This window comes from Mauremys mutica, chromosome 8 (assembly GCF_020497125.1).
Source record: "Mauremys mutica isolate MM-2020 ecotype Southern chromosome 8, ASM2049712v1, whole genome shotgun sequence".
Taxonomy (NCBI): domain Eukaryota; kingdom Metazoa; phylum Chordata; order Testudines; family Geoemydidae; genus Mauremys; species Mauremys mutica.
The window spans coordinates 34865703-35009881 of record NC_059079.1 but is presented as its reverse complement, the minus strand read 5'-3'; the positions used below and the strand labels follow the sequence as shown (position 1 = coordinate 35009881).

General features: G+C 42.9%; 2 protein-coding genes across 3 annotated transcripts; one reads left to right on the top strand and one right to left on the bottom strand.

Moving 5' to 3' along the window:
• The first annotated feature begins 30015 nt into the window (after positions 1–30015).
• F3 (coagulation factor III, tissue factor) lies at positions 30016–40481 on the top strand. The gene is made up of 6 exons (XM_045028041.1): positions 30016–30202; positions 32390–32504; positions 36109–36293; positions 36749–36930; positions 37063–37222; positions 39491–40481. Exons 1-6 carry the CDS (start codon positions 30115–30117, stop codon positions 39634–39636), a joined length of 876 nt encoding a protein of 291 aa, XP_044883976.1. The 5' UTR covers positions 30016–30114; the 3' UTR covers positions 39637–40481.
• A 33833-nt stretch (positions 40482–74314) lies between these two features.
• ABCD3 (ATP binding cassette subfamily D member 3) lies at positions 74315–143396 on the bottom strand. 2 transcript variants are annotated; one of them, XM_045027632.1, is made up of 23 exons: positions 143233–143396; positions 118554–118590; positions 108198–108296; positions 105997–106085; positions 98673–98742; positions 97420–97517; positions 97077–97200; positions 95334–95390; positions 92610–92752; positions 92177–92246; positions 88533–88602; positions 88305–88402; positions 88119–88210; positions 87301–87392; positions 87137–87209; positions 86342–86405; positions 81647–81724; positions 81472–81537; positions 81271–81360; positions 80553–80672; positions 79403–79507; positions 77737–77793; positions 74315–76155 (listed from the first exon to the last, which is right to left on the bottom strand). In XM_045027632.1, exons 1-23 carry the CDS (start codon positions 143343–143345, stop codon positions 76078–76080), a joined length of 1983 nt encoding a protein of 660 aa, XP_044883567.1. In that variant the 5' UTR covers positions 143346–143396; the 3' UTR covers positions 74315–76077. The 2 variants fall into 2 exon arrangements, with proteins under 2 accessions (XP_044883567.1, XP_044883566.1); XM_045027631.1 differs by lacking the exon at positions 118554–118590.
• Positions 143397–144179: the final 783 nt, after the last annotated feature.

Below are 144179 nucleotides of genomic sequence, written 5' to 3'. Positions count from 1 at the left end.
GGTGCCGCGGCCGACATCGGTGCCGGGCGATCTGACAGAGCATAGTGCTCGGCTGCGGAGCAGGCGGCTCGGACGCAGCTTCATAGCGAGCTCGACCACGGTCCATACCGGGGAGCTTTCCAGCACTGGACTCGACGGCTCTTGCCTGGCCAGAGTGAAAGGTGCGGATATTGTCGGTGCCACGGCAGACATCGGTGCCGGGCGATCCGACTGAGCATAGCGCTCGGCTGCGGAGCAGGCGGCTCGGACGCAGCTTCAGAGCGAGCTCGACCACGGTCCGTACCGGGGAGCTTTCCAGCACCGGACTCGACGGCTCTTGCCTGGCCGGAGTGAAAGGTGCGGATATTGTCGGTGCCGCGGCAGACATCGGTGCCGGGCGATCCGACTGAGCATAGCGCTCGGCTGCGGAGCAGGCGGCTCGGACACAGCTTCCGGGCGAGCTCGACCACGGTGCGTACCGGGGAGCTTTCCAGCACCGGACTCGACGGCTCTTGCCTGGCCGGAGTAACTCTTCATCCTCCAGGAGAGAGATCCATGCCGAGGGTATGTCGGAGTCAGCGACGGTGGTGCCAGGAGGCCTTGGCGGCACCGGCGGTCAGGTGCCGAGGGAGCGCGCCGTGAAAACTAACTAGCGCTCGGCGCCGAGAGCGGAGGAGCAAGAGCTGCCTCCCTCAGGAGCTGTTTAAAACGAAAGCCCCACTCCCCTTTGTTCACGGATTAAGGGCCTCACAAATGCGGCACTTATCTGTGAGGTAAGATCCCTCGAGGCACTTAGGAGAAGATCTCTTGTCGGCAGCGGCTTGTGGCCGGCCAAGCATTAGAAAACCCTGTGGACCGGGCATCGGACCCGGCCCCGGGTGAGGGGAAGGGGATAAACCCCAACCCCTGTAAAATAAATACACTATACTATTCTACAAACAAACAGAGTTAACTACAACTATAAACAGAACGAGAGAAAACTACGAGTAGCTAGGGAAGTGGAGGTCAGCTGAGCTGTGCTCCACTGTTCCAACGGCCGTCACGGGCGGAAAGAAGGAACTGAGGAGCGGACGGGCCGGCTGGGGTATATATCCTGCGCTATAGCGGCGCCACTCCAGAGGAAGTCCAAGCCGCAAGATTGAGGTCTCCCAGTCCTTCTGCATTAGCACTACTATTTCTCATGGAAGAATTTGAATAAACTCTGCACATAGTCTGCAGTTTTAGTTTTTAAACTGATTCCAGAAGGACTTTTACAAATCAGCAACCTCGCCATCTCTCCAAAGAAACTGACTTAAGACCTTTATACATACAGATGTCAATAATGATCTTTTAACCACAGTAACTCTTTATTTTATTTTTTAATAAATCTTAGATTAGTTAATAAGAATTGGCTGTAAGCATGTATTTGGGTAAAATCTGGAATATTCATTGACCTGGTGGGTAATGTGTCCAGTCTCTTGGGATTGGTAGAACTTTATATATGGTGAATAAGATTTTAAGTAATCACTATATTTGACTTGGCTGTCTGGGTGGGAGCCAAAGGCTAGATTGCTTAAGGGGAACTCTGGTTTTTGGCTTCTTGGTAGCCAGTAAGAAGTAAGGTATTAAAGAAGCTATTTTGTGACTGGCTTGATGAATCTAATTATAAGAATAAACCATCAGTTTCGGGGATCATCTGCCCCATTCTTTACAATTTGCCCTGATTGAGCATTCTCAGTATGGCCCCTCCAGCAACCACGGTCACAGATGTCTATACACTAGGGTCTTTAAATAAAATCTCCTTCCATTGCTATCACTCTTGAAGCTTCACCTGTGGGCCTGATTCTAACTGGTTTTAAGTTGGTGTAACTCCATTGTTTCCAGTACAGCTACTCATAAATGACCAAACTCAGCCCCTACTTTAATAAACTTATGATATATAAACTGAGCTGCTGAAACCAGAGAACTGTGGAAGACAATTCAGGAAACAAGAAGTTGTGATTAATGAGAACACTAATGTATGTGTTTAGGTTACAAGGCAGAAGCAATGACTTGTCCATGGTGCAAACCAAATAAGTTTTAAACATACCTTCACTGCACAATGAGACTCTGCAATATTTCTTATGAATCTTACCTTACCTTGAGTCAATGGCTCCACCTCTATCAATATGACAGCACAACAGAGCTCACAGTAACAAACTTTTAACTTACAGTTAACATACTTTGAGTCACTTCCCTGATGACAGCAAAATATAGAATCAAAAACAGCAATACTATTGAGAAAGACCTCTCATAATTTCTTTCAGTGAATATCAGTTTCAAATTCTCTTTAAAAGTAGCATAACTTTTTTTAAAAAGAGAAATTAGGTGTTTTTCTTTAAAAAACTACATCTAACTTTCCAGATGGAGGGATATTTACCTGAAATATATCTATTGATATAACCATATGAGAAAAAGATAACTGGCTTTTTGGCAGAGTTTTGAAAGTCAAGAGGCCAACAAGAAATTCTATTGATGCTACTGGTAGTGGTTGGGATAGGAGAATACGTAAGCAGGATATCTCTGTATACTTCTTAAATATTTATACATGCAGTATAGACCTTAAGAGTTTCAGTTTTAATCACCTGAAAGGGATGCTTTACAGAAGGCTCAAGTGTCAGAAGTCAGCTGTTTTCAAGAATACTTCACTACTATCCACATTCATTCATGCATATTTCTGAAACAGAGTTAGAGGGAAAAGTTACCAGTTATTTTAACCAATAAATTTTTCACACAAGAAGACACAAGAAGATTGCACTGGTGAAGCAGACATTAGTTTTTTTCTGAAAGACTTCCTCCATTGCTACCACTGGTGTATCTCCATTGGTGGTAGCAAAAGCAAAAGCAAGAAGCAAAGAGGTGCCACTATTGCTGACATACTTTTAGCATGTCAATTAGACAGGAGTGTCATTTCAGATTTTGGGAGGGCGGGGGGGCAACATTAACTATGATTCCAGGGGCTACTTAGGCACTTGAAAACTCTTCTCCCTTAGACGGACGGACCCTTCCCTTTTTCGGTGGGACCCTCCACCAACACAGAGGGCCCTTCCTGCCCGCAGTCACCGCTCCTTCCCCATGCTGGGCCAGAGGCAGCCCTATTCCCCACCCCCAGTGAGGCTACAGTGAGGGGCAGCAGCAGGGGAGGAGGCGCACACGTGATGACAGCCCACAGGGAGACGAAGGAGCTTCCTGGACCTGAGAGGGGCCCTAGGAGCATGTGCAGTGACAGTGGTGCAAGGTGAGTGTGCTACTGGGGGGAAAAGGGGGCCCCTCCCCCGGAGCTCGCTGCTGCTGGCATGGGGAGAGCTGGGGGGAGTCCTCCTCTCTGGCCCCAGCCAGAGGCAGCCTGCCTGCACCCCAAACTCCTCATTCCTGGCCCTGCCCCACCCCAGAGCCCACACCCCCAGCCAGAGCCCTCACCACCACCACCACCCCTGCACCCCAACCCTCTGCCCCAGCCCTGAGCCCCTCCTGCACCAGGAACCCCTCATCCCTGGCCTCACTCCATAGCCCTCACCCCTGTACCCCAACCCTCTGCCCGAACCCCTCCCACACCCCAAACCCCTCAAATCCTGCCCCACCCCAGAGCCCTCACATTATTACATTATTTTTAAAAATATATATCGGCTTACAAGGTAGGTGTGGGGAGGGGGCGGGACTTGGACCCGTTCTGGGCACCACCAAACATTATACAAACCTGCCCCCCACCGCCTGCATCCCCCTAACATACCCCATGAGAACGAGGCCCTGAAGTGGGCAGAGACAGTGATGCCGTCAACCTAGGAGCAGGGGCCAGTCATCTCCCTTTTTGAGAGGCCAGAGACTGGAAATCAGGTATGCTAACCATTAGGCTACCTGCCCCCACTCCTCTGAATACCCTATTACACTGCTCTTAAACTAAACCAATATTGTTATACACAAACCAAGAACAAAGTCACATACAGTATTCACAAATGATTACAGTGCAGCTCTACATCTTTTGGAGGGGTGAAAATACAGGTCTGAATTTGCAATGACAGCCTGTGACATTTTTTAATGATATATTTTATTAGAGAAACTTTGTGTAGGAGAATCAGAAAGGACAGGCTTGGGGCTTCATATCTGGCTGGCTTTCAAAAAAACACTAATTGCACTTCAGATGAAAATAAGTTCAGTTTAGAATATAAACTCTTCTGTGGGAGGATCCTGTGTATTTGCACCAGTGCCTAGTACAATGGGATCCTGATGTTGATTAGGGCCTTAGGGAGCTATGGCAATAGAAGTAGTAGTTGTAGTGTGTGAACAGGAGAGGAGGTAGCTTGAATAAAATTTAAATTTGCACTCTTTCAGTATCCCTATCAGGAAGGAAGCTAAAAGGGGCAACCATTGCTAAGTGACGATTCTAGAGACAACCCAAAATGTACAAGTTATGCGTGCCATGCTGATCTACAAGGAAAAAGTGATACAAACTAGTGTCAATTTAAAAACAATTTAAAATTTAAAAAATCAAGCCAACTTTTAATAGAGTAATACATTTTTCAAAGGCTGAGTTTTCTTTCAGGATTAAAGTGGGACAGTTTTCCAGTGTAAAGTACAGATGAAAGACAGGAGAGGTAGTCAAGGATACTAACAATGCACGCTGTGTTCATGCTGGCTTTTTTCCCCCAATGGGGAGTTCACATCATTGAGAACTAGCAGAATAACAAAATCAGCCTCTATTTTATTCTTGGCAGCAAGAAAGTGTGAATACCCTTCACCAATGCACAATTTTTAGTTCCTCTGGAATCCTGCTTTTATGTCATCGTGGCCAGAATAGGAGATGTCTGGTCTCATCCTTTCTTGAAAGTAATTCAGTGTTGGTATTAGATGTGTGATCAGAATGGGCCAGTGAATGATGCATTTGGAATTTCTGGATAAGTATCTATTCCGAAAGTGTGCCTGTTCCACATGCCCTGGGTCTACCACCTTGTAGATTCAAATTACATGCAAAGTGAAAGGATCATGATTAAGGCTAAGATTTAGTCACGAATATTTTTAGTAAAAGTCACAGACAAGTCACGGACAATAAAGAAAAATTCACGGAAGCCCATGACCTCTCTGTGAGTTTTACTAAAAATATCCATGACAAAATGGGAAGCTGTGGAGACTAGTCCCCACACCGCCCATGGTAGATGGGCAGCTGTGGAGCCCTGGCTCAGAGCTCCAGGGCCCCAACCATCCCTGGAGGTTCATAGCTGCACGGTCCCCTGCTGCCTGCGGCCCAGAGGCATGGGGTCCCCCCTCCACCCATGGCAGCCAGGAGCCCCCAGGGTGTCCCCGCCAGCTCAGGGCGGCCAGGAGCCCTGGGGGAACCCCTGCCAGCTCAAGGTGGCAAGGGGTACCCTGCAGTTCCCAGCCACCATGGGCTGAAGTCACACAGCTCTCTAGAAGTCACGGATTCTGAGATTTTTGCGACCTCCGTGACAAAATCGTAGCCTTAATCATGATTGCTCAACTGTTGCATGTAAGGGTTTAGGAATTAGCAGCAGTACTGAAGGAGGTAAGTCTCAATGTCACTGTAAACACACAATAATTCAAAGAACACAGCTGAAGAAACAGACCTATTAACTGAATATTTTCTCTTCACCGCAATGCAGGATTTTCCAATTAGTCTTTTCATAAACTCTCATTGAACTTTTAAACTAAATGTTCCCTGCAGAAGAAACGACAAAGCATTTGAAAGTACAATGATACACTCATGAAAGAACACAAGAATCAAAACTGGCAGAAGGATTTATTTCAGGGTGAGGGGACATAGTTTTGGAACTAACACTGGGCAACAAGCCTGGACAAGAGTAGGATTGTGAGAAGCAGGAGTGTGAAAGGAGTTTTGAAATCTCATTAACCTCAAACTTACAGGAAAGTAATTCCAACCTCCTATTCAGTGACCATCCCTGATTGGAGTGGCAGCAATAGTATTAAGTCAATAATTTTTTTTTTTAAAGAGTAATGTCTCAAGTTCAAAAACAAAGTGTAAGATTACCCTCCCCCGCATTTTGAGAGGTTTCAAGTTCCAAGGCAACCACAGCCTTAGCTCAAACTTGTGTTTGATATGAGGGTATAATGCCTGTGCCAAGCTTGCCTCCCTCAGGGCAAAAGGACAGAGGGAGGAAGGAGCTTTGTAAGATATCATATAAAATACAATGCAAAATTTTATTTGCTATACAAGACTTTACATGTTAGTTACAGGATTTAAAGGCTATTGAGAGTCAAACCATAGCATAACAAGCTTAAGTTGAATATAATGTGCAACGTGTACTACCACAGTGTTTGTGCCTTTTAAAATAAGCATTTTGGGAACTTACAGAGTCTGATCTTGTAAAAAAAAAAATAAAGTCAGTGGTAACACTCTCACTGACTTCACTGAAAGCAAGACCAGGTTCATAATCCCCACTCTACTTATTCTGGACACTTTACCTACATTATTTATAATCAACACAACCTTTACCAAGCATAATATTTTTAAAAGATTAAGTAGCAAGTAAAGCAAGGGGCCACTGGAGCTGTTGCAGGTCACTAGCAAATAGATGTAATGTACACACGTGTTATATGAAAACAAAAACCTTGCTGCTATTCTAGAGTTAATGTTGGCTGAATACTCAGTATAATCCATGCTTTTATTGATCCATAGACACCTGAAGGCAGAAACCGTCTGAATTGCATTTATGAAAGTATTTTTCTTCCCACCTCTTATTTTGCATTAGAGACTGAAAATACATCTGATAAGAATTAACCTTTGGACATGGGTGGATCTGCATATGAACCATTAGTACTACTCTTCGGTTAGGTACCTCAGTAGGTATGAAATGGGAGTGTCTTAGGTATAAATCCTTGCAGAATTGTCATCTCTGTCCTCAGACAAATCTCCACAGTACTGTCCGCCTCTCAATCCAAAGGAGATTTCAGATGTAATGTAACGCTGTCTGTCACTGCTTATGTTGTTTTCCTCTGCATCCAGTGACCACCCTGCGAATACAGTTTGGAGACAGCAAAAATTGCCAGAATGGCTCCTGAAAAAGTGATTTTATGGGACTGGGAAAGCTGGAAGGCAATGTGGGAGTACAGGACCTCTGCCAGGTCTATTAGATTTCTTAATGGCAATTCATTGTTGTAGTTAATAGTAACATGCTGAAATGATTCTGGATTTTTTTTAAATTATAGTTATTCATTACTTCCACAGGTGTACACATGACTTTACAAACATATTAGAAGATGAGGCTTTTCTTCAAGCACTTGACAAGCTAATCTAGATACATATACCCACATTAAATACCAACCACAAAAGTGGGAGCAGGTACCGCTGAAGACAAACTTAATGTTTTCCTTTTTATTGGGATCTTATTGTACAATCCCAGTTTTTACTAACAATGGGCATGAAGTTTGTGTATTTTAAGGGTTTCCTCTATCTTCTTGTTAATACATCCAATTCTTTGTATGGTTAGATTAAAAGAAATTCCCTATCTAACCCAGTTATTTATATAGAAGATTCTTTCCCTTCCATGCTGAGAGTTCTTTCCCTTCCATGCTGAGAGTTCCCTTCCACTCTAAGAGTTTATTGACAGTATACGGAGAGCCTGATCCTGCACCATTTAAATCCATGGGAGCTTTGCCATTGGCTTCAGTGGAAACAGAATTAGGAACTAGATAATACTGAGATTGGCCATTTCCTCTTCTAAGTATTCCTGATGGCCATGGCAATATTGTCTAGTGCTCTGTGTGCTCTGATGGTGAAGATCAAGAGGCAGAGCTCAGATGGCCAAAGCATAAGATTTTTAAAATTAGAGATCAAACAGTAGAATAACAAACAGGTTCCAACTAACATCAGCTTTTCAAGACAGCTTATAAATTTTACTCCCCACAACTGTGGGCTGCCTGTGTTTATCCGTTGGCACCATTAGCTAAACACCACTAAGTAAATAATGTTGTTTATCAGCTAAAGTGCCTGGAATGCAGACAGATCCACACAGTTATGCTTTTTAAAATTTAAAACAGTCAACCTACGATGTTTTTTCCCTTTCCTGTGTCTACTTTATATCCTATTAAATACTTGTTCTGAGGTCCAGAAGGAGATGAGAGGCCGACCAGTTGAAAGTCTCTGAGTAAAGACAAAAGGGGGACAGAAAATAGAGTTATGGCCTTGTAGGGTCTTCTATATACCACCAAATCAGAAAGTGGAGGTGGATGAGGCATACTTAGAACAAAGAACAGAAATATGCAAAACAAGACCTGGTACTTTGTGTGACTTTAACTACCCAGACGTCCGTTGGAAAAGTAATACAGCAAAACAATTTTATTAAGTTATTCGAATGTATTGGGAACACCTTTGTTTAAAAAGGGAAGGAATTGCCTTCCACCTTCAGATTCACAACCAATTCATCCCCGTTGGTCAGGATCAAGTCTAAAATGGCTGTCCCTGTGGTTAGGACAGCCATTTTAGACTTGATCCTGACCAACGGGGATGAATTGGCTATGAATCTGAAGGTGGAAGGCAATTTGGGTGAAAGTGATCATGATTCTAAGGAAAGGAGGGAGTGAGCAGCAGAATAAGAAGAGGGGACTTGGAAAAAAAACAGACTTTAACAAACTAGAGAACTGGTAGTAAAGTCCCATGGAAAGGAAATCTAAGGGATAAAGGAGGTCAGGAGACCTGGCAATTTCTCAAGAAGACAATATTAAAGGCAGAACTGCAAACTATCCTGATGTAAAGGGAAGATAGGAAGAATAGTAAAAGGCCAATATGGCTCCATCAGTAGCTCTTTAATTACCTGAAAATCAAAAAGAATCCTATAAAGTGAAAACATGGACCAGTTGTAAAGAGGAGTACAAAAAATAGCACAACCATGTAGAGACAAAATCAGAAAGGCTGAAGCACAAAATAAATTACACCTAGCAAGGGACATAAAAAGGCAATAAGAAGAGATTCCTTAAATACATTCGGAGCAAAAGGAAGGAAAGTGTAGGTCCTCTACTTAGAGCAGGGGTCTCAAACTCAATTTACCTTAGAGGCAGTGGCAGTCCTCAAATCCTCCCAGCGGGCGAATAATGTCACTGAAGATGGTGTTCAGTAAAGAAAACGTTTATATTGTATTTTTTATTTTCAATTTCTTAGAAATAATAAAACTGTCATACAACTTTATACAATTCTTTGCCTGCCAGAGAGTTTTTAGTGTTTGCCAGACACCTGACAATGCTTCAGCGCTGTCAGTTTGTTGATGTTTGGCCTCAGTGACTGAGCAGTTGAAACCTTCAGGATTGCAGCAAGGTGTGCATCAGATAGTTGTGTTCGGTATTTTGACTTGTTTATATTCATTGTGGAAAAAAGTGACGCTGCCTCCATGGCTGACTCTGCCTGGCAACTAATGATGCTGCCTCCATGGCTGACTCTGCCCGGCGACTAGTGATGGTATCTCTGTCCCTCTCCCCCACCCAGTGAGAGCTGCGTGGGGGGGGGAGGGTGCCTGCAGCAGACATTGCCAGCAACATGTCTGCATGCGCCTCTCCTCTGCAGGTCGCAGTGGGGAGGTTCTTGGGCTGCAGAGGCCCACAGGCCCGGACTTTGAGACCCCTGACTTAGAGGGTAAAGGGAGCTAATAACTGATGACATCAAGAAAGCTGAGGCGTTTAATGCCTATTTTGCTTCAGTCGTCACTAAAAAAGATTAGTGATGACCAGATACTCAACACAATATTAACAAGGGGGAGAAGGAACACAAGCCAAAATAGGGAAAGAACAGGTTAAAGAATTAGACCGAATTGTCGTCAAAGAAGAATGAAGCAGCGGCAGTAGGGCTGCTGCCAATCGTGGCTTTTTTTTTTTTTTGGCCGCTCGGGGCGGCTAAAATACTGGATCCGGCCCTGGTCAGGTTGCAGCCCCTCTTCCAGCTGCTCCAGAACCTCTTACTGAGATTCTGGATGCACTCTCCCCCACACCTCCTAATCCTTGCACATCCCATCCATGGCCGCACAAAGTCGTGGAACCTCCTCATCAACCTCCTCCTGGCACTGGCCAAGATGGCTGTCTATAGCCCCAGGAAGAGGAAGTTGGACAGGGGGTGCTCTGCAACTGTGGGACCTATTTCCATTCCCTTATCCGATTAGGCCTGTGGGCAGAGTTCCTGTGGGTGATGTTCACTGACTCCCTGGAGCCTTTGAGGAGCAGTGGACGTTGTCAGGGGTTCTCTACTCACTGTTTGCCTCTGGATCCCTGATTTTTTTCCCTCTGACCTCACTCCTGCTCCTGTTTTCTCATTTGTTATCCCCAGAAATAACTAGTAGCCTGGACTCAGCGGTTCCTCCCACTGAGTTGGGGGGCAGGCCTTTAAACTTGGCCAGTCCTACACCCACCTATTCTGGTTCTACTGGTACATTCCATCTAAAATCTGCAACAAATGAGGAAAAGGTCCTAGAGACAACAGTCTCCTTCATTCCACAACCTGGGATCAGCTTCAGAGCATCCTGTGAACCAGATGATTGCAGGGGTTCTGTGGAAAAGTTAGCATGATTATACAGAATCATAGAAATGTAGGGCTGGAAGGGACCTCAAGAGGTCATCTGGTCCATCCTCCTGCGCTGAGGCAAGACCAAGTAAACCTAGACCAGGGATCGGCAACCTTTGGCACGCGGTCTGTCAGGGAAATCCGCTGGCGGGCTGGGACGGTTTGTTTACCTGCAGCGTCCGCAGGTTCGGCAGATCACAGCTCCCACTGGCAGTTCCAAGCCAATGGGGGCTGCGGGAAGTGGCATGGGCTGAGGCATATGCTGGCCACCACTTCCTGCAGCCCCCATTGGCCTGGAACGGTGAACCGCTGCCAGTGGGAGCTGCGATCGGCTGAACCTGCGGACACTGCAGGTAAACAAACCGTCCCGGTCCACCAGTGGATTTCCCTAACAGGCAGTGTGCCAAAGGTTGCCAATCCCTGACCTAGACCAATACTGACAGATGTTTGTCTAACCCAGGGCTTCTCAAACTGGGGGTCAGGACCCCTTAGGGGGTCGTAAGGCGAGCTGCCAGCCTTCACCCCAAACCCACCTCTGCATCCAGCATTTATAATGGTGTTAAATATATTTAATATTTTTTTTAATTTATAAGGGGTTTGAACTCAGAGGCTTGCTATTTGAAAGGGGTCACCAGTACAAAAGTTTGAGAACCACTCATCTAACCTGTTCTTAAAAAACCTCCAATGAGATGGCTTCCACAACCTCCCTTGGAAGAAAATTCCACTTCTTAAATATAATTATAGTTGGAAAGTTTTTCCTAATATCTAACCTAAATCTCCCTTGCTGAAAACTAAGCCAATTATTTCTTGTCCTACCCTCGATGAACATAAAAAAGCGGGGGTGCTGAGAGCCAACGAACCAAACTGTAAACCCTGTATATGATGGAAACCACTTCAAGCCAGGTGGTGCTGCAGCAACCCTCTGTGCCCTTAGTTCCAGCACCTATGGAAAAAACAACTGTCACTCTCTTTAAAACAACCTTTTATATGTTTGAAGACCATCATCATGTCCCTTGCTCAGTCTTCTCTTCTCTAGAGTAAATGTGCCCAATTTTTTCAACCTTTCCTCATAGGTCATGTTTTATAAGACTCATCATTTTTATTGCTCTAATATGGACAGTCCCATATTTGTTCACTTCTGAAAGTGCAATGTCCAAAACTCTATGTTCTTAATCTCATTTTCTCAGTAGCCTCTTTAAAATAGAATTTTATCCAATGAAAAGTAGTGAAAACAAATAAAGAGAAATACAGTGGTAGCTTGCAGTGTGTAACAAGGACCTTTTCATGACCCCAGGTTTCCTTCTGTCTTTACTAGGCTTGAGTAACTGCTGCCACCACCACCATGACCTTGTCCCCAAGTGCAGGAGGGTGAGGAGTGCCTCATTGACAGATATGGTAGGTGGTCTTTGAAGCCAGTGCAGGAAAACCCAGTCACCACAGCTCAACTCCAGACTCGACTAATGAACTCTTACTTTGTTGATTACAAGTAAGCCTATGAATGAAGTACTGTGGATTCCCTTCCTGGCACTTTCAGCCAGGTCCCAGAATAACTCTGCCAACCAGCCTCAACCCTCCCTCCCAACCATCTTCACCCACCTGCTGGAATTCAAACATTCCATGGTGGCTCCTAGCACCCAAAGGGGCCTTGTGACGGGGTAGGCATACCCTGCACTGGAGAAGAAAGGGTTAATCCCACACTATGGGTGGTGGAAATCCCACCACCCAGGGCGTGCTGGGCATGCTCCAACTGCTGCCTCAGTATAAAAGGGAGCAGCCAAGCTCATTCTGGGCTGACTGCTGGAGGGGAAATGCCAGCTGAAGAGCCGCCACAGCCCTCGCCTGCAAGAGCCAGAGACCCTGTGAGCTGGATTGGAGGCCTGGAGCCCAAGGAATGCTGGAGAACCACCCACACTGAGGAGCTCAGAGACCCTGACGCAGGGCCACCCAGAGGATTCAGGGGGCCTGGGGCAAAGCGGGGGAGCTGCGGCGCTTGTACTCACCCGGCAGAGGTCTGGGTCTTCGGCGGCATTTCGGCGGCAGGCGGCCCTTCAGTCGCTCCGCATCTTCGGCAGCAATGAAGGGCCCCCCGCCGCTGAAATGCCGCCGAAGACCCGGACCGCCGCCGGGCCAGGGCTCGCGGGGCCCCTGCGGGGCCTGGGACAAATTGGCCCACTTGCCCCACCCCTGGGCAGCCCTGCCCTGACGCCACCCAGACAGCAGAGTCTGGAACTATGGTAGGAAGTGACCCAGGGAGGGTGAGCAAGTGGTATCTCCCGCCAGAGTGAGGTCAGCGTGTTTCAGTGGGATTTCCTGCTGACCCTGTGACGGACTGCTCCATCACTGTTAGGGCCCTGGGTCGGAGCCCGGTGGAGTTGGGCAGGCCCGGGCCTCCCTACCTGAGCTGTCACACACACACCCTGGTAGCGGCCCCCACCTTTCCCCGCCATATTGACTCTAGCCATTAGGCTGCACTGCCCTGCATCCGAGGGCTGCCATATTGACTCTGCGCTCGCCCGAGGACCGCCGGGGAGATTCACTGCAGTGATATCACCACCCTGCGCTGCCCCAAAGCGGGATGGGGTATGCATACATTGTGACAGGCCTCTACAGAGTGCTCAGATGTTACATCACTGTCTCTTGTCCAACCATGGATTTACTTACTACAGCCCCATATATAAAACAACAGTAACTGAACACATTCCCTTATATTCTCCACAACCTGTTAGGAGATTTCAAATTAATACTGATATGCTTCATTTTTGTATTTATTATTTATATCCAGGGAGGAGGGAGAATCAGGGACCGAGCGCCCTTTTCTCTGCGCCACCTCCGTGCCTTACAATGCAATCCAATCTGTAACAAGCACGCTATTCTAGAACCGAGTTTGGTGGAGAAAAAAGTCCGCATTCAATGTTCTAATTTCAAACTCCCCCCACATAGAGATGTAATGGGCTTTGACACAAAGTACAAGGGAAAAAATGCTGACTGACAGGGTAAAGGAGATAATAGATGCTATAGAAAAAGATGTTCATCGTGAGTAATTTAAATATTGGTAGGTGTCTGTAGTAAATGGACTGGATATGCAGGGATGTCCCTAAACATCCGTTAACCCTGCCAGTGCACCCCTTTGGGAAACAGTAGTGAGAGTGGGTGTAGTTTTCACAATTTTGTGAAAGGTACAAATGCTTCCTATTTTATAGTCTCAAGGGCCTAATGGAATCCCTGACTGGGAACTTAAGAGTTTAGCAAGTTCTCTCTTTCCACTCTGAAATAAGCTAATGGTATACATATAAAGTGATGGCACTTTCTGGGCCAGTTAAGTCTTTCAACTTTCACTCCCTTCTAATTTCTTTATAACAAGGTTTTATGTGTTCCTTTGGGTGGAAGGGTGAATGCACTAAAGCCACTTCATCTTTACAGTTGTTCCTCCAGTTCAAGAATGATTTAACTCGTACACAAAACTACCATTGATTTTACATTGGTTTAATTAGACAGTAGCAGTTTTTGATAACTTTGTCAGGCTCTTTCGATTGTATGCCTAGTATTTGGATATTGCTTTCTCTATTATTTAGAGGATTTTGTAAGTACACAAAGATATCAAAATATCTTCCTGTAAAAAAAAATACAGCTGTCCCTATATCACTATTGTCCCTAAACAAGGAAAAAAGTATATATAACCATATATAGACCTATGGCACTTAACATGTCACTATACTAACTTGCGTTGCTATGTTTCATTTTCCAGGAAAAGCCCACTCACATGGATACAAGACTACTAACCCTCACCATATATTTGCTTAGTAAGTTCACTGCAATGTAAATACAAAAACCTCACAACACAAACTGCAATCCGTCTCATAACTGTTCTTGCCATGCGAATTCTTTCTCACTAGACAGAGAGCTTTCAGAATTAAACATTGTCTCCACTTTGTTGTTTAGTCTTTCAAATAAAAGATGCTGGATTGACAGGCCTAGTGATTTAAATCTTCTATTTATCCTCAAAACAGAAAAAGGATGACCAGCAGCAAGGTATTCTCGTTCATGCAACTCATGCAAAATACCTCATCTCTGATCTGGAAGGCAATTTGCTCTACATCAGGGGTTCCCAAACTTGGTTTGTGGCTTGTTCAGGGTAAGCCCGTGGCAGGCCGCAAGATGCTTTGTTTACCTGAGCGTCCGCAGGTACAGCCGCTCGCAGCTCCCAGTGGCTGCAGTTCACCGTTCGTGGCCAACTGAAGCTGCAGGAAGTGGCGCGGGGGTGGGCCACCGCTACCTGCAGCTCCCATTGGCCGGGAACAGCAAACCGCAGCCACTGGGAGCTGCAAGCGGCTGTACCTGTGGACACTCAAGTAAACAAAGCCTCTCACGACCTGCCAAGGGCTTACCCTTAACAAGCCGTGAACCAAGTTTCGGAACCCCTGCTCTACATGTTTGTTTAATTCTTGACCTCTCTGCTGAGACTGCCAACAAAAAGGGCAACACTTGTGAAGTGAATAGCTATGCGTCATTGGAATAAGAGTTAATGTAAGGAGTAGGTTCTCTAGGCCAACAAACAGTTAAACAACAATTTATCTTTCAAACTAGTGAGCCACAGTGTAAATAAAATACTCCATTTCCCATTATCAGTCCCCTGAGCCATATAGTCCCCTCCTATTGTCTCACATGTAACAAAAGTAAATTATAAACTAGAGTGTGCAATTGTGCTTGATTAGAGTTAGTCAAGAAAGGACACAAACTACAATACTATGGTGGTAGATTCCTAAAGATACACTTAATTACATTATAAAAGATTGAAGCAATATCACAAACCATTGTCTGGTATCAGAATTACAGAGTCATAGCTGGCTTGCATAATTATTGGTGTATAGATGGCAAATCAAGATTAGAGGATTCTGAAAACTGCTTACATGTTTTTGTCTTGTTTTCCATGCTAAACTGGAATGTCTGTGACAAATTTTTTAGAATATAGGGCTTGGGTTTTGTGATCCCACTTGAGCGTTGAATGAGGAGTGAACTTTGGAAGTGGAGTAATTACTCCAGAATACAGTCACATTTATTCAGAATAGAATGTCCACTCAGGGGAGTTGTACCAGCATAGCTGTAGCAGAATAATTATAGACTTTATCTTTAACCTATTCCATATCTGGGTGAGCAATTATAGACGTGTCTACAAAGTAAGATAAAGTCAAGTAACATCACAGAAATGAAACTTACTAGAGAAATACCTAGTCTAGGTTTTGCTGGAGAATTTCAGCCCAGTTATATTTTTAGTTCTTATTAAATTACCACAAAGTCAGAGCTATGCTACAAGAGATTTAAAACTTAAATAGCCAAATCAAACAGAATGGGCTTTAGGTTCTCTCTCCTACAATTCCCAGCTGTAAGTGTAATGGCAATCTGAGGACTGCATTAGCTCAGACTGAGACTTTGTGTCTTCAAGGTCAGACAATTAAATGAGTAAATTAGACAATCATATCCGTTATTTTAAAAGCTCTGAATTGGGCTGTCAGTGTGTTTGTAGGAGTTATGTAAGCCACATACAGCATTAAAAACAAGCAGCCTTCCCTTATTTTAACAAGCATTGGAGGAAAATTTAATCTTTATTAGCAACTGTACTTGATTAACTGGATGGATTAACCTATTATGGTTATCTGGTGGACAGGTTGAGAGCTAGGACTGGATTTAGCACTGAAGGAGAAACTGCCCTCAACTTACATACCTCCTTTTATCATCATTTACTATTTATATTACAATAGTACCAAGAGGCCCCAGAGAGAATCAGAGACCCACTTTGCTAGATGCTGTACAAGCGCATACAAAGACATTGCTTGCACAAGAACAGCTTACAATCTAAACTATATATATAATTTAGGACAGGTCAATTAAAGTGAAGATGTTAGTCACACTTTTAAAAAAAGTTCCCTGTTTCCCTGGACATATGCTATTGCCCCTCTTCCCACATTTTCTCTTAAGGCCTGATCCAAAGTCAATTGAAGTCAATGCAAACATTGACAATGGGCTTTTAATCAGGTTCTCAGACATGATGGACTGGGTAATAGGTAGGTATCTTTTTCTTTTTAAACTGCTAACACTTAGAGTTTTCAGAAGATTTCAGCCATTCTATACAATAGGTAGAAGCAGCAAAAACTTTTCACAAATATTTATCATTGAAAATTTTTGACAAACTTGAGTAACATAAAAACCTGAAAGCATAGTAGGCCTGATTCCAATCTCACTTTCACTGTAAATTAGGAATAACTCCACTGAAGTGAATGGAGTTCCACTGTGTAAACTCAGAATAAATATGAGCAGACACACTGACTTTACAACGGCATCCCTCTACATCACAAGTTCAGCCACGTTAAGAAAACATCTAAAAATGGCCACGTATGGTTGTTCCATGGGTGTCTTTGTTGAAAGACTAGTCATTTAGGGACAAATTCTGCAACGGAGGTGCAAAACAGATATAAAATGAGAAAAGGAGTAAATCCAAGATGCTATTCTGAACCAGAAGGGACAGAAACAGGGATTGGAAATAGGATTTGTAGGGCGCACGGCCAAGCCAATCGAGCCATGACCAAAACTGGAAGGACTCTCGTGACTCTCTGACAGTAGAGCTCGACGTTTGCAGGTCTTTAACAATTGAGGACAAATTAGGAGAAATAGAAGGCAAAGAAACGCAACATTTATCAGCAAAGTTAGGATATACTTCAGCAAATTTAGTACAAAATGAGGAAGATTGTAACAAATATTGAATCATTAATGTATTTACTGCTGATTAATTAAGAAGAGGCCCTTGCCTGTAGTATTAGCAAGCATTTCAATAGCAAAGGATTGAAACAGCACTTGATCATGTAACATCATATAACCAACAGGGTTAAAACTAACAATAGAGGAGGCGAGGAAGGAAGCTGCTGTTTGCAAGTCCAAAAAGAGTGGGTTAAGTTAGGGAGGTATTAGCATAAGAGAAACTCCACATAGAACAATTAGAATAAGTACCAACCCAAGTAGGGGCTGGGGTTAAACTATTACCAACAAAAACCCAACAATGAGATGCTGGAACTTTAATACTCTCAATTAAAGGAAAGCTATAATCACTTCGACCTGAAGCATTAAGAACTGGAAACACATAAGAATTAAATTGTGAAGAACAATTATTACAAACAGTAAAAGCAGCCCACTGCACATAGGGGGAAGAACAACTTACACTAGATATATTAAATGAAGAAAAATTATAAACTATTGGTACAAATTGAAAGGGTAATGGATATTTAGGTGAGAACTGAGTGGAGCAAACAAGACAATCTTCTGGACTCAGCGCTGACAGGGACTGGTTTTCGCTGACCTCCTGCACCCAGTAGGCGGCAAACCAAGTTTGTAGTCCACCCTCTCCTAAGGGCTCTGTGGGCAAAGATGTTGTGAGGGAGAGCAGTGGGCAAAGATGTTGTGAGGGAGAGCAGTGGGCAAAGATGTTGTGAGGGAGAGCAGTATAACAAATACAAACCAACTATAAAATTAAACCAAAATAAATTTTAAATACAGATACATGCAAATACTTTGAGGGTATTTGAGGGTATACTTTTATGATGCTTTTTTTGTTATGTTTGGGAGCCAAAGGTGGAAACCTGTTGAAATTGTTTGGGTTAGCTTTATGCATAAATTGTTATTTTAAAACATTTTGGTTATGACATTCTTATAACTATAATTAAAAGTGCAAACAAGTTTATAAAAAGCCCAAACAAGAAATTGACATTTGTTAATATTATCTTTACCTTAATGTTGAGGTTTCCCCTCACTTTTTTTTAATAACAAATTAAAAAAAAGAAACTTAAAAAACAAAACTGTGATTGATAAAAGAGAATTCCTTTGTTTGCAATTGCATTATTTCTTGAGGCAGAAATATATGTACATATATTTGTAACTGAAACCTTTTTGAACTTTGCACAAAAAATTGGTGTTAATATACTATGATTACACCCCAACCATGATTTTAAAATAGTGTGGTACCACATCTTATATATATATTTTTAAAAGGGTATAAAATTGACTTTTGTTGCAACAAAATAAAAATAATTTTTTTGAAAAAAAAATAGTCACGTGACACACACAACATAGACACAACACACACACATGACATACAGAACAAACTTACAATTAAAAACAAATGGCGCCAAAATTCTATTCATATTTATACAAAATAACACAACCAAAAATAAAAAGTAAAAGGGTTAAACATTTGAATAAACAAATTATTACCTTATTTAAAACTTGTAGCATAAATTTGATAAAAATATATTAGTATTTGCCAAATGTATTGTATTAATTCGGTAACAAGGAATTTTGCATTACTTTATATTTAACATTATTTTAAAACTTTGCTATATGGAAATAAGAAGAGCCCATGTTACAAATATTAGTTAGTGGTTAGAATAAGAAGCAAAGAGTGCACTTCTGTTGCTTGGCAACCATATCTTCAAGAAAGTTAGGAATAATTCCAGCTGTTGCATTCCTGGAGGGTTAAAATAATTAATTTACCGTATTTAAAGTTTTTACCTTGTTTTCTTTTTGTTTCTTGTTTTGTTCTGTTTTCAATTGCTTTATTTTTTGGAGGTTTCTGTAAAAACTATAGCTTTTAATTTTTAAAACAAAAAGAGAGAGCCGAAGTGAGGAGAGGCGGAGGGGGGGAAGAGGGGGTGAAGAGCAACCTAGGAACGTAGCGAGACCTGAGCCAAGAAAGATTAACTCCATCGAGGTTAGTTATCGCAATAGGCAAAGCTTCTGCTACAGTTTTAGATTCATTGGCAGAGCTGGATACAGAGGAGTTTTAGGAGCTTCATATGAGGGTGGCAAAATTTTCTGAGAGGGACTTGGGGGGGGGGGAAGTGATGGGCTCTACCTTTTCTGTCTTCTCCTCATTATCATCTTTAGGAGAGCCTGGAGCTGCCTGTTTAGCTGCAAACATTGTGCCCCCGTGGAGGACAGAGCACAGATCAAGGGCCTTGCATATTATGCTAAACAGGACGGTGGAAACAGCCTCAGAGTATCTGCCAGGGTTAAAGGCACAGTATAGCCTTTTAGAGTTTTGCCCGAGCCAAGGGAACAGATCCATTCTATTTTTGGATTAGTCGAATTTTGGCTAGTAAAAAGGTGAAACTGCAAATATTGGAACTGTTCAGTTTCATCATCTGCGCGGTCTGCAGCATGCCACGGGCATGGCCCAACTCCCTTGCATCCTGTTCGTGACGCCATGTGGATTGCCACGGACTCGCAGGGCGAAAGAAAATGCAGGCCTGTTATTTACCAGGCTGCACGTGGCAACAGACTATATTGGTAAGGGATGCAAGGAGAGTGTGGGTCACGATGCAAACTGCAGACACACACACACACTAAACTTAATCAATTTAAAAGTTTTATTGGGGATAATTACAAGGGGTAAGGGAGCAGCGTATGATTAGCTAATAGAGTTAATGAAACTTAAAACACACAATGACTAAAATATCTACTAACAATATTTATAAACAAAGATGCAGCATTTAGTAATAACTGATACTTACAAATACAAACCAACGCATAACGACCGGCAAACGTAGAAGCTCTATTTGAAACACGTGAGCTGAGAGAGAGGCTTCGAGGTGATCAGGCTCGGTTACAGGTATACACAGGACACACGGGTATACACAGGACACACGGGTATACACAGAATACACGGGTATACACAGGATTCGTTTTCTTTCTCCTCTCTCTGCCTGCACATGGCAGGCAGGCCATAAAGTACCCACAATGACATCATAGAAGTGTCATAGGGGACGGGGCCCAAAACCTGTTTGTGTTCGTTTCTGATTGGCACAAGCAAAGTTTACACCATGTAGGGGAGCAGGTGCCTTAAAGTCTGGCTTCGCCCCCAAAAGGTGAGGAAATGCATATTGGTTTAGAATGCGTTCAACACTGAATGACAAAAGAAGAGGCCAGGGCAATACCGGTATGGGCAAGTTTTACAGGATGCAGACAGGAACTCATCTCAACACACAAGTTCAGCCACGTTAAGAAAACATCTAAAAATGGCCACGTATGGTTGTTCCATGGGTGTCTTTGTTGAAAGACTAGTCATTTAGGGACAAATTCTGCAACGGAGGTGCAAAACAGATATAAAATGAGAAAAGGAGTAAATCCAAGATGCTATTCTGTTGTGTTGGTGTAATCCCTGGTGAAACAGCAGGACAAACTGCAATACAGTCTGAGTGATGGGCCAGATTTACTGCACCAATGTGGCTAGCAAATCCCCAGAGGAAAATCACTCTGAGACAGAGTACATGCTACAGTTTAGCAGCACAGTTTAGGCCAGTCACAAGAACATAGACTCAGAAGGAAATTCACACCCCTTGCTGTTTCTGTCTACATCCATATCTGCTGTGCTTTGATGGCATATCTTATTAGCAACTTTGGAGCTCCTGCCAGGTAATCAGTGGAGAGTTAGTCATGACACAGCAGCTGTATATAGTGCTAAAAGGAACCCTACTACTCATGGCAATATAGCTCTGGTATTACTATAGCCACTCCGGTTCATGGGCTATTCCTTCCTTGTGAACGTCCATTGACTGGTGGCACAACTTTAAGCCTGGCAATGCATTTTGTTCCAAATGGTGACTTCTGTAACACTGGGAGCTTTGTGTGCTGTCCTATACAGTGAGCACAGGGGCTGTTTTAGTGACATGATCCTACTAGTCACTTTTAGCTATGTGACTTTTCTTAAATGTATTAATCCCACACAGGCACATGCGTGCACACACATATATCAAAACAGCCTAGTACTTCTTTTTTTCAAATAGGAATGCCTATTGAAAAGGTTTCCACAATCTTACATGTCAAACCAACTAAGCAAGGAGCAGTTTCCAATTTCAATTGCCCCCACACAATCCTATTTGTGCTGTTTCTGAGTAAAATATTTCAAAATAAAGGAAACCAAATTAAATGTATGAACATGTGTAAATATAAATCCCTTCAGAACAAGAAGGCAGCAAAAAGTGATAAAAACGTCACGGTTCACATCTGTATTGAGAAACAGATGAGAAGTCAGCAATTTTGAGTTAATCAGAGGAATGTTCATCAGTATGTTCAGTGTCTGAAACTGTCAGCAAAGTTTCTAAGGGTACAGCTTCTCATGCTGAAATGCAGGGATGATTACTGTAGTAACAGGAGACAAGAGCAAATCCAGACCAGAACAACCCCCACATAGTTTCTGCCTCTGGGAATGCCTGGCTTTAAACTACTAAAATAATAACGGATAATATCAGGCTATGTTTCCAAGATTAAAGTAATAGAGAATGAATTTTAAAAACACAGTATCAGAAGTCACATTCTTGAGTAATCAGGAATTTATCTAACTTTGGCTTGCTGAGTTTAATGCTGTGTATGACCAGTGCAAATACAACATAAAAGACCCTGTATCATTCTGGGTGAAATTCACCCAGGGCAGAGGGCTGGTACAAGTTGATTATTCAACTTTCTAGATATTTAAAGAGATATCTGAAAAAATATTTTTATTTTTGGGGATTTCTCCTTTATCATCATTATAGTACTTCAATTTTTCCAGTGAGTTCAAACCCTGGTTATTTTGCTTTTTTAATCAAAGAGGAAGGATGATCTTGCGTAAAAGCAAAGGAATAGAAGTCAACAGGAAATCAAGACAAGAAGGAAATGTAAAGTGGAGATAATACTTCCATGTCACTGGGTGTTATGAGGTTAAATTAACTGATAGCTGCAAAGTGCTTGAATCCCCAGGTGGAAAGTGCTGCTGATACAAAATCCCCCTCCCCCACAACACACTTTGTGATGTTTAAAATGGGTCTTTTCTGTTGGCAAATGGGTTGGAATTGGATAAGGAATTGATTTGTGCAGTAATTTGGGACTATTTCAGCATTACTTACTAGTACTAAATACAGTTATGTCCTCATTTGCCATATAGCCTTTTATTAATCCAAAGTTAAAATTTTATAATGCTGGACAGTTCTTAAAAGACAGTGGAATGTGTATGCACATCTTTATAGGAATACTGTATCTGAAAGCATTAGATCTGTGAATGAGATTTTAGGGTACAGTGTGTATTACATTACTATAGGTATGAATAGGTTAGAGTTGTTCCTTCAGAGTTGTTCCTCTTACACAACACTTTATTTGATTATGCTGCAACCTGCTGCACTTAATTCAATGATACAAGATATATAAATTCATCTCACAATAATGTAGGTCATTAGGGTTTGTTAAATAAAGATTTGAGAAGCAGGGTGAAAGCAGCAGCCATCTATAAATATTGTGAATGTATTTCAGTATAAATGTCTTTTGGAGACAAAAAAGGCTAAAGGAAAATTTGTACCCAGTATTTCAAGTCTTATTCATGAGAGTACGGCCATGTCTACGCTACACATTTCTGCTGGCATAGCTATATTGGTCAAGGGTATAAAGAGGTGTGATCCTTGACCAACAAAGCTATGTTGGCAAAAACTGTTAGTTTAGATGCAGTTTTATCAGCAAAACTAAGCTTTTGTCAGTACAGTTTACTTTGCTGGCAGTAGAGGCTGGAATAAGCTATACGAGTAAAAGCATTCCACAGTTTTGCCAGTTGCATGCATATGAGACACCTTTTGTTGGTATAGCATACTGGTATAGTGATACAGGCAACGTGCTCCTAGTGTAGAGAGCCTCTGTGGTGGATATTGTAACCCTATGCAGTACCTTTGGGACCATTATTGAATTTATGAAAGGTTTACAGTTGTGTTCTACTCCATGAGGGAGGGTTACTACAGCTCCTCCAGGAATTAAAACCAATGGGGAGTGATTACCTCTGGGACTAAAAGTACCACCTTCTGAGTTGGTTTGCATATACTGGTTCAAACTGGGTTTTCCAAAGATCAAGACACAAAGAAGGGGCTTTGGGTATAAGAGGCTGAGTTTAAACAGAGTCAGGGGCTTCTTTTTGATTCAGCAAACAGGAAGGGCCTTATGCCCAAGGAAAGGCCTCAACCCTTGCTGAAGGGGATATTGGCCTACCAGACTCCCCAGGTAGAAGAGGAGGTGATTTCTGGTATGTTTAGTAAGCTTGTAAATCCATCTAATTTTTTTGTATTTTCTCTGTATGCTTTTTTATTCTGAATAAATGTAATCTGCTGAGAAAGACATGTGTGGTAACTTATAAACTGCCAGCAATACACTGGTCCTAGCCCTTGGAGAGAAAGCAAAGCACAGGCGCTCGCCTTTAGGTAGACTGGATGCCTGGGACATTGCTGTGTATGGCAGGGGACTATGGAGCCTCAAACCCCCATTCAGAAGGGAGTGGGATGTGGGTCCGAGAGACAAGTGATGGCTAGAGACCTGACTGGGCACTCCTGGAATGGACAAAGGATGGAGGAATACCAATACAGTTACCCTGAAACTGACAGACTCTATTAGTAGGATTATTCACACTAACAACTAACTACTACTCAACAAGAGGAAGGGTTACAGAATTAGGAGCATTGCCTGTAGCACAGGTGAAGCTGAAATTGTGCAGGCGAAGTGGTATAGGCTCAACCTTCTCAGGAAACTATGCTTTACAGTTGTGGTGTGCCAATAGCAGAGAAGAAATTTAATGGATCTTTAATATCTATTCCAATTATTCTAAGAGAAGGCCAAAGTGTTAAACACACTAGTTTAAGTGTTATAAAGATTTTGCATGGAAAACAGTTTCAAAGCCCCATCTGCCCTAGGTAATGGACCTATTACCATTACTGGTGTCAGTGTATGGATTCTATTTGTGTTAGTAATTTTGTATGAAGTTTGTGTATGAAGTGGATGGTGTTGAAACTGTTTTGCTCTCCACTGCCAGGTCTGTGCCATTTCCTCAGTGGCTGGTAGGGGAACCCAGGCCTGCCCTCTACTCCGGGTTCCAGCTCAGGGATCCTCTCCTCAGCAGCCAATGTCTGCACACAATCCTATACCTTGCGGCTCTCCCCCTGAACCTTTCCCACCTATCTAGCTATCCCCACTCTCTGGCTTTGTTAGCCACATGCCTCCCTTCTCTCAGGGAGTGATTGCAGACTACTTCTCTGCAATTCCCTCTGTGCTCAACTCCTGGGCTTTATACAGGCCTCCAGCTGAGCCTCATCTAATTAATCTCTGCTCCTTAGCTCCTCCTCCAAGTGCAGCCTGGGTAGTTAATTGGCCTACCTAACCATCTTCACCCCTGGAGGCCCTGTCCAGGACACCCTATCACAAGGCCAAACACATCTCTGGGCATATTAATACAAAAGATAATGATGAGCATTGGCCTGCTAAACCGAGGGTTGTGAGTTCAATCCTTGAGGGGGCCATTTAGGGAACTGGGGTAAAAATCTGTCTGGGGATTGGTCCTGCTTTGAGCAGGGGGTTGGACTAGATGACCTTCTGAGGTCCCTTCCAACCCTAATCATCTATGATTCTATGGTCATTCTACAGAAGGAATGTGACCTGTCATTGACAAAAGTTGTCAATAAAGGTTTTCCTGTTGGTCCCACTCACCTGGTGTGGACTACATTCCACCAGGGTGGTTTTATCCCATCTAGACTAACAGATAAACGGTTTTCAATATTAGTTGAGGGGAGACGAGGGTCACTCTGTGCTGATGATTGTCAGAAATGGGTCATTTTCCCACCTCAGACAGGGCCTAAGATTCAGTACCACAGCCAGGATTTATTGGACTGAGGACATGATATTGAAATAGTGGCCTTGGTATCACACCTTGTTCTCTTTGAGGTGCAACCAGTCCCTCAAACGAGACAGGAAAGGAGCAGCCCTACTACTCCCCAGAACACAGGGACTCAAATTCTATATGCCATTAGACAACGAGCAGTGAAAAGGGCAGTGGGGCAAAAGCTCCTTGTTTCCTTTCCCATCCACAGCCCTTCCCCTGCATGGCACTGTAAAGGTCAGGCAGAGTTTGTCCTCACATTAGTATGAAGTTTTACTTCAGAGTCTTCGCTTTCATATTCACAGTGAAATGTCTGACTTCACATTTTTTCTACTGATTTCTGAACTGGGGAGTTTTAAGACAGATATGTGTAAGATAGCACTTGAGTGATTTTTTTTCTACATAACTTAACATTAGAATTATCTTCTGTAATCAGTACATCTTATATATGATAACTGCAGACTACTATTGCTTATATTATTACTTCCTGGAAATTCTAGTGTCTGATCAATAGTTTTCACAAAGTCTTCGCAAGAAGACAGATCTTTAGTGGCTCTAAGCACCCCTTGCTCCCACTGATTTCAATAGGAGTTGCAGGTGCTTGGCCCATCAAGAATCGGGCAATAGATCTAAACTTATTTGCTAAACATTACAAAATGGCAAATAAAACCTCTACATCCTGTTTAATGGTTGAGATTCCCTGAAATATGCAACACAGAATGAAAATCTGGAGTGTATACATGAGTATGCACCAGATTTCGCATACCTTCTCAGTGCTGAATAGCCTTCATTCCAATGTAAGCATGTAAGAGGGCAAAAGGTCATCCTCCTGACTAGGGAATGCAGCTCAGCGGTGAGTTATGGTAACTATCTGTCTGTGTTTCATCCATACTTAAAAATATAGGGTGACATCCTAGCCCCATTGAAATCAATGGTAAAACTCTCATAGACCTCAATCATTCAAAAACCATGAGACAGGCTTAAAATCATGAGATTTTAAAAAATAAATATATTTGGGAATCTTTTTATTTGCTCTTTGAGCCTTTAGGATACACTCAGGTCACATTTTCAAGCTTTTCTTTGTAAACCTAGAAACATACTTCCTTTTTTTAATGAAAACTGAGATTCAAGGAACTGGGGAGGGGGGGGTTAAAAAAACCACTGCATTTTGCAAGGCTTCTGATAAAATTGTAGGAACTGGCAACTCTGTGAAATTTTTGCTTTTTCCTCAAAGCGGATGGCCTTTTGCATCTTGCCTCACAGTAGACGCAAAGGGTCAAATTCTGACCTAGCATGGGGGTTGCAAGGGCTGCATGTCAGTACAGACCAGGGCATGCAGATGTGTGATAAACATACAACTTTTAGTACATGGGGAAAACTTCTGCCCTGACTTACATCATGGTCTACTCCACTGAAATAGAGGTAGAACTTGACCCAGTACATTATCAATGAATAGCTATTGTAGAGTATCTGGGTCTATGGAAGGTGTCCCTAAACTCTGACTGCCAGAAGCTGGGACTGGGTGAAAGGAAATGTATCACTCACTAAATTGCCCTGTTCTGTTCAATCCTTCCGAAGTCTCTGGCACTGGCCACTGTCAGAAGACAGGATACTGGGCAAGATGAACCACTGGTCTGATCCAGTATGGCCATTCTTATGCTCTTACTTTCCATTTCTTATAGCAAAACTGTAGGGAAATTTAAATGGAAATAAAAGTTTAAGGGAGCGTAAAAACTTCACATAAATGGCTCTTTTCTATAACCAAAGGAAAAAGACTTCTCCATATAAACTTCTCTTCAAATTAATACACAGACCAAAGAATTTACAAGGTCATAATCTTGTAATCAAAGAATTTATTGCAGAAGACAATCTAATCCCACATATACAATAAAAATGTTATACAGAGTTAAAGAATGCAAGCTTTCTGCTGTAAAAGTGCAGCTGCATAGTGGGATACAATGCTGAAATTTAATCTAAAACAGTGAAGAAAAATTAGACTTTGTGGCTGGTGCTGATTAATAATTTTAAATTATGAGCTATGTAAGCACCTTAAAATAGATTAGATTAATTATGATGCAACACAGGGTGGTTGAATTTAGCTTGGTCTTTAAATACTTATTTTTAAATTACAAAACAGAACTGACTGTTTAAAAGATTTTATGTGCTGAGCCTGCAAGTAAAAGGCAATTAAAACTGAAATGTTTTGTAAACATATACAGACGCTGACCTCCTCTTTCTTCTCTCCTTCCTTTTCTCTCCTCTCTCTCTACCACAGACTCCAAGCATTAGACTTTGTCAAATTCAACTTTGATTACAGAGGAAGTCAGCTTCATACCATAAAATCTACATACCCTTTCTCATTTGATAGTATTTTCTATATATAGCATTGCTGCTATTTTACATTTTATTTGGCACTTTTCAGATCTCCAAATAAATACAATACTGAAATGCCATAGCCAGAGGGGTCACTGCAAAATAAAGTAGGGTGGCATGCAGGAAGGAAAGTGCAACAGGATATCTAGAATCCACATGCAGCATAAAGAACTTCTGTTTCTAAGGCTGAGTTTAAAAAAAAATAAAAATAAAAAAGTGAGGCAGAGAAGTAAGCAGTCCTAGTCAGAAAAAGAGATGGAGAGAGGAGAAGTCAGGACGATGTAGTCAGAGCACGGATAGGCTTGTGGTTAGGGCTCTTAACTAGGACTCAGAAGATTTGGATCCAATGAGACATGGTTACAGGCTTCTACATGATTTTGTACAAGTTACTTATCTTCTCAGCACCTCATCTGTAAAACGGGTATAATATGTTCCTCCTTTCCAGAGATATTATGAGACCAACTCCATAAACACTTGAGAAGTATTCAAATACTATGGTGATGAGTGCTGTATAAACACTTAAATATTAAAAAAGGGGGGTGGGGGGAAATGTTGGTAGGACAGTTCATGGAATGGTCCATATCAGATTATCATCATGGGAAGGCATGAGAGTTTACACAGAAACAGGGATGCTGGAACAATGTGTATAGCAGGGGTGCTGAGAGCCACTGAACCAAAGTGTGACCTCTGTAGATGATGGAAACCCCTTCAAGCCAGGGGGTGCAGCAGGACCTCCAGCACCTATGCACAGAAAACTTTCATTTTCAAAAGCTACAAGATTCTAATTTGCTGAATAAGAACAATTCCTCTAGTTGTTCTGATATCTTATATGAGCAGGAAATTATTTCCAATAGATGGCAATAATGGTACACCTTCACAAATTCATCCCAAGTAGGGTTGTGCAAACCCCTGTGCGCTTGATCTCATGCAAAACATTTTTTCCAGTTTTGGGGTTTTTTGGGGAGGTTGGGGGGGGTTCCAGATGGGGTTTATACCTCCTGAATGTTTGAGTCTGGGGTTTGAATGGACCAACATCACAAACTACAACTCAGCCCAATTCACAGTTTTACCTGGTTTCAGATGTAAATTATGTAAAGCAATTATTTGTGCATATTCACCAATAACCACAAATCAGCCCACATGCACTCAAGAAATTTGTCTCACCTGGCCAAAGTTTTGAATTTGTAATGAAGCATAAAAATAAATTACCATCCTGCCGTTTGTTCCAAAGTTTCACACAGCTCTAATTACAAGGGGCCAATACTGGGGGATAAGAAAGAGTGGCAGATTTTTATATAGATACAGATATGAGCTACATGGATATATGGGAGGGGTGGCCAAACTGTAGCTCACAAGCCACATACTGTTAAAGTGTGGCATGTGGAGCCCCCATCTCCACTTACCAGACTGCCCAGTGCAGAGGGGACTCCAGAGCTCTGTCAGGCACCCCCTGCAGGGCTAAAGACGTGAGTCCCGGCAGGTGCGCGCCGGCTCTTGAACTTCTGAAGACTGTCATATGCAGCTCAGAGTGTCAGTAACTTTGGCCACCCCGAAACATGGTACAGAAAGGTGTTTCTACCACCTTGAAATCCAGGTACTAAATAAAAGAACACTGCAAAACCAGGCCTGTTTGAATAACTGTCTCCCCTCTCCTTTCCAGTTTGAGACCCTACACCTGCTGCAACCCCCCAGGGGCATATGGCCCCAGAACTGGCCAGTACCAGAGGAAAGGTGAAAATGCTGTCATGCACATGAGGGTCCAGCATTTGTTCCTTTACCGCCCCACCCCTGGATGGGACCAGCAGATGAACTGAACCGCGATTTTGTGCCCCTCTCTGGAACGAAGGGGCTTGGGGCGGGGGGTGCCACCGAAGCACAGGCTACAGACTCCCGAGGTGCGATCCCATCCTTCCTGAAGGCCCGGCCAGCGAGCCCATCCCCCGACGCAGCCTGCTGCGCGCTCGGGGTAGAGCAGGGGAAGGGGTCAGGCTAGGTCAGAACAGCGGAGCTCCCCGGACTGTGCTGCCCTCTTCCGCCAGGCAGGGAGGAAATGAACAGCGGGTTCAGGGAGAAGCGTCGCCCCCTCCCCACCCCCGGCTCTCCCAGGAACTGGGGTTTCACTTCTCTGCCCGCCCCTATATTGCACCATTCGCAGCAGCACAAGCAGCTTCCGCGGTTCAGCCCGCAGCGCAGCAGCAGCGCCGGGGCCTCCGCCTCGGTCGCTCTGCCCCCTGACCCCGGGCACCTGGCCTAGGGGCGCGGCTCAGAGCTCCGCACCTCCGTGCGGCAGGCGCAGCAACTGAATCACCGCCCGTGACTCATCCCTCAGCCCGCCCCGTCTGGCTCCCTGGCCCGGCACCCGGCGGGGGCAGCGCAGGGCGATAAATAGCGTCAACTCCGCCTCCTTGGCAGACTCCGCTCCGGCAGCAGCAGCCGCTACGCTCCTGGTACCTGCCTCGCACCGCTCCGGCCGGATCCCCGCTCCCTTCTCCGCTGCCGAGGGCGCAGGACGCGACGCGACGCGACACGAAGGATGGCGAGCGCTTTGGACGCCTTAGCAGCAGCCTGGGGCCGGGCGCTGCTCCTGGCCGCGCTGCTCTCCCAGCTGGAGCCCTGCTCAGGTGCGTGCTGCTGCGCCGGGGCTGCGTGCCCAGCGCCCCCAGGTGCCTTCGGGGCTGCCTGCACCGGTCCCAGGTTACTGTACGGAGCTGCCTCTCTGCGGCTTGGCCCAGCGTGGGGCGCCCCACGAGCCAGGCTGCCTGCGCTGTGCCCTGCCGGCCCGAGGGGCTGCCCGCCGCCGGGGACAAGGGGCACACAGAGGGAGATACCTGTGGGACATGCTGCTCCGGGCGGGGGAGGAGGGGTTGGTGGTATAAAGACTGGTGAAGGGATAGTTCAGTGGTTTGAGCATTAGCCTACTAAACCCAGTGTGATGAGTTCAGCCCTTGAGGGGACCATTTAGGGATCTGGAGATTGGTCCTGCTTTGAGCAGCGGGTTGGACTAGATGACCTCCTGAGGTCCCTTCCACCCCTGATATTCTGTGACAGTGTCTGGCATGGAGCCTGGGTATGCCAATGGAGAAGTGAGGTTGCAGGAGGGATTTTTGAGGATAAAACATAACCCAGGAGCCCTCACTGATAGAGCATCCTGTGTGGCACAAGGTGCTGTAACTGGTTTGGTTCCTGCACCTGGCATGATCAGTGGCCAGAAACCCCATACAAGTTTTCTGTAGCTAAAGGGGCAAGAGTTACTTTGTTGTGTTGGAATTCCCCATCATCTAACTTGGCTTGCCTCCTTTGCTGGGGATGTTTGGTGGGAGCTATGTACTTGGGGGCCAGACCCCGCAAATGGACCACATGCCTCCATGAAACACCAGTGAAATCAACAGGGTTCTGCTGAAATCTAAACTGATGCCAGCGGAGCCCATGAGCGCACTAGGGTTTTCCCATTCCCCTTTCTGGGAAATGCCCCATACTTTTTGTCTCCCTTTTAATACAAAGGTGGCTTTTCAAAGTTAAGATTCAGTTTTACAGTTCTCCATGAGTACGCTAGAGCGTGATTTTATGTTAACGTATTTTAAATGCAGTAAGGTGAAGAAGAGGAGGCACTTAAACTTATTAATAATTATATGTGCTGGCCTGGTTACCGACCAACGTTTGACTGGAATTATTGGGAGTTTCTTTTCAATATCGCCCGTTTGGACATCTCTAATTTTGGCTATATGTTTGGGTTTTTTTTTTTAAAGGCACATCAATTAGGTGATATTCATACAAGCAAACAAATAGTATATAAAAAATTCTAAAACAATCACTTCTATTTTATTGTGGTTGTGTGGAATGTATGACCTTTTTAATGCACTACTCCCGTGCTTTGGCTAGTGTTGTATGTTTTTCACATACTTCTAGTTCTTTAAGTTGAATTCAGACTTCATTAAATTTGTGATTGGAAATGGTTGAAAATTAAGAAATTAATACTAGAGTAAACAATAATACAATACATGCACTTATTTTTCTTGACTGATTTTTATTTATGCACAGAACTCTATAAACACGTTTACATAAACATAACTATTTAACTGATTGACACTTTTATAGAATGAAATTGTGCATTTATTTTAGTATGCAATTTGCTTGTCTGTGTGCTTTTTAAAAGAAATACAAATAATATACAATTACTATGGCTGAGAATTCATCTGAATAAAAATCAGGAAATTCAGTTATTGGATTCCACAGCAACTATAACTGTAGATAAATTTTACCTATACTGTATATGGTAAATATGAATGTCAAATATTATGCAAGTATCAGAGGGGTAGCCGTGTTAGTCTGGCACATCCGACGAAAAACGTCTGTTAGTCTACAAGGTGCCACAGGATTCTTTGCAAATATTATGCAAAATCTCACATTTTCTTCAAGTCTTTGCAAACTCATTATAAAATGCTTGTGTTGGCTTAAACAGCAGAAGGAAACACTAGAAGCAAGCACAATTCAGAATTGTTCCTAGATGTATCAAATGGTCTTTCTGCACATTTGATTTGGTGGCCAGGGAAACAACTATGCTGAATTACAAAAGATTCAGATCACCAAGGGGAAGAAGAGGAACTTTCTTCCCACATTCAGCATTAAAAAGGAATTTCCCATGGCAGAAGTAAAATGAGTATGATTTCTGTGAATTATTTCTCACAAACAGAATTTTATTATAATCACAGATACTTAGAGAAATCTCACTTCTGCTAAATAGGGAATCTAATCAGTTTAGAGCTCCACACAGTGTGACTCATAATTTTTTTTTTTTTTTGTCTCTAAAGGTAATTCAGAACTGTCAACAGCAGTTAATATAACTTGGTCATCAATCAATTTCAAAACAATACTACGGTGGCAACCTGTGCCAACCAACTATGTCTATACAGTAAAAATATCTGGGTAAGTAGATATAATTGTAAGTACGAGTGCATGGTGTACCCCTGCCCTTCTCTCCATGCTCACTAGAAGTGAATGTAAATTTTAAAAAGACATTTGTGATTGAGGCAGAAAAAAGTGTAGTCACGGTAGAATATTTGAAATATCTTGAGTCTATGAATGTAATGCAGAGTCCAAACATGAGAACTTTTAGGAAAGTTATGATCTCTATCTTGAGTTTTGGTGGCTTCCAAGTGCAGGTGTACCTGATTCCGGGCTCTGATTCTGCTCGTTCTAGAAATAAAATGTACGCATCTAGATCCTGACACTGCGGTTTAAGTACAGGCCACCTGGTACTGGAAAACTTGGCCCAAAATATTTTGCAACATTACACCCATTCAAGAAGACTGTGTAGATTTGATCTTCTACATTTAAAAAACACCATAGTTTTCATCTGTAAAACAATTCCCTCTTTTTAATGTTGAGAGAATTTGCAGAGATGTGACTAATTTTATTCTAATTTAACTAATACATTAATCATTAAGTGGATCAGTATTACTTAATCTCACTGGGTAACCTTAAAAAAAATGACTCCTCCATGTAACTTCCTAGACTTATACCAATTCATGGTTTATAACATTAATGTTAGACTTCTACAAAACACTGGGCTAATAAAATCCAAGCACATATTAAGTGCCTAATTTTATTTTTTATTACAAAACTGACAAATATGAAATGCTCACTGTGCACAGAGTCTATGAATTAACATGAAAACAATGACTGAACATGCCCCAAAGAGAAACTGCATTATTAACCGTCTGCACATTTTTAGACAGCATTGTACTGTAATAGTTTCTGGCATGTTCCAATGTCTACAACTGGAGGCTAAATTTCATGAGCAATGGGTGAAATACCCAATAACACTTGTGGATTTTTTTCTCTGTGCACATGGGGTGGGGTTAAACGTACTTTGCCATGTTCCTGACACTGGCTTTATAAAATCAATATAAAAACAAATGTTTAAGCAGAATGGCATAATGCAGTTTGGTTTTCAACCTGTGGTCCATGGAACCCTGCGCGTCCGCAGACTGTCTTAAGATTTCTAAAGGGGTTCAGACCTCCATTTGAAATTTTTTAGGGGTTCACAAATGGAAAAAGGTTGAAAACCACTGATATAATGCAACCTAAAGGCCCAAGCCTACAGACACAAATGGACATAGGCCCCAATCCTGCATTGTGATCCAGGCACGTTTACTGCTGCACCCACACTGAGTTCCATCTATCTTAGTGGTACACCATATGAGTGCAGCAGTCTGCTCACCTGACTTGCGGTGTAAGATCCAGACATTATGGAGTTAGGCATTAAGCGCTTTAAAAAAATCCCACTAGATACTATTTTCTTCTTCAGGTGCCTAAATCTACTCCTTTTACTTTTATTTGGCTCTTTTGTAGGGCTAAATTCTCATTGTATGTAATCGAACTGAATTGAATATGACTGTTTGTGCACGTAAGGCAAGCAGGATTTGGTCCTAATTCAAGAATATGTCTCAGATTTTCTTGCATGTAGTTTCATAGGCAGAAGTGTCTTTAACACAATTAGTTTCAATTAATGATTCACAAGAAAGCTAAAAATAGTATTTTAGTTGATTTAGACTTCCAAAAGGATGGAAACTTGAGAGAACTACTAAACAATGTAAGTTTAAGTAACCTTTGTTACTTGCAATGAATGGGTGTGGCCTATATAGTTAATTTTTAAACTGAAGACAGCTGTACATAGGGTGACCAGATGTCCCGATTTTATAGGGACAGTCCCGATTTTTGGGTCTTTTTCTTACATAGGCTCCTATTACCCCCACCCCCTGTCCCGATTTTTCATATTTGCTGTCTGGTCACCCTAGCTGTACAAGGAGATTTGTTAGTAAGTATTGTAGATCTCCACAGCTGTACTAATATGGACATAATTATTCTTAGCATAAGCACTGTTTGTTTTGTTTTTCAAATCTTGGAGCCTTAATTTTTACAAATTGTATACATAAATTAAGGGCCCAAAGATTTAAAAAACACAGTGCTTGTGCTAAGAATAATTGTAGGGCATTGTGTCTCAAATAGGATTTCATTTATGGGAGTTTTTAAAAAGTTACTGTGCACCGGCGAGATGGGATTTTTCATGGGCAGAGAAAAAAGATAAAGATAACTTAACTTTAAAAGTTTGTGTCCTTTTTTGCTTCCTTATTGTGGATTTTAAAAAATCCGCAAAGATGGGTTATTGGTGTGTGGGTTTTTTTGTGTTTTTTTTGTTGTTTTTTTGTCCTGTTTATGAAGATCAGGTATTATCATCCCTGTCTTTTCTAGAGGACTCTGTAAACCACTTTGAAACTAATAGAATTATGACATCACAAGAAACTGAAATCTGAGCAAACTCTTATTTAATTAAAAATTCTGACAAACACGTGGAGGAAAATCCCTTTGTTAACATACGCTCAACACTCCTGCCATTTCAACTGAACTATGTGAAAGCCCTCACACTTGTCCTTTGATTCTCCAGCAAAAACAGAGGAGGCCAGATTTGATATTTCTGCTCTTAAACATATATAAGCTTAATTTTTTTGCTTCCTTTTTATATCATTAGGAAGCAAAAAGGGACAAAGACACTTTTTCCCATTTGCAAATATCTTTAAAAAAATCTGCTTGTTTTAATTTCTGAAAAATACACAAACTGCACCCCTTTGCCATTTAGACACCCAGAGAAGTGTGTCATTTTTTGCAGTCAGTTATTACTTAATGTATCTGAACTGAAACTTTTATTCCTGTATGACTAGTACTGATTACGTTGTTACATAGTTTTAATTATGCCCAGGCCCATACCCATATGCAGAATATCTAGTAAACAAGTGACAACATTTGCTAGAATAGTTAATTGTCTCTTATGAACTATGTATAGTGTCCCTATCAGATCCCCCTCCTCCACATCCCTAACAGTGCATTCAAGATAGTTAGAGGTTCTTTAGGACATATCTGGAAATGTATTATTGCTTTTGAGTAAAATTTTCAAAGGCTCTTAAGTTACTTAGAGCCTTTGAAAATTTTACTCAAAAGCAATAATACATTTCCAGATATGTCCTAAAGAACCTCTAAGTCCCATTGTCTTCAGTCACTGAGGCATTTGTGAATATTTCACCTCTTACCACTTTCTATACAGGGGGGAAAATGACCGGTGTCAAAATTATTCAGAGTGGCAATTTCCTGCTAAATGTACAGACATGAAAATGTTATCAAATCAAAGCATACCCTGAAGAAAACATCTTTCCTTAATTATACATTGCATATTGACAGAGAAGGCAGGTAGATTGGTTCATTGCGAGTTAAATTTTAGTTGCTTGGTTCAACTTTTTAAACTATGAATCAAGCATGTTTGCATAGTATGGATTTTTACACTCAACTACACAGACTATGGTTTACAGGTACAAGCATGATGTATTCAGAACACATTGTAAAAATTCTGGACTTTGACGATTACTGAGAACCATTTTATCCCAGGCATTGTATAGGACATGCATGAATGTATGCATATGCATGAAACTTTGTTCAGAAAGTGTTATATCAATATTTCATTCTTGGTTCCTTTCAGAATCAACTCAAACTGGGAAAAAGTGTGCGTCCACACAAAAGAAACAGAGTGTGATGTTACTGACAAACTGGAGAAGGTAAAAGACACCTATACTGCACACATAGTGTCTGAAATGCTTTCCGGGACAGATGAGTTTGAGGAGCCGCCTTACGCAATCTCCCCAAAATTCACACCTTACAATCAGAGTAAGTAGGATTGCCTAGTAATGGTCTGTTATATCACATCCCATTTTTTCCTATCACCCCAATTAATTCAGTGGGGCTTGGATTGAGCCTAGTTTTTCTGTTTAGGTTCTTGCTCTTGTGGTGCTTGACCACCTTTTAGCTGTAGCTGAAATCTTGCCCACTGCGGGGGACTTCATAAGACCTCATGCACCACTTTATCTCTTAACACAGGATTTAAGTGGTGCCTAGAGCTTTGTGTGAACCCCATGCACTGGGTTGAAATTTTATTAATATGCATTGACTGCGCCAGTCACTGTGTTACATAGGCACTGTGTTTAAACCTGGTAAAGTAGAGAGATTGTGTGGGGGGTATTTTGTTTTGTTGAGGTGGTAGTAGAGAATGTTGTGTGGAAAGGATATTTTGCAAATAAAGTTTTTACTATGCCTGGAATTAATTCTAAAAATGTTTTTATTAGCTACAATTGGGAAACCAGGGATTCAAACTTATGAACTAATTGACTCCAAGCTGAAAGTGTTGGTTGAAGATCCACTTACACCATACAGATTTCCCAATAAAAGCTTTAAAAGTATCAGAGATATTTTTAAAAATGACCTGGAATATACACTCTATTATTGGAAAGATCAAAGTACAGGAAAGGTAAGCCCTTATTTTCAACTTCCTATACCTCTAATTTTGTATGTTTTATAGTTACAAAACTTCTGTGCTATTAAGAGCTAACACTTTAAAAAGAATGTCTTGAAGAAAGTCTTTTTTTTTCTTTATACATAGAAAGAGGCAACAACAAAAAGTAATCAGTTTGAAATAAGCATTGACAAAGGGGAAAACTACTGCTTCTATGTACAGGCAACTATTCTCTCTCGCAGAGAGAACCGCAAAAGTCAAGAAAGCAAGACGAATTGTACCCGTCATCAGATAGACGGCTTGGCTGGTACGTATCTGGTGAAACAAGTAAATAGACTGTTTTTCTTGCTGTCTCGTGCATTTCAACAAAAAATTCTAATTCTCTGTATGAAACATTGAGGTATAGAAGTTTTATTGATTCCAGAATAAATGGCTTCCTGTTTAAATTACTATGGGCCGTTTTACCCCTCCCACGTGGAAAACCCATGAGAAGAAATCTCCATGAGGTAACCCATCACTGAGATTTCTATCATATCACAAAATTGCCATTGACTTCAGTGGGAGCTGAGTTAGGCCAACACTGAGCACTTTTGAACATCCCACCTTTGTCCACCATACACAATTACCTGTTCACTTAAAAAAAAAATTTCCTCTTTGGGTGGCCTGCATTGATGACTTTTCACTGAGATTTCAAATTGCCTCATCACTGGGCCTATCTTTTTCTTGTTTCCCTTTTCTTGCCTTTGATAAATACTAGTTTACATATAATGAAGTTTTCCCAACTAGTGGCCCAATAGTGAGTGCTTGCATAATGAAGCCTTTAGATATGCATGCCAGTAAACTATCATCATTCATTCATTCATGCCCATCACCCCAACCGGGGTATGGGCCGCCAACCACAGATCTCCAGAGTCTTCTATCCTGGGCCATTCGCTCTAGCTGGTTCCAGGTATAGCCCATTTTTTTGCTATCAACCTGAAGGTCGCGTCGCCAGGTATTTCTTGGGCGGCCTCTTTTCCGCTTGCCTTGGGGGTTCCACCGCAGTGCCTGTCTGGTGATGTTGGTTGGCTGCTTGCGTAGTGTATGTCCTATCCAGCCCCACCTTCTCCTTCTAATTTCTTCCTCTGCTGGGAGTTGACGGGTCCTCTCCAAGAGGTGGATGTTACTGATGGTGTCTGGCCCCGCTGGCCAGACACCATCAGTAACATCCACCTCTTGGAGAGGACCCGTCAACTCCCAGCAGAGGAAGAAATTAGAAGGAGAAGGTGGGGCTGGATAGGACATACACTACGCAAGCAGCCAACCAACATCACCAGACAGGCACTGCGGTGGAACCCCCAAGGCAAGCGGAAAAGAGGCCGCCCAAGAAATACCTGGCGAAAGTCAGTAGGAGCTGTCCATATATTTGAATGAGGCTAACTCCTGCTTTTTCCCTGTGCTCTAGTCATTTTCTCAAGTGCAGGTGATCTTTTAAGGCAGGGGTTCTCAAACTGGGGGTTGGGACCCCTCAGAGGGTTGCAAGGTTATTACACGGGGTGGGGGGTTCGCAAGCTGTCAGCCTCCACCCCAAACCCTGCTTTGCCTCCAGCATTTATAATGGTGTTAAATATATTTAAGTGTGTTTTTAATTTATTGACCGGGGGGGGGGTCGCACTCAGAGGCTTCCTATGTGAAAGGGGTCACCAGTACAAAAGTTTGAGAACCACTGTTTTAAGGTTTACTGTCCTTTAAGTTGCAGCGCCCATAATCCTAACTGTTTTCCCCAAATTATGTGCATTAAAAATGTGTCAAACCAGGCAAATATATAAGCTCTTTATGAAACAATGAAGAGGTCAGTGAGGGAATGGCACTGGAAAGAAGACTTATCCATTGTGCCCTTTGATAGTAGTTGCTTTGAAGGGGAGGGAAGGTGTGTGTATGTGTGTGGGTTTTTTTTTGTTTTTGTGGGGCGTGGGGTTTTTTTGGGGGAGGTTGGTTGTTTTAAGCTTTATCCTTCATTGGTATCAAACATTTTACTGAAAATACCGTATATCAGGTTGTAAATCAGTGCTGTCAGCTCTCCCTTATGCTCCCTCCTCTTTCCCTATTGGGAAAGAATCTGTGCATTTTATATTAATAAGCAGAAACCTTTTCTTCTCCCAAAACCTCATTGTGTCCTCTCCCCACCATCCAAAAAATAAACCATTCCCTCAATATAGAATTTTCAATGTGATATCACAAAATATTTGAGTTCAGTAAACTTTGTACAAACTATTCTTGTTTTTGCCAGTTTAAAACCCTAGAATAAGTTTGTTAGTGTACAAAACGGTTGCACAAGCATGACATTTATGGCTATAACTGAGGGCCTGATCCTTTGAGGTGCAGAGTCCCTCATAGGAAGGGACTGGCTTCAAGGGGACCTGAATGGTTTTCGCACTTCATGGGAGGTATTCAGTACCTTTGTAGGATTGGGACCCATGTTAGTTATGACATTAAGGTAAAGCAAATTACCACTATATAAAAATCTGTATGCACTGATGAGCTATTAATTCTTTGCTTGCTTTTTCTCTCTTCCCCTCCCCTCTCCCCCAACCAGCGTATGGAACTGAAGTGTTTATTATCATAGCAGCTGCAGCCATTGTAATCCTCATTACAATCATTGGCTTGTCTGTGGCCGTGTATAAATGCAAGAAAACAAAAGCTGCAAAGGAAAAAGAAACCATGCCACTTAATGATGTTTAGGAAAAACACAAGAAGTGCCTTTTCTTACTACAATGCTGCTGCTGCATTCCCAGACAAACGCTTATGGTACTTGTGGGGAAAAAACTACTGTCTCTAAATATTATTAACCTTTACTTAAGTGTAAAGGAACACTTCCTGTTTCTGTGAAACTTTTTATATTTAAAGCAAAAAACACTACTTTTTAAACCCTGTTTTATTTTGATTTTAACAATGTTAGTAAACTGATGAAATGTTAGCTCACAAGTATGAAAACACTACTATTCCTTCTGCACTTTTTGGATAAGTCAATTTTAAATTGGTTATTCTGTATATCAGTTGATATTTATTTAGTTTTGATAACCTATGACTGTCTATATGACATCCTAACAAGTTCACTTGTGAGGTAGTGAGAGTACCATATCAAAAACTTAACATTCAAAACCATAGTACAACAGATCCAAACTAACAGTCATTTTCAAAAGAGGAACCTGCTATCAATATAGACACAGAATTACTTGTCTAACCTTTTTAAATATACTTTAGACAACTCCAAGTAGTAAACTTAGTAATTTGCAATATTTGCAATTCATTTGAATCAATAGGTAACTAATTTCCTCCACATACTCAATAGGAAGTAGAATTTATCACTTATATTTTATACTGATGATTAAACACTTGAGAGATGACTTATTTTTATAATGGGATGTCTATATAAATGAACTACTTTGGTGATGTGATTTGGAGGTGCCTCATACTACTACAATTTTTAATATATTTATGATTTTTATAACTGGGAATAATTTTTATATTGGTATATTTGTATATATTGTGGTAACTTATTTAATATACTTTCTTACTGAAATAAAGGTGAATGGGAAAACAAAAGACTCATTATTGCAGAGCAATGTTCCTTCTAGAAATAAAGTTAAACATGGATCTAAGAAATATGTGGAGCACAGCTTGGCCTCTTTTAGAAACTCAGGCCTCAGATTATTGCTTTGTAAAACAGAACACCCAGTCAGCTACCCCGTAGATGGGAAAAACACCATATGAGAAGACAACTCTTGAACTGGACAAAAAGTCATGAAGTGTCCTAGATTGCTCTTACTTTTGTATTAATTCCTGAGTAATCCCACTTCATATGTTACTAGTGTAGCCTGGCTTGCTGTATCATCTCTAGAGATTTAAAAATATATACTGTAGTTATGTTTAGTGCTTGTCAGCTGTTGCCATCAAAGCATTTTAACTGCCCTAAGGAACAGTCCTATTGAATTTATTAGGGAATGAATAGCATCTTGAAGAATTTTTATACCAACCTAAAGTAGGCATGTCCCATTCCTTTACATTCTATAAACGTTTAGAGCAATTTATATAGAACTCTATTAGTATAATCTCTATTGCATTATACAGGACTTGCTATAAGAGAAGGTAAAATACTGTAAATATTTGTATGCCTGTTCCACAGCTGAGGTAGCAGAGTCACTGAGATGTTTCATAACTGGGCTAAGGCAACACAGCAACCCAGTGGAACCAGGAATAAAACCAAGTTTTCCTAGTTCTGACTCCTGTACTCTAGCCCAGTTGTGCGCAAACTCGGGGAGCATATATAATCAGAGTTCACCCCTCACCCCTTACTTCTAGTATAGCAAACTCAGCTCTTTGCAGTGGGGGAAAGTCTGCTGCTGAGAGGCATAAAATGAAAATAATGTGATTATAAGCTTAACTTGGATCATTACTCATATGACAACTCTGGACAAAGAGTTTATGGGCTTGCATAAGTGACAAACTGTGAAAGAGATTACACGCCTGAATTTTTGGAATGCTGATTATTGTTTAGCCTGGTACTAAATACTGCACCATTCCAGAGCCTTGCAACACAGGAGACTATTACAATTGTACCAAAGAAAATGTATAGCAGATTAAAATAGGCAGAGGGCCATGGTGTGCTCTCACTTGTTCCTGCACAACTCCACTGCTTTCAAGGGGCTTGTCTGGGTGTACACTATCAGAAATTAGAATTTGGAACATAGTCTTCAGTTTAATCAGTGTGGTTAGTTATGTACATGCAAGTAGTCTCTCCTTTCATGCATGGGTGCCTCACTGAATTCACTAGAAGAGGGTGTGTGTGAGAAAGTGAGGTATGCTGGAGCAGATCCAGAAAAAGGTGTTGATTTCTATTTCCCATAATTAGATGAATTAACATTTGCCTGTTCTCATCACATCTGCCTACTCCTTGTAACTAGTTCAGCATACTCACCTTCTTAATAGCAGACACCTGTGCAGAAAGGAATCACATCCTTTCCTTATTTGTGATTTACTGTGTGTACTTATAATATGGAGAGTGAAACTGTACAGAAGGCCAAAATATAATAAAAGAAAAAGCCTTGTACAGAGCAGGATGCTGTGTGTTTCTCTCCAAATCAGTGGTGGAGGTGAGGCATCTTCAAGCTTAATGAGGACCCCCAACTTCTCCCTAGTTGAGCTCCATTTTCAAATTGCCAGAAATTCTCCCTTTAGTCCATGGAGCACAATTCAGTGTCTCTCAGGGTATGTCTACACTATGAAATTAGGTTGATTTTATAGAAGTCGATTTTTAGAAATCCATTTTATACAGTTGATTGTGTATGTCCACACTAAGCGCGTTAAGTCGGCGGAATGCATCCTCACTACTGTGGCTAGCATCGACTTACAGAGCGGTGCACTGTGGGTAGCTATCCCACAGTTCCCGCAGTCTCCATTGCCCATTGAATTCTGGGTTAAGCTCCCAATGCCTGATGGGGCAAAAACATTGCCACATGTGGTTTCAGGTACATGTCATCAGTTGCCCCTCCCTCCATGAAAGCAATGGCAGACCATAGTTTCGTACCTTTTTTCCTGGGTTACCCATGCAGATGTCATACCATTGCAAGCATGGAGCCCACTCAGCTCACTGTCACTGCTGCTGTTGTGAGCATTGTAAACACCTCATGCATTATCCTGGAGTATATGCAGAACTCGGCTAAGAGACACCAGCATGAGGAGGATTTTGATGAGGACATGGCACAGACGTTCCTGAAAGCATAGGCTGTGGCAGTTGGGACATCATGACGGCACTGGGGCTGGTTGATACAGTGGAATGCCAATTCTGGGCCAGGAAACAAGCACAGACTGGTGGGATGGCATAGTGTTGCAGGTATGGGATGATTCACAGTGGCTGCAAAACTTTCACATGCATAAATCCACTTCCCTGGAACTCTGAGTTGCTTTCCCCCACCCTGAAGCGCAAGAATACCAAAGATGAGAGCTGCCCTGACAGTTGAGAAGTGAGGCGAAAGCCCTGTGGAAGCTTGCAATGCCTGACTGCTACCAGTCAGTCAGGAATCAATTTGGAGTGGGCAAGTCTACTGTGGGGGTTGCTGTGATCCAAGTAGCCAATGCAATCATTGATGTTTTGTTATCAAGGGTAGTGACTCTGGGAAATGTGCAGGTCATAGTGGATGGCTTTGCTGCAATGGGGTTCCCTAACTGTAGTGAGGCGATAGACGGAACGCATATCTCCATCTTGGCACCGGATCACCTTGCCAGCCAGTACATAAACTGCAAGGGGTACTTCTCAATGGTGCTGCAAGTACTGGTGGATCACAAGGGATGTTTCACCGACATCAACATGGGATGGCCGGGAAAGGTGCATGACGCTCGCATATTTAGGAACTCCGGGCTGTTCGAGCAACTGCAAGAAGGGACTTACTTCCCAGACCAGAAAATTACTGTTGGGGACGTTGAAATACCAATAGTTATCCTTGGGGACCCAGCTTACCCCTTGCTCCCATGGCTCATGAAGCCTTACACAGGCAGCCTGGACAGTAGTAAGGAGCAATTCAACTACAGGCTGAGCAAATGCAGAATGGTGGTAGAATGTGCCTTTGAACGTTTAAAAGCTCGCTGGTGCTGTTTGCTGAGTAGGTCAGACCTCAGCGCAAACATTCCCGTTGTTATTGCTACTTGCTGTGTGCTCCATAATATCTGTGAGAGTAAGGGAGAGACGTTTATGGTGGGGTGGGAGGTTGAGGCAAATCACCTGGCGTCTGATTTTGAGCAGCCAGACACCAGGGCGATTAGAAGAGCACAGCTAGGCGCACTGCGCATCAGAGAGGCTTTGAAAACCAGTTTCATGACTGCCCAGGCTTCGGTGTGACAGTTGTGTTTGTTTCTCCTTGATGCAAACCCGCCCCCTTTGTTGATTTTAATTCCCTGTAAGCCAATCACCCTCCTCCCTTTGAAATAAAGTAACTATTGTTTTGAAACCATGCATTCTTCCTTTATTAATTTTTTTTAAAAAGAGAGAGAACAGATAAGGTAGTCGGGGTGGGGTGGGGGAGGAGGGAAGGACAGGGCCACATTGTTTATTGTAGCCACACTAACAATCAAACTGTTTGAATTACAGCCTTCTGTTGCTTGGGCCATCCTCTAGAATGGAGTGGCTGGGTGCCGGAGCCTCCACCCCGACATTCTTGGGTGTCTGAGTGAGGCAGATATGGAACTTGGGGAGGAGGGCATGTGGTTATACAGTGGATGCAGCGGGGGTCTGTGCTCTTGTTGGCTTTCCTGCAACTCCAACAGATGCTTCATCATGTCCGTTTGCTACCCCATTAGCCTCAGCATCACCTCCTGCCTCCGCTCTTCGCGCTCACTTAATTCTTTCCTGGCCTCTGCCACTGAATGCCTCCAGGCATTAACCTGTGTCCTATCAGTTCAGAAGGACTGCATGAGCTCGGCAAACATGTCATCGCGAGTGCGTTTTTTTTGCCTTCTAATCTGCAACAACGTCAGGGATGGAGACGATAGGGGGAGCATAGAAACATTTGCACCTGGGGGGGAGATAAAAAGGGAGAGTAACATTTAAGATGATACATTTCTGAGAACAAAAGGGAGACTCTTTCACAGTGAATCAAGCAATTCACAGCAGACAACACATGTGCTTTAGGTACAAGGTCGCATTTTGCCTTTTATATTGAGTGCCTGCCAGTATGGTGACACATCACACACACGGCTGGGCAACAGAATTTGATTTCCAGGCAGCCATGGTAAGCCAAAAGGTATGCGGGGTTGGCTTCTAACACCTTCATAACATGTGGGAATGTTTTCATACTGCAGCGCCCTCCTTTCCCAGAGCAAGCAATGGGTTGAGTTTCACATTTAAAAGGAGGGGCTGAGGTTTTTGGGTGGATGTGCAGCACACACCTACCCCCACCCCACCGTGTGGCTATTCTCTGCGATGATCCCTTTACCCCTCCCCACCACCACATGGTTATTCTCTGGGATGATCCCTTTTAGCCAAGCGCAAACAGCCCAGCATGAACGGGGTCCTTTTACTGTTCCCTTACAAAAATTCCCATATTTCAACCAGGTGACCATGAACGATATCCCTCTCCTGAGGCTAACATGGAAAGATATAGACCGAATGTTGCTTGAATGCGACCAAAACCCAGGGCCATTCGCTGCCATGCTTTGTGCTGCAGTGATTCCAGAATACTTGCTACTGGCTTGGCATAGAAAAGTGTCCTACCGTGGAGGATGAAATAAGGTAGCCCTCCCCAGAAACCTTCTGCAAAGGCTTTCAGAGTACCTTCAGGAGAGCTTCATGGAGATGTCCCTGGAGAATTCCTGTGCCATCCCCAGACATGTGAACAGACCTTTCCAGTAGCTGTACTGGCCGCGAATGCATCCCAGTTCTTCAGGGCAAATCAAACATTAAACACTATTGCCTTTAAACCCTATACTGTAGTTACAAATGTGCACTCACCAGAGGTGCCTTCTCCGGCTTCAGGGTCGAGGATCCTGCCTTGGGAGGGTATCGGCTCCAGGGTAATGAAAAGTTCCTGGCTGCTGGGGAGAACAGATTCACTGCTTGCCTGCTGCGCATTCTCCTCCTCCTCCTCCGCAAAATCCTCCTCCCTGTTACGTGAGACTCCCCACTTGCATGTGTCCACGGATAGTGGTGGGATAGCGGTAGGGTCCTCACCTAGAATGCCATGCAGCTGGTCATAGAAACGGCATGTATGGGGCTCTGACCCGGCGTGACCGTTTGCCTACTTTGTCTTTTGGTAGGCTTGCCTGATCTCCTTCACTTTCACACGGCACTGCTGTATGTCCCTGTTGCAGCCTCTGTCCAACATGCCCTGAGAGATTTTGGCAAATATATTTGCATTTCTTCTTTTTTGACTGGAGTTCGGCCTGCACAGATGCTTTTTCCCATACAGCAATCAGATCCAGTGTCTCCCTTTCGGTCCAGGCTGGAGCTCATTTGCAATTCTGGGGGGACTGCATGGTCACCTGTGCTGCTGAGCTCGCCACGCTGGCCAAACAGGAAATTAAATCCAAAAGTTTGCAGGGCTTTTCCTGTCTACGTGGCCAGTGCATCTGAGTTGAGAGTGCTGTCCAGAGCGGTCACAATGGAGCACTCTGGGATAGCCCTCGGAGTCCAATACCGTCGATTTGCGTCCACTCTACCCCAAATTCAACCCAGCAAGGTCGATTTTAGTGGTACTCCCCTCGCCGGGGAGAAGTACAGAAATCATTTTTAAGAGCGCTTTAGGTCGACGGAACGGGATTGGTTGTGTGGACGCAGTCATTTTTAACAACCTAACGTGGCAAAATTTGACTTAACCACGTAGTGTAGACCAGGCCTCAGTGGGACACTCTATATCCCCGGTGCTCCTCCAACTGCAATATGTTGTGGCTAGGTTAGGCAAATATGTGATTCTATGAATTCTATTAAAAAGCGACCCAAGGGGGTGCTTCCTCTTACTGGAACCTTAGACATCTGAAAACCAGGAGGGAAAGGACTACTTTTGCTGGGTCAGGTCCTTTTTCTTCAGTTACATTCTTTTATGGACTAGTGAAAAGTGAGGTAGGCATCACCAATTCTTTACGCTCTGTTCCCATCCCAGGATTTTCTGGGGCCAAGAATTGAGCCGAGCGCTCTTTCTTATTATTCATAGATATTGACAGAGGTGCTCCTGAATAAAGTTGGAATATCCCAGAATTTTTCTACTGCTCCCCCAACAGCTTCTTCTAATCTCCCACCTTCTCCCTTTACTCTCACTACCTGCACTGGCCTGCAACTGCTTTCCGCTCCCTCCCTCAGGAGGCGGTAACTGGGCCTCAGGAGGCAGTCAAGTGCCTGAGGATTAAAGCAGGAGGTGGGGGAAGAAGATGAAGGGAACACAGCTTCTCCCCCTCTGCTAAAACCAAAGAGGGGCTCCCGCCCTCATGTCTCTGGCTTGGGTAAGCAGTGCCTCTCACAGCTCCTCCTCCTGCTTGGCTGGTGCAATGAAAAGTCCCCATCCTCTTTCAATATAATCATACCATATTTTTATTTAAGCAGCCCTTGGATCAGCACAATTAAGATACTATCAGCATTTCCCAGCTCTCCATAGCTTCTCCTGGCTGCCAAAATTAAACATGTATACAAATAATGGCAAACTAACCCTAATTTTCCTTAGACTAAACCTTTAAAATAAACCCTATTGAAAATGTGATTATTGTGCTCTGATTCTTTTTAAGACCCTTCTTTAGCACACACCACGCTGCTCATCCCCCAGCCTCTGAAGCAGCTGCAGCTCTGGGGCTGGCAAGCTGCGGCTGCGCTGCTTGGCCCGGCCCACCGGAGCAGGCTGTGGCCACGTCACCCTGCCTGCTGGAGCATGCTGCGGCTTTGCCGCCTGGCCCAGCCTGCCAGAGCCGCCTGGCCCAGCCTGCCAGAGCATGCTGCGGCCGCACCGCCCGGTCTGGCCCCCGGAGCAGGCTGTGGCCGTGTCGCCAGGCTGCCGGAGCAGCTCCGGCCAGGCCAGAGACATCCTCCCTGGGCCCGCCCCAGCTAAGGTGGGAAGGGATGGAATGGGGAGAGTGTGGAGGTCCCGGGCCAGGGGTGGGGTCACCTCACCCCCAGCTTCTCCCCCTCAAAAAATTTTCCCCACCAGTTGCAGTCCCGGCCCGTCAGGGTAACCAGCTGGTGGGCCAGGACACTTTGTTTACTTAGGTTTACCTCCATGTCTGCGGATGCTCGAGGTAAACAAACCGTCTCAGCCCGCCAGCGGCTTTTCCTGATGGCCCGGGAGCCAAAGTTTGCCAGCCCCTGAATTATAGGGTCGGCTTATGAATGCGTCACAAAAAATTTCCAATTTTACTTATCCACTTTGTGGGGGTTGGCTTTTAAATGAACCAGTTTCTGATCGAGTATATATGGTAATTAATTTAACCGCATAGCTTTTACACAATGTAGTGGTGTCCTGCATGCTTTATTCGCTGTTCGGATCACATCACAGACACTTTTGTTGCAACAAAAATGGCAGTGGATTTGGTTTCTTGCCCTTCCATTTTATTCTCAATTCATTTGTTTCCACAAAACATCAAGAATACAGCCAGCTCCCCTCCTTGTGAGGCTGCTTTAGTCAGCCACTTTGGTAACATAGCCATAGATAATATTACATACAAAGGGCCTAATTCTTCACTGTTTTCTCTCTGTGTAATCCATAGGAACAGTAGCATTCCACACACACACACACACTTTGCACTGCATGAGCTATTTATATCATGTTAATCCCAGGACAAAGTGATTGGTATAGGAGCTCATTCCCAGTACGAGTCTTCCAACTAGTCCGCATAATCTGCTTTTCTAATTTGTTTGAGCAATCTGAGTCTCATTATGCACATTTTATCTCGGGATCTAACTTTAAAGTATTACCGGAAACAAGGCTACATTAACATTCCTTGGATGGGTAGTATGATTATCTACCCTTTGCCTGCATGATGGGGCTGATGCCTGGAAAAAAGCATATTAAATTCTATTTGCAAACAAATTCTCTTGATCTTCTGAATGCTTGCTAAATACAGTAATTGTTCCTAATGCCAGAAAATCTTGCCATAATATTACCATTAACATGTTGGACTTTTCTTTCTCTTTGGTGTATTGTAAAGATGCTTCACATAAAGCAAATGGAGTGCTGTCCTTCTTGTTTTAACTCATGGAGAATGGATTCTGAAGCTTCAAAAAGTGGTGGAGATCCTCCAACGTCCCTAAGTATTGTCACACTCTTTGCTACAAAGACTGCAGTGCATGGAAAGTTCACTTGCTTTTTTTTTTTTTCAGATCAGAGCTCACAGCATTTGTCTTGCTTCATCAACAAAAGCTCCAACCTCAGTCCTTTGTACTTCCTATTTATGTTCACCTCTTACACAGTTACCACACTGCCCTTCTAAAAATATGCTAGAGTGTTTGACCGTAATCACATAGTAATAGCAATACACCTCTACCCCGATATAATGTGACCCGATACAACACAAATTCAGATATAATGTGGTAAAGCAGTGCTCTGGGGGTGGGGCGGGGCGGGGCTGCGCGCTCCGGCGGATCAAAGCAAGTTCGATATAATGTGATTTCACCTATAACGCGGTAAGATTTTTTGGCTCCTGAGGACAGCGTTATATCGGGATAGAGGTGTATAAGCAATAATGTTTTGAACTGTGATAATGTGCCATCTCCTCAGCAATAGGAAAGAAAACTAAAGGATGAGTGGAGCATAACAGGTACTTACCAGCTGGAAGAGAGAAAGATGCAGCCATTTGTACAAGTGGCTCCTTTGGGTATGTCTACACAGTTGCTGAAAGCAACAGACTAACGCTAGCATATCTTGGACTAGTGCACTAAAGTTAATTTGCAAACTAGACACCATTAAATTAGGCTTGAATAGAGACTGGGAGTGGATGTGTCATTACACAAAGTAGAACTATTCCCTCTACTGTTACTCTCACCTTCTTGTCAATTGTTGGAAATGGACCATCCTGATTATCACTACAAAAGTTTTTTCTCCTGCTGACAATAGCCCACCTTAACTGATTACTCTCGCAACACCCATTTTTTCATGTTGTGTGTGTGTGTGTGTGTGTGTGTGTGTGTGTGTGTGTGTGTGTGTGTGTATCTTCCTACTGTATTTTCCACTGTATGCATCTGATGAAGTGGGTTTTAGTCCACGAAAACTTATGCTTAAATAAATTTGTTAGTCTCTAAGGTGCCACAAGTACTCCTCGTTCTAAAAACAGCTGTGTGGCTGTTGCATTGACTGCTTCCCTAGGCTTCAGAGCCTGAGCTCCAGTCTGAGCTGTAATATCAACAATGTTACTTTGAGTGAGCTAGCATGAATCCCACCACCACAAATCTGTGGAGCCAGGCTGTGAGGCTCGCTCACAACAGCAGTGTAGACATACTCTTAAGAGCTACAGCTCCTTGGGCTCTGCCACATTTAATGGGCCAGCCCCAGAACAGCCTCTGGTGGAGAAAAAAAAAGGTTGAAGGGGACAACCTTGCACTTGGGAGGTACAAGGGATCAAGAAATCACCAGGAAGGGACTGCTTCTCTGTGTTGTACATCTCACCACTGTATCACATGGACCATTATGGTAGGATATTATATAATATTTGTATGATGTTAAAATGTATTAAATTGTGAACATAGGAATTGCCAGACTGGATCAGATTTATAGTCCTTCTAGCTCAGTATCCTGTCTCCAACAGTGACCAGCACTAGTTGCTTCAGAAAAATGTGCAACAAACCTCATAGGAAGCAGATGGGTGGTAATCTGTCCCCATTAAAGTCTCACCCTAATGCCCAATAGTTACAGACTGGTTTAAACCATGAAGCATGCAGCTTTATATCCACTCCAAAACTTTTTATTTAGCAAACTATTATAATTCTGGGTGCCCTCTTTGAATTTTGCTAAATATTTGGTCTTATTTATATTAATACTCTAGCACTTTTTCTTTTAAATATGAATGTCAGGCTGCAAATTTGAATTGTAGCCTTTAACTCCCTATCACATGAAGAAAATAAACATTTTGCATATGTGGCCTGGTTTTCCAGCAAGGCCTTTTATCAATATAAAAGATCATGCCTTAGGTTTTCAGAGGTGCTCTGCACATCAAATCATTAATTTAACCACTGCTTCTCAAAATAATTTAGCTCATCTTCCATTTTTTTGGTTTTCAGTTTCTCATACATCATATTTTGTTGGTTGCTTCCACAAATGTCCCACATTAGCAATTCTCACAAGTAGTTGTCTCTGGCTGTAACAGCCACTTTCTGTGTCAATACTTTTTACTGTGTTCCTACAGTAATTTACCATATTTTTAAAAAGGCATTAGAAGGGTTTGAGGCTTGCAAACTCTATGCAGCAGTTTGGATACTAATATTTGTTTCATTGCTGTGTAGCATATAAAGCTTATAATTAGTCAAATAATTTTTGCTGCCTGCTTGTTATAAACCATTCAATCTAAAGCAGTGGTCACCAACCGGTCAATCGCGATTGACTGGTCGATCCTAGAGGATCTCCCAATTGATCACGATGTCCGGTGGTGCAACGTGGCTGCCGCTAAGGCAGCATGGCCCTCGGGGTGGGGGTGCGGGGCAGGGGTCTCCCTCTGTGCACTGCTTCTGCCTGCAAGCACTGCCCCCACAGCACCCATTGGCTGGGAGAGTTGTGGGGGCGGTGCTTGCACAGAGGGGCAGCACAGCGGCATGTTGGCCCCTTCGATGAGCGATGTGGGGCCAGGGTAGGGAGGGAGCCTGCTTTAGCCTTGCTGTGCCCGCCACCGACCGGGAGCCACCAGAGGTAAATGCTGCCTGGCGGGAGGCCGCATCCCAACACCATCCCTGAGCCCCCTCCTGGAGCCAGCACCCCATACCCCCTCCTGCACCCCAACCCCCAGCCCTGAGCTCCCTCCCAGAGCCAGCATCCCATACCCCCTTCTTCACCCTGAACCCCCTCCTGTATCCCAAGCCCCAGCCCTGACCCCCCTCCTAGAGCCATTACCCAAAACCCCCTCCTGTACCCCAACACTCTGCTACAGCCCAGAGCCCCCTCCCAGAGCCAGCACCCTCCTGCCCCCAACCCCCAGCCCTGAGCCCCCCTCCCAGAGCCCGCACCCTGCACCCCAACACTCTGCCCCAGCCTGGAGCCCCCTCCTGCACCCAAACTGCCTCCTAGAGCTTGCACCCCTCACCCCCTCCTGCACCCCAACCCCATGCCTCAGGCTCAGCCCAGAGCCCCCTCCCACACTGCGAACCCCTTGGCCCCAGCCCAGAGCCAACACCCTCCCCCCCGAACTCCAACCTCCTATCCCAGCCCAATGAAAGTGAGTGAGGGTGGGGGGAGAGCGAGCGACGGGGGGGGATGAGGGGGTGGAGTGAGCAGGGCAGGGCTTTGGGAAAGGGGCGGGGCCTCGGGGAAGGGGAAGGATAGATCCTGAGTTGCCCTTAGATTCAAAAAGTGATCTTGGGTGTAAAAAGGTTGGAGACCACACATCTAGAGGTTCATCTCTCCAGACCCCTCATCTGACTTTGATGGTATTGTTGCAGGGATGAATTTGGCCTAAGCACTCTGCCTCCCCTATCCCAATATGGTGTTAAGAATACTGAAGTGGAGCTGTGATTCAGAGACAGCTTTTTTGTACTAATACAGTACCATCGGTGTGTTACTCAACACTGCTCTGCACAAAACTTACACCATGAAATAGTTATTCAGTTAATCTTTCTGGACACTGCAAGCACCATTTGGTACCTTACCAAACAAACGTATCAAATGAGCAATCCTTAAGTCATTTTCTTTCAGTGTTAAAATGATCCATAATTATGAGTCAAACAAAAATGTAAGATCTAACTAAGACAAATGAAATTCATGAAATTTGAAAACGTTGCTTGGACGGTAGAGGCAGTAAAGAAACCTAATACCATAGTACTCTAAAATCAAGCTGAACATGATAGATTAGGAAAGCAATGGAATAAAAATGTATTAATGAAAGAACAACATTTTCTGAAATGCATATACAGTGAGACTTGTCTAGAGTAACAAAAATTGGTTGCTACCTGATGATGATCTTCTAATACAGATGCAGCAGAATTTACTTTTTACATTTGGATCAGTCTCCTACTATGAGAAGTTGCCTAATATTTCTTGTGCCAGTTTCACTGTAAATTGAAACAAAGGGCATGGATTATTCTCCATTACATTGCTAACCCCCTAAAATCTGACTATTTTTTGGGGGGAAAAAGTTATATGGCCCTGATCCTGCTTCCAATAAATTTTGACAGCAAAACTCCCACTAACTACAATAAGCAAGAATCGCACTTTAATATGTTTGCGAGAACTTCTTCCTATAATGCTAAGATTAATGGAATTTTGAAAGATGATTAAAGCAATGTAATTGACCATAGTAGAAAGAATTCCCTAGAATTCTTCTGAATATACTAATGGAAGTTATATCAACCATTACACAATCTATAACCACATAAAATGCAGCCAGAGGACATAAGGTCTTTCTGAGCATAGCCTTCATTGATTTGAGATCTACCATACCATTCTCTCACTAGAAGGGAAAACCTATAATGGCAACAGGCCGTAAGAGAGACCCAGTTTGGGAATATTTTAATGAAGTTTCTCTACCTATGGGTAAGACAGGCATGTGTTCAAAATGCAAACAGTGCAACAAAGAAATGCAAGGCCTGGTTGCCTGAATGAAACATCATGAGAAGAGTTCCTTCTGAGGAGGAAGCTGCGTTGAAGATGATGAAAGGAACATGTCTGAACATGCAGGATCTTCAGGTTGGTAAACTTTTTTATTTCATACTTCTTTCTTAAGGACTGCCTGTCTTCCTTCTGGACTAGTCTTGAATTCTCATATTTGAGGAAAAATCTACAGTTGTTACTCTATGGTACTATCATTTTAGATGCAGTTGTGATAAAAAATAAATAGCTGAAATAGGCAGATCTTCCTTTTACAATTTCACCGTTAAAGTAAAACTGAGTGTCAGTGAATGCAATGAATAATACTAGATGAGCAGTATGGCAATAATAATTAAATAACTGCATTGGCTTATTTTGTTTAGGAGAATCCATCCTCAACATACAGGATTCTGAAGACTATCCACCTTCAAGATCACCATCATTTTCTATAGTTTCAGAGTTATCTGCCAATGATAGTGTCTCAGTCACATCATGTGTCACATAACCACAGTATATCACCTATAGCAAAAAGAAAAAAAAATCTCCATCATCCAGAAAAAAACATAGATAAGTTTGTGATAAGAACCAGAAGATTACAAAAAGAGGTAACTGATGGAAAAAACTGCCCAGTTTGTTTATACAACAAAAACTCTCCTTTCCATAAGATTGAGAACCCACACTTCATTAACATGGTTCAGCCATTAAGACCAGGATACAGTCCACCCAATAGAGCAGATGTCGCAGGCAAATTGCTGGATAAAGTGTATGAAAGAAAAATTGAGCAGTGTGCTAAAGGTCTAGAGGGTAAAATTGTTAACCTGAGTCTTGATGGGTGGAGTAATGTCCACAATGATCCTGTTGTATGTGCTTGTGTGACAACAGAAGAAGGGAATGTCTTCCTTACAGAAACAATTGATACATCAGGAAATGCGCACACAGCAGAATACTTACAAGAAGTAGCAGTAAAAGGTATAACAAACAGTGAAAACAAATTCAAATATCTAGTATGCAGCTTGATCACAGACAATGCTGCAAATGTATCCAAGATGAGAAGAAATTATTTAGAAGAGAGTCCCAAGCTAGTAACATATGGTTGCAGTGCTCATTTGATGCACCTCCTAGCCAAAGGCTTCAGTGTTCCAGAAATAAAGGCTAATGTTGAAATTGCAAAATACTTCTGTAACAACCACTTTGCAGCAGCTACTCTGAAAAAAATGGGAGGAACCAAGCTAATTCTCCCACAAGACTTGCCATAGAACCCAGTAATGGACTCTTTTGAGTACTATATCAAGAATTGGCCTAATCTGATGACAGTTTGTGAATAAAATCGTGAAAAAATAGATGGTACTGTCACAGCCAAAGTTCTCAACATTGGGATAAAGAGAAATGTTGAACACATGCTGAGTACCCTGAAGCCTATTTTTGTAGCCTTGAACAAAATTCAGGGAAATAGCTGTTTTATTGCTGATGCTGTTGAAATTTGGAAAGAACTGAGTGAGATCTTAAAAAGAGAAATATGCAATGACAAAGTTAAATTACAAGCATTAAAAAACCAAATGGGACAAGCATTATCTCCAGCTCATTTTCTTGCAATATTCTCAATACTCGGTACCAGGGTCAAACCATAACTGCTGAAGAAGAGGAGTTGGCTATAACATGGACATCCAATAATCATCCCTCCATAATTCAAAATATAATAAACTTCAGAGCTAAGGGTGAACCATTCAAGAAATATATTTTTGCTGATGTTTTAAAGAAAGTCACACCAGTGAACTGGTGGAAGTCACTTAAGCAATTGGATTCGGAGACTGTTGAAGTGATAATCTCACTTTTAACTGCAGTAGCTTCTTCTGCTGGTGTAGAAAAAATATTTTCTTCCTTTGGACTAATTCATTCCAAATTGAGAAATCATTTGGCACTTGAAAAAGCAGGAAAGCTTGTTTTTATTTTCCAGATTATGAACAAACAGGAAAATGAAGGTGAAGACAACTGAGTTAGCTGCAGAAGCCAGTATTTTGAGTTTCTCATGTTGACCTGGCTGACGTAGTCGATTTAATTTTTTTTTTTTTAATATTTAACTATTTTAGTTAAAAACAATTTTAACAAAAACAAACCTGATTTTAAAAAAACTTGAATGTTTAACTAAATTCAAAAATTCATATGCTTGTTTTGTTAATTATTATATGTTTGCTGTTAAAGAAAAAATCCAGAATACATAAAGTTGTTGTTTTAGTTAAATAAAACAATGTAAAAGTCTGTCTGGTGATGTTCTCCTCCTAATACAGCATGGCAAAAAAATCCTCCAAATATTAATGATTAATCTGTTGAATTGGAGATAATTATGAAGTCATTGGGAGGTGAACTATCTGCTTCAATTACCTTTGGTAAATGAAATAACCAAACAATCATTCATTTTCTGATATAGCTGTAAAACTAATCTGAAAAGTTTTCAAAATAAATCACTTTAAAAATGTGTAGTGTGTACCTTCTAAAAATGAAACCTACATCTATCTCTGAGTTGTGAAGAATATGTTTGAAGGTTATAACAACCAACAAGAATGCACTTTTATGTAGAAATCCATTATTAAATTGAGTCTTCCTTACTAGTGATTCAAATCAAATCCACCCTGTTTATAAGCAGACTACTGACTGCTGGAGTCTATACTAATTTATAACACTTGATTAACCACTTATTAAGACATCTATTAATCATGTATTAATCCTGTATAAGCCATTTATATAAATATAAATATAAAAGTGTATTAACTGATTCTTAGAAGATGCACCAATCACCATGGTATTTAGGCACAAACCACTACCCTAGTTTTGTGATCCATGCAAACAATCATATTCAGCTGCATAAGAAGTTTGTATCAGATATGGAAACTATATCAAATGAAATTAGCATTCAAAATAGAGTCAAGGGTGTGCAACAATGCTTATTTATCTCCTTCTCAGTACAGGTGTCTGCACCATATTAAACATTTGAGAAGACATTTCTAGCTCTTGACCAAGCTGTAAAACTCCTAGTTATTAAAAACCCTGGGTGATCCCTTTGGAAAATTTCTAGTTGGGTAAATACATGGGCCCAAATTCTAGCCACCTGTACAATGCCTGAGCAAACAGACCTTGTAAAGTGCAACTCCGTTGGTCAGGAGAGGTAGAATCCTGTCCTCGGGACATGAAACACCACATGCTGTAACAGTAGCTGTGGCTGCCACATCCCTCCTTCTCTTGCAGAGATTTTACATCTGTGGATCATCGTACCATAGCTAATCTCTCTGTGGCCCGTTTTCCCACTCCCAAGACTCTGCTCAGCACTGGTGTGAAGAGTTGACCCATAGCACTTCTGTTTTATGTGCAGAAGATGTGCAGTCCCCATCCCCGCATTTTTTCTCCATAGCCTTCCACTCTGCACAGTGAAAGCAAAGAGGTTCTTCTGCATTTTAAAAGTCTTCTTTGCCTGCAGTGTGAAGGCAGGACTTGAACTTAAATGGAAATGTAAAATAGAATGATTCAACTGGGGAAGATCTCATTTCTCTAAAAAAATTGCTGAGCAGTATTATTGGTGCAGCGTGACTGCTGAATTCCACTCCAGAGGTGGGTATATTTCAGAATATAAAGTATCTGGGGATTGTTCTCAATGATGAGCACTATATTAGTTATCTTCCGAGAATTTCGCAAACTTTTAGGGTTTCTCTTTCAGCAGGTGGAGAAATATAGCCCCAGCAAAAAAAGTTTCAGAGTTGGTAGCCTGAAACCACAGCAAGTTCCCAAGTCTGGTCTTTGAAAGATATTTTCCATGGAAATGACCTTTCCTTTCCCAAGGGGAGTTGCCTGAGTGCCCCCATGTCTTACATTTCATCAAAATACCAACTGCATGAGCATCCTCATATTGCACTATTTCTCACTGAAATACTGGCACCAAGTCCTCTCTTTATGAGGAGGCTGTACCCACAGAAACGTCACCAGATGTTTGGAAACATGATTTCAGTTTAAAGTTGAAGTAAAAAAAATTGTGTGACTGAGATTCAAGTCTCCTTTGAATCATGACCCCCTGTGTCTGTGGCTTTTATGGGTGTTTTATCTGGCTCTACTCCTGCTTCAAGCCAGAGGATGTTGCAGCATTTCAAAGATGACTGGAACAGCTTATCTGATAATTTATTTAACTAACAGGAAGAAATAAAATGTAATGTAAACATATTGTTTCTGTGATAATCTAGCCTAGCTTTATTCTGTCTCAGTATCTGCAACTGGTTCCTGTGTGTGTGCAGAAGAGAGAATATGAGAGAGTCAACAGGAAGTGTAGGACTCTACATACACCTCTACCCCAATATAATGCGACCCAATATAACACAAATTCAGATATAACGCGGTAAAGCAGCGCTCCGGGGGGTGGGGCTGCGCACGCTGGTGGATCAAAGCAAGTTTGATATAACCCGGTTTCACATATAACACGGTAAGATTTTTTGGCTCCCGAGGACAGCGTTATATCAAAGTAGAGGTGTATTGTTCTACAAGATGTATCAGAATTTTAAACTTCTAGCTGAAGTTTAATGTGATGGAGTTGACTTTGGAGGAGGATGGGTGGCAATCTGTCTCTTTGTACAAACAGTAGAAAAAGGAACAAGTGGCAGATGGCCATTTATTCATTTAAAATAATATAATAAGGAAAGGCTGTACAACAGTAGATTAAGTTGAACTATTAATTGAAAGATACCTTTAAAATCGTTAATTACATTCTCACTAGCAGCAACATGTGGAGTAATAGCTAACCACATTCATATATTTTCCAGCACGCTGTCACTTTAACGTACAGAGCAGAAGTTCATGTGTCTTCAAAACTAGGTGTGATCCCTGGAGCAGAACCAGGAGGGATCATGTGACCCACACCACAGAGGCTCCCTGGTGATTAGAGCAGAGGTGGACAAACTACGGCCTGCGGGCCACATCCAGCCCAGAGGACCCTCCTGACCGGACCCTGAGTTCCTGCTCAGGGAGGCTCGCCCATGTCCGTCTCCCGCTGTTTCTCCTCCCCCACAGTCTCAGCTCACTGCGCTGCTGGCACAATGCTCTGAGTGGTGGGGCGGCGAGCTCCTGGGGCAGCACAGCCGCAGAGCCCAGCCTGACCTGGTGCTCTATGCTGTGTTGCGCAGTGCGTGGCTAGCTCCAGCCGGGCAGCGTGGCTGTAGCACCACCAGCCATCGGTGCTCCAAGCAGTGTGGTAAGGGGCGGGAAGGGTTGGATAGAGGGCAGGGGAGTTCGGGGTGGTGGTCAGGAGGCAGGGGTGTGGATAGGGGTCGGGGCGGTCAGAGGGCGGAGAACAGGGGTTGAATGGGGGCAGGAGTTGGGGGGGCAGTCAGGAATGAAAGGAAGGGTTGGATGGGGCAGTGGGGGGCAGTCAGAGGACAGGGAGAAGGGGTGGTTGGATGGGGCAGGAGTCCTGGGGGGGGCAGTCAGAAAGGAGAGGAGGGTTGGATGGGCAGTGCAGGGCAGTCAGGGCAGGGGTTCCGGGGGTCAGGGGACACGGGGGGTGGATGGGGCAGGGATTCCAGGGGTGCCGTCAGGAAACAGGGGGGGTTGGATGGGCCAAGAGTCCGGGGGGGGGGCAGTCAGGGGCCCAGAAGCAGGGAGGAGTGGATAGGGGGTGGGGGCCGGGCCACGCTCCCCTCCCCTCACTGGCCCTCCATACAATTTCCAAAACACAGCCCTCGGGCCAAAAAGTTTGCCCACCCCTGGGTTAGAGCCTCATTTCAATGGGAGCGCTCCATGAGGAGACCTTGAGGAAACCACCCTGAATGAACCAGATTTGAAACACTGATCAGGGAGATTTTAAATTTCTCAATGAAATACAGTGCAAATTCCTTTGTTATAAGAGGGAGACTATTGGAAGTTACTCAGCTCCCAAACGAATGCATTTCCCTCTCAGTGAGTGAGACTGGGCATGTCTCATGAAGAAATTTTACTGGAAAAATAAAATAATCTATTTTAAAAAAAATTGAAAATATAACCTCAAACACACTGATGGCAAAGAACCTCAAGAAATGGGTTTATTTTGAATATAAGCCAGGCTTTTGGACATGGGTAGCTGTCTATCTACCCATCCTGGTATTTCTAGTGCACCCACCGCCATAGTTGGGCACCAGATAACAGCTGTATGAGAAACTTATTTTGATATTTCAGAAGACATGGGGATGCATTAGAGAAATACAAGTAGTTTCAGACAATGGAAACAATTAGCACAACAAGTGGGAAGCAAACTGGAAAGCTACTGGGAAGCAACAGTGAGATTGTCAAGAAAGATGTACATTACACTGGACTGTGAAAGACATTGTCTATATTACTAACAGAAGATGATCACACTATTAGAATTAAAGATCTACATTTATCCAGCCTTTTGCTTCTCTTGTTTTCACACAGGTCGTCAATTCACTGGACACATAAAAACTTCCACTGAAGCTGGTGCGCAAGGAATTTGGGATTTTTTTTTATTATTTTATTTATTGCTCATCTGTTAGTTTCACCCTAATAAGGAACATCTCAAACTTTTGCATTGCACCTTTCCAGTTCTCCTTCTGAAGAAGATTGGGAAAGATTTAGTCACTTACTGATCCTTTGTACGAGTTTAGGAATAATTCCTTTATTAAATAAATTAGTCAAAATAGTATATTTATAATGGAAAAAGGCATTCTGAGAAGGTAGTTTTACAGCTTGGTTTGGAAAACACATGCCAATCATTCAGCAAAAGGATGTAACAGTGACACAAAATGTGCAGATACAAGTAAACAATAGTAAAGCTGTTTTGGTTATGGTGCCATCTACAGCTTATGAATAATATTACACAGCTGAACAAAATACTAAGGCTAAGTTTTTGTCAGGGATATTTTTAGTAAAAGTCAGGGACAGGTCCCGGGCAGTAACCTGTGACCTGTGCCTGACTTGTCAGGGATATTTTTAGTGAAAAAGGGGTAGGTGGGATCAGCAACCATTGCTGCTGGGGCTCCTGGGTCCCTCACCACTGCGGTGCGTGGGATCTCCAGGGTCCCCCAGCCTGCAGAAATTTCTAGAAATGAAATTAGGCTTTGTCTTGACTGGGGACATGCCCCAATTACAGCCTTTAACGAAACTGTACCAGCACAACACCTAGCATCGACAGGCAAGCTGCTCTTCACACCAGTGGTTTACCCTCAGGCTTTCAAAGCCGGGATAAACCCAGTGGATCCAATTAGTGCCTTTGGCTGCCTACATCAAGGATTGCACTGGTAAAGCTACACCAGTTGCTGGAATTGGGCAAAAGCCCAGTTTAGATAAGGTCCTAGAGTGACATTGCATGGCCTCCCAGCCCAGTGACAGGGGAGCTGTTGTATGCTCTCCCTCCTGGGCTCCCCCTCACACACACAGCTAGAAACCTCCAGTCATCTGACTCCAGAGACTACCCCTGTTATAAAAATACAGCTAAGGATAGCATAAAATCCCTTCACCACCTGTAAAGGGTTAAGAAGCTCAGATAACCTGGTTGGCACCCGACCAGAAGGACCAATGGGAAAAAGAAAATACTTTTCAATTGGGGGAAGGGGGAGGCTTTGTTTTGGGCTCTGTGGGTGTTTTTTTGGGAGACAAAGGGAGAGACCAAGCAAGTAATCCAGCTCCTACTGAAATGATACATTTAATATTACAGAAATAGTAATAGCGAGGAAATGCGTTAGAGAATTTTTTGTTATAGCTTGTGAATTTTCTCTATGCTAAGAGGGAGGTTTATTCCTGTTTGGTTTTTTTGTAACTTTAAAGTTTTGCCTAGAGGGAAATTATCTGTGTTTTAACTCTTATTACCCTGTAAAATTACATTCCATTCTGATTTTACAGAGGCGTTTCTTTTATTTTTTTCCCTTCTAATAAAAGTTCTGTTTTTAAGAATCTGATTGGGTTTTCAGTGTCCCAAAAACCCAAGGGTCTGGTCTGTGCTCACCTTGGTTACTCTCAAGCCTCCCCAGGAAAAGAGGGGAAAGGGGCTTGGGGGAATATTTGGGGTAAACAGGAACTCCAAGTGGTCCTTTTCCTGAATCTTTGTCTAACTCACTTGGTGGTGGCAGCATACCATCCAAGGACAAGGAAGAATTTGTGCCTTGGGGAAAATTTTAACCTAAGCTGGTAGAAATAAGCTTAGGGGGTCTTTCATGTGGGTCCCCACATCTGTACCCTAGAGTTCAGAGTGGGGAGGGAACCCAGACAACCCCCATCAATTGCTGTGTCCCCCCCATACAAAGGCCCCACTCCCAGCTATCTGCTGCTCCCCTCAAATTAATCTGTCATTTCCACCTCCCCCCCAAAAGAGGCCTCCTCAATTGACCTGCTCTTCCCCCTACAGACTCCCCCAACTGAATTAATCTGCTGTATCCCCCACCTTGCACACAGAGACTCCCTCATTAGTTAATTGGCGGCCCCCTCACACACTCCAGTAACTAGGCCTGGCAAACACACCTCTTCACATGCTGCTGCTCCCCTCCTGGTACTGGCTGAGGGTGGGGCTCCGGGGCTGGGGAGTGTTTCTTCTCCCCCAGGCTGCCACAGGACAGCACAGGGGGCCGGGCAGTCCCTCTCGCAGGAGCCAGGCGCGCTCCTGTTCCTTTCACGGGAGGGAACTCTGCCTGCTCCTCCAGCTGCTGTGGGAAGCCGCAGCCCCCCCGCAGACATGAAACACTCTCAGTAGCTGCCTTTCCCCAGTCGGTGGGAAAAGTTAGCCAATCAGAGGCGTTTATTGTGTAAACTAACAGATTTCCTTTCCCCCTAGAGCTATACAAAGGTCTGGAAACTCAGTGTCTACTATGGAATGAAGCCACAGCTGGCAGTGGTGAACTCGAAAAGGGAGGGAAACCTGTTTTAGTAACCACACAAGGGACCTGCAGAAATAGCTGCCTATTGCGGTGTAGTTTTAATGAAAGACTGAATAAAATCATACTGGAAGGCTTGGAGATGTTTTAAAGTGGTCATTTATAAGGCTGCGATTTAGTCACGGAGTCCATGATTTCCAAAGACCTCCATGACTCAGCCAGCACAGGGAGCTGCAGGGTCCCCCGCTGCTTGCAGAGGCAGAGAACTGTGGAGTGCCCCCGCTGTGCCAGGCAGCAGGAGCTCCCCGCAGCTCCCCACCACTGCAGCCAGCTGAGGGGACTCGAGGAGCTACCTGCAGGCAGTAGACCCCTGCAGCTCCCCATCACTGCAGCGGGGACCCCTGCAGCTCCTGACAGCAGGAGGAACCCCCGCAGCTCAGAGCTGCCAGCTAGTGGCAAGAGGAACCCCCACAACTCAGAGCTGCCAGCGGAGGGAGACCCTGGAGCTCCAAGCCCCCATGGGTGGTGGGGGGCCCTGGAGCTGCCAGCCCACACAGCTGCCCAGGCTCCCCATTTTGTCACCAAAAGTTTTAGTATAAAGGTAATAATTGGAGATATACTAATCTCCTAGAACTGGAAGGGACCTTGAAAGGGCATTGAGTCCAGCCCCCTGCCTTTACTAGCAGGACCAATTTTTTGCTCCAGATCCTTAAGTAGCTTCCTCAAGGATTGAACTCACAACCCTGGGTTTAGCAGGCCAATGCTCAAACCACTGAGCTATCACCAGCTTCTATGAGTTTTGGACCTGTCCCTGACTTTTACTAAAAATATCCGAGATAAAATCTTAGCCATAGTCATTTAACAGTGACCTCGCAAACAAAAAGAGTCTCCCCATGTGTTTCCCCCACTTTTTTTTCTTGGCTTCTTTATTAGGTTTAAAGGCCTGAAAAAGTTGATTGGGTTTTTATTTTTTGTTTAAAAACAAAGCCGTATTTTTTTCTGCTTGTTTTTCATGCTAGAAATTGGGGTCTACTCCCCATCCCACCCCAAGAAGGTCTGATAGGATTATGACATCACAAACACTATGGCAGTGAAGCCTAATTACTAGAGAGGGGAAGTGATGTTTAGTCAGACTACTTAAAACTCTGATTTATTGGCTGATTTTGACAGCACCGTCTTAGGACACACTCCTAGTTATGTCACTGGCAAAACTTTCATTACCTTCAATTTGAGCAGTAGCAAGGCCTTATGCCTTCAGTAGGTACAGAATCAGGGTTTTTTAAAAAAAAGACTATCCAAAATCTTTTGCTCTGTTAGAATGATAACTTCTGAAGACTGTATAAATTAAAAGCAGGAGCAACGGGCAACTAAAGATGCAGCATGTTCAGGCCAGAGGCATAAGGGAGGAGAGAGAGTCTCATTTGCTCCTTATCTGGAGTGGCTCTGGCAAAGCAGCCTCCAGCTCTCAGGCAGAAGCCATTTAAAGGTGGTGAAATCCATCCCTCTACAGAGGACCAGCACACCATCTATACACCACCATAGGCCTCAAAGCATGATTTAAGTCAGGGGCGGGCAAACTTTTTGGCTTGAGGGCCACATCAGGTTTTGTAAATTTTATGGAGGACCGGTTAGGGGAGGGGGGTCATGGCCTGGCTCCCACCTCCTATCTGCCCTCCACCAGGGACTCCTGCCCCATCCAACCCCCCGTTCCCTGATGGCCCCTCTGGGTCCCCTGCCCCATCCACCCACCCCTGCTCCTTGACTGCCCCTAGGCCCCTGACACCCCATCCAACCCCTCCTCTCATTCCTGATGCCCCCCACCCCAGAACCCCTGCCCCATCCAACCACCCCTTCTCCCTGTCCCCTGACTGCCCCCGGAACCCCTGCCACTGACTGCCCCCTGCCGCCCCATCCAACCCCCACTCCTTCCTGACTGCCCTCGGGACCCCTGCCCCCATTCAACCCGTTTCCGCCCCCACCCCGAACTCCCCTGCCCCCTTACCATGGTGCCTGGAGCACAGGTGGCTGGCAGCGCTGGAGCTGCACAACCTGGCTGGAGTCGGGCCACGCTGCCGCCACCACCACATAACAGAGAGCACTGGGTCAGGCCGGGCTCTGCAGCTGTGCTGCCCTGGGAGCTCTCAGTCCCACTGCCCAGAGTATTGTGCTGGCAGCGGAGTGAGTGAGCTGAGGTTGTGGGCGAGGGGCCGCAGGCGAGCCTCCCGGGCCAGGAACTTGGGGGCCGGGCAGGATGGTCCCATGGGCCGGATGTGGCCCGGGGGCTGTAGTTTGCCCACCCCTGATTTAAGTGGTTCATAGATCGCATTCACCCCCTGCTGAGGGTCAGCATTTCAACCAGGAATCACTGAATGTATCTGTCCCCTCCCTCCCTCCTCAGAGTTTGGGGCCATTATTCCCTCTTTCTGGACATAAACACTGAAGAGATGAAAATCCCTATGGTTTTGAGTGGAAATAGTCTTCTGAAGAGTTACTAATTGCCATTTAGTGGAAAGGACTATCAAGCGGTGGCTTCTATTTCTGCACAAGTCGCTCCTGAATGGAAATACAGAAACAGAAAGCCACAATGAGTGTCATACACTTATTCCTTTTCTCACCACCCTACTTCATCCTATTATGTAGCACTAGGTTTATATTTAATAGTGTAATACTACGATGCCATTCTCCTCATACTACAAACTATCTTCAGGTGGTACCTATGGGAATTTGACACTTACTTCTAAAAACCTATATATAGAATACTTTTCTTACTGTAATGAGGGGAATGTAGTATCTGAGCACCTGGCAATAATGCATTAAGGAACATGAGTAACAGCTGTTACATTCAGTTTATGCTCTCCTCTCCCGGAGGAAGAATTGTGTACGGAGTGGTTTGTTTCGGGGGCGGAGGGGAGATTCCTTTGGCACACAAGGGCAGAAGATGGTGAAGGTTTCCTTAGTTCCTACTGGAGTTCATTCCACAGTTTCAGAATAGTGGTTGAGTTAGCACTGACTCTTGCACAGACAAGCTTTAAGCCTTGTGGTAGAAAGTTCCACTGTGCCTGAGGAGCAGAGTTGTGGACCATGCTCTTAATCCCAGAGTTTTAGGTGGTCTTTTAGATATGCTCATCCCAGGCTGCTGGAGTATCTTGAAGATAAAGTTGAGACCTTAAACTTGATTCTTGAAAATGAACTTGATGTTGTGTAACTAGGTCTCATTGTGCCATGAGGTCAACTGGAGCAAGACTGTAAGGGAAAATTACTTCATGTGTTAAATAAATCAGACTATTACACAAAAGCAAAAAAAATTTAAGGTTTTAGCATCAGAATCTATATTAAACAGCATAAAATCTATTACTCACATAAAAAGATTAAAGCTACCCCCGTGACCGCAACTCTACTGGTGAAATTCCCAGCAGGAATCAATGTGAGTTTCCTTTGCATAGACAGAGCATGTTAACTTTGACTTACTGAGGGAATGGACTTGCTCACAAGATTAGTAAAAAGAAATTACATCTCTCATAAGTTATTTGTTCAAATTTGACCCAGTAAATAATTATTGCTAATTGATAGTTGGCTAAAGGTGAGTATGAAGTGAGCTGGTTGTTTTAGGCTTTATCTACATTAGGAATTTGATCCAGTTTTCAACAACTGGTCCTCCAGCCTTCAATCAACTGGTGTTGAAAATGGTTTTACTGCTAGCATAAAATGGATGTCCCTTCTACCACTGCCATAAGACAAAACATGCTTCGGGTTATATTCAACAAGGTCTCAGCTCTACTTTATGTAATAGTGATGACTATCATCTTGCACCATCTACATTACAAGCTAAACTACTGTCAACACCAGCTGGAATCCCTGGTAAAAATATGAGAGATGCCAAAGAATGAACACAAATGCCCAATTCCTAGGGGTGATCACTTCAGAACACAACTGAGGCACAGTGGAAAGTAGCTTGGAAAAGCTTGCCCTGCTACTGCCTGTCCATGCTTTTTCAACAAAAAAAAGCTCAATTTCCAGCAGTGCCATTGTGGCACTTTTCACAAATATTAGCATTTACTTAAAAAAAAAAAATCAAATCCTACTATCCAGGCATTGCAATTCATATGGTCCTCTGCTACAAGGACTCAGCACTGGGTGACTGCCTATCTTGGTTAGCTCTTTACTAATAGATCACGTTTTACACTGAAGCCACACAATGGTCTAGCTTCTAGGTGCTACTGCAACAAAAATAATGAAAAACAAATCACCTCTTACTGTCTTAGGCCCTGATCCTGCAGTGAGATGCATGCACATGGACTTCTGTGCCTATGCAAAGCTTTGCTGATTTCAAGAGGACAATGCAGGGGTGTAAGAGTCCACCCATATAGATCAGTTTTCAGGTTAGTTCTGGTTAACTGGTGATCTCTAAAGGTTGTCTCTGGGAATCAAGTTTTCAGCTGCTTTGCACTGCAATTCTGTAACATCTTGTCAAATATGAACTCAATTCTGCAATTTGGAATAAAAAACTTACCACCTCACTTCTCTCTGTGCAGCAGGATCCAATTCCAGCGTTTCCCCCAGTACTGTATGTTTTCACTAAGACCATCAACACAACACCATTATAGGGGAGTCCGGCAACAATGCAATTAAACTGTAAGTCTTATGCGAGCAGTGTGTATCACATACTGGTTTTAATTAGATTTTGTGTCTAGAAGTGACTTGATTTACTCAACAACTGTAATTTATAAATAAGTACTGTAGTAAAAGCTGCACGTATTAAGACCTTGATACCCAGCAGAGTCAGTTAAAAAAACAACAACAAATCTAGGCCCTGATCTTGTATTCCCCAGCCCCCCATCTACATACTGATCCCACATTGGTGAAATGGTATTCTCAGGCCTGGTCTACACTAGGACTTTAATTCGAATTTAGCAGCGTTAATTCGAATTAACCGTGCACCCGTCCACACCAGGAAGCCATTTAATTCGACATAGAGGGCTCTTTAGTTCGAATTCTGTACTCCTCCCCGACGAGGGGAGTAGCGCTAAATTCGACATGGCTATGTCGAATTAGGCTCGGTGTGGATGCAAATCGAACTTAGTAGCTCTGGGAGCTATCCCACAGTGCACCACTCTGTTGACGCTCTGGACAGCAGTCCGAGCTTGGATGTTCTGACCAGCCACACAGGAAAAGCCCCGGGAAAATTTGAATTCCTTTTCCTGTCCGGACAGTTTGAATCTCATTTCGTGGTTGGACATCGTGGCGAGCTCAGCAGCACCGGCAGCAATGCAGAGCTCTCCAGCAGAGGAGTTCATGTAATCTCTGAATAGAAAGAGGGACCCAGCATAGACTGACCGGGAAGTCTTGGATCTGATCGGTGTGTGGGGCAAGGAGTCTGTGCTTTCGGAGCTGCGCTCCAACGAACGGAATGCAAAGACCTACGAGAAGGTCTCTAAAGCCATGAGAGACAGAGGATACAGGTGGGATGCAACGCAGCACCGCGTGAAAATCAAGGACCCCAGACAAGGCTACCAAAAAATCAAAGCGGCAAACGGACACTACGGAGCCTGCCACCACTGCCCCACCAGTGACCGTGGACTCTGACAATGGGACAGTGTCGACAGCCAGTTCCTTGGCGATGTTCGCAGACGGGGAAGATGAGGAAGGGTTTGTGGAGGACAAGGCAGGCAACAGCGCTTACAACGCTGGTTTCCCTGACAGCCAGGATCTCTTCATCACCCTCACGGAGATCCCCTACCAACCCTCCCCGGCCGTTAACCCGGACCCTGAATCAGGGGAAGGAGCAGTCGGTAAGTGCTTTAAACATGTAAACTTTTATTCTTAATATTACAGGAATCTGAAGTATGTGAAAAGGAGGTCTCTATATATATGGGGATACAACAGAAATCCTCCTGGGAGATCTCCACAAAGCTCTCCAGGAGGGAATCGAAAAGCCTCCACAGGAGGTTCCTGGGGAGAGCTGCCTTATTGGGTGCTCCGTGGTAGCACACTTTTCTGTGCCAGGCTTTCATGAGGTACTCAGGGAGCATTGCCTCCCCGAGCATGGCTGCATAGGCCCCTGGTTTGTGCTGGCTTTCACGCAGCATGCACTCTCTATCTCCTTCAGTGACCGTCCTCACGGTGATCTCGCTCGGAGACTCCTGCATCTAATTAGGGGAATTACTGTAATGTTATGCCTGGTCCAAAGTATTTTTAAAAAATCTCCAGACGGTGTAGCAGAGACTCAGCACGCAGCTGCGTGACGAGCGTAACGGAAAGCCAAAGAATATAATGGACGCTCATGGAGGGAGGGGGGATTGAGGACACAAGGTATCCCACAGTTCCTGCTGTCTCCGAAAAGCATTTGCATTCTTGGCTGAGCTCCAAATGCTTCTAGGGTCAAACACAGTGTCCGCGGTGGGTCAGGGCATAGCTCAGCAATTTACGTCCCCCCCCCCACCTACCCACAGAAGTGAAAGGGAAAACAATCCTCTCTTGACTCTTACATGTCACCCTATCTTTACTGAATGCTGCAGATAGACAGGATGCTGCAGCACTCAACACCAACATCCTTGCTCCCCCCCCGCCATGGGTGGCTGATGGTACAATAAGACTGATATCCATTGTCATCATCAGCCTATTGGCACATAGGGCAGTGCAAAAGGACTGGTAACCATGCCGACTAGCATCAGTGAGGTTGATCAAGGGCGCCTGCTCCTAATTTTTCCTGGTAGATGGTGCAGTATGGCTGGTAACCGTCTTCATCATAGCAACAGGGGGCTGAGCTCCATCAGCCCCCACCCTTCATGTGTAAAGAAAAGATTCAATTGCCCCTGGACTAGCAGCGGGATGCTGGGCTCCTCTCCTCCACACTGCTTAATGTCCTGTCTGGACTATCATAGCAGCTGGAGGCTGCCTTCCACTCATTTCTCACTAACAAGTCACTGTGTCTTATTCCTGCATTCTTTATTACTTCATCACACAAGTGGGGGGACAATGCTATGGTAGCCCAGGAAGGCTGGGGGAAGAACGGAATCAACAGGTGGGGTTGTTGCAGGAGCACCCCCTGTGAATAGCATACAGCTCATAATTTATGCAGGATCTGACACAGAGCAGCTGTGCTCTCTGGTTCTATGATACAGTGGTTCTCTAGTACACTTGCCCATATTCTAGGCAGGACTGATTCTATTTTTAGATACCAAAAAGGAGGGATTGACTCAGGAAGTCATTCCCAATTTTGGCTTTTGCACCCCTGGCTGATCTCAGCCAGGGGCACTTATGACAGCAGCAAATGGTGCAGTGCAAAAGGACTGGTAACCATGATCATCTTATTACCAATTTATGGTAATGGTACAGTATGGCTGGTAACCATCTCTGCTGTCATGTAAAAGCAAAAGCATGCTGCTGTGTAGCGCTGCTGGACCGCCTCTGTCAGCGGCATCTAGTACACATACGGTGACAGGCACAAAAGGCAAAACAGGCTCCATGGTTGCCACGCTGTGGCGTCTGCCAGGGCAATCCAGGGAAAACGGGCTCGAAATGATTGTCTGTCGTTGCTTTCCCTGAGGAAGGGATGACTGACGACATTTACCCAGAACCACCCGTGAAAATGGTTTTTGCCCCATCAGGCACTGGGATCTCAACCCAGAATTCACAGAGACAGACTAGACTGTGTTCATTGTTCGCAAAAATGTATCTTTGCAAGGAATTCACTCCCTTTTTCCCATCACACAGCTTCGACTGTCTCCAGACCTGCCACAGCATCCCCCTCACAGAGGCTGGCAAAGATTAGGCGGCGAAAGAAAAAGACACGGGATGAGATGTTCGCTGAACTTATGGGGTGCTCCCGAGCCGAGGCGGACCAGCAGAGCCAGTGGAGGGAGACCCTCTCTCTGTACCAGCGCTCACACAGCGAACGGGGGGAGAGGTGGCGTGAGGAAGACAAGCAGGCGACTCAAACGTTGCTTGGACTAATGAGGGAGCAAACAGACATGCTCCGGCGCCTTGTGCATGTTCTGCAGGACCGCAGGCAGGAGGACAGAGCCCCCCTGCAGTGTATCTGCAACCGCCCTCCCCCACCACAAAGTCCCAAACCCCCCTCACCCAAAATAACCAGAAGGAGGGGCGCCAGGGGCCGTGAAAACTGTCACTGCACCCCAGCAGAGTGCTCAAGTACCGAAAAGCTCTCATACCCTAAATTTTGAGAAGTCCTTTCCTTCCCGCCTCACCCAAGCCCCCGTCCCAGTTTCATCCCCTAACTGTCTAGTTGATAATAAAAAATACTTTTCTGTTAATTACTGTTTCCATCATGTTCTTTTAGAGGAGACTGTGTTTGAATGGGGGGAAGGGGGTTGGTAATTGGACAGGACAATCACCTTTACCAGGGTACAGACACGGGGGCAGGATCAGCAGCAGGTCACACACACAGTGCAGTCAGTAGGCACCCTGGTCGGTATGGGAGGTGGTTTCCAGGTTCTGGGTGGGTGGGGGGGTACGTGACTTTGTAGCGGGGGAGGGCGGTTACAGATCTCATGCAATGGTCCCTGTCCTGGACCACAGAGCCACGCAGCAGAGGAATCTGTATCCGTCCTCCCCCGCCAAAAGGCCACATAGCCCCCGCACACAGAGTCCCAAAAAGGAGGGATGGCAGGCTCCGTTGAAACAACCAGTCCAGCACTGCAGACCGCTCTGGGAGCAGGAGCCTGTCATTCCTCGAGTTTAGAGGCGGTCTTTACATCACCGCACACCCTACCCAGCACAGTCCGCGTCCCAGTTTCAACCCTTCAACGCAAAGTCATCAATAAAGAAACCTTTGTAAAGTTACAGTGGAACATGTATTTTATTTTTAAACGTGTGTTGGAAGTGGGGGAAGCGGGGTGGACGGGGTATGTAACTGCAGATGCTAGTCAACAGTAACTTGGTAAAGAAACAGGGGCAGGTTCAGCTTCTCTGTAAAGAAACTGAACAGTCACAGGTCACGCTGCTCGCTGGTACTTGAAGAGTTCCTTGTCGCTGTGCAAGGCGCCTGCATAGGGCTTCACGAGCCAGGGCATTAGCGGGTAGGCTGGGTCCCCGACGATCACTATAGGCATCTACACATCCCCAAGAGTTATTTTGTGGTCCGGGAAGAAACTACCTTCCTGTAGGCGTCTAAACAGAGCAGAGTTCCTGAAAACACGCGCGTCATGAACTTTGCCTGGCCACCCGACGTTGATGTTGGTAAAACGTCCCCCATGGTCCACCAGTGCTCGCAGCACCATTGAAAAGTAGCCCTATTTCTCAGCAGCTGACTGTGGAAGAGGTGGACGATAAGGTGCGAGGAGTTGACAATGGCCATAACTGCAGCGGGCTCCGTGCTCGCAGTGCTGTGGCGCCCGCGCTGTCACTGAGCAGAAAAGTGCACGAACAGATTGCCCGCAGGCGCTTTCGGGGAGGGAGGGAGGGCGTGATTGACGGTTCAATGATGACAGTTACCCAAAACCACCCTCGACACATTTTTCCCCCAGCATGCATTGGGGGGAAATCCCAGAATTCCAATGGGCAGCGGGGAGTGCGGGAACTGTGGGATAGCTTCCCACAGTGCACCGCTTCCAAAGTCGACGCTGGCCCCGTTACTGTGGACTCACACAGTCGAATTAGTGTATTTAGTGTGGATACACAACTTCGACTTCATAAGGTCGATTCCACAAATTCGAATTAAGTTGATTCGAAATAGTCTTGTAGTGTAGACATACCCTCAGTTAAGGAATTTTCTAACAGAGGGCTATATCCCTTGAGAAGACTAGACAACACATTTTTTTATAATCTTATGATTATACTCAAGATCTATATCTCAATTAATAAAATGAGGAATAGGTATATCGGGATTAAAATGAATGAAAAGTAAACTACATCACAAGCTGCTTAGAATTAATTCACGGTGCAAAGCTTGGTTCATCCTTCATACAACTATACTCTAAATGTTCAGATACTGGAGAATTTTACCCTGGGAAGGAAGACTGAGGAAGCAAGAGAGGACAGAGTAGCCAAACAGAACTGGAAAAATTTTCTCTACAGCTTAAGTAATAGAGCTGAACTATAGAGCTTTGGTCTGCACAACTCCGCCCAGCTTAAGTGGAGTTTACTACTCGCGCTCCTTAGCTATTTTTCCAAATGTAAATATTTTCTTTCCTGGATATATAGTCAAAGGCACAAACACTCAGTCTCTGATTTTTTTTTTTTTAAATTAGGTCTTTCCCCTTTTTTCAGATACAGCCTGGCAAAAAACGAAAAGGATTTTATCCCTTTCATGCCAGAATTATTTGCTGTGTCACCCATATCTATGTTGTATCAAGTGTTGTGCTGGTCCCAGATATTAGAAAGACAAGGTGGGTGAGGAAATACCTTATTGGATCAACTTGTTAATGAGGCAACCTTTGAGCTTAGGCAGACCTGCATAAGAGCTCTGTGTAAGCTTGAACGCTTGTCTCACACCAACAAAAGTTGGTCCAATAAAAGCTATTACCTCACCCACCTTGTCTCACTCATACCTATGGCATTTAGCTCTTCGTTCCATTAACTTACACTGATTACAGTTTGACTGATTGTTTGTATGAAATTCATACTTTGATGTAATAGAATTTTATAAAGTTGATCCTAAATAATTCAAAAGTCTCATTGGTTCTAGGTTTGTCAAACATCTACCCTTCCTGTACTGTTACACAAGACAATTGCTAATTACACGATCAACAAATATAAAAAGCCTAATGCAATTTTCTCTTCAGATTTATTATTCCAGAGGCACTTAAATGTCTTACATTTATATAGCGCCTTTCTTCTCACAGCGCTTTACAAACTACAGTATGTACACATACAGGAATATCTTCCAACACCTAGGAAATGCAACCATCTCTGACTACCACTAGTGCAATTTTGAAATGTCACCAGCTTAAGACTCCGTAGTTGAGGATATGGAGATCAGGGCCGGCTCCAGACCCCAGCGCGCCAAGCGCGCGCTTGGGGCAGCATCCCGTGGGAGGGCGGCAGGCGGTTCCGGTGGACCAGCGGACCCTCCACAGGCACGCCTGCGGGAGGTCCACCGGAGCCACGGGACCGGCGACCGCCAGAGCGCCCCCCATGGCGTGCCGCCGTGCTTGGGGCAGCGGAAATCCTAGAGCCGCCCGATGGAGATGCTTTTATCAATACTTTCATTCTCACTATGACTGATTATTTTCAAACTCCCAGCTTGAGCAATTAAAGACTACAACCAATATATACCACAGCTCCATTTTATAACTGAACTACGATTCAATCATTTTCACTGGATTAAAAATCTCTTAATTGACAATACAAGTTTATACTTTAAGGTATTTTTATGTAATCTTTTAAAGAACAGTGGTCTAGAATATCTTTACAAATTGTTTTTACTATATGTTCCTCGTTGCTCACCAGGTTATTCTTTGATATATCCACAATATAAACTAGAGCTTTTAGGAATTAAATGAGATGACCCTTGATTCTCAAACTGACTTCAGTACACAACAGGAGCAGGCCAATTTCTCCTTGTTTATGAAGCTGGATCTGTTTTTGTTTTTAAAGCAAAATTGAAAAAGTTTATGCTCAGTGCTGTTACTACTAATCAATGTTGAATTGTAAATCACCCTTGGACTTGCTGCAGAGGAGGATATATAAATATGCTTTGAGTGGTTTCTGCTTGTTAGTGTCAAAACTACACAAACTTCTCTCTAGCCAAAACAATAAAAACAGATATTTGAATTTGGAGAAATATTCTTTGCTTTGTCTCTCTAAAAAGCTACTAAAATATTTCTTTAAAAAAGAAGTTGCAATTGGGTGACAACTTTCACAAAACAGCCATTATGGTAAACCCTGAAAATATAGGGCTATCATGAAAACACTAAAATCTCATGTATAGCAGCACCACTTGCTTCATATAAATTATTTTGATATCAGTGTTTAAGAATTTGAATTAAAAACTGGTTAAAAAAGCTAACTTTGCCATCTTGCGGAATGAAACGGTTTATTGAAATGGATGCAGTTAAGCTTCAAACACATGCCTTTTGGAGTTTCACTCATGCTATTTAACATGTTGAATTTATTGCCTATGTTAGTGGGTACCTGTACTAAGACATGAGGGCACTAGCATTTCTTCTGCTATGTAAGAGTATTTTAATATTGTGAGTGGTATGGGCAAGAAGTGTAATAACCTCAAGTTTTCAAGTTTCAAGATAAAAGGGGAAAATAATAAGTAATAATATTAATACAAAAGATGGTATTCAGTATTCACAGAGCTGAATTAGTCACTAAGAGTAAGGTATACACCCGAGTGTATATTGATTATAAAAAAAGAAAACCTTGATAAAAGATGTACAGAGATCACATTTATTGTGAATTTAGTGCATATCTTCATGTAGTGCATGCCTATGTTACATCATGTGTGCAACACTACAGAGCCACAAGAAGAACATCAGTGTATGGTAGGGATTTGGCAGGGATTTTTAAATGTTTTCATAGTGTACACAGTCTCATGGACCACCAGCCTCCCATTCCTGATCACACAAACCATCTCTTTTTGCATCTGTGATCACTTAAAATCATGTGGCAACTACAGTAATTGTTTACATGGAAAATAATATTAGGAAAGTATTTAATGTATTTTTAGCTGTCTTTTAATGAGATTTGGCAGTTGTAATAAAAGCAGCAGCACTCCACGGACTAGTGGTCCACGGACCACTGTTTGAGGACCATTGTCATATGATTTACTAATTTACATTAAAATTGCCTTAAAAACCCTCAGGATATGGAGTCAAATTTTGATGAATTTTGAGATGTGGCATCCCAGACATCACATAAAAAAAGTGGATAGCAAAACAGAGGCTACCATCATCATCACTCCCTCTTAAAACCCCAACCTATATAGCAGCTGGACAGGGTACATCCTATTTTAACAAGAGGGACAAAGAAGGACTCTGATGGAAGACCACCACCACATATCCTAGGAATGGGAGCAAAGAGGACAACTGAAAGTCTGCTACTGAAAGCAACAAAATTTTGCTTTCAAGGAGGGATGCTAAGTGTTTTAGAAGGATACACTTTGGGCCCAATTCTTGATCCCATTAATGTCGGTGGCAAAACTCCTCTGACTTCAATAGGCAGATTTATCCTTTAATAATTCTCCCTCCTCCACCTTGCTGTGGGAAATAAAATCATACTCCTCAACTTCCCAGAATTGTCAAGTGTGTCTACGCAACTCCAAATGAAAAATATTCAAGGACCCTGACCCCTGAAATACAGAATACCATTTTCACTACTATTATTTTTTCTTTCAGTTCCCTTCCATCTCAATTTCTTCCCAACTCTCCCCATTTGCTTCCACTCCCTTTTCTGGGGGAGGAGAAGAACACAGTTCAGCATTGCTTTTGTTGAATGGGGGAAGAATGGGAGACAGTGAGAAGCACAGGAGAGCTGTGGACCGACAGGCTGAAAAGGCCTAGGGATCCACAGTGGATCAGGTCTAATCTCTTTAATAGCAGAGGGAATTAGGCTCCTGCCATCTTGGATTCAGTCCATCCTGCACCATAAATGGTGTGCATACAACACCCATCACAAAGCTTGGCCTCTACCCAGGTCTGGCACTGTACAGGATAGCAGGATATAGCTATGAAAAGGGGAGGACATCCTGCATCATGTGAGATAATTCAGAAGTATGCATAGAGTAGATAGTGAAAATCCAGAATTGTTGCCAGAAAGAGGCAGTAACCCTAATTTTAGCAGAGTTCTTCACTGAAGGAAAGGAAGATCCATAAAAGTCAAATCAGCTGACTTCAAATGGTTTACATCCCAGGATGAATCAGGTTATATTGATTTAAGCCCAATTTAATTTAGGCAGGTTTTTAACCACAAGAATAAGGACATTCTTAGTACATATTAATAATTAAACCAACATATACACAATTAGCAATATCCTACATAATAATAAATGCTTAATAGCTTGCTTTGGATTATCCTATACCTAGTTAATTTGTTTAAAAACAAGCCAAGTAGTTTTATCTTGCTATGTACTTTTCCTTTCTACATGTTCTCTGTAATTATCAGTCTTTGTAGTAGTTGCAGCTTTATGGATTTTAAGATCCAAATTCAACTGTGTCTTCAGTTATCTTCTTGAACTCGTAATTTCCTCTACCATCCATGTGCAGGTAAAACTGTGGAATGAAAAATTTACATCAACCAAAAGACAAAAAATATTTTTATAGTAGCTTTGTTTATCATAATAAATTGTATAAGCAAATAATATGTTAAAGAACAAAAACTAAAACCCTAAATCAACTGGTCAGAGGATGATCTCCTACTGCAATACTTAGCCAATTCAATTGCCTTTGAGGAATAACACTGATTTTTTGGATATGTTCTATCTCTATCTTCTGCTAGTTGGTCATATTGCCCATCACTGGGATTTGGTTTGTTGTGACAGATGCCTAATTTGCATGCATAATTATAATTCTGTGTACAAACCTGGTATTTTTACACATAGTGAGCCACTTACACCAATACCTGAATTGCAGAAATGTGTGCATAAATTAGGTGTGAAATGGTGTACATCGGGGTAGTTAATAGGCGCCGCGTGGGCCAAACCTGGACCACCAGACACTTTTGAATGGACCTCAACATCTTTTTATTTACTTATCATCACCACCACCATTAATGGTTTTTTTTTAAATTATTTTCTCTGGAGTCTGGAGCTTGACCAAGAAATGTCAACTTAGACAATTGACTACATTTTTGCATACACAAACTAGGCATGTGCTTTTTGAAAATCAGGCCCTTGTTAAATGAATATTGATTTAAGATTTGGCTGGTGCTGTGGGACAGAAATTAGTGAAGGAGTATCCCCACAGAGCTTCAAATTTCATAGATTTTCTAAGTTTAAAATTATTTCTTCAATTATTATTTATTACAATCCTTATGTTATCTACTTCAGGACAATGATAACAGATGTAATTATGAGAAAGAACTTAGGGGAGAAAAGGAATACCTTGTATCACAGTTTTACATGTTTAGAATGTTTAACATTCCTTTTCCCAAATATCTTCACGAACATTGAATTCCCCAATCCCTATCTGAACAAAATATCCACGTATTTTACGCTTCACCACATACACGCCCCCTCTAGGGGGTAATCCTATCTTACTGTAACTGGAAGGGGAAACATTTGCCAAAACTATTTTATAGGATTATAAAAGCCATGTATATTTCAACTATATCAGATTTATTTTTTATACTTATAGAAGTGTTCTCTTCATTATACCTCAGTGCACACACAAAATTTAAATTCCCACCAATAACAAAATCCATTACTTAGTTATACAGTAAACAAGGAGTAGTCCCACAATTAAAAATACATCTTGCACTGCACAAAGGCCCTTTATAAACATGTGCATTAGCAGCTTCGTAAGAAAAGTTTTACAGGATTGTTTAGCTACAGGCTCTTTTAATCAAGTGTCCACAGATGAAGAAACACTAACTTTGAATATTGTATATGGATAACCCTTCAGAACAGATACATTTAAAACTGTCAATTTCTTAGTTTTTTATAACAGCTTTTTTGTGAATCCTTCAAATACTGATGCTGGACTATGAAAATATAATCTATGATACTATTTTTTGAAAAGAGTGTGTCTGGCTGGAAGGCAAGACATCTGAATGCAACTGAACTCAAAGTTCATTTAATACCTCAAAAAAGGCTAAATATATAATCATCATCAACAAAAATTAAAATGACATACATCGTGGTGTTTCCAGAGGGACTTTCTGTGAGAGACAGTGAAGAGAGTGATGCCAACCTATAGTAAAAAGAGAATATAAACATTAAGTAAAACTTCACCCATAAGACAAATTCAATTAATTTCCTCAATTCCTCACACTTGGTAACATTTTAAAAGATGAAACTAAAAGCTCATACTAATAAATAGGAAAGTTTTAAAGCCTTAAATCATTTATGCCATGCGTGTGTAGCCTCAATATTGCACATTTTAGAGGAAAAACAAAAGAGATTTTAGGTTTGGTTTTTTAAAACCTACTGATTTAAATGTTCTGTTTTTCCTGCAGGAGCTGAAAATGTCAGGCTAAAAAATTCACTCCCTGTGCATAGATGTTAGCAATATCATAGGTTCTTACAGAAAAGACTAATTCCTGAACTTGAGCCCTAGCAGGTAAGTAAAAGAGGAAATTATTTCCAAATATTTTGTTTTTAAATGTATTTGATTGCTAACTAAAGTGTATGATGTTAATGACTTAAGAACTTAAAGTTGCTTCTTAAATGCAACGAAAAATTCACCTTTAAAATCACCTGTGTACTGAATGGTTAAATTGTAAATGGTTAATGATTAAAACAAACAGAAATGAAAAAGTGATAATAATCAAACTATTTATTTTTTAACCTTCTGTAAGAGACAGCTGACAAGGGATTTGATTTTCCAGAGGGATGCATTATCAGCCACTTTGCAATGGTAAATCCTCAAAATAGAAAGCAGTACAACCTGGCATCCAAATGGTAAATGTACTTAAACAATTAAATAGAAGAATCATAGAATATCAGGGTTGGAAGGGACCTCAGGAGGTCATCTCGTCCAACCCACGGCTCAAAGCAGGACCAATCCCCAGACAGATTTTTGCCCCAGATCCCTAAATGGCCTCCTCGAAGATTGAACTCACAACCCTGGGTTTAGCAGGCCAATGCTCAAACCACTGAGCTATCCCTACCCCCTATAACTGATGCTCTTTCACACAGAGCCCACCCAGCGTCAAAATTACTACTATAAAAGGATCTTAGGGCCTGCTCCTGCTCCCAGAGAGATTTGGATAAAGGTTTCAGTACCTGTAGAGTTTCTGTTTCCTTTCCAAGGACATCACTACACCATAGTTAAATTTAAAGCAAGTTTCCATTATAATCTCTATTTTCAAACCCTTCTGCCCTTCCCCAAAAAAGAAATCAACCCCCTTGATATTTCTCCTACCACATATCATATGATGGTAGACATTTTTTTGTTGAGAATTCTGGGGAAGGATGAGGAATAGAAAAGAAGTTAAACCATCATGCTTTTTAAATACTCCCTTTTCATTTACTTTTTGAAAGTTCTCCTAGTGTTGCTGGCTCCTATCTCCAAAACAGGTTCACTTACAAGTCCTTTTGTTTTGTCAGCCTTGCTGAGAAGGGTTATTTTCCATAAGGAAAGTATAAGATTGTTTTGGGTGTTATCTGGATTCCATTTCACATTTTAACCAAGTTTTGGAAATTTAATATTATCATGTCTAATATTGTTGCTGAAGTCCAGTTTTACCAATCGGTCAAGTTGACATTTTCCAAATTAGAAATTACTTTCACAAAGAACAATTTAAATGCATGTCAGCCAACTTTCTTTATCTAGAAAAAAAGAAACAAAACAAACTTACTTTCCGGCAATGACTGTAAATGTAGCCTTCTACATCAACGCTAACAGCACTTGTACATTCATCCAGAATTGCAAACTGAGGTTTATGATAAAATAATCTTGCCATCTGGAATGCAAAACAATACACCATTTGTGAATAGAGAGAACAAGGACAATGCAAGTTTCTTCATCTTTATAATAGCATAACCTATTGTCTAAATAAGCATTTAAGAGATAAAACTACTGTAATCTATTGGAAATATAAAACATTTTAACAAAGTTTACAACTAAAAATGGAGATAAAACATTTGAAATTTAAAGACATTTTAGTCTGATTTCACCCATTACTCCTAAGTGTTCAGCAGATACAGTAATATGTACATTGCCATGCAATAATCAGAGACTTGAGTAATACTGAAGCACAGTGAGTTACATCCAGCATGCAATGAAAATTTCCTTTGCTGTCTTGTCAGTTTGTCTTCTAGCAGACAGTTAGGCAGATCACAGTCAATATGAATATTTAATTTAAAAAATGGTAATAGTTTATCATACAACATAATCTTAGGTGTATGTGTAACTTATAAGCAGCTTTCCACAATTATGTGGCTACTTATTAATCCAGAAATGTTGTATATGTACTGCCATACCATCACTCTGTCTTGATTTTTGCTAGAGGAAAAAGGATGAATGCCGAAATATTTACATATATAATGATCAATGCTGTTAGCAGAAAGTCAAGTTTTCTCAACAATCACAACTAATACTGTAGTCTTAGAAGTTTTAACCAGAAATTATTGACTGAAAATTAGAAGAGGAAAGAATTTTTTTTAACCATCATTTACTGAACCTCACTGAAATTTGAACATTGTGTAGTATTCTCTGTATACTTTCCAAGGGTAAGAAATCAATATTTTACAACATCTGCTTACATAATAGAAGAGAATATGTTGATCTGATAAGAAAGCATTCAGAAATCTATATTACAATGTGAAAATAATAATGCCTACCTGTAGTAATTTAAGTTATTTTCATGAGCACTAAGATTATAAAAACCTTAAATTATTTCTTTAAAGAATAAAGCAGTAGAAAAATGTACTGACTAGATATCAACATTTCAGATTAGTTATACTAATTTACAGTATTTTTCAAGTACATATAAGATAAAGACGTACTGCCATCCTCTGTTTTTCTCCTCCGCTGAGCACATCCATCCAGTCCTGAACACTATCCCAGCCACCTTCACGTTCCAGGATTTGACCCAACTGGACATTATCCAAGTACTCCTTCAGCACCTTTTAGCAAAACAATAATGCTTACAGATACACCTAAACATATTTCATGTTGCAATAACTTCTCAAATTAGTATAGTATACTATAAAATATTAAAATCACTCTATCACCCAAGATATTGGTACCAAAATAACATTTGAAAATGTAAACAAATCTCATGTTCTTACTTGCTATACCAATACAGTTAAAAAAATGAATGATACTTCAGAACAAGTTTAAATGAACAGTGAAACTGTCATTAACAGACAGATGACATCCTTGACATCTGCTGGCAGGTAATATTAGAGGCTGCATATGACACATTTAAAGCCACAACTGATGACCTTTGGTTTGGTGAACCTTTATTTTACAGCCAATCAGGTTCAAGAATGGAAAGGGTGAATTAAGAGAAAAACCAAAATGCTATGAAGTCTCCCAAAGCAAACAGTTGTAGGGAAGCCATGGTTCCATCAACATTTCCTATTTGGACCTACGTGAGGAGAAACAACTTGGGTTTCTCTATCATTTAACAAATTTAAAATACAAATAATCCCACACTACAAAGAATGAGGAAAAGTAAAGGCTGCAAATAATGGTTATTGAGGAGAATGTCTTTTTTACCTGGTCAGATATCCCCTTCTTCCTCTGGTCTTCTACAGTATCTGGATATATTACTTGGTCTCTGAGGGTTCCTAGTGTCATATATGGTCTCTGGGATTAAATTGCAAATTATTAGAACAGCATTACAGATATGTGTAACAGTCATAAAATAAAGAGGTAACAAAAAATACAAATATCAATTACTATGGTACTTTGTTTTACCTGAGGAACATAGAAAAGCTTTCCTCTCTCAGGCTTGGTTAAACATCCACCAAACAGAGGCCACAACTGCAACAAGAAAACAAAAGTCATAAAGAGAAAATTTCTCTTAAGAAATTAGGATGAGAGGTTTTGTGTTTTTTTTTAAATGATCAATTTCATTTTAGTATTTCTTTACCTCGCCAAGAACACGGAAAAGTGAACTCTTCCCACATCCGTTTGGCCCACAAATCAGAACATTTGCACCAGACCGAACCTAAAATATATGGCAACACATTAAACAATAGGAAAATAATTGGAAAATCTGTACTGCTGTAGAGATGCCAGTATCCCCATTATTAGACTGGAAGCCATCCTTTGCACAGTAAGTCCAATTTTGACACACATCCACCAATATTAACTTTTGCCTAAACCAAATCAGTCTGTCTGAAGTGATCTGATGATACAGTAAAATTATTGCATAGTTTTTTTTTAAAAAGGCAAACTGAATAAAAATCATTTTGGAAATACTAGTGTTAAAAAAATCAGATTTTAATTATTGGAACATTTTCTGATTTTTCGGGGTGGGGGGGCGTTACTCAACCTAAAAGAAGCTTAGTTTAGAAACTTCAAGTTTATTTTATTTGATTGGCCTCAATGAGCACTGGTAAGTGACTACTTGATGAGTTTCTTGAATTAATAGCAGAGCTGGTTTGAAAACTGATGAAAACAACACTGATATAAAATGGAACTGAATTTTTTTTTTTTTATGAATTTGTCTTTTCTGTTTTGACCACCTCTAGTTAATAGTCTAATTACATATCATTTTCGCACTATTTGTTAAACCTTCATAGGTCACCACGTGAAGATTATAATCCCTGCACAGCCCTATAAAATCCAGACCATGACTTCTCAAGACCTCAAAACTGGAGTAAGCCTCTTCATGTGCCATGATGGAGGGGTGGGGGGGGGATTGCATGCAGTTTGGTCTGGTACAGGGGGAGAAAGCCACATTGGCGGAAGAGTGGTGAGCAGAAAACATTGCTGAAAAGTTTTGTGTTTGACTGGATGGAGTAAATTGGCAAGACAGTGGAGGAGGTGGGAGAGAAGGAAAGTAGAAGCCATTGTTGCTCTTGAATAAATCCACATCAGAGAGCAATTATTTGATTAAAATAGTTAAGAAGCCTAAAGAAATTCTAACACAAAAACTTTTCTTAAATTTTAGTTAATATTAGAAACATGAGGGTTTGTCTACATAAGGGGACTACACCAGCAGAGCAATGGTGCCAAAACTATCCCACCATAACCCCATAGTGTAGGCGCAGCCTACATCGATGGAAGGGGTGTTCCCACCAGTGACGGGACGCACCTCTATGACAATCATGGTCCAGACACCCCAAAAGAAGAATAGGGGGTCTGAACCTCAAAGAATAAGCAACTGATTGTACACAATATAACTCTACTATAAAAGTGTATTGAGTAAGATCTTGTATGTAAGCCTGTCACACATTGGTGATTAATATCATTGTAAAATGTATGTATTAATTATATGAGGATTTATGGTTACTCATCGATACTATATTTCAAAATTTGCAACCAAAGGGAGAAACAGGTTTTCTCCCAGATTGGAGACAGGTAGATAGCTACCTTCCCTCCTATGTAAATTAAACATTATGGAACCAAAACAACAGAAGTTTACATATGAATCATCAGGAAAATAGGAAGTCAACAGGAAGGGAAGAACAGTAGGAAGTGATCCTGACTCTGGAGACAAAACAATGAGTTTTGGGAAATATAAGCAGAAACTAAAAGCCATTTTGGCATCCATCACTTAGGGGACATAGGGAACAGCACCCTGTGAAAGCTGGATCCCATACTCTGGTGGGCTAGTGATGCTGGTAACTTGATGTAAATAAGAAAGCTGCTTAGGCAAAGATTGTAACTTGTTAAAATTTAAGTTTTAAGTCACTAGAAAGCCTGTTTTGTTTAATTTGTAACCATACCTCTCTCTTTTATTTTTACTTAGTATCGTCTCCTTTCTTTGCTAATAAACTAATTCTTGTTTTATTAAAAATCATCTCAGCGTTGTGTATTTAAGAGAAGCATGAGTCTTCAGCTAACCTACCAGACTGATGTGTGCCCTGTCTCTTGCCTTGTCACTACCTATTAGGGAAGTGACCATAATAATTTCTGAGAGTGTCCAGCCAGAGGGACTGGACACTGCAGAGAGATGTCTCTGGGGAACACTGATTGTTACAAGAAAGGCAAGGTTTAGACTGAGACAGGACCAAGTACTGATTTTTGCCCCAGATCCCTTAAGGATTGAACTCACAACCCTGCGTTTAGCAGGCCAATGCTCAAGCCACTGTACCTCTACCTGTACCACCACCAAAGAAATGAGCAAAGCCCCTTCTACAGTAATAGGTAACTACCATTTAACTTGAGATATAGAAATTTCAGCATCTCAGTGGCTTCAGCATCTCAGTGGCTTTTCAGAATAATATCAGAATTCAAACAGGTTTTTTTCTCATGAAACACACGTTATGTTTTTAAACCATCATGAGATGAGCTTAAAGAACCTGCAGGCACTTGTTCTATCCATCTTTACATCTGTCCACATGCAAACACACAAACAATAGTAATTGGGGATTTATAATCTTAAAGCAACAGATTCTTATGCTCTTATGCCTGTAATCCTTCCTTGGCCAGTCTATCACACCCTCCACACTTCCTCCTCATAACATACTTCTTCCAAGAGCCCTAACAACCTTAATGCTCCCCTCAAAGAAGTGTCTATTAAATAAGTAACACCTGATCTGTCCCACCTACTTGCAAAGAACCAGACATGTGCCAAACAACTGCATTTATCATCTTGCTTTTGTTAAATCCCTTCCCTACTTTTGTCTGCAGATTGTCTACTTGGAAGACTAGCCCTTTAGGGCTGGGACCATATTGCCTTGACTGCCTTTAGCACACATAACAAAGGTAGGCACTATATAATAATGTCAAGATTCAAGGCAAATCACTGAAGTTTAAAATTTAAATGGTCAAGCCTGTTACGACACTTGTGAGATTAAGCATAGATACGTAATCATCTTGTTTATCAAAGATTATCTACCAGTCTAACAAGCATCCTTAATTTAAACATCAAATGTACCCTAAGTGTAATCATGCCAAGATTTAACAATCTTAAGAACTTAAAACACTAGATCTCACAGGGAAAGTTAAGGATACCCTGTAAAAATACAATGTGAAATTCAATTTCCTAGCTTTATGATTTTTTTAAACAAAATTTTAAGGCATATCCACTGAAGTTACAGATTTATTTTTAACTGTCATTCAAACCTTTTTTTTTTGACCTTGAACTTATCTACTGTGTTGATGGGCACTTTAAAAGAAACTTTAAAAAGTTTTATTTTCATTCAAACGTTTTACTTAAATATTTTTCAAAATTACAAGATGCCATAATATTCTAGAAAGCAAAATAATATAATCAAGTCTTCAGGAATAGAATATAAAACTAGTATAATTGTTTAATGGGATTTTACTATTCCTGCTTTATGTCATAACTGGAACAAAAGCATCAGATGAAACTGAGTACTGACTATTCTACTTAACTAACTTTGCACACCTATGGCATTGCAATTTTGTTTTCTAGAATGACAATGAATTTTTTACTGTAAATCGATCATTAAAATCTCAATCCTTGAGGGGGCCACTTAGGAATCTGGGGCAAAAACTGGTCCTGCTAGTGAAGGCAGGGGGCTGGACTCGATGACCTTTCAAGGTCCCTTCCAGTTCTAGGAGATGGGTATATCTCCAATTATAAAAAAAAACAAAAAAACAAAACAGAGGAAAAACCTTCCAGTGCCACCTACTGGATATGCTGTATAAAAACAGCAAGAGGAAAACTGCAAACTGTGATACATCTGAGCTGACACAATCAAGCTTACACCACATAACTTACACTCTGTTGTTTCAGTTGTTGGCACAAACAGGTTTTTATCATAAAGAACACTTCACTGATAATGTCTGTTAACATTTTAATTAGGCAGACTAATATCCAGTAATACTTTCTTTTCATATTCTTTCTCCCTCTACCACTCCATAAATTGTTTTCTCATTTGTTTACCTCTTAGGTTAAATTATTCATGCTATTGTGTGTACATTTCTGCTATATATTTGTAGATGCAGAAATGCTATGATAAGGAAAAGATCAGTAATTTCTACTCTTAGTTACAGAAGTGGAATGGTTTCAACTAGTTTAGACCCAAAATGCGTGTTTGGGTAGAAAAGAGGGGGAAGTTTTTAAATATAATGAAAACATTTCTATTTACAATAGATTTACAAACATTTACTCCTTTCTACTCATGTCAATTTTTTTAAAAAAATTACTGTATATTCATCATTTTTATACTTTTTGTGTCATATACAGTGGTGTAGCGCTGGTATTTGAACAAGTCTCATATAAATTCCCAAAGATGGGTAAAATTGCTGGTTTCCTAAAACTATAAGTTGAAATACACACAGACACTTCAAGACAAGTTTTGTGAGTGTGTAGTGCCTCAGCGTCGTGCTAGTGCAGGAGAGCCCAAAGTGAAACAGTTTTTAAGTTTCAGTGCCATTGCCAAGCAAAATGTTAAAAAGTGGTATATGTATAAAGCAAGCATTAAATGTGAAAAGGGAATAAAATTTTGAAAAAAGTCCATTTTAATAGCCCCGTATATTAACATAGTTAATAAAAAAAAAATATGACCACCACACTGACGGTATCCCTATCCTACACACATCTTTTGTTCTTATTCTTGATTGTTCATAACACAGAATAAGTTTGTGGGAAATACTCACCTTCATTTTTGAAGTGTTACATGAAGATTTATATCTTAGAACTTACCTCAAAATTGAGGTCTCGAATCAAAATGTCTCCATTAGGCGTTGCTAACGGAACATGATCAAACCTATGGGTAAAATTGACACATTACTACTACTATTAGGTATAGTTCTTTACCAACTGGTCAACTCTGAGGAAGAACAGGATGCTAGAACACAAGCAGGTGCTATGAAGGTATAGAGTTGCATGTGCCCAGAACTGGACTGTTTCTTGGATTTTTTTTTATTTTTTATTTTATTTATTTTATTTAATTTAAAGAAGAGTAGGAGGTATCTTGACAAACATTAATTGAAAGCTTCTTCCTGGCATATATAGCAAGACTTGGCTAAAAGGGTTGTAAAAGTCTAAAAGGGTTCTAAAAGTCGCTAAAAGGGTTGTAAAAAAAGTCAAGGACAACTATATAGGCAAGCCATAGCTCTCAAGTGCCTCAATGATGAAGTGGCTTGAAATGTATATGGAGAATGTTGGAAAGCCAATGCAGAAATTCTAGTAAGAGATGGGGTCTAACTAATGGGAAATATAATGATCTGGGTAGTCATGTTCCAGGGGAGAGCAGGACAGGTCAAAAGGGAGATTGATTCTGGAGAACAGATAGTACCAGTAGTCCACAGTAAAGAGTACTAAGGTTGTAGAACGCCTTATGCAGTGAGGATTGAGAAAGAAATTCTGAAGACACTGTACAGAAGGAAGTGGCTATAAAGTATTGTTCTATATAACGAACTGTATTAAAAATAGTGATATAAGGCAAGACTAAAAAGCAGGTTTACATGTTCTATACATTACACTTTCTATACATACTTGATTAGATTATCAGTGTTGATAATTTCTCCAGTCCCAGGTATCAAGGGAATAGTTTGGGTTCTATCGCCATCTTACATTTTAAAAAAAGAAACAAGTATTAGAGACTAGATTTGTGTCTGCCAAGGTGTGAGTATTGCGCATTAAACTTCCGTCATAATTACCTTTTTCATGTTGCGATATCATAGTACGCTGATATCTGCCCCTGTTCAAGTCCTTTAGTACTTGCATTAATTCTGTAATTCGAGCTGTGAAGCTAAAATAAGGATGCATTAAGAATTCATCTTCAGAAACATTTCAAGGATTTTATTGTTATGCAGAAAAATCAACTTTTAATAAGTACCCTAAATTGTCAAAATTAAAATCGTAATAAAGAAGAACTGGAATCACTATTTTGCAGCGTGATTGGGATACAGTACTGAATGCAAGCTGTTTCAAAACATGTGTGTTTATTTTTTGTTGTATGTCTTGGGCTGGTTACCTCAAGCACTGGATACTACAAAACACTGGAATATACTCAATTTTGCTCCAGAACAGCATTAAAAGCTTCCTAATGCCAATAAATTAATCTCCCAACCTCTGCAGTTCACAAAACTGGCCCTTAAGATGGTGAAATATTTAACACTTTAGAAAGTTAAGCTTTAAGGTAAAACTTTCATATTAAAATATACCCCAACATTACATTAAGATGGACAATGGTTTACTTCCATACTGCCCATCACTGCTGATCTCCCATTCAAAACATCTGCAACTACTAATAGGCTCAGAAATTACCAATGTAATTGAAAACATTAATTTTCCCTAATTCTCACAGTTATTAATATTAATGTCTATATTTTTGCTGCACTGTGCAAAATGAGTGCACGTTTGTTTTGTTTTAATCTACAGTCCATTTATAAATAACAGTTATGGAGGACAGGAACTACATATATCGAAAATAAAATAGTTTTAAGCAGCTGTGAATACCAGTTATCAATCTTACCCAGCCAATCTGGTCATTTCACGGCCTGCCAAGACTATTCTGCCCAGAGCTTGAGACATTCTCAACAACATTCTTCCGCTTTGGTAGTAATCCTTAAATAGCAAAATACAACTATGTTTACTTATGCGAACTAACAGAATTCAAGCAATTACTATATTTTACTCATTTCTATTCTGCACTACCTACCTCCAGGAGTTCTGAATGGGTACTCTTTTGATGGCGAGGATGAGCTAGGTTCAGAAACGGACGACTAACGACCAGGTAACCAACCACAGTAGCTAAGTCTGCAATATTTAAAAGTAAATGTTTTCTAGCAAGAAAAATTAAATCAGAACATAAAATGAACACATTAAAATATTTGTAACACCACTTGTACTATCAATAGCAGTCCACTAGCATTGGGAAAACACTTACATTTGGCAATGATAGTATCTATGAATCCCATAGAAAACCGAAACAAGATGAAATTATGCAAATGTTCCACCTGGGGGGAAAAAAAACAAACAATAAATGTGAAAAAATGTAGCGTACACAAATATTTGCCATGCACCCTGCAACTACAATAGAGAAGCAAATTTAATTCTAAAAAAAAAGAATTTATTTTACAGTAAATCACGAAGGCCCCAATAAAGATTGTGACCTAATTGTGTTAGGCACTGAGCAAATCCAGATAGACAAAGTCCCTACCAGCAAGTGCTTACAATGTAATCTAAAAGAACACACAAACAACTGAACAGTAAATGAGAGGAAAGTTTGCAAGTGATGGAAAGAAAGGACCTGGTAGTGAAATAAAGGTCATTGTTAGATAGGTTAGCTATAGTTTCAAATAATCAGAAAATGAAAAAATATTAAATAAAATCAGCTAATCCTAACTGCTAAAATATCTAGCAATAACTGGTTCACCTTTTTGGAGGTGTCACAACAGAAGTGGATTTGGAGAAGGCATTCGATGAAAAGGCTAATAGTTTCACAGACGAATTCAAGGAGGATGTACCACTTACAAGGAAGTATGGAAAAAAGTGTGGAGATGTTTATAGGAGAAGTGGACAGAGATATTAAAATCTCATGTCACTGGCAGAACGAAGATGGGAAAGGCAGCAAAAAACAAAAGTGGATAGGTAATGGAACAAGAGTTGAAAAACCTTCAAGGTGAGGACATGAACTCTGAATTTTGGTGTTATAGGAAAGAAAATTAGTGAATAGATTAAAAGACTGGGGGTTGTTCCCACAGTCAGGACGACAGGCTAGAAAGAGTCGTAGTGGCAGTTTTTTGAATGGGCCCAAGTGAGGTAAGACGGGTGTCAAAGAAGTCCAAAGGGGGGGTGTGTGTGTGCGCGTCACAGTAATCAAGATGGGAGATAAGGGCCTACTCAAGAATTTTAGGGTAACAATTAAATTATATACTTTTGCCAGTGTGTGGGCCCCTCATGCATTTCCAATTAAAGTCCACAGCTTTCATTTCTTCCTTCATATTTCCCACTTGATCCTATTCCTTTGCTGAATACACCAACCATAATTCTTTATGGAATAGGAGATGCATGCTCTCTCTCAAGACTGGCATTGCAGTCACTCAATTTACTAACAGGGGCTACTACAGAGGTTAGTACATGTCATCTTTTCATTAGGGTCCAAATAGCACATTCCTCAAGACTGCTTCAAAATCTGCCATCTTCTGTATGACACTAGTGAGAATGCAGTGTAATTGTAACTATGTTGGTCCCAGGATGTTAGAGAGACAAAGTGGGTGGGGTAATATCTTTTACAGGACCTGAAGAGCTCTGTGTTGCTTTAAAGTTTGTCTCTTTCTCACCAACAGAAGTTGGTCCAATAAAAAATTATTACCTTACCCACCTTGTCTAACTAGTGAAATTATCACTCACTTGGCCAGTAGCACTCTTGCAAGTTTACTTACTGTGTGCTAAAACTAATTTAAGTAGTAAATTACACACACACACACACACACACCTCTAAAGTGCTGGCACATATCAGTAGTTTCAATGAACATTACCTTTCAAGAAGTTTAGAGTTTAAAAAAACATTAGAAATCCAGGAAATTTAGAAGCAGCAAAGAATCCTGTGGCACCTTATAGACTAACAGACGTTCTAAGGGTACGTCTACACCGGGATTAAAAACATCAAGAGGACTGCATAATGCAAATGTAAAACTCATGGCTGAGCAACAAGGCAGATGAGATTTAATCCTATGCAGACACAAATGATATGAAGAACTTCTATGATACTCTGAGGACAATCTATGGGCCGAAGGCATCAGGAACATCTCCAATACTGAGTGCCGATGGCACCACACTGCTCATTGTCAAAGTAAAGATACTGAAAAGGTGTGCAGAACATTTTAACAATATCCTCAATCAACAATCACCTATTAGTGAGGAGGCCATTGACTGTTTTCTGCCATGCTTACAGATGCCTTTCATGACTGTGACACCGGGATTGGCATCAGATACCGGACTGATGGCAAGCTTTTCAATCTGAGGAGACTACAGGCAAAGACCAGTGTACAGGAAGTGACTGTTCGTGACCTTCTGTTTGCTGATGATTGTTCCCTGAATGCCAAATATGAGCCTGACATGCAGCAGGGTATGGACTATTGCTCTTCAGCTTGTGACAATTTTGGTGTAACAATCAATATTTAGAAGACAGAAGTGATGTTCCAGCCTGCACCATGAAAGCATTACGTAGAGCCTATTATCACAGTGAATGGTCATATCCTCTAGGCAGTGGACAAGTTCACCTACCTCAGCTGTACATGGTCACGTGCAGTTCACATCAATGATGAAACCAATACCAGAATTGCTAAAGAAAGTGTCACCTTTGGCGGACTGCATACAAATGTGTGGGAGCGCAGAGGCATTAGTCAACAAACAAAACTGAAGGTCTACACAGCCATTGTGTTGCTAACTTTGATATATGCATGAGAAACCTGGACGCTGTATAGACGCCATGCTATGAAGCCGAATCACTTTCACGTGGGTTGTCTGAGGAAACTAATGAAGATAAGATGGCAAGACGAGGTTCCAGATAATAAGGTTCTCATGTGGGCAGACATTCCAAGCATCCACACACTGTTGATGAAGTCACAGGTAAGATGGGCTGGCCAAGTCACCAGAATGTCAGATGAGTGACTGCCAAAGATGATCTTTTATGGTGAGCTAAAGGGGAGAAAGCACTCTCAGGGAGGCCAGAAGAATGTTTCAAAGACTCCCTCTAGTTATCCTTGAGATGTTTCAACACTGACCCTGAGTTATGGGAAGATCTTGCTAATGGATCGTTCTACCTGGCAAAGTGTCATCCATACTGGAGCTAGTGTCTATAAGCAGAGGAGCACTACTGAGGCAGAGCAGAAGCACCAGCAGTGTAAATCTCACAACAGCGGCATGTCTGTTGTTAATCAAGTAACCCATAGTGGCATCTCTTGTTCAGTGTGCCACAGACTGTTCTAAGCTCAAATAGCCTGATCAATCACTCATGTGTTTACAGAAACGAAATCAATCAGTGATGTAATGGTTATCTTTGAAACTGAAGGATGAGCACCACCACCACAACCACCTTTTAAGAAGTTCAGAGTTTAACAAAACTCATTAGAAATCCAGGAAATTTAGAGTTAAATTTCTAAGGGTATGTCTACACAGGAATTCAAAACCAACAGCTGGCCTGGGTCACATGATTTAGGCTCTGGGGTTGAAAAATCACTGTGTGCATGTTCAAGCTTAGTCGGTAGCCTCCACCCTCGCAGGGTCCCAGAACCTGGGCTCCAGCCTAAGCCCGAATGTCTACACAGCAATATTTAGCCCCACAACTCGGTCTTTTACCCCTGTACCGTAAGAAGCTACAATCAATTTGGTGCATGTGTGCCAGACTGTTTGCAGTAAGATTTCTCCCCCCCATAATACAGTTTTGAACTGAAGGAAGGATTGAGGCAAAAACAAAAAGACTAGCACAAATTCAGCATTATGAACCACCATAACAATATTCCTTAGAATTTGGTTAAGTGAAAATTTAGCATTTAAGCTATAATCAAGTATTTCATGCTCTCTTACCAGTTTATGAAAGGTTTTGTGAATTGTCTGTTTTTCCCTTAAATTCCCATTATAAAAAGCAATTTCTTCACTAAAAAAAAAAAAAGAATTTATTTTTAATATAGACAATCCTTGCGGAGCGACCAGCCTGAAAAAGTTAGCTATAAAAATAAAGCTCTAATAAAAGACATTATTTTAATTACCTTCTCACCAAAGACGAGTTCATAATATTACCACAAGATAACTGTAGGACAGAGGTTTATAGTATCTCAACTACAGTTTGCCTTTTAAAATGAGTAAATAATGGATATGGGAGTTATTAAATAATTAGTCCATATAGAAATATAAACATTTTCCTCAAAATTAATTCACTAAGTTTTAGAATTTACTTGAATAAGTACCTTGCAATACTACAAAGATTTCATTTACAGTTAGCCAACAAATAAATCCATACCTGTTTGTAATGAGCCGGGAATTGACAAATCTGTACTCCCCTTCATATTTTTGTTCAGCAATTGTCATCTTGCCAATGGGCCTCCTTAGACGTGTAAGGAAAAAGCCTGAAACTATCAAGTAGGCCATCATGGTAGCTGGCCCCTGTGAATATTAAAGAAAAAGATAAGACTATAAAAACTCTAGAACTAAGGGGCTGCACACTTGTAATTTCTGCAGGTCAAGCACACTGGACCCACCAGAGGCTCCTTGCACCCCTCTATTCCTCCTGCCAAGTTCCCTGTGTGCCACCCTCCCCGACCCCTCTATTTCAGGAACTCCTGTCCCCTTACCCACTATACCACTGTCTCCCACTCCTCCTCCATGGCAGGGGCTCTGTGTCCCCTCCGCCCCATTCCTGGTTCTCATTTCCTCCCCTACTTCCTCCCTGCTTTCACCTCTCCAGATCCCTGCTTCTGTGCCCCCACCCCCAACGTGTGTGTGTTAGGGGGAGCAATTCCCCCTATGATCACCAAGTCCACTGCCCTCCAGGTGCCTGCTTCTCCCACCATCACCAGCACCCCACTCCTCTGAGTTTCTGCTTCCTCCCCCTCCACCACCACTGCTCTATCCCTCCAGTCCCTGCTGCTATCCCTCTACCCTCACATTCTTGTCCTTGTCCACAATGGATCCCCATTCCATCTCCCTGCTCGCACACCCCTTCCCCCTCGCAGTTATTCCCCCACCCATCCTCAGGTCTCTGATTCCCACCCTATAATTCTTCCCTGTAAAGGTCTCTTATTTCTAGTGCAATCCAGATTTCACATACTGTTCCCACACAGCAAGTTAAGCAGCTGCTGCTCTGATGTATGTAGGCAGCAGCCACAGGTGGCAGAGAGATTAGTCTGGGGGCCTAATATTCCTGAAAATCAAGGAATAGTATTCCAATTTGCACCAATTCCAATTTGTGCCATATATTTCTAGAACATTCCCTGGAATTTTGTAATTGATTGGACACAGCATTCCAAAGTTATGGCATTGCAGATAAATGCCATCAAGTGTTGGACCTTGCTTCACTCAGCCAAAAAGGATAATCATTTCTTTTAGCAATAATTTTACAACTTCAAATTCATTGAAAAAATAGTATAAGTCATGCCATCATAGTGATGAAGGATTAAAATCTGATTTCAATTCAAAGCTAGAACCTGGACATTTTAATAGGTGCTTATGTAACAAGTTAAACTTTCAGAGTGCCATATCACATACATGGAAGTTTTGGGTTTTTTTATTTTAAAATCAAATGTATTTTCTTGTAGTTTATAGTTAATGCTGCATTAACAGACTTACTAAATTATGTAGCCATCTGAAAACAGCAAGAATTAATTTGGTTTATTTGAAAATAAATCTTATGTTAACACTGGCCACAGATTTGCCACTTAACTATCTTGCTTACCCTTACTCCAAACCTGACAATGCACACACTGGTTACTTGCTGCTGGAAACTGAACATTTTTGTTAATGTATAAAGTTTGTAAGATTTGGCTTTTAGACCAGTAACAGGATTGGAAAATACTTACTAATTTTACTATTTTGACAGATTTTTATTTTTAGGTTTACTACAACTTTAGCACCACTAAAGCAGTTACCCTAAACAAAGAAAAAACTTCCATTTCCTTCCTATAGCAAAAGTACAGTACACAGCATTTCCCGTTAACAAGGCAACATTGAAAACAGTTGTATAGTGGAATCCAAGTTGATATCATTTGCTATTCCAAATACAGAGAAATAAATGTGCTATCTCAGATGTAACTGAGAAGAAACTCTCTTACTAGAAACTTGAGACTATCACATGTTCTACAATTCTGAAGTTTAATAATTATTCAGGTCACCTGTAATTTTTAAGATAACCCTATACATTCCTCCCTCTTGAGGCGCATAGACAGAGACCCTACTATGAATTCTCTGGTGCAGTCTTCAATGTGAAATTATGGGAAATCAGTAAGCAACATTTATCCAGGGGAAAAGAAAGTGTGATGTATGCTGAAGGAATACTCCTTGAAAGAAAATTAGGGTCCCACTGTAAAGTATAACTTCTTTTATCTTTCTACAACTCATGAATAGAAGTAAGATTAGCAAATAGTAACGAAGCAAGAATTAGACAGAAAACAATTGGTCTGTATGAGGACTTTTTTCCCCCGAGAAGATAAAGCAAATAATGTAAAAAGAGCTTGTACTAATTCTTTTAAATTGTATGTTAAGCATAAGATGTTGCTTCACACATTTCTGTCTTCTGTCCCAACTCTGTGCAACAAACAGCTCCCCTTTGGTGTTGGTGTAGTAGGTTTTCTAGAGATAGGAAATATGTTTTTGTAGAGTGTAAACAACCGTGGTACAAAGCATAAATCCAGCTAGAAAAGGTACTGCACAAAATGAGCCTTTTGTGCAACTGATGAAAGGAAACTAAGAACCTGCAGGTCTTTCTAGAAGTCAGCTGTTCTCCTGAAAGTCTCCAAATTCTCACATATCAGTTTTTTTATTTTGTTTGCTTCAAAATAGTGAGCGTTCATCACACTTCATAACTAGTATGAAAACAGATGCCCATTTTTTGAAAGAATACAATATATTTAAAAGTAACTGAGTCTATGATTTTCATCAATCTCTAAATGGATAAAATAGCCAAGACACTGAAGGGTTTATTTATTTATTTCAAGCATAGTAAACTTTTTTTTTTAAATAAATTTTTTACCTGAGCTCCTATTGCATTTGTCAGCTTGAAGATATACAAAACTATATCCAAAAATGGCTGCAACAGAAAAAAGTTAGTATTAGAAGACACAGAAGTAAACATGGATATAAACAGTAAAATAATCAGATTTTGTAGTATATTAATCTGGTACATACTACAGTTAACACATTTATAAAAATATACATTCCATAATTTAACAAAATGCTTAAACAAAAAGCAACATTCCAGACAGCCTGATAATTTAGGCTATATATTTTGCTCAGCAACTGAAAATGGCATCACATGTGCTTAATACTAATTTTCAAACAGCCTGCAGAGTACATTAACAAGCTGAAACAAAATTGGGAAGTATAATTTTTTTAAACTGAACAACACAGGGGTAAATCCTATCCTTTCTAAAAACAATCATGCAGAGTGGGGATGGACTGGAAGGAGGAGTGATAGCATAAAGCTGGTCATGCATATGGCACAAGGGACACTCAACTTTGAAGGCCAGGATGGCACCAGGCTCAGCCCGGATCCCCCTCCCTCACTGCAAACCCCTTGGTCCCAGCCCAGAACCTGCACCCCGTCCCGAACCCCAACCCGCTGCCCCAGTCCAGTGAAAGTGAATGAGGGGTAGGCGAGAGCAAGTGACAGAGAGATGACAGGGGGATGGAGTGAGCGGGGCAGATCCTGTGTTACCCTTAAATTCAAAAAGTGATCTTGGATGTAAAAAGGTTGGAGACTACTGACCTATTGTATAACTCCACGTACATGAATATTTCATTTTAATCTATAGTCAATTTCTAATATTTGGACTGAAATACTGCAAGGGAATATTCTTCTATAAAATTAAACTGGTTCCTTTAAAGAAAAATATCTGTTTCACAGACATTTTTCTGTTGATGTTCGATTTTGTGAAAGTCTTTTGCTTCATCCAACCAAGTCCTAATGAAACATGCCAGATGCTACTCTTATAAAATTGCGAAGCATTACATTTATATTCACAACAAATCTAGCACTGTCCGACCAAACTTCCATGCAGGAGTAATTTCAAGGACAGAAAGTCATCCTAATAAGTATTTTTAAGCCTGCTAGCTCTGCTCACTTACCCACCCACTTACTTCTGCACATAGAGCCAACTTCTAGCTACTTCGACAACAAAAACTCCTCCACTAAATTACAAAACTGCCTTCAGAGTAGGCACTTTTGCTTCCCTACTCCAAAGTTAGGAAACACACCTGAAACCATTTAGTAAAGAGGGCATTTCCTTATTCATCCCACCCCTTCCCATCCTTGAAACACAAACCACTCACATATTAAAATCAAAGAGAAAAGACAAATAAGAATGAGAATTTTCTTTCCCTTGAAAACTAAATAATTGACAAAAGACTGTGCTCTCGCAACCTTCCCAAACGGTGAATATTAAAAGAAAACCAAAGGAAAAATTACTGTTTGTGGAAGGAGCATGGAAGGGGGGGGAAAAAATCACAAAAAAAAAAAAAGACAACTGTTTAAGGAAAAAATATTTTCCCTCACATAACTCTGACTGAAATGAACTCACTAAATACAAAGTGGACTCAATACTATACAATAATTCATAAATGAAAGTGATCTTCCTAAATCTTGTCAGAGTTTATCACCCATACATTTATTCAATGCTATTTGTATTCCTTGACTCTTGTAAATGTTTGCACAGCGTTTAACAATTCCAAACGACCAGTATTAATAAAAGATTGAAGTTTTATTAAAGGAACTCACCTTACTAAGGTTTGAGTAGAGGTCCACCACACTGTTACAGAATTTTTCCACATCCTGTGTGAGCAGTTGATCTGGATTAGCTATTCTGTTATCCAGATTTCCCATTTTGTAATACGTATAAGCCCTAAACATTAACAAAACAATCATTGAAAAACTTGTTACGTTTTACCTAAAATGAATCAATGATTCAAGTAGTATTAAATGAGCAGCTGAAAGCCACTTCAGAACATTTATAAAATCCACAAACAATCCCATCTCTTATTTGATATTTACGTGGATTTATTTTACGTTGATACATTACACCGCACTTAACATTTTAAGCATTAAAAAAGTTATGACTTACTGTAGATATTCCTCATAGAGGTATTTGGTGAGTCTTACTCGGAAACAAAGTTTAAGTTCATTTAACCCATACTTCAAAAAGTTATTTACCAGGGAGATCTAGGAATAAATAATAGCAATACAAGTTAATACAAACAAATCAAAAACAGCTGGATTAAATATATCATGCAAATTGCTTGCTTAAATTGGTGAAAGTACAAAACACAATTTTACCTAGTCAGACTTTGTACACAAATTGATTTAAATTAACTAGATCCAGATCTTGCAAATGTCTAAAACATCAGAGTAGTCTCATTTAAGTCAATGACACTATTCACATACTTAAAGTCAAGCAAGTGCATAATTATTTGCAGGTATCATGGCCTAATATTTCTATTTCAATTTTAAAAATCTTTGGATTATCAAATGAGTATTAACAATACATACTATAGTATTGATAAAAGTTAAAACTGGTCTTATTGTGTCAATAGATATAGCTCAGAACTCTGTTACAACCAAATATCATGTATCTGACGAAGTGGGTATTCACCCACGAAAGCTCATGCTCCAATACATCTGTTAGTCTATAAGGTGCCACAGGACTCTTTGCTGCTTTAACCAAACATTTAACTCTCAATCAGTTTTAGAATGTATTTATCGTCTCAGCCCCACGCCCCACCTTTAAAATGATATAATTTCTGGCCTATTATATATTTCTGGTCTATTTTAAAATTTGGTTGCATTTTTCTTTAATTGGTGAGAATCATTCCCCTTAATGTGCTGGGTTTATTTCCAGAACACTTTGTTTTAGCATTCCTATATGAACAGGGTGTAAATCACTTGAGAAAAAACCTGAATGTTAAAAACACTGTATGTGTTTTGAAAGATGGTTAATGTGAAAAATCTTACCTTTATTTTGAATCTGCCTGAAAAACAAAACTAACTATCTAAGTAGTTACCTCATCACAAGCCTTGACAGCTTACTGTAGTCAATTGGCAACAGGGATTTTAAATTACTCATCAGTGCTAACAGACAAACCTAGCAGTCTAAAAGAGTAAGTCAATTCTGCTAAATCAGTAGGCAGCCAATAGTGAAACCTGCACTCAAATATTTCCCTACTTCTTACAGCCAGAAAGTGAAATGAAACCACCCATTTAAAAAACAGTTTACTTCTAAAAGTTCTGAGAAATTCATTTGGAATCTCTTCATGATTTCTGAATTTATATTTTAAATCACTTTTAACAAAAGGATGGCAAGGAAAAAAAAGCACTTACAGCAGGCATGGCAGCGATGAAGTTGAACAGGTACTTCTTGAAATCTTTTCTGCTGCGACCGATGATAGCACTGCAAACCACCACATGCTACATGTTAGTTGTGAGAGAAAGCAAGTACTACATGCACCAGTGTTTCCCAAGGGGAGGGCACGTGGGTGGCCCTGACTAGTTCAGGAGGGCAGGGGTAACAGGGTATAAGAAAGGATCACTGTGGAAAACTGTAGTACCAACTGTGTCAACTTCATCTTCAGGTAAAGCGGAAGGTGGCTCACTGAAAGCCACCCGCCTTCTCTCCTCTTGTTCTTGTTGTGGCCCCTAACGTAAGAGGCTACAGAGGGAGCTCTCATATACTCTTCTCTGCTCCCATGGCACTTAGTAACCTTGGGTAACAAATGGACACTACTCACCCCAGCAGCATACAGCCTTCAGGGGTGAGGTGGGAGGGAGAAAGGAAGGTGCAAGGTGGAAAAGTTAAGTTAGCAAGAAGTATGTAGAAGAAAAAGAGGAATAAGAAAGGGGAGGGGGGAAAATACACAGAAGAGAAACAAAGAAAAAACAACAGAAGATGAGAAGTGAGAAAACAAATGGACAGGAAAAGAGAATGAGTACTTGCAACCATATCAGAACATGGTGTAAAGAGATTGAGTAGGGCCATCTGCCAATCCAATAAAATGTGGGGGAGGGGAAGAGAGAAGGGAGTGGAACCATGGCTCCAAGTTGTTTATGGTCTGGAGTAGAAATTAGCCAAGACAAAAATAATTCTTTAAACTTACATACATACCAAGTAACACAGTGTTCCAGATTTCATAAAAAATTAATGGCATTTTAGAACTATATTTAGCACCTAAAAAATCTGTATGATGTCTCAGCTAGAAATTATTCAGTGTATAAATTCTCTTATACATAAAAGATAACTGTGAAGCCAAAAAACAAAAAATACAAGGGGACTACTTTTTCCCTTTCATATTTGCTTATAAGGTGTTATCAGCTTCAATTTTTTTTTAAATGTTCCTCTTCAAAAAACACGTGAAATATCCAGAATACTGGGTCCTCACTTATCTTGGTTTGCTGGGGGTCCTTGGCAAAACCTTAGGACAGTGATTCCCAAACTTGTTCCACCGCTTCTGCAGGGAAAGCCCCTGGCAGGCCAAGCCAGTTTGTGTACCTGCCGCGACCGCAGGTTCGGCCGATCGTGGCTCCCAGTAGCCACGGTTCCCTGCTCCAGGCCAATGGGAGCTGCTGGAAGCGGCACGGGCCGAGCCGCTGCTTCCAGCAGCTCCCATTGGCCTGGAGCAGCGAACTGCAGCCACTGGGAGCCGCAATCGGCCGAACCTGCGGCTTAAGATTCAGCTGATCCATAAAGCACCACCAGGTAATAATAAGAACTATAAAAAAAACCCTCAATACCTACAAGATGTGTACATCCTTAAACAAAACGCAAGTTATTGTATTGAGAGAGGCAATGTGAGTGAGGTAGTATCTTTTATTGGACCAACTCACCCACCTTCTCTCTCTCCTTGGGACAAACATGGCTACAACACTGCAAACATGTTGCATACCCATGTCCTTCCTCACTCTACCATTTCTTAAGAACATAAGTATGGCCATATTGGGTCAGACCAATGATCCATCCAGCCCTGCATCCTGTCTGTCGACAGTGGCCAATGCTAGGTGCCCCAGAGGGAGTGAACCTAACAGGCAATGATCAAGTGATCTCTTTCCTGCCATCCATCTCCACCCTCTGACAAACAAAGACTAGGGACACCATTCCTTATCCATCCTGGCTAACAGTCATTAATGGACTTAACCTCCATGAATTTATCTAGTTCTCTTTTAAACCCTGTTATAGTCCTAGCCTTCACAACCTTCTCAGGCAAGGAGATCCACAGGTTGACTGTGCGCTGTGTGAAGAACTTCCTTTTATTTGTTTTAAACCTGCTGCCCATTAATTTCATTAGGTGGCCTCTAGTTCTTATAGTATGGGAACAAGTAAATAAAACTTTTCCTTATTCACTTTCTCCACCCCACTCAAGATTTTATATACCTCTATAATATCCCCCCTTAGTCTCCTCTTTTCCAAGCTGAAGAATCCTAGCCTCTTTAATCTTCTTTTCATATGGCACACGTTCCAAACCCCTAATCATTTTAGTTGCCCTTCTCTGAACCTTTTCTAATGCCAGTATATCTTTGAGATGAGGAGACCACATCTGTACGCAGTATTCAAGATGTGGGAGTCCATGGATTTATATAAGGGCAATAAGATATTCTCAGTCTTATTCTCTATCCCTTTTTTAATGATTCCTAACATCCTGTTTGCTTTTTTGACTGCCGCTGCACATTGCGTGGATGTCTTCAGAGAACTATCCATGATGACTCCAAGATCTCTTTCCTGATGAGTTGTAGCTAAATTAGCCCCCCATCATATTGTATGTATAGCTTGGGTTATTTTTCCCAATGTGCATTACTTTACATTTATCCACATTACAGTTCACTTGCCATTGTGTTGCCCAATCACTTAAGTCTGGTTTGGTCTTAACTATCTTGAGCAGTTTAGTATCATCTGCAAACTTTGCCACCTCACTGTTTACCCCTTTCTCCAGATCATTTATGAATAAGTTGAATAGGATTGGTCCTAGGACTGACCCTTGGGGAACACCACTAGTTACCCCCTCCATTATGAAAATTTACCATTTATTCCTACCCTTTGTTCCTTGTCTTTTAACCAGTTCTCAATCCATGAAAGGATCTTCCCTCTTATCCCATGACAACTTAATTTACGTAAGAACCTTTGCTGAAGGACCTTGTCAAAGGCTTTCTGAAAATCTAAGCACACCTCTACCCCGCTATAACGCAGTCCTCGGGAGCCAAAAAAAACCTCACTGCCTTAGAGGTGAGACCACGTTATATCCAGTTTGATCTGGTACAGTGTACCGGACTGGACCAGCTTCCCCGGCAGTGATTTAAAGGGCCCGGTGCTCCAGCCACTACGGGGAGCCCCGGGCCCCTTAAATCACCGCCGGAGCTCCAGCAGCAGGGCTTGGGCGGGGATTTAAAGGGCCCGGGGCTCCCCGCAGCAGCTGGAGCCTCTGGCCCTTTAAATCACTACCTGAGCCTGGCTGCCAGAGCCCTGGTGGGGATTTAAAGGGCCAGGTGCTCCAGCTGCTGTGGGGAGCCCCGGGCCCTTTAAATCACTGCCAGAGCTCTGGCAGCCGGGATAAGGGGGTGATTTAAAGGGCCCAGGGCTCCACACAAATTCAGATATAAAGCGGTAAAGCAGCGGGGCTCGGGTGGCACTTTAAAGGGCCCGGGGCTCCCCGCTGCTTTACCGCTTTATATCCGAATTCGTGTTATATCAAGTCACGTTCTATCGGAGTAGAGGTGTATACTATGTCCACTGGATCCCCCTTGTCCATATGTTTGTTGACCCCTTGAAAGAACTCTAATAGATTAGTAAGACATGATTTCCCTTTACAGAAACCATGTTGACTTTTGCCCAACAATTTGCATTCTTAACTATTATTTTAACTAGTTTGCCTGGTACTGATGTTAGACTTACCGGTCTGTAATTGCCGGGATCACCTCTAGAGCCCTTTTTAAATATTGGTGTTACATTAGCTATCTTCCAGTCACTGGGTACAAAAACTGATTTAAAGGACAGGTTACAAACCATAGTTAATAGTTTCGCAATTTCACATTTGAGTTCTTTCAGAACTCTTGGGTGAATGCCATTCGGTCCCGGTGACTTGTTACTGTTAAGTTTATCAATTAATTCCAAAACCACCTCTAGTGACACTTCAATCTGTGACAATTCCTCATATTTGTCACCTACAAAGGATAGCTCAGGTTTGGGAATATCCCTAACATCCTCAGCCATGAAGACTGAAGCAAAGAATTAATTTAGTTTCTCCGCAGTGACTTTATCATCTCTAAGTACTCCTTTTGTATCTCAATCATCTGGGGGCTTCATTGGTTGTTTAGTAGGCTTCCTGTTTCTGATGTACTTAAACATTTTATTACCTTTTGAGTTTTTGGCTAGCTGTTCTTCAAACTCCTTTTTGGCTTTTCTTTTTACATTTTTACACTTAATTTGGCAGTCTTCATGCTCCTTTCTACTTACCTCACTAGGATTTGACTTCCACTTTTTAAAAGATGCCCTTTTATCTCTCACTACTTCTTTTACATGGTTGTTAAGCCACGGTGGCTCTTTTTTAGTTCTTCTACTGTGTTTTTTAATTTGGGGTATACATTTAAGTTGGGCCTCTATTATGGTGTCTTTGAAAAGTGTCCATGTTCTTACCCTCATGCAGGGGGTAACATTATATTGCAAACTCCAGAGCAGGAATCTCATCTATGTTTTAAGGAATTTATAGCACTCGTAAGGACTGTAAAATAAATCTTTAACAATCACCCCCCCAAAGAGAGGAAGCAACCACCGACTATTTCTAATGTTAAAAAATAAAAACAAAACAACCTCCACACAACAAGCAGTTAAAAATTAAGGTATAAAAATGGTTTCTAACAAAAATATTTAAGAAATAAAAGATTCTCCTTCATGATGACACTGTACTAGAACCTATCCCATTCTTTATGTTGAGATAACTGTTGCAGGGAAAGCTATTCTTTATAATAGTTTCCTTGATACTATAACATTGGGATTGGAGGCTTTGAGATAGTGTGCACCATTGGGAAGAACAATGAAGGACCCATTTGGATCCTTCATATCTTTACTTTTAATAAAAATTATCACTGTTGCCTTTGTAGACAGTTTAGAAAGGAAAATGGATATGAAAGGTGACGAGGATAAAATTAAATGATGGGGCATCTATTTAATTCATCAAAAAGAATACATGTTGTATTAAATCATGTGAGAATTGCAAATTTATTTTTAGGTAAGCATTTAAACTACATTTAGAATCAAGATTTATTTTTCTACATCTGTTTGTTGAGAAAGATTAAATATAGATTTTTATTTTCAGAGAGATGGCAGGCAAGAAGGAAGAATCCACACCATTTAATTTAAATATCACAATAAACACAGATTTTGAAGCAAAAACAAATAGGAAAACATAGGAGCAATGGAGATTTTTTTTAATTAGCTGAAATTGTTCAAAATAAATCAATTATAGCAAAACATCTTTAAGATCAAAAGCAAATTGCTTCAGAACTGCATCAGTTATGAAACATTTAGCATCAGTGGAGCATGTGCATGCTACTATTTTCAACAACTGTTTACCAAGTGGGATTGAAACTATAAATGTAAAAAAGAATTTCTTACTTATGATTGCACTGCAAGAAAAATAACATTGTACATAATTCAACAACTATATATATTTCTGATTATAGAACCAAAGAAATGTAATACTGGAAGGGACCTCAAAAAGTCATCAAGTCTAGCCTCCTGCGCTGAGGCAGGACCAAGTAAACCTAGACCATCCCTGACGGGTGTTTGTCCAACCTTTCCTTAAGACCTCCAATGATGGGGATTCCACACCTCCCTTGAAAGCCTATTTCAGAGCTTCACTACCCTTATAGTTAGACAGTTTTTCCTAATACCTAACCTAAATCTCCCTTGCTGCATGTTAATCCCATTAATTCTTGTCTTGCCTTTAGTGGATGTAGATAACATAGAAAATAACGTTGCTTTAATGACTGCATAACTACACATGTCAAAAGCACTGCAAAATACATTACTGCAGAAGTGCAACAAGAACATTGACTTTTTCCATCTACTATAGGGAACACTACAGCAGTATTATATTATGGATTGCTCTCTGTAGGAACAGTTGATTTCTATCTCATGAGCCGATAGTGCCCTCAAAGACCCCACTATCCAGAAAACAAGAGGGACTGATAATACCTACAGTATGAAAGAGCTAACTTCAATTTTAAAAAATGCATCCCGCTTTAGAATCATGTAACTCAGATTTAAAAAAAAAATCCAATCTTCTTTCCACCCCACAAGTTAAACTGGGGGAACATATACAGTGGGGGTCTGTGCTGGGTCTAGTACTATTCAATATTTTTATCAATTTCTTAGATAGTGGAGAGTACTCTTATAAAATTTGCGGCTGACACCAAGCTGGGAGGCTTTCTAGACCTTTAGAGGACTAGATTGGATTAGAAATCAAAACAACCTTGACAAATTAGAGAATTGGTCTGAAACCAACAAGATGAAATTCAATAAAGACAAGTGCGAAGTACTATACCTAGGAAGAAAAAAAAAATCACAACTACAAAATTAGGAACAACAAGCTAGGTGATAGTATTGCTGAAAAGGATCTGGGGGCTACAGTAGATCACAAGTTGAATGAGTGAGAACAATGTGCAGTTGCAGAAAAGGCTAATATTCTGAGATGTATTACCAGGAGTGTTGTATGTAAGACACATCAGGTTATTGTCACATTCTATTCAGCGCTGGTGAGGCCTCAACTGGAATACTGAGTCCCACTCTGGGTACCATCCTTAGGGAAAATGAGTGTGTCCCCAGCGGAGAGCAATAAAAATAATAGGTTTAGAAAACCTGACTTATGAGGAAAGGTTAAAAAAAGGGAACATGTTTAATCTTGAAAAAAGAAGACTGGGCAGAACCTAACAATTTTCAAATATGTTAAGAGCTGTTATAAAAAGGATGGTGATCAATTACTCTCCACATCTACTGAAGGTAGGACGAGAAGTATTCAGCTTAATTTGCAGCAATGCACATTTACGCCATGTCTACACTAGCAAACTTACAGCAGCACAGCTGTACCGATGCAGCTGCGCCGGTGTAAGATTGGTCATGTAGCCACTCTATGCCAATGGGAGAGAGCACTCCCATCGAAATCATAAACCCACCTAAATGAATGGAAGTAGCTATGACACACCCCTGAGCGACATAAGTTTTGCTGACATAAGTGGTAGTGTAGACATGGCCTTAGGTTAGATATTAGGAAAAACTTTCTAACTGTAATGATAGCACTGGACTAGGCTTCCAAGACAGACTGTGGAATCACCCTTGCTGGAGGCTCTTCAGGAAAGATTAGACAAACACCTGTCTAGGTGTCCTTGCCCTGCCTCAGCACAGGGAACTGGACTAGATGACCTCTCAAGGTCCCTTCCAGTCCTACATTTGTAGGATCCTATATGTATTGTTTTGTTTTTCTTTTTAAAATATTACCATTTAATCAGAGTTGCAGATATTCATATATCATGGCAGTTCATATTATTTGGCTTAGACAGTTCATATTTATCACAGGATTTTCTTCCACAATCATCATCATCATATCATTGTATATGAGAAACAAGACAATATTTAAAAGTAGCTACTTAAATAATTTACAGGTACCTTTCAATAACTGTTCCATTTTGAATCATCCAAATATCACAATATGTGCGCACTATCAGCATAACGGCAATAAGTATCAAATAACCTGTCTAATACAAAACAAGCAAGCAATTAATTAATGTTTAGTAATGACAACACAAAAATTAAAATAACCTAATGGAAAATTATCAGGAAGGTAGAAATCTTCCACTCCTTTTTAAGGGAAACACTTTGCTTACTTTATAGGTCAGATTCTAATACATAATGTTTTCTATAACAAAAGTCCGTTACTACACTTGTTATCAGGAAGATCTCTTTTGTAGAAGAAGAGGTTACTTTTCTGCATTCTAAATGCTAATATGGTTTATTACATATACATAAGGCTACATTTTAGTCACAGATATTTTTAGTAAAAGTCATGGACAGGTCATGGGCACTAAACAAAAATTCATGACCCGTGACCTGTCCGTGACTTTTACTGTATACCCTTGACTAAAACTGGGGGGGGGGAGAAGGGGATGCTCGGGGGGCGCTGTGGGTGGTGATCTGGGAGGCGGCATGGGTGCTTGGGGGGGGGTGCAGCCCAGGGAAGCACCGCGGATGCTGGAATGGGGGGCGCTGCCTGGGGGGGCATACAGTTGCTCGGGGGGGAGGCACGTGGGTGCTGGGAAGAGGGGCGTGGCCTGGGGAGTGGGACACAGCCCGGGGAGGGGCCACAGGTGCTTGGGTGGTGCAGCAGGTGCTGGGGAGGGAGAGTTGGTGGGTCTGGGGCAGGTTCCCCACCCAGCTCTTGGGAAGCGGCAATCCCAGCTCCTAGCTCCATGTGCTGCCTCCGCTCTGCCCCGAGCCCCAGTTCTGCAGCTCCCATTGGCTGGGAACCACGGCCAAGGGAAGCTGCAGGGGTGGTGCCTGCAAGCAGAGGCAGCATGTGGAGCTAGGACCTGAGGGAGGGAAGTTCCTGTCACCCTTCTGGGTAACCCCCTCCCCCCCCGTAAGCACTGCCCTGCATCCCAATCCCCAGCCATGAGCTAAGGGGGTGTGGGGGCTGAGACTGCCCCAGAAGCAGCCAGTGTGCATGGCCCAAGGGTTGCCCGAGCTGCTCAGGCGGCTCCTGGGCCAGCCACACCAGGCTGCTGCAGAAGTCACAGAGGTCACAGAATCCGTGACTTCTGCAACAAACACAGACCCTTACATATTTACCCACTGAAAACTGTACACCACACATGACAAGTATTCTAACAAATGGAGAGAAAGTGTAGACATGTTAAGGAACAAGCTTATGTACCAAATTTAAGCATTCAGGGGCAACTTTTCAGCCTAGAAAGCCAAACAATGCAATCCATAATGAGCCTCTAATGCCTGTACATCAGAACTTGCGTTCAGAGTTCAACTGATTCTCTCATTCCAAAAATATCTCCAGATGCTTACAGAATATACAAGTTTGGGGTATGGTGACCCACGGTTGGTGCATACAGCAGAGAATTTTATCTTGAAAATTCTAGTCTGAGCCGTTTTCCTACGAAGACATTCATTGATTTTGGCCAAAATGGCCCTTTAGTAGGTGGAACTTGGCCACCAAAAGCTAAATCACGATTCACAATGAAGGTTATTAAACTCCGGAAGAAATCACCAAGAAAGGTAATCAATTCTCCATCATATATAGTAAATCAACACTAGCTGTCCTTCTAAAAGATACTCTACAGCTCAACCACAAGTTACTGGGCTCGATGCAGGAATTACTAAGTGAAGTTCTATGGCAGTGGCTCTCAAACTTTTTTTTACTGGTGACCCCTTTCACATAGCAAGCCTCTGAGTGTGACCCCCCCTTATAAATTAAAAGCACTTTTTTATATATTTAACACCATTATAAATGCTGGAGGTAAAGCGGCGTTTGGGGTGGAGGTTGACAGCTTGCGACCCCCGCATGCAATAACCTTGCGACCCCCAGTTTGAGAACCCCTGTTCTATGGCCTATATTATAACTATCAGACTAGATAACCATTTAATTTTAAAATGATCTACTTGTGAACTTGAATTTCTAAAATTTAATCCAAAACCATGATTTTTTTTTAACGTGCCACTAATGTCATGCTATTTTTCTAGTCTAGTACAAGAAAGAAAGCAATCAAAGTATTTATGTTTTCAGACCTATGATTACAACGAAAAGCTACATGACTAAGAAATTGGATCATTTTTATTTGTAACCGGATAGCAATGCTTACCTCTTTACAAAATGTTCTAGGGACCATTATTTTCAGGATTCGACAAATTCTTGCAACGAATACTCTGTCCACAACTGCTCGCTCTTTCTTTCCTTCTTTCTGCATAGGCATGGATAACATGACAAGAAAATTTTGTATTAAGTTAAATTGTTACAAGCAGCAGATATGACCTTTTCCCCATCCAAATTATGAACAAGCTGCCTTGTGCAGTATCTTGACATTTCTCTGTAATTAAGGTATGTTATAACATACCTTAATTACATGCCAGGATTATAAAATTGTAGTTCAATACCTATTTACGTTAAGAGTAATAAAAAACTAAACTAGATAGATACAAGCAACGCAGACCATAAGCCATAACAATAACTGGTTATGGTATCTATGAATGCTATTGCTATATTAATAAAGGTAGCTCCGTCAGATAATATAGACCTTAAATTTGTCATCTCAAAATTGCTAGACTCAGACATTACCCTTTTGATCATGCAGTATTTTTTAAAAATATATTCCCTCTTGTCAAGGAGTTAGAGGAAAAACAATAGTTCATGTTAATACTAATCCTTCACACTGGGCTCCGTTAGCGTCAGAACAGCTTACCTATATATGTTTAAAAAAACATGAGGAGTCCTTGTGGCACTTTAGAGACTAACAAATTTATTTGGGCACAAGCTTTCGTGGGCTAGAGCCCACTTCATCAGATGCATGGAGTGGAAAATACAGTAGCAGGTAAACCCTGCAACAAACCCCGATGCCAATTCTGTCCACATATCTATTCCAAGGACACCTTCATAGGACCTAACCACATCAGCCACACCATCAGGGGCTCGTTCACCTGCACATCTACCAATATTATATATAACATGTGCCAGCAATGCCCCTCTGCCATGTACATTGGCCAAACCGGACTGTCTCTATGCAAAAGAATAAATGGACACAAATCTGACATCAAGAATTATAACATTCAAAAACCAGTAGGAGAACACTTCAGTCTCCCTGGTCACTCAATAACAGACCTAAAAGTGGCAATTCTTCAACAACAACAACAACAACAAAAAACAGACTCCAAATGTGAAACTGCAGAACTGGAATTAATTTGCAAACTGAATACCATCAAATTAGGCCTGAATAAAAACTGGGAATGGTTGGGTCATTACAAAACCTAAGACTAATTTCCCCCATACTAATTTCCCTCTACTGTTACTCACACCTTCTTGTCAACTGTTTGAAATGGGCCACTCATTACCATTACAAAAGTGATTTTTCCTCCCTTGGTATCCTGCTGTTAATTGAATTGTCCCGTTAGACTGACCTCCCACTTGGTAAGGCAACTCCCATCCTTTCATGTGCTGTGTATTTATACCTGCTACTATATTTTCCACTCCATACAACTGATGAAGGGGTTCTAGCCCATGAAAGCTTATACCCAAATAAATTTGTTAGTGTCTAAGGTGCCACAAGGTCTCCTCGTTGTTTTTGCTAACACAGACTAACACGGCTACCACTCTGAACCCTATTTTTTTAAGTTACCTTAAGACAGATGATATAGAACAAAGATACTGACGAAAGGCTCATTTTAAGACTCATCAGAACTGAGTAAAAAGTAGGTTTGTCAAATGTAGAACAACAGCCATTTGGAAAATAAACAATTTTCAACCTTTTAAGAGGGTATGACAGAAAACTGCAATTAAATTTTAAGTCTATATATAAAAAAACCTCACCCAGGCTTATTTAAATCACGAAGAAAAAAATTATAAGGATGGGATCAATTTTAGTCATGGTAATAAAATATTTTCATCTAAATTTAACAAATCTAAGAGACAAGCAAATATAGCACAGTAACTCCTCACTTAACTTCCTCTCGCTTAATGTTGTTTCAAAGTTACGTAGCTGCTCAATTAGGGAACATGCTCGTTTAAAGTTGTGCGATGCTCCCTTATAACATTGTTTGGCTGCCTGCTCTGTCCACTGCTTGTAAGATTCTGTGAAGAGCAGTGACTTTACAAGGGAGCATTGCACAAGTTCTCTTCTCCGCCTCATCCCCCTTCCTCCCAGCACTTTCCCCACCGCCAAAAGCTGTTTGGCGGCGCTTAAGACTTTCTTGGAGGGCGGGGGAGGAGCAGGGAAGTGCTGCATCTCCGCTCCTCTCCCTCTAAGCGCTGCCAAACAGCTGTTTGGTGGCAGAGAAGTGCTGGGAGGGAGGGGGATGAGCGGGGAAGTGCCACGTCTCTGCTCCTCCCTCTCCCTTCCAGAAAGTCCTAAGTGCCGCCAAACAGCCGTCTAGTGGCACTTAGGACTTTCAGGGGGCGGGGGGGAGGAGAGGGGATGCAGTGTGCTCCGGAGAGGAGGTGGAGTGGGGATGGAAGAGGTGGGCCTGGAGTGTAGCGAGGTCAGGAAGAGGCAGGCCTGGAGCATCCCCGGCAAAGTCAGCGCCTGTTCTTCTCCAGAGAAGCTGCTGCTGCGAAAGTGCTTCCTAGCGTCCTTGCCTGCAGAGGGCTAGGGCTGTGCCTGTGTGGGGTAAGCAAGGGGCACTTCCCAACCACAGTACAGTACTATACACTATATAATGCCTTTTGTCTGCCCCCCCAAAAAAATTCCTTGGCACGTAACCCCCAGCATTTACATTAAATCTTATGGGAAAAACTGTATTTAACATTGTTTCAATTAAAGTTGCATTTTTCAGGAACATAACTATGACCTTAAGTGAGGAGTTACTGTAACAGTAAGGCCCCGATTCTGCACACTCTTATATGCAAGATACCCCATTGAAGTCAATGGGGGTACTGCGGTGCATGAATTTGAACATGCACACAAATGTTTGCAGGATCATGGCTTACAAATGCAGTGAACAGACAACAGATAAGGCAACAAGAAATTCTAGCAATGAACATTTATCTTGGACCACTGGCTTGACCAAACTCTCAGGCATTCTCTACTCTCTAGAATTCAACAGTTTGTAACTGAACTGATGGCATCACATACAAACAGTTCATTGTGCCCATACTAGCCATGCTCTTTTGCATCACATCCACATTAGCACTGATCTAAACTGTGCCACTTGCAACCCTGCTCTGGATACCCATCCCACAGTTCCCAACACAGTTTCCAGGAACAAGACATTCTGGAGACTTCAAAAAGATAGCGGTGCACTAAAGCATTAAGAGGGTTACTTGAACTTCAGGTAGCCTGTATCCAATACCATCAATTACAATAGGTCACACATTGTATTCAGCCCTGCTGTAAACAAGTACAGTCCAAATGGTATTTAGCACATTTATTCAACTGTTTGAGAGTATTTACATGTGGATGCAGAACATGTTACAAACATGCCACAGCAAACATACACTTTTTAGCATGATAAATTTCTCTACTGTACACAGGCCTACGACTATGTTGCAGAAATTATACGTGAAAATTGCTTTGTGCAAAGCTGCTTAATTGTTCTGGAAACTATTACAACCTATGTTTCTGTAAACTGCGCCAGCCTATTTAGCGCCATGCAGGCACTCAGGGAACCCGCCTGGGGACCGGCTGGGGGAGGGGCACCCTACCCCCTTCCTTGACCCTCCCCTGCTGCCTATCCTGCAGCCCCAGCGCTGCTGCAACAGAGAGAGGTGCCGCTCCCCCGCCCTCCCGACCCAGGTGCTGCTGCTGCAGGGAGAGAGAGCTGGGGGGGAGTCCTCTCTCCCTGCTGTAGCCCTCCCAGAGCACCATCCTGCACCCCATCCCAGGCCCCACCCTAGAGCCTGCACCCTCAGCTGGAGCCCTCACACCCCTGCACCCAATCCTCTGCCTCAGCCATGAGCCCCCCCATCATTCCACACCTCTCAGCCTCCCCTCCACCACATGAATTTTGTTATGTGCACCAATATGAAGGAGATGTGTGACACATCATCTCCATATTGGTGCACATAACAAAATTCATTCTGCACAAGGGTGGGAAAAATTAGAGGGAACACTGATTACAACACATTAAAAAAGATTAAAGGTGACCTGCAAAGAATTTCTTTTAAAATTAGGCTTGTGCTCTTTTTTGCTTCTTTATAATGTAGGAAAGGGACACCAATGTTGTTTTTTATTTTGTTTTGTTTATTTTGTGTGCTCACTTTTCAGTTTAGAACTATCAGAAATGTCAAGCCCCGTCTCCTCTGGTTCTGGTGGTGGATGTGCTAGATCATGTTTATCATGCGCTCTCACTACTAATTGAAGGGGTGGAATAAAATCTTGGACATACATTCTCACTGAAGTGTTAGTAACTGAAATTAAATACATTGTTAATAAAAAAGCCAATCAAACAGTGACTAAAATATCACTTCCCTGCCCTAACTTTCACTTGCTTTGTTCATAAAATGTCAATTTCACTAGGTCTCCAGTCACAGAGTGTCTTTCCAAAGTAGAAAGGACATGAATTTCTAATATTAAAAACAAGCAGAAAAAAAATTTCAGGCCTTTTTTATGCATCATAAAGCAGCCTAGTTCTGACATTTACTCAGTAAGCCTAACGCTACTTTTAGCAACTCTTGAAAACTCATTTTATATTGTACTTTAAAATCAAATGCACACACATTTTGGCTTTAAAAAGGTAATTTTTTTTAAAAACAGAAACCCAAAAAAGTTGAACTTTTAAAAAGCTTTTGTTTTTAAAAAAAGGATTATAATTATGTCAGATTTGACACTAATTTCCACACTGAAAATTGAAAAAAAAAAATAGTGATGATCACTTTAAACATCAAATGAACTATTCCAATCAACTAATGCCAGTATATGAAGTTTATAGGCAGTGGTTGTTACAAGAAATGTGGCCAAACTTGTAACACTGGTTAACTTAATGTCTGTAAAAGGTCATGATTTTACAATCTGCTTCTAGCCCACAAAATGGTCCTGATTCTTCTCTTGGTTACTGTGATATGATATTGCAGTAACTTCATCAAAGCCAATGGCATTACACTAGATTTACACTAATGTAAACAAGACTAAGATCTGTCCCTAGCTATCAAGAGCAAAGGCATTTTCTCACATCATAAGATTTATTCACAGGAACAAAGAGGCTGGACCCTGCTCCCACTGTAGTTAATTCAGCAGGACTGGGCCCTGAATCTTTCTAGCCATTCCTTTGCTATAGCTAAATTATCTGTTACACAATGAAAAAATACTGAAATAGAAAAGTTTAAAAAATTATCTTGTCTTAGGGTACAGGATGATCTTGGAACTAAACAATGCATGTCTCTCAGCCTCTACAGATAAAGGTCCCAAATATACAGACCTTATATTTGTTAAAGACTATCTAAAATGTCCTTTGGGGAGTGGGGGGGGCTATGGCTCCTGCTGCTGAATACTGCATTAACAGCCTGAAGAGGGTCGTCCTCCATCCCCCCCACCCCCACCCCGCCGCCACCCTTAAAAACACCTTTTTAAAAAAATAAAAAATCAAGAACGCCAACTCTGGTATTCCACAGTTTTACTTGTGTACTTTCTTTACATAACAGGGCTGATCTACATTTGAAAAAGTTGTAAAAATACAATTAAACTGATCTAGCAACTTAAGATAAATTTATTTAAACAGAATTTAAAACACTATGTGCTTTTACATTCAGGGCTTGACTACACTGGAGAGTTGCAGCGCTGGTGGTGGGTTTACAGCGCTGCAACTTACACACCATCCCACACTTGCAAGGCACATACAGCGCTGCATCTCCCTGGCTGCAGCGCTGGCTATACTCCTGCTCTGCCTCGGGTATAACTATTGCAGCGCTGGTGATGCAGCGCTGCTCCGCCAGTGTGGCCACCAAAAGCGCTGTTATTGGCCTCCAGAGGTATTCGGAGGTATCCCAGAATGCCTGTTCAGCCACTCTGCTGATCAGTTTGAACTCTACTGCCCTGGCCTCAGGTGACCCGCCCTTTAAATGCCCCGGGAATTTTAAAAATCCCCTTCCTGTTTGCTCAGCCAGGTGTGGAGTGCAATCAGTGAATCTTTCCAGGTGACCATGCCTCCACGCGCCAAACGAGCCCCAGCATGGAGCAATGGCGAGTTGCTGGACCTAATCAGTGTTTGGGGGGAGGAAACTGTGCAGTCCCAGCTGCGCTCCAGCCATAGGAATTACGATACCTTTGGCCAGGTATCAAAGGCCATGCTGGAAAGGGGCCATGACCGGGATGCGCTGCAGTGCAGGGTTAAAGTGAAGGAGCTGCGGAGTGCCTATTGCAAAGCCCGCGAGGAAAACCGCCGCTCCGGCGCTGCCCCCACGACCTGCCATTTTTACAAAGAGCTGGATGCGATACTTGGGGGTGACCCCACTGCGACCAATCCGACGACCACGATGCACACTTCAGAGCGGGGGGAGGAGGAAGAGGGGGAGGAAACCGAGAGTGAGGGTACTGGAGTAGGGGGAGACACCCCGGAGTCCCAGGAGGCATGCAGCCAGGAGCTCAGCTCTTCTCAAGCCAGGAGGAAGGTAGCCAGTCGCAGCAGCCGGTACTTGGTGAAGGAGAAGCAGAGGAGTGGGTTACCGGTAAGCGGCTTTTATTTTCAGGATTGAAATGTTTCGGGAGAGGAGGGGGGGTTAGGGCTGCATGCATGCATGCCTAGATGTGGAATAGCCCATTGATGTGGTCTATCACGTCGCGGTAATCGGCCTCGGTAATCTCTTCAAAAGTTTCAGCCAGAGCGTGGGCAATGCGCTTGCGCAAGTTTATAGGGAGAGCCACTGTGGTCCTTGTCCCAGTCAGGCTAACGCGTCCGCGCCACTGTGCCGCGAGGGATGGGGGGGACCATTGCTGCACACAGGCAAGCTGCATAGGGGCCAGGGCGGAATCCGCATTGCTGTAGAAGAGCCTCCCGCTCTTCCCAGGTGACCCGCAGCAGCGAGATATCTTCCAGGATTAACTCCTGTGGAAAATGTTGGGAGAGTGTTCAGTGCAGATGCCCCCTGTAGCTGTTTGCTGTCCCCAACGCACAGAAACCCCTGCACAGCCCTGAAGCAATCAATCCCCCTTACTCACCATTTCGTGGCTCCTGTGGGTTATGTGCGCTCTGTTTGGTATGGGAAAAGTATGCTAAAGTGAAGACTGTAAACTCCTTCACTGTGTGGGAATAACTGTCTGGATGAGATTATAAACAATACTGCCTCTGTTAACTGTTGCCATTTTTGCCTTTCGAAAAGTGTCCTTAAATACTGGACGGCCCGTATCATCGACTGCTCAGAGGCTACAAAACCTCAGGAAGAAGCCGCGAAAAAGCAAAGAAGACACGCTGAAAGCAGTTATGGATCAGTCTGCCAGAGAGAGTAAGAAAGAGCAGGACTGGAGGAAAAAACTGCAGGACTGGAGGGAAAGGGAAAGCAGGATCCGCCAGAGAAACGCAGCGGCTAAGAAGAAAAGCACAAAGCAGCTGATAAGCATCCTGGCACGCCAAGCGGACTCTATCCAGTCACTCGTAGCCATGCAGGCAGAGCACTACCGTGCCGGCCCCGCCCCATCCCAAAGCTCTTTCCCTTGTGCCCCCATGTCAGCTCCAAACCCCCTTCCCCAGCATCCAGGTTCTTACCACCCCCAGCTGCCCCCAACACCTGTACATTCACCAACCAGCCCTGAGAACTACGACCCTTACCCTCTGCACTCAACCCCCATCACCATGCAGTATAGGCATCCTGAAGTGCAGCACTCATTGCACAGCACTCCAGACAGGACATATTCAAACCTGTGACTGTACAGTCCACCATCCCACCCCACTGCCCTTTTAGGTTCCCAAAATGTTGTGTGTCTGTCAATAAAGTTATTTTCTTTTCAATAAATGAATTCTTGGCTTTGAAAACAGTCTTTATTATTGCAGAAATTGAAAGATACCGTAGCCCAGGAAAGAAACAGGCACTGCAAATCATTTTAGGAAAAACAGTTTCCTACTAACATTGTAACCACTGCACTTCACTCCCGTGCAAGGCAACAAACATTACTGTTGGCTTTCAGCCTCAAATTCCTCCCTCAAGGCATCCCTAATTCTTGTAGCCTTTTTCTGGGCGTCTCTAGTAGCCCTGCTCTCTGGCTGTGCAAATTCAGCCTCCAGGCGTTGAACCTCGGCGGTCCATGCTTGACTGAATGTTTCACCCTTCCCTTCACAAATATTATGGAGGGTACAGCATGCGGATATAACCGCAGGGACGCTGCTTTCCCCCAAGTCTAGCTTCCCATACAGAGATCACCAGCGCCCTTTTAAATGGCCAAAAGCACACTCCACAGTCATTCGGCACCAGCTCAGCCTGTAGTTGAACCGGTCCTTGCTCCTGTCAAGCTTCCCTGTATACGGTTTCATGAGCCAAGGCATTAACGGGTAAGCGGGGTCTCCAAGGATCACAATGGGCATTTTGACGTCCCCTACTGTGATCTTCCGGTCTGGGAAAAAAGTCCCGGCCTGCATCTTCCTGAACAGGCCACTGTTCCGAAAGATGCGTCCATCATGCACCTTTCCAGGCCAGCCTGTGTAAATATCAATGAAACGTCCACGGTGATCCACAAGCGCCTGGAGAACCATAGAGAAATACCCCTTCCGATTAACGTACTCAGATGCTAGGTGGAGTGGTGCCACAGTAGGAATATGCGTCCCATCTATCGCCCCTCCACAGTTAGGGAAACCCATTTGTGCAAAGCCATCCACAATGTCCTGCACGTTCCCCACAGTCACGGTTCTTCTTAGCAGGATGCGATTAATGGCCCTGCAAACTTGCACCAACACGATTCCAACGGTCTACTTTCCCACTCCAAACTGGTTCCCGATCAATTGGTAGCTGTCTGGAGTTGCCAGCTTCCAGATTGCAATAGCCACCTGCTTCTCCACTGGCAGGGCAGTTCTCAATCTCGTGTCCTTGCGCCGCAGGGTGGGGGCGAGCTCAGCACACAGACCCATGAAAGTGGCTTTTCTCATCCGAAAGTTCTGCAGCCACTGCTCGTCATCCCAGACTTCCATGACGATGTGATCCCACCACTCAGTGCTTGTTTCCCGAGCCCAAAAGCGGCGTTCCACGGTGCTGAGCATTTCCGTGAATGCCACAAGCAATTTAGTGTCATACGTGTCAGGCGACTCGATATCATCATCGTCGGACTCCTCACTGTCACTTTGGAGTTGAAGGAACAGCTCAACTGCCAAACGTGATGTGCTGGTGAGACTCATCAGCATATTCCTCAGCAGCTCGGGTTCCATTTCCCACAGAAATCGCGCTGCACAGAAACCGTTGGGAGAGTCACAATGACGCCAAATGTGGACGGAAAAACAGTGACTGCTGGAATGTGAAGCGATGCATCATGGGGCGTTGGGACAGGAAGCAGAATGACCTGCACCCTTCCGTCCCCTTCCCACAACCCACAGCGCCAAAATGGGACGAGGTGCTCTGTGGGATAGCTGCCCATAATGCACCACTCCCAACAGTGCTGCAAATGCTGCAAATTTGGCCACACTGCAGCGCTGGTAGCTGTCAGTGTGGCCACACTCCAGCGCTTTCCCTACACAGCTGTATGAAGACAGCTGTAACTCCCAGCGCTGCACATCTGCAAGTGTAGCCAAGCCCTCAGGCTTTGCACTGCTGTAGGTTGATTGATTTAAAATTCATTAAGTTATTCCATGCAACATCTCTAGTCTAGGCCAGAATTCAGAGCACTTTGCCAAAACTGTCACTTATTAGACTCTCTTTCCCATATTTCTAGAACAGACTACCTTGGCATATTATTAAGGGGTAGGCATGCTGAATCTGTAAGATGTCCTTCCTCCAAATGTTAACAAAGCGCAAAAATGTAATAGACATTAAAATTCTAGAGTGGCTAAAAATCTCCTTCCTCTCTCAGTTTTCCTTTTATTATGATAATTTCTTCAATGATCATGGAGTATTCCCAGGCACACAAGACCTGAACATCTAAAGAAAGACCACAGACAAACAAACAAACAAAAACAAACCAACCCACTCTTTCAGGCCTTGATTATATACCATGACAAAAGCAAAAAGGCACAAGGCTATTTTTTTTTTTCCTTTGGAAAGTAACCTTTAAAGAATTTGAAGACATTGAAGCCTGGCACTTTCAAAATGTACCCACTTTATTTATTACATTTATAAAATGCTTTGTGTTTTTCCCTTAAAAGGAAGCTTCCATTCTTTATTAAAAAAAAAAAAGTAACATCATAATCCAGTACTCAAAATCTAGAAACCAACCACCGCAAACATATGCATCCTTCTTAGCTGCATTAGTTCTACAACCACTATAGTTCAGATTTGAAAAAAAAGAATACAAGAAACTCAATTTTGGGAAGAAGAGGATTCATTAAATCTAAACCACATTTTATTGGTTTTAAAATAAAATAAAAAGACAAGAAATAATTACCTCATTATTCTGCAATGTTGGTCTTTCATTTTTCTTACTGTGGAGGAAAAAAGGATTTTACTTAGCTTTTGTCTAACATTTTTTGGTACTTAATTTTGCAATATCTTGGCCTCTTTAGAAAGTTCTAACAGAGCAAAGGGATTCTCAGGAAAGACATTGCATCTATATGGTACAGTACATACACTGTACAGTAAAACATCTTATGAAATCTGAGAATTGTAAGTACAGTTCAGGCACCTGTACCAAATCTAGTTCAGAATTTCTGGTCATTTTGTTTATATTTAGGCATATAGTAGAACTAAACAATCAGTGAGAATTCTCACCTGATACTATAATCTTTAAAAAGATTAAGAGGATTATGTTTTTGCCTATGTTACACAAGCCTGATTAATCACTTCAAAGAACACTAGACCGTAATCCTTTAATTTCTTGTATATAATTACCAAAAACCATGGACTGATTTGCGGACTCTATTAGTCCAGATTTCAAAGATTCTAAGCATGTTTCCATATTCATACCTGTACATCTTAAAGTATTTACCAACTGTATTATTGGAGAACATTGATCTAGGCATTCACCTGGGCCTCCCATCACTATTGTATTTGAGTACCCTACATATATAAATGGATGTCATGTTATGAATACTCTTAAGGGATGGGAAGCATGATCATCCCCCATTTTATAGAGAGGGAATTGAGGCACAGAAAGCTTAAGTGGTTTACACACAGGAAGTCTCTGACAGAGCTGGGAACTGAACTCCTATTTTCTTAGTTCTAAACCACTGCCTTAGCCACAAGACCACTCTTCTTCTCAAAACTATGTATCTAACAGAAACATTACAACTTTTTTCAGTCTAGGTGATAGTAAGACACTTAATCCCGAGACTTTATGCTATATGTTGTTTTCTATACCAGGGGTCGGCAACCTTTCAGAAGTGCTGTGCCGAGTCTTCATTTATTCACTCTAATTTAAGGTTTTGCGTGCCAGTAATACATTTGGACATTTTTAGAAGGTCTCTCTCTAAGTCTATAAACTATTGTATGTAAAGTAAACAAGTTTTTTAAAATGTTTAAGAAGCTTCATTTAAAATTAAATTAAAATGCAGATCTTATCAGTTTAGTGCAGTGGTTCTTAACCTGGGGTGCACGCACCTCCTGGGGCACAGACCCCCTGGGGCAGGGCCGGTGCAAGGATATTTTGCGCCCTAGGCGAAACTTCCACCTTGCGCCCCCCCCCCCCACACACACACACATTGAGGGGCAAATCCCAATGACTTTTTATAGACCCCAGGGGCCAGCTGTGCCCAGGGGCTGCTCCCCAAACCAGGTTCCCCCCCTCCCCACTCTCTGAACTCCCCTGGAGGGTGCATAGCCCCCCCACGAGCCCTCCCTACCCCACCCCAGTGGCCCCCGCCCCAGTGGCCCCCGCCCCGAGTCCACTCACTGGCTTTGCCAGGCTTGGGCTGCTGCAGCAGCTGGGCAGGGAGGAGCTGCCTTCCGGAGGCACCAGAGAGCCAGAGCGTCCCGCTTGCGGCAGCAGCGAGCCCCAGCCATGAAAGAGCTGGTGCAGTGCAGGGGGGGGCAGCAGCCCTGCAAAGGCAGCGGTTCCGCTAGCGGGGAGCAGCCGTGACACCCCCCCTGCCCCTCCTGCCCAGGCTGCAGCCCAGTGCCCCCGAGGGGCTCCTGCAGGCTGCAGTGGATGTATGCGGGCGCCAGCCTGCATGAGCTCCCCAGCTCCCCCCTCACCTAGGGTTACCCTATTACAACAATCAAAAAGGGGAAGAGCCCTGTCCTAGCCCCGCCCCCATCCACACCCTCCCACTTCCCACCCCAACTGCCCCCGTCAGAACTCCCAACCCCCCCTGCTCCTTGTCCCCTGACTGCCCCCTCCTGGGACCCCCCACCTTAACTGTCCCCCAGGACCCTACCCACCTGTCCCCTGACTGCCCCAACCCTTATCCACACCCCCGCCCCCAGACAGACCCCCAGGACTCCCATGCCCCATTCAAGCACTCCCCGCCCCCTGACAGGACCCCCAGAACTCCCGAGCCAGCCAATCCTCCCCCTGCTCCCTGAATGCCCCCCAGGACTCCCCTTACAATGCCCATGCCGGTCAGATACTGGCTCCACGTGCAGGCAAAACTCCCTGTGAAGTGCTGAGGCAGCGGGAGGGGGGGAGCTGCAGGAGGGGCAGTGGGGGCAGTGGCTCACACTTCTGGGAGCCGCAGAACCCGAGTATGGTGAGGAGGGAGCTGGGGGGCACACCTGCCCGGGCTGCGGCCCGGTGTCCCCCCCGGGGGGGGGTGGCTCCTGCAGTAGATACATGTGTGCAGCGGTCCCTGTGCGCCCCTCGGCCCCCCCCTCGCTGCGCTCGGGCTCTGCAGCTCCTGGGAGTGTGAGTCGCTGCCGCCGCCCCTCCGACAGCAGGCTCAGAGCCCTGCGCCCCGGCAGCTCACACTCCTAGGAGCCGCAGAACCCAAGAGTGGTGAGGGGAGAGCCAGGGAACGTGCCTGCTGCTGGTCCGGGCCACCAGCCCGGGGTCCCGGCCACCAGCCCCGCTCAGCCTCCTGCCGGCTGAACGGAACCCCAGGCTGTCAGGACGCTGAGCGGGGCCGGCAGCCGGGACCCCGGCCAGCAGCTACATGCCAGGCAAAATCAGCTCACGTGCCACCTTTGGCACACATGCCGTAGGTTGCCGACCCCTGTTCTATACTATACAGTGCTGGGATTTTCATCTAACAAATGAAGACTCTCCAAGCATATCTGCAGTGGCTCCACTGACTAAGACTGAGAGATCTATGCCCAGGTACAAGTTAAAAAAAATCAGTCATTTTAGCTTTGCTGTTTCAGCCCATATACAGAAGGTGAACTATTATGTTTTGTATGGCATTTGACATGAAACTACAAATAATTTTATTATAATAGAGATTTTAGATAAACTTTTTACAGAAGAAATTAGACTTCTTGAAACCAGATTTCTGAGAGAACTTTTTTCCCTCCTGTATTTCTCAAAACAATTAAAATTTGTTTACTAACAACTGCCATTAATTAGGAGTTCTAAGCCACTCCCTCTCCCATTTTTCTAGAACACCCTACTTTTGCATATGAGAACACAATCACTGGAAAGAAAGAAAAATGGTAAGCATTCAGAAAGCACGCAGAATAAATGGAACATTTAAACATGCAAAAGTTTAGAGCATACCCACATTAAGTTCTCTCAACAAATGCATTAGTTCCAAAATACATTTTTAGCAGAAGGACTGAGGCTGTAACAGCATGCAGTTGCAGATGGCACCTCAGGAACCCAAGATGGGGTATCAGAAGTAGCAGGCAAAAAGAGGAAGGCAGGCACAAGCAGGAGCACCAATGTCTGTGCTGGATGGCTACTAAAGTGCCTATAATATGTCCAACCATCCTGCCACGGCAACAGCATCCTCCTCCAACACTTGCACCTGAAAGCTCTGTTCTGACAGCACTGAAAAAGGGCCCAGAACGAAGTATAAGGCCTTGTCTACACTACAAGACTATTTCGAATCAACTTAGTTCGAATTTGTGGATTCGACCTTATGAAGTCGAATTTGTGTATCCATACTAAATACACTAATTCGAATTTCTGAGTCCACATTCACGGGGCCAGCGTCGACTTTGCAAGCGGTGCACTGTGGGAAGCTATCCCACAGTTCCCGCACTCCCCGCTGCCCATTGGAATGCTGGGTAGAGCCCCCAATGCCGGCTGGGGGGAGAAATGTGTCGAGGGTGGTTTTGGGTAAGTGTCGTCATTGAACCGTCAATCACAACCTCCCTCCCTCCCTCCTTGAAAGCGCCTGCGGGCAATCTGTTCGTGCACTTTTCTGGTCAGTGACAGCGCGGACGCCACAGCACTGCAAGCACGGAGCCCGCTGCGATCATCGCCGTTTTCTCCTCCTCGCACTTTATCGTCCACCTCTTCCACAGTCAGCTGATGAGAAATTGGGCTACTTTTCAATGGTGCTGCAAGCACTGGGGGACCATAGGGGACGTTTTGCAAACATCAACGTCGGGTGGCCGGGCAAGGTTCATGATGCGTGTGTTTTCAGGAACTGTGGGCTGCTCAGACGCCTGCAGGAAGGTAGTTTCTTCCCGGACCACGAAATAACTGTTGTGGATGTGCAGATGCCTATAGTCATCCTCGGGGACCCAGCCTGCCCGCTAATGCACTTGCTCATGAAGCCCTATACAGGCGCCTGGGACAGCGACACGGAACTCTTCAAATACCAGCGAGCAGTGTGACCTGTGACTGTTCAGTTTCTTTACAGAGAAGCTGAACCTGCCCGTTTCTTTACCCAGTTACTGTTGACTCTCCTCTTCGGTTACATACCCCGTTCACCCCGTTTCCCCCACTTCCAACACACGTGTAAAAATAAAATACATGTCCCATTGTTACTTAAGAAAGGTTTCTTTATTCATGACTTTGCGTTAAAGGGTTGAAACTGGGAGGCAGACTGTGCTGGGTAGGGTGTGCAGTGATGTAAAGACCGCCTCTAAACTCAAGGAATGACAGGCTCCTGCTCCTAGAGCGGTCCGCAGTGCCGGAATGCTTCTTTCAACGGAGCCTGCCATCCCTCTTTATGGAATTCTGTGTGCGGGCGGATATGTGACCTTGTGATGGAGGAGGACGGATACAGATTCCTCAGCTGCGTGACTCAGCGGTCCAGGACAAGGACCGCTGTATAAGATCTGTAACCGCCCTCCCCCGCTGCAAAGTCACATCTCCCCCGCCCACACAGATCCTGGAAACCACCTCCCATACCGACCAGGTTGCCTACTGACTGCACCGTGTGTGTGACCCGCTGCTGATCCTGCCCCCGTGTCTGTACCCTGGGAAAGGTGACTGTCCTATGCAATTAACCACCCCCTTCCCCACATTCAAAACACAGTCTTCTTTGAAAAAACATAACGGAAACAGTAATTAACAGCAAAGCATTTTTATTAATTAAGTAGACAGTTAGGGGATGGGACTGGGATTGGGACTACTGAGAGTCTGGAAGTGAAGGACTTCGGCAAATGTAGGGTATGAGAGCTTTTGGGTACTTGAGCACTGTGCTGTGGTGCAGTGACAGTATTCACGTCCCCGGCCGCCCCTCCTCCTGATTATTTTCGGTGAGGGGGGTATGGGACTTTGTGGCGGGGGAGTGCGGTTGCAGATACACTGCAGGGTGTCTCTGTCCTCCTGCGGTCCTGCAGAACATCCACAAGGCGCCTGAGCGTGTCCGTTTGCTCCCTCACTAGTCCAAGCATTGTTTCAGTCGCCTGCTTGTCTTCCTCACGCCACCTCTCCTCCCATTTGCTGTGTGAGCGCTGGCACAGAGAGACGGTCTCTCTCCACTGGCTCTGCTGGTCCGCCTCTGCTAGGTAGCAGCCCATACGTTCCTCGAACATCTTGTCCCTTGTCTTTTTCTTTCGCCGCCTAATCTTTGCAAGCCTCTGCGAGGGGGATGCTGTGTCAGGTCTGGAGACAGTGGAAGCTGTGAGATGGGAAACAGGGAGTGAATTCCTTGCAAATATTCTTTTTTGCGAACAATTAACTGAGTCTAGGCTGTCTGTGTGAATTCTGGGTTGAGACCCCTGTGCCTGCTAGGGCACAAATCATTTTCGCGGTGGATTCTGGGTAAATGTCACCAGTCATTCCTTCCTCCGGGAAAGCAACGGCAGACAATCATTTTGAGCACGTTTTCCATGAATTGCCCTGGCATACGCCATAGCGTGGCAACCATGGAGCCTGTTTTGGATTTTGTGTATGTCACCGTATGTGTACTAGATGCCGCTGACAGAGGCGGTCCAGCAGCGCTACACAGCAGCATGCTTTTGCTTTTGCATGACAGCAGCGATGGTTACCAGGCATACTGCACCGTCTACCATACCATGAATTGGTAAGAAGACGGTAATAAGATGGTCCTGGTTACCTGTCCTTTTGCACTGCACCATTTGGTGCTGTCGTAAGCGCCCCTGGCCGATCAGCCAGGGGCGCAAAAGCCAAAATTGGGAATGACTCCCTGAGTCAATCCCTCCTTTTTGGTATCTAAAAATAGAATCAGTCCTGCCTAGAATATGGGCAAGTGTACTAGAGAACCACTGTATCATAGAACCAGAGAGCACAGCTGCTCTGTGTCCGATCCTGCATAAATTATGAGCTGTATGCTATTCACAGGGGGTGCTCCTGCAACAACACCACCTGTTCATTCCGTTCTTACCCCAGCCTTCCTGGGCTACCATACCATTGTCCCCCCACTTGTGTGATGAAGTAATAAAGAATGCAGGAAGAAGACACAGTGACTTGTTTGTGAGAAATGAGTGGAAGGAAGCCTCCAGCTGCAATGATAGTCCAGGCAGGACATTAAGGAGTGTGGATGAAGGAGCCCATCATCCCTCTGCTAGTCCAGGGGCAATTGAATCTTTTATTTACAATGAAGGGTGGGGGCTGATGGAGCTCAGCCCCCTGTTGCAATGATGAGGACGGTTACCAGCCATATTGCACCATCTGCCATGAAAAATTAGGGACAGGCGCCCTTGATTGACCTTACTGATGCTAGTCGGCATGGTTACCAGCCCTTTTGCACTGCCCCATGTGCCAATAGGCTGACGATGGGTATCAATCGTATTGTACCGTCAGCCACCCATGGCGGGGGGGGGGGGAGCAAGGATATTGGTGTTGAGTGCTGCAGCATCGCATCTATCTGCAGCATTCAGTAAAGATACGGTGACATGTAAACGAGTCAACAGAGGATTGATTTCCCTTTAACTTCTCGGGTTCGGGGGGGGGGGTGCGTAAATTGCAGAGCTGTGCCCTGAACCAACGCGGACACGGTGTTTTACCATAGAAGCATTTGGAGCTCATCCAAGAATGCAAATGATTGTCGGAGACAGCAGGAACTGTGGGATACCTTGCGTCCTCATTCCCCCCTCCCTCCATGAGCGTCCATTTGATTCTTTGGCTTTCCGTTACGCTTGTCACGCAGCTGCGTGCTGAGTCTGTGCTATGCCGTCTGTCCGTGGACCAGGCGCACCATAACAGTAATTCCACTACTTAGATGCATGAGTCTCCTAGCGAGATCACCATGAGGATGGGCACTGAAGGAGATAGAGAGCGCATGCTGCGTGAAATCTATCATGAACCACGGACCTATGCAGCCGTGCTCGGGGAGGCAATGCTCCCTGAATACCGCATGAAAGCCTCGCGCGGAAAAGGGTGCTATCACGGAGCACCCAATAAGGCAGCTCTCCCCAGGAACCTCCTGCTGATGCTTATCGATTAACGGAAGTAGAGCTTCGTGGAGATCTCCCAGGAGGATTTCTGTTCTATCACCATATATAGAGAGACCTCCTTCTCACACACTTCAGATTCCTGTTATATTAAGAATAAAAGTTAACATGGTTAAAGCACTTACCGACTGCTCCTTCCCCTGATTCAGGATCCGGGTTCATGGCCGGGGAGGGTTGGTAGGGGATCTCCGTGACGGTGATGAATAGATCCTGGCTGTCGGGGAAACCAGCGTTGTAAGCGCTCTCGCCTGCCTCGTCCTCCACAAACACTTCCTCATCTTCCCCGTCCGTGAACATCGTCGAGGAACTGTCCGTCGACACTGTCCCATCATCAGAGTCCATGGTCACTGGTGGGGCAGTGGTGGCAGGCTCCGTAGCGTCCGTTTGCCGCTTTGATTTTTTGGTAGCCTTGTCTGGGGTCCTTGGTTTTCACGCGGCGATGCGTTGCATGACGGCTGTATCCTCTGTCTGGATCATGGCTTTGGAGACCTTCTCGTAGGTCTTTGCATTCCGTTTGTTGGAGCGCAGCTCCGAAAGCACAGACTCCTCGCCCCACACACCGATCAGATCCAAGAGTTCCCGGTCAGTCTATGCCGGGTCCCTCTTTCTATTCAGAGATTACATGAACTCCTCTGCTGGAGAGCTCTGCATTGCTGCCGGTGCTGCTGAGCTCGCCCCGATGTCCAACCACGAAATGAGATTCTAACTGTCCAGACAGGAAAAGGAATTCAAATTTTCCCGGGTCGTTTCCTGTGTGGCTGCTCAGAGCATCGAAGCTCGGACTGCTGTCCAGAGCGTCAACAGAGTGGTGCACTGTGGGATAGCTCCCGGAGCTACTAAGTTCGATTTGCATCCACACCTAGCCTAATTCAAGCTAGCCATGTCGAATTTAGCGTTACTCCACCTGTCGGGGTGGAGTACCAAATTCGAACTAACGAGCCCTCTAGTTCGAATTAAATGGCTTCCTGGTGTGGAAGGTTGAGCGGTTAGTTCGAATTAACGCTGCTAAATTCGAATTAAAGTCCTAGTGTAGACCAGGCCTAAGTTGTAACAAATCCCTACTGGAAGGATCCATGTGTGTCATGGCCCAATCAGAAGAAAGAAGAGACTGAACTACAAAAAAGGGGAGGAGGTAGGAGGAAAGGGAGGAAAAAGGAAAGAAAGAAAGAACAAAGGTGATGGAAGAGGAGACCTGAAAAGTGGAGCAGGGAGAGCGAGGAGAGGTCTACACTTGGAAGGCTTTGCTGGTATAACTATACCAGTACACCGGTCCAGTGACACAGTCGCACAATTAGGAGAGATGAAGCAATGGTAATTTAAGGTTCAGTGTTTCACAAGTCATGCATGCCATGAACATTACAGCAATGATGAGGAAATGCTTGTTTTATAATCAACCTCTACAAGGAAAAAACCCAGAGAAATGTAAATTTCATTACACAACACAAAGAAACTAATGACTGTCAGAAACTAACAAGTGAATCCATTGTCATTTTATCTAGTAAAAGTTGTATGTCTTAGCTATAAGGGCATTCTGTTGATGATAAAAAGCTGTGTCACAGAATGTTTGTTACAAACTTACTTCTAAAGGCTGATTGCTATAGGGTTTGCTTCGTTTCTTTGTTTTCCCCACCTTAGGAGCTTCATTTCTTCAGCTTGGTACACACTGGCGCTAATCCAGATTCTATTATCCTATTGTAAAGCTTTCTGTGGAAACTGTGGTTACATGTTCTTTGGTCTCTGAATCCACTGAACACCCTCAAAATCAGTTAGCAAGACTGGTGGCTGTGAGCAATACTGTATTATATTGTAACCAAGTATATTTGGGTTTAGAAAAAGATTCAGTTCTCCACTATTCCAGGCCTCTCTCTTCCATACAAAGAGGGTCACACACTTAGATGCTCACGTAAACCGAGCATTGTGTTATCCAGTGTAAGTGAAAATGACAGTTCAAGTGTAAGGGCCATCTAAGGGGTACCCAGAGAGAAGATTATTAGTTCAGCTGCCCGCAGCACTAAGGCTGGAAGCATCCTAACAGTGAAATCGGGCAGGGAGCAGAAAATTCCCAAAAGATTTGGATGGGAGTAAAATCATGATGGTGATGTAAGAAGTGTCCTGATGGAAGAACATGAACTTGTTGTAGCTTCTGTAGGCCAAGCGAATGGCACACCAGTGGTTTCTTGCATTCCTCCATTCCCTACCACAAGCTCCCCAGGTGCCACCCTCCCATCCACTTTTATTTCATGGATGCACTCTGATCCACTCCTACCCCCTCCATGCCAAGTGCTCGGTGTGCCCCTTCTCATCTCTCCCTCCCCACATGCCATGGGCTTTGTGTACCCCCACATTCTCCACTCATGCCAGAGCTCTGTCTCTCACCCGCACTATTATCAGCCATTTCCCTCCTATGCCATAGGCTCTGCATGCTTCCCTGCTCCCTGTCTTCCCCAACCACAGGTTCTGTGTCCCCCGCATTTCCCCTTTCCTCCCACCATTTTCGTTTCTTTCTGTATGGGAGACAAGTCTTTTGGGGTGTCAACATTTAAAACTGTAATAGGAGGCTGTGCAGAGCTTCCATGGGGGGAAGGGGAGGTATTTTTATGCTGGAATGTGTTAATGGCTGTCATCAACATGTTCTTTGCTCTATAGCAGGGGTTCCCAAACTTGGTTCGCGGCTTATTCAAGGTAAGCCCCAGCGGGCCTTGAGACGCTTTGTTTACCTGAGCATCCACAGGTACAGCCACTCGCAGCTCCCAGTGGCCTCAGTTAGCCGTTTGGGAACCCCTGCTCTAGAGACAATTACAGAGGTGCCTGAAGATGCTGGTGCTGCCAACCAGATGCAAGGGGCTCTGTGTGTCCCCCATTTCCCCTTTTCAGTTTCTCTAGTTTTCACTAAAATCAACAGGGTTCTGGCCATTGATTTCTGGAATTCCGTGAAATTTTGGAACCACAGAACCATACAAATAGAAGGGACTGTAAGGGTCATCTAGGCAAGTCTTCACTACGGGGCTAAGTCGACCTAAATTACGCAACTCCAGCTATGTGAATAAGGTATGTCGACTCTCGCTACCTTAGCTCAACTTGTTGCAGCGTCTACACTATGCTAGGTTGATGAGAGAAACTCTCCCATCAACTTACCTTATGCTTTTCGTTCTGGTGGAGTACCAGAGTCGACAGGAGAGCCATTGGCAGTCGATTTAGCGGGTCTTTCCCCCGGTGAATCGATCACCGAGCATTGATCCACGATAAGTGGAGACAAGCCCCTAGTCTAACCCTCTGGAAAGATGTTGTGTTTAATTCCAAGGTACAGCTGCTCATTAACCAGAGGCAGCATTCAAAAGTTAATACATTACAAACAGAAAGACAAGTACCATCACATTGAATTTAGGACCTTGCTTTGCTCAGCCAAAGAGTTATACTGAAAGAATGTGAAGATTGCAAGTACAAGAAAAAAAAAATCTATGTGAACATGCAAATGAAGATTGTACCATAAGGCATATATGCCAAGAGACTCAATTGTGGCCTTTCCTAACTTTTACAATAACGTGATCCGCCTGTACCTGGAACAGCAGGCACAGTTTTATGAAACGATTGCACAACAATTTTTAATGCTTGACTTTGCAATCCTAATGCTCGCTTACTTTAGTATTTTTCTATGAAAATTTCTTAGTTTGTTTTTTTTTTAAACTGAACCCTAATGACTCAGAACAGTTGCAGAGATAACCTTGAAAAGGTGACCTGATTGTAATTTTTTATAGTGACATCTGCCTCAGAGCCAGTCTACACAGAAAAGTTAAGTCAATCCAGCTGTGTTGCTCAGGGGTGTGAAAAATCCACACCCTAGCAATAGAGTTAAGACAACCTAACTCCACCATGTAGACAGCACTAGGTCAATAGAAGAATTCTTCCATTGACCCAGTAACAGGCTCTCGGAAAGGTAGATTAACTGCAGTGATAGGAGAACCCTTCCTATTGCTGTAGTGAGTGTCTACACAGAAGCGCTGCTGCTGTGCTGTCTACACTAGCACTTAGGTCTGCAAAACTTGTGTCACTCAGGGATGTTTTTTCACACCCATGAGCGACAAAAGTTTTGCTGACATAAGTGCTCATGTGCATAGTGCTATGTTTCATTATGTCCATGGGAGACCTCTCTCCTGCCGACATAACACAGTTACACAAGTGCTCTTAAGGCAGCATAGCTGTATCAGTACAGCTGTGCCGCTGTAAGCTAGTAAGTGTAGATATGGCCATAATGTCATTCTACACAGAAACTCATGTAGCTCTGAAAGGTGTGAAATGCCCCATTCATCTCAGTCAGGCCCTGTGGACACTGTCTGGAATTTGGTATTTTCCAAGATGCCACAGAATTCAATATTTTTGTAGTATTTGACATTTTGCTATAGCCAAGAAAACAAATAGTTGGTTGCCATCTACTTGCCTTGCCTCAATTTGCTTGCAGCTGCTTCTTGTCCTACACTTTTCCCCACGGGAGGGTGCTATTACAGGGCACGCTCCCTGCACAGTTCAATTGAGCCAACCAGGTAGCAGTATGTCAGGGAGCCAAAGACTGAATTCAATTTGCAGCCAGGAAGTAGCGGAAGAGTAGGATGTCCAGGTGGGCTGCCTGAATACCAATACAGCAGCCAAAGCAGGAAGGGAGATGAAGCCTACTACAAACTGCCCCACTTCCCAGGGAGAGGATGGAAGAAAAGGAGGTTTGAGCAGGGTTACATGGACAACACTGACAGCGAAGGCCAACTGACATGAGCCATCTGAAGAACATAATGAAACAAGTCCACTATTGAAAATCATTGACTAATTTTTCAATCAATGAGTATTTTCAACTGTGAGCAGTAATTGTGAATTTTTTGTAAGGGAGGGAACAAAGCGTATTCTGCGGAGATAGAATTCTGAAGAATCACAGCAATATTATTTCTACAGAATTTGGTCTCATCATGTCATCGTGTACATGGGACACTATTCAGAGAGAAGTGTTAGGTTTATCACTATGCACTTTATGTGTCAGCAACAAGTACTACCCTACAGCTCAAGTCCCTGCCAGTCAGCTTCCGATGCTAGTTTAAGGGTATGTCTACACTACGAAATTAGGTCAAATTTATAGAAGTCGTTTTTTTAGAAATCCTTTTTCATAGTCAATTATGTGTGTCCCCACACAAAATGCTCTAACTGCATTAAGTCGGCAGACTGCGTCCACAGTACCGAGGCTAGCATCGACTTCTGGAATGTTCACTGTGGGTAGCTATCCCACAGTTCCTGCAGTCTCTGCCGCCCATTGGGATTCTGGGTTGAGATCCCAATGCCTGATGGGGCAAAACTAGTGTCGCGGGTGGTTCTGGGTATATGTTGTCAGGCCCCAGTCTCCCTCCCTCCCTCCCTCTGTGAAAGCAATAGTAGGAAAAAAGGCGCGAGACAATTGTCTGGGTTACCAAAGCAGATGCCATACCACGGCAAGCATGGAGCCTGCACAGCTCACCATACGTCTCTTGGGTGCTGGCAGACGTGGGACTGCATTGCTTCACAGCAGCAGCTCATTGCCTTTTGGCAGCAGACGGTGCGTTACGACTGGTAGCCATCGTCATCGTATTCCTGGGTGCTCTTTTAAGCCGACCTTGGTGAGGCTGATCGGGGTGCCTGGGCAGACATGGGAGTGACTCAGCAAGGTCATTCCCATCTTCTGCTGAGCACGCAGGAGATGACGATGGTTAGCAGTCGTACTGAACCGTCTGCTGCCTGCCTAAGATGTAAAAGATAGACTGAGTGGATCAAAACAAGAAATTGACCCTATTTTTTTGTGAAATCAACAACCTGCTAAACCCAGGGTTTTGAGTTCAATCCTTGAGGAGGCCATTCTGTGTGACAGTTGTTTGTGTTTCTCCTTGATGCAAAGCCACCCCTTTTGTTGATTTTAATTCCCTGGAAGCCATGTCATCAGTTGCCCCTCCCTCCATCAGAGCAATGGCAGACAATTGTTTCGCGCAAAATCAGGCGAGGTGGTGATGGCAGCGCAGTGATGAGAACAAAGACATGGTCTTAGACTTTTCACAAAGTACGGGCCGGGCAATGTGCCCCAGCAATGTGCACATCATGCTGGTGAGCTCTGCATGGTCACCTGTGCTGATCAGCTTGCAACGCTGGCCAAACAGGAAATGAAATTCAAAAGTTCGCGGGCCTTTTCCTGTCTACTTGGCCAGTGCATCTGAGTTGAGAGTGCTATCCAGAGCAGTCACAATGGAGCACTCTGGGATAGCTCCCAGAGGCCAATACCGTCAAATTGCGTCCACACTACCCCAAATTCGACCCGGCAAGGCCGATTTCAGCGTTAATCCCCTCGTCGGAGGTGGACTAAAGAAATCGATTTAAAGAGCCCTTTAAGTCGAAAAAAAGGGCTTCGTTGTGTGGACAGGTCCAGGGCTAAATCGAGATAACGCTGCTAAATGCGACCTAAAGTTGTAGTGTAGACCAGGCCTAAGACATTGATCTTAATTTTCAAAATAATAAGTGGATCAAGCCCCAGCTACATCAAAGACTTGATTTTGATCTAAGAACCACATTAATACCTACACTCCCCTGGGACAATGCAGATCAAAAAGCCCAGGATGAAGCACAAATGCTAGGACAGAGCATTCTTGATGGAGGGGACCCAATTATTGAACAAGTTTCTACAGGAGATCATACAAAACTGAGAGTCTTTAGGAAATCCTACAAAACTTTCCTCTTTGAAAAAATTTTCCACCAGAAGAGGCACCTGGATATTAATAACTTCCAATTAATAGCAACACTTGGCCCGGAACCAATCCTGTCCCATTGACTTTAACATCAATGGGATTTGGATATTGGCAATGGCATGTTCCTTATTAACATTTTTTGGAACGAACACCCTACCTGGAGGCAGGTTTGCAAGGCTCCAGCCAGAGAAGGAAGCACTGAGATGTGCCAAGCATACAGGTTTGCGGGGCTGCAGCCTGGGAATGAAGTGTTGGAATGCACCTTCCCTGGCCATCACCCTGCAAACTTGCCTGTGGTCAGTGCTCAACCCATTCCAGCACTTCCTTCTGGGGCTGCAGCACTAGAAATCAGCCTGCACACACAGGGACTGCATGGGAGATAAGGAACTGCAGCCCAGAAGCTGGAGCTGTGGGACACCTCTCTCTGCACAGCCTGGGCTGCATCCCACTGGGGGACTGTACCTAGAGAAGGAATCGCTGGGAATGCTGAGTCCCAATTCCTGGAGAGTGCAGAGGAAGTATGGTGCAGCCCTCTCAAATGTCCCATACTTCCACTCCTGTAGAAAGCCTCTACATCAATCGTCAGCAACCTTTCAGAAGTGGTGTGCCGAGTCTTCATTTATTCACTCTAATTTAAGGTTTTGCATGCCAGTAATACATTTTAACGTTTTTAGAAGGTCTCTTTCTATAAGTCTATAATATATAACTAAACTATTGTTGTATGTAAAGTAAATAAGGTTTTTAAAATGTTTAAGAAGCTTCATTTAAAATTAAATTAAAATGCAGAGCCCCCTGGACCGGTGGCCAGGACCTGGGCAGTGTGAGTGCCACTGAAAATCAGCTTGTGTGCCACCTTTGGCATGCGTGCCATAGGTTGCCTACCCCTGCTCTACATCCAGGCTGCAGCCCCACTCCCTGCTGCTGCCCTGCCACAAGCAGGTTTGCTGGACTGCAGCCAAGGAAGGCACATCGCAGCGCTTCCTTCCCTACCTGGTGCCTTGCAAACTGGCCTTCCATTTATTAGTAACTGCTGGATAATAGCAACTTTTTGCTGGCAACAGAGGAGTTGCTAATAAGCGGAATTTACAGTATGTCTTGTGACAGTGGTAGAGAGAATTCTCAATGAAGAGTCTATAATTATGGAACAAACTTGCACGCAAGTCAAGCCACAATCTCACCATTTGCAAAGGAAGGTACAAAATACACATATAAACAAAAAGACTTCCCTCAACAATTATGCAGTAGTTATACCTACACAGAAGGAATTCACCCTCACTCTACTCTATAGAGAAATGTCAAATGGATAAGGAAGAAGAGATCTATCTTATTGACATAATTTGGATGTAAACAATTATTGTGAGGTGTTCAGGTATTTTTGTGATGAGTGCCACAGAAATGTCTATAATTAAATGTTGGTAACAGACAAAAGCATCAAACAAAGTCATTAAGTACTGTACAGTTACAGTTGCTTAGGGCAAATAACACCCACTTCAAACCCACAAAAATCAAGAAGTATGGAATAAAGCCATACTCAGCTACTCAAATCACCTTCCCAAACAGACATACCCAGACAGTCTTTACCATAAAAAAAGTCAACAGTTATTGCAATACTGGGTGTTGCAGCCATCTAGACAACTTTAACTCTGCCCTCTGTAGGATGATGCTGTATTTCCTAGTTTATGTGGTTTGATTTGGGTGATGTTTATTCTTTAAAACTTTAACCATTTAAGGACTGCTTGACATATTGGATTTGCGCACTTACTATAATACGTTGCTATTAATCAGAAGTGTTCACAGGAAGAGGTACAGTGCATGGTGTGTAGAGTAATTGTTATTGATTGTGGGCCAAGGAAGAGGGATACAGTATTATGGCAGGAGTCACCAGATGGTGCTACTAGTCTTACAAGTTCTTTTTCTTAGATGCGAACTGTGCACACACTGGGGGGGGGGAATGTATTGTTGCTAATTTTGTGGTGCAAGTTATTTTGGAGGACTGTTGCAAACAATGAGAGTGTTTGCTCTATTCTCAATATTTCAGTTGCTTCCTGCAAACTAGGCATCAGTTTTTGGATTGAGATTTCTGAAAGGGGATTGCCTTCACACTGTTTGTGACAGCTCTGTTTAAGGACTGGTGTATACAGCATAAATAAATAAGTTACATTTAGAAAGTAACCTGACTCCATGAAATTGATTTCCTTTTCAATGAGAAACCAACTCGCAAAGCTCTGAAAATGAGCGCTGAAAGGTTTCCAATGTCCCTGAAAAACCATATTCACTGTAGTCTGGAGCCCAACAGCTCTGCCTTACTCTTGGGTAGTTCCAAATCCCTGACAAGGTCATTCAGTTCACCTTGTGTTATGAGGTGTGGTTCAGAGGAGGAGGATGGGAGAAAATGTGGGTCCTGTGACATTGATGGTTCAGGACCAGAAGTTTCATCCTCTTCCTTTTCCTCGTCTGACTCAAGTGAGAATGATTCTGGTGTATCAGGAACCGGCAGTCCTTCTCCGTGGGGTACTGGGCGTATAGCTGATGGAATGTTTGGCTAATGCACAGTCCACTTTTTCTTCTTTGACACACCTTTCCCAACTGGAGGCACCATGGAGAAGTAACAATTGCTGGTATGATCTGTTGGCTCTCTCCAAATCATTGGCACTGCAAAAGGCATAGATTTCCTTTTCCTGTTCAACCACTGGCAAAGATTTGTTGCACAAGTGTTGCAGCATATGTGTGGGGCCCACCTCTTGTCCTGATCTCCAATTTTGCAGCCAAAATAAAGGTGATAGGCTTTCTTAACCATAGTGGTTATACTGCGCTTTTGTGATGCAAAAGTCACTTCACCACAAACATAGCAGAAGTTATCTGCACTGTTCACACCAGTACGAGGCATCTCTGCTCACTTTGGCTAAACAGAAATGTGTCCCTTTGCAAAATCAAACACTGACAAATAAGAGAGCACGACACTGTATGATTTCTAGAGCTGATATAGGGCAATTTGTTCAGCAGAATGATGTAAGCTTCATTATGATTGCATCATCCATGACTTCTAGGAATAACATGATGCAATTCATATCATGTATGACTCAATACCAGCTTCAGATTGCATCATTCATTGTTTTGCCTAAAAAGCAAGTACTGTCCAAACCCAGTCATAGATTTATTCATAGATCCAGTCAAAGATGTATTTTAGTCATTTCTGGTTTAAATTGAGATCCCTTCCCTTTATAACTCACTTATCCTCTGCTATTCCCAAGTCAAGGGTCATATATTCTGACCCAATAGCATAACTTGAAAACTAGAGCCAATCAACAATTTTAAGCATCATTTTCGTTCTCAGTGACCCAGAATTAGTAACGTTTGACTACATTTATTTCAGAAGCATTTTGGCTGTAGAGCAGTGTTAGCAATGTCCACGAACCCATCTTTATTCTGATGGCTGGGCCCAAGAGCTTCCTGCACCGTTGCTTCTCCCCAGATGGCAATTAAATCTAGGGTCTCAGAGCAGCTCTAATCAACTGCTCCAGGCATGTTGTAAAGGGTGCTAGAGGAATATTGAGCAAATAAACCATTCCTGGGACTGAGCCTGCTTTTAAACAGGGGAGGGGTCATCTGGACAGCTTGGCCCCGGAGCAGTGGAGGGCACAGGTAAACACACAGCTCAGTCATCGATATTCTCAAAGAAGTGTAGATAGCTGCTGGAGGACTATCAAAGTAGCGTGCGGCAACAATACGTGCACATGAACAGATTGCACTAGCTCAATTTGCATCAAGTGCTCAATTTGCATTAGTACGCCAAAGTTCACAATAAATGCAGTTACAGCACTCTAAGGGGTTGGTTTATGTTTACACAGACGTTTCCAGACCAGACCAACTCAAGTTAGTGTTGACTAAACCAATCAACTATCAGCACTCAATAAGTAAAATATATTTATTTTGCTGTATTTTTACTCAACCAAGTTTTACTAAACATGTACACATACACACAAAAAGAGGAACAATTCTCATTACCTGAAACATTAGAATATCAAGTTTCTTTAAGAGATTGTATTTCTAGAGTAGACAAGCTCAGAACATTTTTTTTGCTTTTCCAGGCTTCTTTTTCTATGTGGTATGCTGACCACATGGTAATCAGAGAGCATAAGTAGTGTAATCAGATAATACATTACCTTTCAACTAAGAGGACCCGGCTCCAAGTGTGTTTTAGGTCAACAGTAGAGTATATATTGCTTTTCACCTGAACCACTGCAGGTGTTTGTTCATATTACAAACAGATCATACGATTACTTTCAAAGGTCTCTTCACAGGGAAAGGGTGGGTTAGTGGTGTTCCAGCAGCAGTGTTTCAATCCATATTGATTTGTAAGGAAGCTTCTACAGTGATGTAAGAGCACTGGGATCTAAAGAGGGAGACCAATCTATTTATTTTTATTGTATAGCACTGGGAAATGCTAGGCAGTTCTCAGAAGCTACGTGGCTGCTCTGCTGAGTTTACAATTTAATTAGTTTCCAAGCACTATATTTCTTAAATAAAACTTTAGAAACAATCAAATTCATAGCTATTACATTTTTTAAAATGTTAAAAGAAAGTTAAAGTTGCAAAGTCAAACACTCAAAAAGGAAATGATTGAACTAACTTTGCTTGTACAATCTTAATTTGGTCTCCTGGTGTATTATGCATTAGGATATATATTACACGATCCCATACTGCTGTATAGGCAACCTTAATTTTGGTATTTCTTAACTTCTGAGTGATTCACTTTTCAACCATAACATTTTCTTAATGTCATTTTTTGGATTTGAATTTCCTAAGTCTTTACAAAAGCAAACGGAAAAAACAAATTCCAGCATGGAACCATACTTATTCCCTACCTTATGCATCATCAGCAGGGTCAGGACCTTCAGGTCTACAGAACAAACCTTTATCACTTGAGCTAAAAAACCTATAGGACTAGTAAATTGTTATCCTCTAGATCAGCGGTGGCCAACCTGAGCCTGAGAAGGAGCCAGAATTTACCAAACATATGTACATTGCCAAAAAGCCACAGTAATACGTCAGCAGCCCCTCATAAGCTTCCCCCCGCACCCCGCGCCTCCCACCCACCGGCAGCCCTGCCAATCAGAACCTCCCCCTCTCTCCCCGCACCTCCTGATCAGTTGTTTTGTGGCTTGCAGGAGGCTCGGGGCGGGGGGGGGGGGAGAATGGAGTGGGGGCAGGGCCTATGGCAGAGCCAGGGGTTGAGCAGTGAAGTGGCACCCCAGAACATTGGAAAATTGGCACCTGTAGCTCCAGGCCTGGAGTCGGTGCCTATACAAGGAGCCGCATATTAACTTCTGAAGAGACACCTGTGGCTCCTGAGCCACAGGTTGGCCACCCCTGCTCTAGATGGCCCAACCACTACAAGGAGAAGTCAAATTTTGCCAGTAAATTTCATAGCTATTTGCTAGAGATAAAAATCAGGGCAATTTATTGTGAAACATTCCACTATATGGATATTTCAGTCAGAGGTATTAATATAGAATACTAAAAGTAGTTCCAGTAAAAAACTGTTTTGTACCACTTCTTTTTAATAACTTCTGCATGGTTTGTTTAGGAGAATGCATCACAATGCAAAAGAACATATGTTCCTAAATGATACTACACTTTTAAGTTTTATAACATCATTTATTAGTTTTGTGGATCTTCTAAATAAAACGTTGAGACACATTCAACTGGAAGGTAGTAATTTACCTTCCCCCTACTAAGAATGTAATATATAATTATTACACCACTTAAGGAACTTGTATGTTACTACATGACTTGAGTCATACTTTACCCTTGCCCTTAATCCCAAAGGCATCAGAAAAGCAGGTGAAAGTTGACAGAGAAGAAACATTTTTCTAACTGCCTTGCATAAAGCAAAACTAGGATAGGTACTTTATACACTTTATACAAGATACATGCATTCTGGCTCACCAAACAAGCACCTCCTTGATTTACTTAAGAAAATGGTTTTCTAACCTTTATTTTATATGATTTTATTCCTATATTAGGGCTTACAATACCTACACCATCCTTCATGATACTCCTCAAATAGGATTTCAAAATCCAGAAATTTTTAAAGGTGAAATTCACCTTTCCCTGCACTCAGGCAATGTTATTAAGCACTGGCAGAGACTCTACATAGAGGAAAGAATTCCACCCACAAAAAAGACAAATGTATAGGCTGGAATAGAGGCCACAACACCTCCACACCCCATCCTCAGTCACTCAGCCACAAGATCCATAGTTCCAGCGCACTGCCCCTTCTAGAGAGACCTGTTCAGGACCAGCAAGAAGCTCCCAGCACATCCACTCTGCCTGCCCGAACACACATATACCCAGCATAATAGCCCCACAGGATTTAAATGGTGCAACACACTTTGAAATTGTTTTTTCCAGTATTGCACAAGGGCTTACTGTTGATTGTTATTTATAGTTTAAAAACTCAGAGGCCCTATAAAAATAATCTGGTAAAATGATCCCTGCCCCAAGTAATTTACAATCTAAATTAATGACAAGATGCAATAGGTGAATGAAACTGACAGACTGCAAGCAGGGCAAGGCAACAGTAATAAGAGTGTGCTTTCATGTAGCCTAATGGTGCACACAGTGTAACTCATCATTTGCTTAGCTTTTGACTGGTAACTTTTACTTCTAATATAAACCTTCAGTTATAAAGTATTAATTAACAATAAATTAATAAATCATTTCTCATATAAACCATGAGTGAGTAAAATAACTTGAATTAATATGCAAACTAGATACTATTAACTGTGGCTTAAACAAAGACTGGGAATGGTTGGGTCATTACACCAATTGAATCTATTTCCCTATGTTAAGTTCTCCTCACACCTTCTATGGGCCATCTTAATTATCACTTCAAAAAGTTTTTTTTCCTCCTGCTGACGATAGCTCATCTCAATTGATTAGACTCTGCCTGTTGGTATGCATACTTCCACCTTTTCATGTTCTCTGTATGTATAAATATCCCGTCTGTGTGTTCCATTCTATGCATCCGAAGAAGTGAGCTGCAGCTCACGAAAGCTCATGCTAAAATAAATTTGTTAGTCTTTAAGGTGCCACAAGTACTCCTGTTCTTTTTTATATTAAACATGGTTTATATGAGAAATGATTTATTAATTTATTGTTAATTAATACTTTATAACTGAAGGTTTATATTAGAAGTAAATGTGATTCCCAACATATAGGCTGTGGCTACACTTAGCGCTTCAAAGCGCTGCCGCGGCAGCGCTTTGAAGCGCTAAGTGTAGTCAAAGCGCCAGCGCTGGGAGAGAGCTCTCCCAGCGCTGTCCGTACTCCACCTCCCTGTGGGGAATAACGGGGCTTTGACCTCACTGGCGCTTTGCAGCGCCGCAATTTGCAGCGCTGGAGAGGGTGTGTTTTCACACCCTGCTGCAGCGCTGCAAATTTGTAAGTGTAGCCAAGCCCATAGCCTCTAACCTGCAAGCCACCAGCTGTGTCTGTGTGAAGCCTGCTCAAAGAAATACTTTGTATAAAACTTGTTAAATGTCAATTGACTCTAAGTGCCTGTTCTCTAAATTGGTAACACCCCGAAAGGTAAAGAGAGTGAATTAGATGTGATTAAGATAGAGAATGTATGTAAATGAGTGCCTAGTTTAAATAATGAATGGTTAGGGAGTTACCAGCCTGAAGAATTCAGTGTTGGCAGAAGAAGGTGTCAAGTGGGATCAACCAGATGACCCCCCGGGAGGGGGGGGGGAGGACTGGAATCCACCCCACCACACCTCAAAGGCATTAAAAACAAACATCTGATAACATGGAGCTTAGGGCCGGCTTTAGGCCAATTCCACCAATTCCCCCGAATCGGGCCCCGCACCTAAGAGGGCCCCACGCCCAGTGGCAGGGCCGCCAGGGGAGGCAAGTGGCCAAGAAGCCCTTCCCTGGCTGGAGGCTCCTTTTCAATTTTTACTCACCCGGCAGCGCTCCAGATCTTGGGCAGCAGTTCGGCGGCGGGTCCTTCATTCGCTCCAGGTCTTCGGCAGCACTTCAGCGGCAGGTCCTTCAGTGTCGTCGAACACCCGGAGCGAGTGAAGGACCCACCTCCAAAGACTAGGAGTGCCGCCAGGTGAGTACAAGCTCCATGTGTTTTTTTATGTGTTTTTTTTTTTTCAGTCATCCCTGCTGGGGCCCCATTGAAACTGTTCGAATCGGGCCCCGCACTTGCTAAAGCCGGCCCTGATTTGGAGCCAGCCACCTGCTGATTGATTTAGCAACAGCAGAATGAAGCAACTCTCATGGACTGACATAGGAATAAATTCCTATAAAACTGGACTCTAAAGACTGAGGACTTTGAGTCTATGGTTCTGCTGCCAGCCTCCAGGAGCATCAGATGCATCTGACACAGACTCGGCTCCATCCTCATGACCAAGATACCTGGCCAGTAACTTGGCATGGTAACGTCTAGGCTGGTAACTATAACATCTATACAGAACCTGAATGAATGATTGTGTAAATGAATGTGTGTGTGTGTGTGTGTGTATGTATAACAAATAAGTAGTGATAAAAATAACTAGTAAAACAACGTTGTTTGCTTTTATTTTTTGCTTTACTATTATATTTACAATAAATGTGGCATCTTTGCCTTATCCCTCTTAATAAGATCCTGCTGGTTTTTATTATATTGGTATAACAAGAGGGCCAAATTAGGTCAGACAGTTTTAACCGAAACCACCTGTTTAATTAGTTTGAAGTTCTCTCCTCTCCACACCATTCTAATTCATCTTGTAATAACAGCATTTGGGCTCCTCTCTAAAGTATATAACTGATCATTAGGAACAGTATTTTTAGGGTTACACTTGGCAAAACCCAATGCATCACACACAATGACACACTCCAAATGCAAGTCTCTTAAATTAAGGTTAAACCCCCCTTCTGCATGTTCACTGACACCCATGAAAATAAATCTATTTGACACAGAGTTTCTTCTTACCACGTTCAGAAGTAGTACAATATATTTAGATATGTACAGTATGAAAACTTAGGACTGCAGTACCTGACTACCTCTCCAATCTCACCACTTCCAGCTTCTCAAACAAAATCAGCATAGCAATATTATGCCTAACAACTTGTCCAAGTAAACAAAAGTAATAACTACAAAAATCCTATAAGACCCCAAACCCTTTAATTTTGAAACACAGGTTTGGCTTGTCACCTCAAATGGCTTTGGCATATTTTGCTGAATTAAAAAAATAGCCTGAGAAATACTGTCCTTACCTGTCATTCTGATAAACTGACCATTTCCTACAATAGCTGGAGCCCTTTCTTACTGTTTCTGTCATTGTGCCACACATCATCATGAAGCACTTTTCAGAACCTGCCCTATTAGTAGCTCTTCATGCATACTGTATCAATTATTTTTTTAATATTGTGAAGCTTTTATGATAGCTTGTATGAAAGACACTTATCAAAATAAAATACAGTTATTGTTCAATCATTGCTAAATTCTTACTTAAATCTGCTATTTACACCTACTACAGTATATCTTGCTACAAACCATTTCATCTTCTAGATCCACCATCCTCATTTGTTTATGTTGTACAACACTTTGAAGTTAAGTGCTGTGTAGGTGGCTAAGCATGCCATATGCCTGTAATACATGTTTAAGTACTCAGTCCAGCAAGAGTAACAACAAAGGACAGGTGGAATGTAGTATGCATTCCTAGCATATCACACACCTTCCTCTACATTTCCCCAACAAGAAAAACTTCACAACACAACTCACTCTTCAAGTACACAGATTAGCTAACACAATGACATATAAAAACAAATATACCAAAATTTCAACTTCATATGCTACATAACTACGGTTGCCAACCCTCCAGGATTGTCCTGGAGTCTACAGGAATTAAAGATTAATCTTTAATTAAAAAATAAAGTCATGTGATGAAACCTCCAGAAATTCGTCCAACCAAAGTTGGTAACAGAACCTGATCTCCCTCTCCCTGAATTTCTTATTGATGGAACATACTTCACTATTATAACATACAGCATAGAACAGAGCTACATTATTCACAGTCCAATCTCCGTTCTGTGCAACGGGCCCATTATTTGTTAAGGATGAATATAATTTACCTTAACTCTTAAAGTTGTATGTCTGTGAACAATTCTCTCTCCAGCAGCACGTAGCGGACTGAAGGAGAGTGAATGGTGAGGGAGAAAGCCAGCTTTGTCTGCCGAACAGAAAGGGTTTTCTTGGCAGAACATGGCAAGCACAGGGGGGAGGAGATCACCCTCTGGCATTAAAGGCAAATAAACCGCAGCACTCGCCTGGCCTGGCCTAGGGGTGGTGGGAGACTAGCAGGGCTCTTCACACCATACTTCTGCCCTTCTCCTCTCTCCTACCCCAAACACCACTTCTCAGTCCCTCAATCACCCCACCTACACCCCCTCCTCTTCCCCATAAAAGCCACAACTACCCCTCCCCCACTTATCCATCCTTTTCACCCCCTCCCCCGCCACCCCTCTATCCCCTCCTCCCCCCGCCTGCCCCCAACCCCCCGCAGCACCCCGCCCCCATTCCCGTCCTGCCTCCTCCCCCCCGCCCCCCGGGAACCGGCGCTGCCAGCCTGGGCCGCCCCTCACCCGTGCGTGGCAGCCGCTCTCCGGCGCTTCCTGAGCAGGCAGAGCAGGGCGCAGGCGGCCGCGCCGGCCACCACGGAATGGCGCGCGGTCAGGTACTTGCTATAGGCGGCCATGGAGCGAGCGCGGCGGCCGGAGGACTGAGCCGAACCGAGCCCGGGGGGGGGAGGCTGACGCAGGGAATGCCGGGAGCGGGCGGGGGGCGGGGCAGAACGCCCTGCCCCGCCCCGCCCCTCAGGCCGGCTCCGCTACGGCGGCCCCGGCTCCTCCTGTCACTCCGGGCGGCTCCGGGGCAAAGGCGGTGTGGGCGGGCCCAGGCCGTCAGACTCGGCTGCTGCCGATAGCGGGGCGGCCTGGCGCCGGGGCCCCTGTGCCCTAGGCTGAGTGACCCGCGGCTCATGCCCCTTTGCCCCGGCCTGGCAGCTCCCCTCTAACGCAGAGAGACGTGTCCCCTGTGGCGGGCGGGCGGCTGTTTGCGGGAGGTTCGGGGGAAGGCGGAGTGTGAGTGAGGGGGTTCCAGTGCCCTCTTGCTGGGCGAGTCCCTTCACCGCCCCGAGGCTCCGCTTCCGCACCTCCCCGAATCCCGTAATTTCCCCCAAGCCTCTGCTCCTTCACCTCCCGAGACCCTGCACCTCTGCTTCTGCACCTCACCCAGTCCGTGCACCTCCCTGAGCCTCTGCTTCTGCACCTTATCTCTGAGAAACTGAGGTTTGTCTACACTGCGACGTTGTCGACAAAACTTTTGTCTTTCGTGGGTACTTTGCCGACAAAGCTTATGCCGCTCATGGGGCTGGAAGTATTTTGCCGGAAAAAGTGTTGACACAGCCTCAATGCTAAAAGCTGCGTAGTGTAGGCAAGCCCCTTCAGTGGATGCATTCATAAAGACACAGTGAGAGCCTGGAACTGCACAGCTGGGCCAGTTTTTCACCCCTGCATTCATACCCTGCACA

Coding starts and splice junctions, on each gene's coding strand:
- ABCD3 (XM_045027632.1), bottom strand. CDS start 143,345: ATGGCCGCCTATAGCAAGTACCTGACCGCGCGCCATTCCGTGGTGGCC. Junction 106,086..108,197: donor CTAGAACATTTTGTAAAGAG/GTAAGCATTGCT, acceptor GTTTTGTATTAG/ACAGGTTATTTGATACTTAT. Junction 88,603..92,176: donor ACAAAACCTTTCATAAACTG/GTAAGAGAGCAT, acceptor TTTTCCCCCCAG/GTGGAACATTTGCATAATTT.
- F3 (XM_045028041.1), top strand. CDS start 30,115: ATGGCGAGCGCTTTGGACGCCTTAGCAGCAGCCTGGGGCCGGGCGCTG. Junction 36,294..36,748: donor ATTCACACCTTACAATCAGA/GTAAGTAGGATT, acceptor TGTTTTTATTAG/CTACAATTGGGAAACCAGGG. Junction 37,223..39,490: donor TCAGATAGACGGCTTGGCTG/GTACGTATCTGG, acceptor TCCCCCAACCAG/CGTATGGAACTGAAGTGTTT.